The sequence below is a fragment of the Sorex araneus genome, chromosome 11 (genome assembly GCF_027595985.1).
Source record: "Sorex araneus isolate mSorAra2 chromosome 11, mSorAra2.pri, whole genome shotgun sequence".
Lineage (NCBI taxonomy): Eukaryota > Metazoa > Chordata > Mammalia > Eulipotyphla > Soricidae > Sorex > Sorex araneus.
In genome coordinates this window covers 49,333,518-49,470,098 of record NC_073312.1, presented here as the reverse complement: position 1 = coordinate 49,470,098, position 136,581 = coordinate 49,333,518, and the positions used below count along the sequence as shown (strand labels likewise).

Sequence of the window (136,581 nt, the reverse complement as noted above, 5' to 3'; positions counted from 1 at the left end):
ATGGTCCCCTGAGCACCGCCAGGAGTGATTCTTGAGTGCAGGGCCAGGAGTAACACAAAGCAAAAAAAAAAAAAAAGAAAGAAATAGATATGAGAATTTCGATTCATCATGAATATGAAAAAGTATAAATATCAAGGGAGTTTGGAATGGAGTGCTAGCACAGCGGGTAGGGAAACTTGCCTTCAACTATCCCCAGGACACCATATGACTGCAGACTTTGAGCGCAGAGACAGGAGTAAGCCCTGAGTACCGCCAGGTGTGCCCCTCACTCCAATCCCAAATCAAAAGCCAAAAAGGTGTTTTTCTTTTTCCCTCCAGGTTTTGGACTTAGGTATGACTCCTGGTATCCTGGGCATGGTCCTTGGGGAACCATAATGTTTTGCTGGGATTCCAGCAGTGGTCAGCCATGGGATAAACATCTTACTCCTGTATTAGCTCGCTCCAAATCACCAATCTTTTTGTGATTTTTAGTCTTTGGCCACCCTGTCTGTGATCAGTGTTACTTTAGCAGCTCTCTTTTTTTAATTTTAAATTTTAATTCTTTCTTTTTTTTTGCATTTTTTGGTCACATCTGGTGTTGTACTTCAGCACTTCTGGGTGTGAGGAGATCTAACCCAAGTGGACTGGGAGCAAGGCAAGCAAGCAAACTTCCTTCTTCTTGTCTGCTTTTAAGAAATGATTTTCTTCTGAGTATTGTTACTGTTACATTCATAAGATTAGTCTTTGTTCGAACAGCATCATCTAGTCTCAGAAGAATAGGAATTTGTCACAGTTATCAGAGTCCAGAAACCCAAAATCAAGGTACTAGTAATTCAGTTTGCATAGGTTTGTTTTTGGTTTGTCTTTTATCCTTTAATAGGATATAAGAGATCGACTATTTTGTTTGTTTTGACTTTTTTTGGGTCACACCCAGTGATGCTCAGGGGTTACTCCTGGCTCTGTACTCAGGAATTGCTCCTGGCAGTGCTCAGGGGACATTATGAGATGCCAGAGATCAAACCTGGGTCTCCCATGTGCAAGGCAAACACCCTATCTGCTGTAGTATCTCTTCAGCCTGCCCCCTCCATACTTGTTAATAAATTGTGAAGGGAACAAAGTGAGAGTACAGTGGGTAGGTTACTTGTCTTCCATGTGTCCGACTTGGGTTCAATCCCTGGTACCCCGTATGGTTTCCTGAGTCCTGCCAGGAGTGATCCCTGAATGCAGAGCCAGGAGTAAGTCCTGGCACTGATGGGGTGTGATCCCCAAACCAACCAAACAAACGAAAAGCAATGAATGATGTAAAATTTGACTACTGGGGGCAAGGGAAGGGGAAGGATGGCCAAGAATGAAACTGAAGAATGGACTAAGGCCATATCCTACAAGTGTTATCTGTTATGGATTTTGGGTACTTATCTAAGAACAATGAGAAGCTGCTGGACTATTTTAAGGGAGAGCACAATACAATCCAACTTGGTTTTGTCTTAAAAAGGTTAATCTTGGGGGCTGGAGAGATAGCACAGCGGGTAGGGCATTTGCCTTGCACGCGGCCGACCTGGGTTCAAATCCCAGCATCCCATGTGGTCCCCTGAGCACGGCCAGGGGTAATTTCTGAGTGCAGAGCCAGGACTAACCCCTGTGCATCGCCAGGTGTGACCCAAAAAGAAAAAAAAAAAAGGTTAATCTTCAGGAGATCATCGTAAGGAGAAGAGACTTGCAGCAGCCAGCAAGTAAGCTGTTGAACCAGTTAGGAAACTATTGCAGTTGTCCCTGCAAGAGATGGTAGTGATGTGCACCTAGGAGATGGCAGTGCAGACACAGAAAAATGGACCAATTTCCAGAGGTATTTTTCCTGGCACTGCACTAGGTTTCCTGAGCCCCACCAGGAGTGATTCCTGAGTGCAGGGCCAGAAGTAAGTCCTGAGCACCCATGTGTCCCAAATAAACAAACAAACAAAAAAATAGAAGTGGCTGGAGTGATAGCACAGCGGTTGGGCGTTCACCTTTCACGAGGCCGACCCGAGTTTGATTCCTCCGCCCCTCTCTGAGAGCCTGGCAAACTACTGAGAGTATCGAGCCCGCATGGCAGAGCCTGGCAAGCTACCCATGCGTATTGAATATGCCAAAAGCAGTAACAATAAGTCTCTCAAGAGACGTTACTGGTGCCTGCTTGAACAAATCAATGAGGAACGGGATGACAGTGACAGTGACAGAAGTGGTAAGGCTATCTACTAAATAGAGGTGTTAAGATTAATTCTTAATCTGTAGTCAGCAACTACACCACCTCTGCTTTGCTGTTCTCATAACGCCAAGCATTAGCCAAGCGGCACAAGTGCTGGCCGACTTCGACCTCAAGTGTGGAAAGATCGGACTGCAGTTGAACCTCAACAAGATGATGCTCATGAAAAACGAACTAGTCCCTGACGCTCTATTTGCTCTCAATGGAATGAACATCTCTGAATGCGGCAGCTATGTGTATATTCTCTGGGTCGAGAACTCAACATGAGGAACGACTTGGCGCCACAACTGCACAGGAGGAAGAGAGGAGTGTGGAACGCCTTCAAGAGCGTTAAAGAAGTGGTTAAGAGGTTAAGTGTCAGACTTTGGGCACATCTTTTCGATTCCACCGTTTTTCCTGCGCTAACATACACCTCAGAGACCTGGGCCCTACGCAAACAGGATGAGAACGCTATGCGGGTATCCCAAAGAGGACTCAAAAGAGCTATGTTAGGAGTATCACGTCTCACTCAAGTGAAAGAAGGAATCCGGAGTTCCGACCTCCATCGACAGTCAAGAATCAGGGATGCTGGGGCTGGAGAGATAGCACAGCGGGTAGGGCGTTTGCCTTGCACGCGGCCGACCTGGGTTCAAATCCCAGCATCCCATATGGTCCCCTGAGCATGGCCAGGGGTAATTCCTGAGTGCAGAGCCAGGAGTAACCCCTGTGCATCGCCAGGTGTGACCCCAAAAGAAAAAAAATCAGGGATGCTGTCTTGTCTGCCAAGACATCAAATATCAGATGGGCTGGACATGTAATGCGATTCAGAGACGACTGCTGGACTAGAGCTGTTACTACTGGATTCTACGGGACATCAAAAGACCTCGTGGCTGCCCACCAACGAGAAGTCAGATTTCTTGTCAAAACCCTGAATGAACGGTTTGAGGCTCTTCCTGTTCCTGGAGCGAGCAGATATCATTGGGCTACACTAGCACGTGACAGGGACAAATGGAGATGTTACTGGCACCTGCTTGAGCAAATCAATGGGAAGATGAGTGATACAAGTGATGCAAGATTAATTTAAATAACATTTATAAAGTATTTATTAAAAGGCCCAGCCAAGAGATTGGAGAAATAGCAGGGTGGGTAGGGTGCTTGTCTTGTATATGACTGACCCTGATTTGATCCCTGGCATCTCATAGGGTCCCTCGAACCAGGACTAATTCCTGAGTGCAGAGTTAAGGTCACCTCTGTATTGATACCTCATTGAAGAACATCACCAGGTTTTGTTTTTATGTATCCAGTTTTAATTGTCTATTTAGAGCAGTAAGTAAGTAACTGGTATGTTAAAAATCAAGTGCCTTTACTGAATATTTATGGTGTGACATCATGCTAAGTTCTTTATAAATATTAACTTCTTTAATCATCATACCAACTTCATAGTAGGTAGGTATTACTGTTTTTCCCTCTCCGTAGATAATGAAACTGAGGCAGTTTCTCCCATATCACTCAGCCCAAATAACTGAAAACCTGGATTTGAACTCTTTTCTTTTTTAATAATGTAGGAGTACTGCTATTTATTCAGTCATTGATTAAGCTGATTGAATTGGCATGAACTCCACATCACTTTTTTTTATTCTATTCTAAATGTTGGGCTGGAGCAATATCACAGCGGTAGGGCATTTGCCTTGTATGCGGCTGACCCAGGTTTGATTCCTTCGCCCCTCTCAGAGAGCCTGGCAAGCTATCGAGAGTATCTCGCCCGCATGGCAGAGCCTGGCAAGCTACCCGTATCATATTCGATATGCCAAAAACAGTAACAAGTCTCACAATGGAGATGTTACTGGTGCCCACTCGAGCAAATTGATGAGCAACAGGATGACAGTGACAGAGTTAAGAGTAAGCCTTGAGCATCACCATCACCGGGTGTGACCCCAAAACAAAACAAAACAAAAGCCAAACCAAACCAAAATGTAAAAGCCCAACATGAACCAGAAAGATTGTTAAGGGGTTAAGCTGCTTGCATTGTGTCTTGCTGAACTTGCTTCCAATCCCTCTGTACATAATAATTGCTTAAGTTTTGTATAGAGTAAACAGTGGAATTGGAATCCAGGTAATAGACTCCAGCATCTGTGTACTCAACCTCTGCATTCCAAATGTCTCTGACACTTTGGACCCAGTAAGTTATATTGGGGTTTTATTAAAAGAAGACTGTCCTGCTAAGCTACCTTCAAAAGCAGAATTCATATAGTTCATTTTAATTCCAAAATCTGAACATGTATTGATTACAAGGCTTGGATTATATTTTCAACAGAAACTTATCAAGCTCTCTAGAGAGCAGATATCTTTGCCCTTTAAAAGTCTTCAGTCTGCAGTCAGAGTGAATGTGTTGTGCGTAGGACACGTGGCTTGCATGAAGCCAACCCAAGTTGGATTCTGGCATCCTCTATAGTCCTCTGATCATTGCCAGGAGTAATTCTTGAGTGCAGAGTCAGGAGTTACCCCTGAGCATTGTCAGGTGTTTCCCCAAAACATGTCACTGTCACTGTTGTTCCATTGTTCATCAATTTGCTTGAGCGGGCACCAGTAACATCTCCATTGTGAGATTTGTTGTTACTGTTTTTGGCATATAGAATACGCCATGGATAGCTTGCCAGGCTCTGCCGTGTAGGTGGGACACTCTAGGTAGCTTGCTGGGCTTTCCGAGAGGGATGGAGGAACCAAACCTGGGTCGGCCGTGTGCAAGGCAAACGCCCTACCGCTGTGCTGTCATTCCGGCCCCACCCAAACCTAAATAAAAAAAAAAAAAAACAACCTTCAGTCTCAGGTTGAAGAGATAATACAGCATTTGCCCTTCATGCCAACAACTCGGGTTCAATCTCCAGAACCCCATATGGTCCCCTGACTTCTTCCAGGAGTAATCCCTGAACACAGAGCCAGGAGTAAATTCTGAGCACTACCAGGTTTGGACCAAAAAAGAAACAGATCAAAGTCTTTAGTCTAGACCAGAAAGATATATAGGGATTAAGGTGCTTGTCTTGTACACCGCTGTGCACACAGCTGTCCCTGGCTCGGTCCCCAGCACCACATGTAGTCTTCCAAGTGACTACTGATTACAGAGCCAGGAGTAACCCCTAAATGCTGGTTGTGGCCTCTGCCACCCCCAAACAACGAAACAAAAAGCCTTCAGTCCAAGGCTTTGAAAAAGTCTTTCTCAATCTTGGGATTTCAAGTGAAAATTAACCCCTCAAACCAACAGTTGTTAATCATATTCATTTATTAGCTCTGACTCCAAAATGATGCTACTCCTGCCCAATCCTGAGAAGATGAAGAAAAAGTTATACAAATGATAAATAATATTTTTTCCCCTGTGGTTTTATTTGGCTGGAGTGATAGCACAGTGGGTAGGGTGTTTGCAGACCCAGGCTAGATTCCTCCGTCCCTCTCGGAGAGCCTGGCAAGCTACCCGTGGCATATTGGATATGCCAAAAATAATAACAAGTCTCACAATGGAGACGTTACTGGTGCCTGCTTGAGCAAATTGATGAACAACGGGATGACAGTGCTACAGTGCAGTGCTATTTACTTATTGGCTTTTGGGCCACATCTGGTGATGCTCATGGTTTATTCCTGGCTCTGCACTTAGGAATTACTCCTGTCAGTGCTCTGGGGACCAAATGGGAAGCCAGGGATAAAATCCAGGCTGGTCACATACAAGGCAAGTTTACCACCTACTGTACTGTCTCTTCGGACCCACTGTCCTGTGGTTTTATTTGGGGCACAGCCAGGAGTATTACCCATGTGCATCGCCGGGTGTGACCCAAAAACCAAAAAATAAATACATAAAAAATAAAAAACAAATGAAATGTGAGTTAAATATAACTATAATTTATTAGATATTGATTATAAGTTTATTACTTGAATATATGAACAATAGAAGAAATTTTTTTTCACACCTGGTTGTACTTGGGCCTTACTCCTGGATCTGTGCTCAGGGATCACTACTGAGGTGGGGACAATATGTGGTACTAGGAGCTAAACCAGGATTGATCACATTCAAGGCAAGCACCTTACCCATTTTACTACCTTTCTGGCCGTGTTTAAACAAATTGAGTGGATTATTACTGTTCACTTTCTTATATGCAACCTCATTTAGTCTTAAATATTTTTCTTTTTTTCTTTTTTTATATTTTTTGCTTTCTGGGTCACACCCAGAAAATGCACAGGGGATCCTCCTGGCTCTGCACTCAGGAATTACTCCTGGCGGTGCTTGGGGGGCCGTCTGGGATGCTGGGAGTCGAACCCGGGTTGGCTGTGTGCAAAGCAAATGCCCTACCCGCTATACTATTGCTCCAGCCCCTTAAATATCTTCTGAATAATTTTTAGTAGGAATTCTGTGGGGTGGGGCAGGGAGACAGGACAGAAGGTAGGGCACTTGTCCCACACGTGGCTGAACATGGGTTCTATCCCTGATACCACATATGGTCCCTAAATCTTGACAGGAGTGATCCCTGAGCACAAAGCCAGGAGTAAGCACTGAGCACTGCTGGTTGTGGCCCCAAAACAAAAACAAAACAAACAAAAAAGAAGTAAGCCCTGAGGACAGCCTGATGTGTCCCCCCAAAAAAACACCCCAACAAAATTATAAAGAAATTCCTAGTATTTTGTGTGTGTGTGTGTGTGTGTGTGTGTGTGTCTTTTTCTTTGGGTGTGGAGTGGGATCACGCGCTGCTGTGTTTGGGGGCTATTCCTGGTTCTGTGCTCAGGAGTGACTCCCGGTGACTCAGAGAACTGCATGTTGTGTAGGGACCTGTACCAGGGACAAACAGATTGCAAGACAAGCTACCTATATCCTGTACTATCTCTCTGATATATATTTACTCACTTTAGGAATGTGTTTTCTACAGTCCAGACCTTTCCAGTGCCATGGCTTACTACTTCATCATTGCTTCTACTTCATCTTTGATCTTCTCTGGTGGTGAAGGAACTTCAGCTTTTTAAGGTGTTTTGAAACGGACAGTCCTGTTGATAAAGGTTAAATTCACAGAGAGCGTGGGCTGGAGTGATAGTACAGCAGGTAGGGCACTTTCCTTGTATGTGGCCAACTGGGGGCTTCCATCCTTGGCACCCCTTATTGTCCCCTGTGCCCTCCAGGAATGATCCCTGAGCACTGAGTCAAGAGTAAGACCTGAGCACCACTGCGTGTGCCCCCTCTAAATAATTCAAAGAGAGGGGTTGGACCTGTAGCACACCAGGTAGGATGTTTGCCTTGCACACGGCCAACCTGGATTTGATCTCAGGCATCCCCAATGGTCTCCTGAATACCATCAAGAGTGATTTCATGTGTGGAGAGCCAGAAGTAACCCCTGAGTATTGCCAAGTGTGGCCCTTCCCCAAAAGAAATTCACATAGAGCAGTTCAAGCTCAAGTGGCAAAGGACACTGGTAGCTGTCCTTCACCTGGGCAATCCCTGCGGCTGAGTACACGTGCTGCCATGGCCTAACAGCAGTGACAGTGGCACCCAGGGCTCCTTTACACAAGTCTTTTTGCTCCTTGGTGACAGTGGTCTGCAGGCGCTAACCTTTCCTCCCAATAACCCTCCGGTTGGGGCTGGAGCGATAGCACAGTGGGTAGGGCGTTTGCCTTGTGAGTGGCCAACCCGGGTTCAAATCCCAGCATCCCATATGGTCCCCTGAGCACCGCCAGGAGTAATTCCTGAGTGCAGAGCCAGGAATAACCCCTGTGAATCCCTGGGTGTGACTCAAAAAGCTAAAAAAAAAACAAAACCCCAAATAACCCTCTGGTGCTGGCCGCCAACCATCTTCACCTGGGTTTTCTCCTCACCTCTACCTTTTTGGGTTTTTTTAGTAGTAATTAGAGGTTAGTAATTAGCGGTACTCGTGCTTATTTAACCCATTACTCAATCCCAGGAAAAAATATCACCCAGATTCCAGCTTGGAAATCTATCTTCCTTAAATGAAGAAGCATAAAATGCCTCTGTTCCAACAGAGGCTACTTCTGCTCCCCTGGACCTTTCCAGGATACTCCACCGCTAGGGGGCAGTATCACCAATTTTGGGAAACCTATGAGACTATGTACGAACTGTTTCTTTTTATTTTCCTGCTTTACCAACCTCTATTCTGCATAAACCAGTATCTTACTTCACCAAAGTTTAGGACAAGGAAGAAGTGCACAGCACTAACATTCCAATACATTTTATGGTTTATTGCACAGCAAATGTGAAAAACCACAACATTCCATTATCAAAATAAAATGATTTCAAACCAAAGGCACTCTGAGTAGACTCTGCCCTGCACTACTACAAAACTAGCACAAGGTAGAGCTCGTGGACCTCATCTAGTTATGCCTCAACGACAATCTCAGGCTTTCTTGTGACTATCTGCTCCAAAGGGTTTTTATTAATTTTAGCATTTTTATTAAATTTATATTTAACTGATATGCTTACAATAGTATCAACAGAGGTTTTTTTTTTATCATTCTAATATACTATTTCAAGATTTTTGGCTTCCTCCAAAGGAGGAAGTCAGATCATGCTAATGTGTGTTTTTTCTTTTTCTTTCTGGACCACACTTAGGTATTCAGGACTTACTGCTGGCTCTGAGCTCAGGGATCACTCCTGGCAGGGCTGGGGGACCATATGGGGTGCCCAGGATTAAGGGGATTGAATCTAGGTCAGTCCATATGTAAGGCAAATGTACTATTTCTCTGGCCCTTAATATGCTCTTTTAATTTTTGAAAATATTCTTTATTTTGTGCTTTCAGGTCTTAATTACTAGGGGGAAATGATGCTTTCATGGATAATTTAATTATTTTTAGTCAAGGCAAGCCATATAATGACTATATTTAATTGGTAGAGGCCTAATTTTAGTAAATCCCTCAAAAATTACCATCTTTGCTGTATGCTAATAGAGCATTACTGATATTTAATAAAGGAAGAAAAAACAAATTAATAAAGGAAGAAGGGAAATTGGAAGGAATACGAAATCAATTTCTGGGGGTGGGAGTTCACACCTGGCAGTGCTCAAGAGCCACTCACGGACGACACCTGGCCTTGCTTCCTCTGAGACCATGTGCGGCAAAAATTGTCATAGCTGCGGCCCTATGCAAATCTTAACCACTGGACTCTCTCTCCAGTCCCCAGAAATATAGTTTAGATTATTTTTATTTATTTTATTTTATTTTTTGGTTTGTGTTTGGGCCACATCTGATTGTGCTCAGGGCTTATTTCTGGTTCTGTACTCAGGGATCATTCTTGACAGGCTCATATAGGGTGCCAGGGATCAAACTCAGGTAGGCCTGTGCAAGGCAAGTGACTTACCTGCTGTACTTTGTGCTTTGGCCCCAGTCCAGGTTATTCTTTAATTTCAGAGGTATAGGATGTTTAGGAATATAAGATGTTGACAGCTGGTTCAATGTTCTCCTTTCATAAGGGATAAAACTAAGGCCCTGGAAAAGTAAGTTAGAACTAAGTAAGAATTAAGCTGTCATTATCAGTAAGTGATAATAGGAAGCCAGAATAGAAACTCTGAGAGGCAGACTACAGTCAATATTTTAAAAAGATAGAGCAAAGATGGGCCGGAGAGATAATAAAATAAGCCAGTAGTGTTGCTTTGCATGTGGTTAATCCTGGTTCAATCCCCAGCATCCCATATGGTTCCCCAAGCCTTCCAGGAGTGATCCCTGAGCATAGAGTCAGGACTAAGCCCTAAGTATCTCTGGGTGTGCCCCTCCCTCCCCAAAGAAACCCAGAATAAATATATCAAGTTATACATAATTAGATAATTAGTATAATGTTTTATTTGAGCAATTTTGAGAAAGCACACTTCAGTTACTTCAGGGGCAAGGGAGGATGCTTCCGCCTTGCTCAGGGGGCCTGGTGCCACTCCCTGCAATTCTTGGTGAACTAGGTGGGTGGCTCATTGTGAGGGCCTGAGGATATGATGCTGCTCAGTACTTGTCATGCAAGGAGCCACAAGGGCCACCCCAGTGGTGCTGAGGCCTTCAGGGCTGCACCGAACAATGCTCAGGGGAATATGTGGTGCCAAGGAACTACCCTGGGTTGGGTGCCTTCCAGACACATGTCCTAACTTTTGTACCATTTCTTTAGCCTTGAGAGTAGCACACATTAAAAATATTTAAAAATTAAAATAAAACCCCCCTTGAGATTCTGTGATTTACAATGCTATTAAAAATGGTTTCTTGGGGCTGGAATGATAGTATAGCAGGTAAGGCGTTTGCCTTGCACGTGGCCAGCCCAGGTTCGATCCTTGGCATCCTGTATGGTCCCCTAAACATAGCCAGAAGTAATTCCTGAGTACAGAGCCAGGAGTAACCTCTGAGCATTGGTGGGTGTGACCCAAAGAATGCAAAAATGCAAAAAAATAATGGTTTCTCGTGCACATAATGCTAATACCAAACCCATCAGTAATATATCCCCTCCCTTGCCCAAGGACCCTGAAACACTCTGCTCCCAATCTCCCCAACCCAACTCAATAGTGTGGATCAATTCTTGCATACATTGCCTTTGTTATTATCTTGCTGTGTATCTCTAAGTCCCACATATGAGAGAAACCATTTTGTATCTATCTCTTTCCTTAAGATGACTTGACTTAAGGGTGACGCGTGCCGAATGTAGACTAGAGACTGAACACAATGGCCACTCAACACCTTTTTGCAAACCACAACACCTAATCAGAGAGAGAGAACAAAAGGGAATACCCTGCCATAGTGGCAGTGTGGGGTGGGGGGAGACGGGACTGGGGAGGGTGGAAGGATGCTGGGTTTACTGGTGGTGGAGAATGGGCACTGGTGAAGGGATGGGTTCTCGAACTTTGTATGGGGAAAACATGAGCACAAAAATATATAAATCTGTAACTGTACCCTCACGGTGATTCACTAATTGAAAAAAAAAAATAGACCACATTTCCCATAAAAAAAAATGACTTGACTCAGCATAATATTTTTTAGTCCCATCCTTGTTGCTGCAAATTGTATGATTTTGGGCCTCCAAGTTGTTATGTGTTCTTAAATAGTCTCAATCTAGTAAAGGGTAACTGTATGCACCATTAAGAGTGCCATACTCGGGGCTGGAGAGATAGTATCACGGGTCGGGCACTTGCCTTGAGTTTGATCCCTGGCATCGCATAGATCCCCGAGCATCATCAGTGTGATTCCTGAACGCAGAGTCAGGATTGAACTCTAAGCATCTCTGGTGTGGCCCCCAAACTAATGCCAAACAAAAACACACAAAAAAAGAATACCATATACAATGCCACATGTTGAGAAATTTGTCCTTCCTTCAAAGGAGCTCTTTTAATGCTTTGTTGCAGATCTGGTTTCAAGGTTATGAATTCCCTGAGCTGTTGCCTGTTCATGAATCTCTGTATTTTTAGCTATTCTGGTCCCCATTCTGGAGTAGGCCCAGTGATGTCAGCAAGAGGCAAACCTCACCTGGGCTGTTGGAGCAGCAAGAAGGTTCTCTTGATTTATTTTATAGCTGGAAGTTTGTGTCTTTTTTAATTACATCCTCTTGACCTGTTGAAAGCCATGAATTTGAAATGATCTGACTTACAAAGGATTTTATTACAGAGACATTAGATTCTCAGTCTTAGGAACTATAGCAAATAATGGCTGTGTCAAGCAGCTATATCTTTTACTTTCTACCCAGAGTCCATTTATTTTAATCAATATATTCAGTAAAAGTTGGAAATGATGATTTTGATATTTAGTTAGTTATTTTTATTTTTCTGCTTTTTAGGTCACACCTGGCAATGCACAGGGGTTACTCCTGGCTCTGCACTCAGGAATTAACCCTGGTGGTGCTCAGGGAACCATATGGGATGCTGAGAATCGAACCCGGGTCAGCCGTGCAAGGCAAACGCCCTACCCGCTATGCTATTGCTCCAGCCCCCTAGTTAATTATTTTTATAAGAAATATTTTTTTTAGAAAAAGTCTAATGTTATTTTTTTGCTTAAACATGTTAAAGTTCATTTTAAGGAATAGTACTGAAACACTGAGAAATAAGCTATATAATATAAATTTTCAATGTATTTCTAAAAGCAGTCAAGATTAAATTGTTATACCTAGGGGCTGGAGCAATAGCACAGCGGGTAGGGCATTTGCCTTGCACGCGGCCAACCCGGGTTCGATTCCCAGCATCCCATATGGTCCCCTGAGCACCGCCAGGGGTAACTCCTGAGAGCAGAGCCAGGAGTAACCCCTGTGCATTGCCGGGTATGACCCAAAAACCAAAAAAAAAAAAATTGCTATACCTATAATATAATTAATTTTACATTAGTTAATTAATGTAAAGCAATAATTTTTAATGACTTAATTTGCAGTAATGTAGTACCCAGCTAAAAGTAGCAGTTATTTATAAAGCTAGACCTGTGAAAGTAAGTATGACATCCCTTAGGAAATGTACACAAGTATAATTTAAATTCTGATGCTAACTTTTAAAATATAATGAAAAGCATGTTTATAAGTAGAGATAGTCATCAATTTCATTCTCGCCTAACATCATAGCCTAACATCATTTCTTTTGTGTTTAATAATAGACAGACATATATATGTGTATATATATACATATATATAAATATGTATATATATATATATAGTAGCACTGTAGCACTGTCCTCCTGTTGTTCATTGATTTGCTCGAGTGGGCACCAGTAATGTCTCCATTGTGAGACTTGTTGTTACTGTTTTTGGCATATAGAATATGCCACGGGTAGCTTGCCAGGCTCTGTCATGTGGGCAGGAGACTCTTGGTAGCTTGCCGGGCTCTCCAAGAGGGACGGAGGAATCGAACCCGGGTCGGCTGCGTGCAAGGCAAATGCCCTACCTGCTGTGCTATCGCTCCAGTCCAGTGTGTGTGTGTGTATATATATATACACACACATATATATACATATACATATATATACACACATATATACACACATATGTATATACATATAATATTAAGCAGGGTCTTAAAGATAACTGCTATTACAAAAACAAGACTATGATTATCTTTCTCCATTGTGTAGCCCCACTGTGAGTTGGGGGATGGCAGTGGCTTGATCCCTTCATCTGATGACCTGCAGTATTGGGATTAACATCTACAGACCTAGTAGACTGGAAAGAGCTTCAGTAATGGTTCCAGAGGAGCCACAGTTAGGCCTGAAGGTGGTGTACATTAGTTCTGCTCATATTTCTTAAGCAGTAGCCCAGGTTTGTGGTCCCAATCTGCTAGGAGGAGGAAACCCAGCAGATGATTGTATCCTCAATCTCTATCACATAGCTAACAACTCTCTGGTTAGTAGCTAGAAAATTTATGTGCTGTTATTAGGAAATAGGAGAAAATAACTTCACATGATGAAATAAAATGAAAATTGACTATAATATGAATTCTTATGATCTGATAAAATGTTTTAATGACTTCATTGTATGATGTATGACTACTCTCAGAGAACTCTTGTGAGAGTTTTACTTGTGGGTGTGAAGCAATATCTCTTTCAAAATTTTGGTATTTTTTCAATCCTCAATACTGAAAAAAAATTTCTAAAACAGAATTCCAGTTACACTAAAAAATAATAAAGGTTGTCCTACGTCTGTTGAAGTTGTTTAGAGGTACTTTTTTCCCAACTAATGACTGTCATGTATTTTTATTTTTTATTTTAGTTTTGGGTCATACCTGGCTATTCTTAATTTTACTTCTGTCTTACTTCTGCTCAGGGGTTATTCCTGGTGGGGCTCAGAGCACTATATAAGGCTATAGGGATCAAACTCTGGTCAATTGTATGTAAAACAAATGCCCTGCCTGTTGTATACTGTCTCTCTGGCCCTAATACATATTTTTGGAAAGCTAAAACCAATTCATTTTCATTGAAATTTTTTTAAAGCTCTTTGCTCTGCTATGATAAATTATTTTTGAGAAAAATTTTCTTTTTAAAAAATTAAAGAATTGTGGCTTAAAAGTTATTGATAGTTGAGTTTGAGGCATATAATATTTCAAAACAATATCCCATCATCAGTGTCGACCTCCCTCCACCAGTGGTCCCATATTCCATCCCCCTTGCCAACTCCTGCCCCATTTTCTACCTGTCAACTTGACAGGCACATTACAAAATTCTAGTCATTGCATCTTAGAGCTCGTATTTTTAGTGTTGTTGAGTGACTATACCACTTTCCCATATCACCAGTAGGACTGGAGCCCTGATGCCTATTCACCCATTCCAAAGATCAACAAAAACAACAAAAATTCAAAGACCCTATCAAAAAATGGGGAGAGGAAATGAATAGACACTTCTCAGAGGAAGAATTCTTTCTTAAGAACATTCCATAGGGTGCCGGAGCGATAGTACACTGGATAGTAGGATCTTTGCCTTGCATGTGGCTGACCAAGGTTCGATCCTTGGCATCTTAGATGGGCCCCTGGAATTATTCCCCAGCAGTAATTCCTGAATGCAGAGCCAGCAGGACCCCCTGAGCATCACTAGGTGTGACAACACACACACACACACACAAAAAAAAAAAACAGGAAAAAAAAAACAACATTCCATAGGTAGAAACTATCCTGGCAGCATCCCTGAGAGGCCAATGTCCACAAAAGATTCTACAGGAGTACAAAGTGTGTGGGCATGGGGCTGGAGCGATAGCACAGAGGGTAGAGCGTTTGCCTTGCACGCGGCTGACCCGGGTTCAATTCCCAGAATTCCATATGGTCCCCCAAGCACTGCCAGGAGTAATTCCTGAGTGCACGAGCCAGAGGTAACCCATGTGCATTGCCGGGTGTGTTGCAACAAACAAACAAACAAGCAAACAAACAAACAAACAACCCCCCTAAAAATCAGACAAACAAAAAACCAAAGTGAAGGTGAAGGATTTGAATTTCATTCCTTGATTCATAGTCTTCACAGTTACGCATGCAGTTTCAGAGAGATTCATCTTTGACGGCTGGCAGTCCCTTTGGGTGTGGAAGGGCAGAAGCCCAGGTGCTGGAGCTGTTCTGCTTCTGCTCTCCTGAGCCCGAGTCTATGGCAAGGTCCCTTTAGAGGAAGTTGAGGAGGAGCCAAATGATGGTGACACTGCCCAATTATTGTCGGCTGTGCTGAGCTTCAGCCCACTTTTATCATTCAGGGCCTTGAGGTGTGATTTGCCTGAGGCATGTCTTTGTCATAGCTTTTCCAGTTTACAGAGTGTTTGATTTGTTAGGAGGATCTTCCAGAATATCAGAGTTTGTTTCCTTTTCTTGCTAACACTAGGGCAAATTTTCTTATCTTTCTCAGATCTCTCTTTGTCTTGCTTTTTAACTTTCGCCTCCTTTTTAGGGGGTGGTGGGATGTCATACCATTGTGCCACTGTTGTGCCCGCAGCTAAGAACTGACCCAAGTTTTGCTGGTGGAGATGTCTTTTAACTCAGATCACAAATGCTCCACTTTAAGGCTTTGGCACTATTTACTGCAGATACCACAGTCCCTAAGCCTTGCAGCTGCAGTAGGTTTTGCTTATATATTTGTGGCCTCATTTTATCTCCCTTTGCCTGGAGGAGGGGTGGCAGCTGTGGTGGTGATGTTAGCAGTGGCTGTGGAGTGAGAGTGATGAGGAATTGCCTCCATGGCTGTAGCAAACACAGCCAGGTGTATCCCAGATGTGCAGGCCCCAGGCAGGACGGTACAGTGTTTTGGCCCAACTAGAACTAAGTTGCTTTGGGACCTTTGGACTCTCTCATATTGTAGTTGGAGTGACGTGATGTGACGTGATGTGACTCTCTGCTTGGAGTTCATTCAGGATCTTGCTGGGACTCATATTTAGTTGTTAAGGAATAAACCAATCTAAGGCAATTGAAACTTGGGCTGTGCTGAGATGCTGCACCTAGGGCTTTGTAAAAAGACTCTTTGCCTCAGAATTCATCTGTAACATTTGTATTTTGAAGTTAATTCTTCAATTCTTCTGGTTCCCCAGGTTTCTATGGGCTTCAGGTTCTGCCAAGGATCTACCTTTGTTGAGCTCTTAGTTGACTAAAACCCTGTGAGTCAGGTACTTCCTCTTTGTTGGTTCTGTAAAGTCAGCCTTAATTCCTGAAGCAGTATCGTCTATGACAAAGCCTCAGTAATACAACCAGTTTCCAAGTTATCTATTACAGGCAGAAAGGCTGTCTTCCTGGATTTATGCAAACATATATATTGTCCCTCAAGTATAAAAACACCTAAGGTGTGAGGAAGAGAAAAAAGCAAGTGTTTCTATTCTGTTCACCATTAGATACTGCAGGCAGAGCTAAAAAATGGAAGCATTTAAAAATCTTCAAAAAGTAAAAGCATATAGTTTTTTTTTTCTTTTTGGGTCACACCCAGCAATGCTCAGGGGTTATTCCTGGCTCTGTGCTCAGGAATTACTTCTGGCAGTGCTCAGGGAATCATATGGGATGGCGGGATTGAACAACCCGGGATTGAACCCAGGTCTTTCGCATGCAAGGCAGATGCTTGGGAGACCATATGGGATACTGGGGATTAAACCTGGATTGACCACGCAAGGCAAACACCCTACCCACTGTACTATCACTTCGGCCCTTAAGTATTCTGAAATTTGTTTTGTTTTGTTTGGGGCCAGGTGTTTAGAGGCCTCACTTGGCAGTGCTTAGGTCACATTCTTTTTTTGGCGGGGGGTTACACCCGGTGATGCACAAGGGGTTACTCCTGGCTTTGCACTCAGGAATTACTCCTGGCAGTGCTCAGGGGACCGTATGGGATGCTGGGAATTGAACCCGGGTTGGCCGCGTGCAAGGCAAATGCCCTACCTGCTCTACTATCGCTCCAGCCCAGGTCACACTCTTGACGCTATGCTCAGGCCTACTCCTGGTAGTGCTCAGCAGACCATATGCGGTGCCAGGGCTTGAACTGGGGTCACCTACATTCTAGGCAAAGGCTTTAACTCCTGTTCATCTTGCTGGCTTAATATCTTGTAATATTTGAGAGTTAATTTTTTTTGTAAATTGCAATTTTTATCTTCAACTTCATGACAAATCTGCACTCTGAAGTATTTGTCAAAATCTTTCCCTGTAGAGTCTCTGAACATAAGCATTAGAATAATTCTGAGTGGCAAATGGCTTTAGAATGCTCAAAATAAAAGCTCTTATAATTTGCAAAGAGGTTTGTTCAGTTTGAGACAATTTCCTTCTTTCTTTTTTTTTTTTTTTGGCCTTTTGGGACACACCTGGTAATGTTCAGGGGTTACTCCTGGCTCTGCACTCAGGAATCACTCCTGGCGATGCTTGGGGGACCAAATGGGATGCCAGGACTGAACCCCTGTAGGCTGCATTGCAAGGCAAATGCCCTGCCCACTATACTATTGCTCCAGCCCCAACAATTTCTTAAAAATACTCAGAACTGACCCGATCATATTAGTCCTTCAAAAATTCTATAGGGGCTGGAACAATAGCACAGTGGGTATGGTGTTTGCCTTGCACGCGGCCGACCTGGGGTTTGATTCCCAGCATTCCATATGGTCACCCGAGCACTGCCAGGAGTAATTCCTGAGTGCATGAGCCAGGAGTAACCTCTGTGCATCATTGGGTCTGACCCAAAAAGCAAAAACAAAACAAAACCCCCCAAAATTCTATATAATTTCAGAAAACTTTTATTATTATCCATCTACATGTTAAGAAGATTAAACTTGTTTCTTTATGGGATGGAGCCCATAAAGAAACCCATAAAGAAAGCCCATAAAGAATAGGCAGAACACTAGACGAAGTATGGGCTGGAGTGATAGTACAGTGGGTAGGGCATTTGCCTTACATGCGGCTGACTTGGGTTCAATCCCCGGCACCATATTGCCTCCTGAGCACTATCAGGAGTGATCCCTGAATGCAGAACCAGGATCAACCCCTGAGCACTGCCAGGCTTAACCTAAAATCCAAAAAGAAAAAAAAACCCTCCAGAATTGGTCTGGAGTGATAGTACAGCAGGTAAGTCATTTGACTTGCACATGGCTGACCTGGGTTTGATTCCCAGCACCCAAAATGGTCCCCAGGCCCTGCTAGACGTGATCCATGAGTGCAAAGGCTTGAGAACCACCAGATGTCATCCAAAAAGCAAAGCCAAAACAAAACAAAAAGAAACTAACAAAAAACATACTTAAGAGTCCTAAAAATATAAGACTTTCCTAATGAATTTAATCTCCAGCACACCATTTGTAGCATTGATTATGATTGGAATGCAGTTGATAAATCAACATTAATGCTTGACACAAGTTTGGATCACAGTAATTTAAGAAATTATCATGAATTGGGTATTTAGAACCTCTAATGAAAAGACAACATCAAAGCACCTAACTTAACCCAAAAGTTTATTAGCTGAAAGTACAAGCAAGTTGTATAAAGTTGACATGGAAATAAAATACGGAACGTTGATCATGATACATAACCTGAGCATTCTTTGAAGGACAGGGAAATTGCTAAAGTGCTATTTAGTACAGACCAGCAGGAAAATTATAGTAGTCCTGATGATGACATCATGAGCACATGTGAAAAAAAAATTCCCCATAAGCCAGATGGTCATAATGTGTGATGTATTAGTTGCTATTTCTTTTAGTTTTTTTTTTCTTTTCTTTTTGGGTCACACCAGGCAATGCACAGGGATTACTCCTGGCTCTGCACTCAAGAATTCCTCCTGGCCGTGCTCAGGGAACCATATGGGATGCTGGGGATTGAACCCGGGTTGGCTGTATGCAAGGTGAGCGCCCTACCCTCTGTGCTATTGCTCTTGTCCCAAGTGGCTATTTTTGAAGAATAAATTTATCAGAATATAAATTTATGAATAGAACAGGCAGAACACTAGACGAAGGACAACAATGCGAGCAAGCCGGGTTCCGAAGAGGATTCAGCACGATAGACCATATCCACACAGTGACCAAACTCATTGAAGTTTCGTGAGAGTTCAAGATGCCGCTCTGTCTAACATTCATCGACTTAAAGAAGGCCTTCGATTCTGTTAAGACTGAGGCGGTTATCGAAGCCTTGGTCAAAAAGGGCATTCAAACTCAGTATATCAAAATCCTCCGCAAGCTGTATTGTGGATTCACCACCAGGATCTCACCATTCTACAAGGAGGTGATCATTGATGTAAAGAGAGGGGTGCGGCAAGGTGATACCATTTCACCGAAACTCTTCAGTGCCGCCCTTGAGAACATCATGCGACAACTGGAATGGGAAGGAATGGGAGTGAAGATAGACGGTTGGCAATTACACCACCTCCGCTTTGCTGATGACATCGTTCTCATAACGCCAAACATTAGCCAAGTGGCACAAATGCTGGCCGACTTCAACCACGAGTGTGGAAAGGTCGGATTGCAGCTGAATCTCAACAAGACGATGTTCATGAAAAATGAATTGGTCCCTGAAGCTCCATTTGCTCTCAATGGAATGAATATCTCCAAATGCAGCAGCTATGTGTACCTGGGTCGAGAAATCAACATGAGGAATGAGTTGGTGCCAGAACTGTGCAGGAGGAAGAGAGCAGCATGGAATGCCTTCAAGAGCGTCGAAGAGGTGGTTAAGAGAACAAAGAACCTCCGACTCCGGGCACATCTTTTCGATTCCACCGTTCTTCCTGCACTAACATATGCCTCAGAGACCTGGGCCCTACGCAAGCAGGATGAGAATGCTATTAGGGTATCCCAAAGAGGAATCGAAAGAGCGATGCTAGGAATATCATGTCTCACTCAAGTGAGAGAAGGAATCCGGAGTTCTGACCTCCGTCAATGGTCAAAAATCAGGGATGCTGTCTCATTTGCCATCAAAAATCAGATGGGCTGGTCATGTAATGAGATTCAGAAACGACCGTTGAACTAGAGCTATTACAGACTGGATTCCATGGGACGTCAGAAGACCTCGTGGCCGCCCACCAACTAGATGGTCAGATTTCTTCGTCAAATCTCTGAGTGAACGATTTGAGGCTCTTTCTGTTCCTGGAGCGAGCAAATATCATTGGGCTACACTAGCTTGTGACAGGGACAAATGGAGATGTTACTGGCGCCCGCTTGAGCAAATCGAAGATCAATGGGACTACAAGTGATACAAGTGATACAAGTGAAATTTATCAGTGAGCAAGAGATTTGCCCAATTCTCTCTCTCTCTCTCTCTCTCTCTCTCTCTCTCTCTCTCTCTCTCTCTCACTCATTTATTTATTTATTCAGCCACACCCAGTGGAGCTCAGGACTTACTCCTGGCTCTATGCTCAGGGATCACTCTTGGTGGGGCTTGGAGGACAATACGGGATACTGAGATCAAACACTCATCAGCCATATGCAAGACAAGCTCCCTACCTTTTTTTTTTTTGGCTTTTTGGGTCACACCCAGTGATGCTCAGTGGTTACTCCTGGCTCGGCACTAAGAAATTACTCCTGTTAGTGCTCAGGCGGTGCTCATATGGGATGCCAGGGATTGAAGCTGGGTCAACTGTATTTAAGGCAAATACCCTACCCACTATACTATCACTCCAGCTCCCTTGACTATTTTTAAAGCTCAAAATGAAAGTTAATTATAAAATGAAGGTTAAATTAAAGCTAACTGGAAAGTTTGTTTCAAGCCTAGGTAAGGTTGGTGTAGAGAATGGGTTGGGGTTAGTGTTAGGGTTGGGGTTAGGGCTAGGGTCAGAGTGTGTGTGAGAGTTAGTATATGGGGCCGGAGAGTAGAGATAGTACAGCAGGTAGGGCACTTGGCTTACTTTGTTTCATTTGGGTTCAATCTCTGACATCCCAAATGGTACTTTGACTCCTGTATGAGTAATTCCTGAGTGTAAAGTCAGAGGAAAGCCCTGAGCATCGCTAGGTGTGGCTCCAAAACCAATCTCCACCCACTCCAAAAACAAAAGACCCCCCTCCCCAAAACAACCCCAACAACAACAACAGCAAATTTGAGTTACAAAATGAATAATGACCTCATTGAATTATAATGCATGTGAAAAACATCCATGAAATCATCACACTGTATCACTGTCATCCTGTTGCTCATCGATTTGCTCGAGCGGGTGCCAGTAACAAGTCCATTCGTCCCTGTCACGTTCAGACCCATAATTGTTACTGTTTTTGTCATAATGAATACACCACGGGTAGCTTACCAGGCTCTGCCCTGCGAGATTCTGCATCACTCGCTTCTGGGAGCTTTGTTTTATAGTCTCTGGATCTTGGCAGTTGATGAGATTACATGGCCCCGGGGAAGTTAGTGGGTGTGACTGCCAAGCTACTGGAAAATGGGGAATCTGGATAGAGGAGGCCCAGTCCTGGTCTGAGCAGGCTTGGAGACCTCAGCCACGGGTCCCGCACACCTGGGTTCCTCTGCCAGTCCTTCATGCGTGAGGCTCGTCCGAGTGTGTGGAGAGTGGCCTTGAACACGGCTGTGGTTGGGTTCTGGAGGTTTTCGGCTGCCGGGGTTCTGCTTGGGGCGGGAGGGAGATTCAACCTGCCCCCCTCTGAGGGGCCCCGGTGAAGAGAGTCTGGTGCGGAGGCAAGAGATTCTACCATGAAATCATATAGTTGAAAAAAATTGATTAAGTAATTAAGTGGGCAGGAAGGGACATCTTGGGATTGAAGATCTGTCAGGTTGTGAGAAAACCTAATTTTAAGGATATTCAACAAAATAACTAGTCACTAGTCTTCAGAAGTATTAAGGTCATTTCTATGGACAAAGAAAAACAGAAATTGTTATACACCATAAGTGACTGAGGAGAAATAACAACTAAATGCAACTGAAATTCCATATAGGATCCTGAAACTGAAAAGAGACATCAGTGGAAAACCTCATAATTTTTGAAATAAGGTCTTTGTTATAGGAAATAATATTATACTAATGTTGATTTCCTCGTTCTAATTATAGTGTTATGATTTATCTAATGTTAGTATTAGGAGAGGGATGTATGGGAACGCTATTTTGCATTTTTTTCACAAGTTAAACTTTGTCCAAAATAAAAAAAATAAATTTTTAGGGGTTCAGAGAGTTATTACAAGGGATAAGGTGCTTGTCTAGCATGTGGTAGACCCCATTTCAGTCCTTGGCTCTGTATATGGTCCTCTGAGCACCGCCAGGAATAAGCCCTGAGCACTGCTGGTGTAGCCTCAAAACAAACAAATAATAAAAACAAAAAATGTCAAGAGTGTCCTGGTAAGAAGATGTGGTGAGTACAAGCAACAGAGAATGTGAGAACTGAATCCTTAAAAAATGTTCCTGCTACAAAGGACTGGAGCGATAGCACAGCGAGTAGGGTGTTTGCCTGCATGAGGCCAACCCAGGTTTGATTCCTCTGTCCCTCTCGGAGAGTTCGGCAAGCTACCAAGAGTATCCCGCCCATACGGCAGAGCCTGGCAAGCTACCTGTGGCGTATTCGATATGCCAAAAACAGTAACAACAAGTCTCACAATGGAGACGTTACTGGTGCCCGCTTGAGCAAATAGATGAGCAATGGGATGACAGTGACAGTGATGCAGTGATTGTTTGTTTGGGGGCCACCTCCAGTGCTCAGGGGCAACACCTAGCTTGGTGTTCAGGGTGGGCTCATGCTTGGAAATGCTCCAGGTAGCGACTGAGGGACCATGCAGTGCCAGGGATTTAAAGCCAGTATGCAAAATATGCGCTCCAGCTTTAGAAGCTACATGCCCGCCTGAAAACACTATTAAAGTGCATTTGTATGGAGCAAACCCAAACACCTTTTCAAGTCACAATTACACATTATGTCTGGGAGAAGTAAATGAAATAACTTTATATAAATAGCTGTGTTTTTAGATTTTTTAATTATATCCCTTTGAGCTATAATTTTATATTTCTAGGTGGAAGACTGTTTCAAATAAAAACTTCTTTTCGGTCCAAATTAATTTCTCCCTTTCAGTGCTAATATGAACTGATTATTACCAAAAATAAAATTTTAAACAGTTAAGTTACTGGGAAAAATCAAGTCAAATAATGTTTTGTTTGTTCCTTTTGCAGGTGGGTCTGGAGAGACAGTACATCGGGTAAGGCACTTGCCATGCAGGCAGCTGATCTGGATTCCATCTCTGGTGCCATATATGATCCTGTCACCTGAGTACCTCTAGGGATCACTCCTGAGCACAGAGCCAAGAATAGCTCCTGAGGGGCTGGAGGGCACATCGGGTAGGGCGTCTGCCTTGCACACGGCCAACCCAGGTTCAAATCCCAGCAACCCATATGGTCCCCTGAGCACTTCCAGGAGTAATTCCTGAGTGCAGAGCCTGGAGTAACCCCTGTGCATCGCCAGTTGTGACCCAAAAAGCAAAATAATAATAATAATAATAATGAAAAGAAAAGAAAAGAAAAAAAGAATAGCTCCTGAGTACCACTGGGAAAAAAATAAAAACACAACAAAACAAAAACAAGCAGTGATGGAGATGAAGTGAGTCCTCTGAATAACCAGAATAGGGGCTGCAGTGTTCAGGATTTCATAACTGATACATATGGACCCACAATCTTTGCATTTTCCCTGAGTAAAAGAAACGTGCTAGGACAACATTGAAACATCCAGAACCAACATGCTCTGTGTGTGTGTGTGTGTGAGGAGAGAAGTGCTCAGGAGCTATTTCTGGCTCCTTGCTCAAAAGTGAGTCCTGGCAGTGCGCAGGGGACCGTATGGGACGCTGGGATTTGAACCTGGGTTGGCCATGTTCAAGGCGGTTACCAGTGTCTACTTAACAGGGATTCCTGAACCTGATTTCACCTTTCTCCTTCATTAGTGCTTCACAGCATATTAACTCACATAGCTTCTAGCTCTAGAGAGAGAAGCTTGTGTCCTACGGTATGTCTAGCCTACTGCCCTAGCCCAACCCTTTGTGCATTAGTTAACTCACCCTATGAAGCCCTTATCCCTAAACCCAGCAGGTGTGACTCTCCCCTGAGTACCTGCACCCACTACTGGGTGTGTATTTAATAAGTTATTTATTTCTTCCAATACACACTCTGTCTTATCCTTGACTTCTTCTTCTTATTTTTGTTTGCTTGGCACCCATTCAGGGGACCATGTGGTGCCAGGGATCAAACCCAGGACTCCCACATGCTAATCGTGCACTCCTGTCCTTTGAGGCATCTCCTTGGCCCACCTCTTTTGGGAGGATCTTCTAATGAATGTTCTGGGTATCTTATCCTGGAGACAACAACAGCACTAGATGGTTCAAAGCTGAGGCCTGGAAATGCAGTGCTTGGATCCAGTGGTACTAGGGACCACCAGTGTCACCTTGATGGTGCTCATGGGACCTCTGAGGCTATACCCACAATTGTCTCAGGGGTCATGCAGAGCCACAGGTAAAACCCACATTTCTATTTTAAAACATGAGTTCTGCAAAGCAGCTGGTGTCCAGGTTGAGGCCACTCACCTTCCTTTCGTTCAACCCAGAAGAGTAAAGTCTCATCCAGATTCAGGTTTATGAGCCCCTGAGTCCTAGAATCCAGGGTGGCAGGCTCAAGCTCCCAGGCTATGCAGTTCCAGCAGGCTTGAGTGTATGCGAGAAGCTGTCTTTGAAACACTGGCAGGGCAGTCACACCCAAGCTTCTCTCTGATTCTTGCAGCCTCCACAAGACCTTATAGTAACAGCCCAGTCCATTTTCCTCTTTTAAACATCTTAGATGTGTCATATAAATTATGGGGAGAAAAAAATCCAAGAAAAGTCCTTCTGAGCTGTGGACCATCTATTAATAAGTTTTATTGTTAGTTTTTTTTGTTGTTTTTGTTAACTGACTCAACTAATTCTAACTGGACTTCTGTTACTTATAATCTGAAGCATCCTACCTTCTATAGGTCTCTGTTCAGAAGACTTTGGGGAAAAATTGGAAAATAATTTATTTGATCACTCTGAGATCTAACAACTATTCCTGTTGTCTATTGTATTTTCTCTCTTTCTTCCTCCCTCTCTTTCCCTTTCTCTCTCTCTCCCTTTATCTCCCTCTTTCCCTTTGTTGCTCCTTTTTCCTTCCTCCCTCCGTCCCTCTTCCTTCCTTCCTTCCTTCCTTCCTTCCTTCCTTCCTTCCTTCCTTCCTTCCTTCCTTCCTTCCTTCCTTCCTTCCTTCCTTCCTTCCTTTCTTTCTTTCTTTCTTTCTTTCTTTCTTTCTTTCTTTCTTTCTTTCTTTCTTTCTTTCTTTCTTTCTTTCTTTCTTTCTTTCTTTCTTTCTTTCTTTCTTTCTTTCTTTCTGTGCTCCCTCCATCCCTCTTTCTTTCTCCTTCCTTCCTTCCTTCCTTCCTTCCTTCCTTCCTTCCTTCCTTCCTTCCTTCCTTCCTTCCTTCCTTCCTTCCTTCCTTCCTTCCTTCCTTCCTTCCTCCCTCCCTCCCTCCCTCCCTCCCTCTCTCTCTCTCTTTCCTTCCTTCCTTCCTTCCTTCCTTCCTTCCTTCCTTCCTTCCTTCCTTCCTTCCTTCCTTCCTTCCTTCCTTCTTTCTCTCTCTCTTTCTTCTTCTTTCTCTCTTTCTTTCTTTCTTTTCTTTCTTTCTTTCTTTCTTTCTTTCTTTCTTTCTTTCTTTTCTTTCTTCTTTCTTTCTTTCTTTCTTTCTTTCTCTCTTTCTCTCTCTCTTTCTCTCTCTTCTTTCTTTCTTTCTTTCTTTCTTCTTTCTTTCTTTCTTTCTTTCTTTCTTTCTTTCTTTCTTTCTTTCTTTCTTTCTTTCTTTCTTTCTTCTTCCTTCCTTCCTTCCTTCCTTCCTTCCTTCTTTCTTTCTTTCTTTCCACACCAGGCAGGGCTCAGTGCTTACTTCTGTCTTTGTGCTCAGGGATCACTCCCTATTGGAGTGCCTTGTACTTGGCCTACCTAGTTCCATTCCCCAGCATTCCTGAGCACTGCCAAGAGTAATTTCTGAGTGCAGAGCCAGGATTAAACCCTAAGTGTAGCTGGGTGTGGCCCCAAAACAAAAATAAAACAGAATCTTTCATGACCCAAAACCAAACAAGTTCTTTTTTACTTTTTATTGCTTTTTGGTTATCACCCAGCGATGCCCAGGGGTCACTCTTAGCTCTCCACTAAGGAATTACTTCTGGTGGTGCTTGGAGGACCATATGGGATGCTGGGAATTGAACCCAGATTGGCCGTGTGCAAGGCAAAACACACTACCCACTGTGCTATCATACCACTCCAGCCCCCCAAACAAGTTCTTTTATATACGTGGCTCAGCTTTTCAAATGTTCACAACTAGGGGCTGGAGACACAGATGGCTGGGGTTTAATCCCAGGCACCACGTATAGTTTCCCGAAAGCACCTCATGAGTGATATCTGAATACAGAGTCAAGAGCAAGCCCTGATATTGGAACATGATATGAATGAAACCCAATCATGAACAACTTTGTAACTGTGGTTCAATTAAAAAGAAAAAAAAAGAGTAATCCCTGAATCCAAATGTTCACAATTTACACAGGGATAGTACAGTGATACAAATCAGGAAATTAACTCTGATGTGATTCCTTTGTTGCAGGCATAGAGAGGGATGAGAGAAGACACCCACCGTGTTACAGAAATCTGACCAACAAGTTGGCAATGGAGTGGTAAGAGGGAAGGCCCCAGTTTATTTACGCATGCGAGCTAAAAAGCGATCAAGCTTTAAGTTCGGTTCACCCAGAGCTATACAGGTAACATTGCTATTTGGAGGAAACTTTTTCCATTTAACATACACAATAGTTGCTAACTGTACCATAATAGGTACAATCAGTGACTATTACTGTTTGTCCTAAGTTCCATATAGACATTTACTAATTGTTTCTGTGACCTTGTTCTTGTCCAACCAACCTGATCAGACTCGCTCCTTTGCTCTGTTCTTGTCATGCCTTTGTGATTTATGACCCATTCATCTTTGCCCGGCTCCTAAAATGAGTCGCTCAGAGCTCCAGTTTCTGATTTCTCTGCTTTATCTGGAGTATAAACCAGCCCAAAGGCATGAAGACCTTTGAAATACAGGACCTCTCTAAGGAACCTCAAAAAACTTTAAATGCAGAATTTCAGGCGCAGAGTATGGCTGGAGCTCCTTGGAGGAAAGGCGCAGGGCTGAAGATGGTCCACACTACCAAAAAAAAAAAAAAAAAAAAACAACCCAAAACCATCAGGCACTGACTGTTGACAACACCCTAGCAAGAGACTTTGGAGAGTGCTGTTTGGGAAAATTATAAATAAACTAACTTGGCAGAGGCAAAGGTGCTTTTTTCCCAGCCTGGGAAAGTGTCAGCCTGCCTCGCTGTCACGCTGTGGACGTCCTTCTGTTATGGCTCATGTGCTTCACCTTGGGGGTTTGCTGCGGCTTGACCTGTGCACTTGGCTTTCTCCACTGGGAGAGAATGAAATCTCCTTCTCCCCCCGTTTCCCAAGTAAACTTATCTTGGTTCATTATTCATCTCCTGGAATTCTTCTTTTTTTTTGTTTTTATTTTTATTTTATTCTTTTTTTTCTTTTTGGGTCACACCTGGCAATTCACAGGGGTTACTCCTGGCTCTGCACTCAGGAATTACCCCTGGCGGTGCTCAGGGGACCATATGGGAAGCTGGGAATTGAACCCGGGTCAGCCGCACGCAAGACAAACTCCCTACCCGCTGTGCTATCACTCCAGCCCCCCTCTTCTATTTTTTTTGGGGGGGAGGTGTTGCACACTGGTGATGCTCAGGGCTCATTCCTGGCTCTGCACTCAGGAATTAACCCTGCCCGTGTACAGGGGACCATATGGGATGCTGGGGATTGAACGCAAGTCAGAGGCATGCAAGGCAAACGCCCTACCCACTGTACTATCTCTCCAGTCCCTGAATTTATTCTTATTCTCTTTATAATTGAGTAGTATTTTGACTATAGATACTTTGAAAATATGCATAGTGACACCTGAGTGTAGAGCCAGGAGTAAGCCCTGACCACCACCAGGTGTGGCCCCAAAACAAAACAAAACAAAACCAAAAAAGAAAGACAAAATTTGTATATATTCTATTTCTCATCAAAGTTTGTCTCATCAAAATCATTCACTGATTATTTCTTACCTATAATAATTATCCCTATTTGACATTGAGCAAATAGTAAGGCCAAGTTTGAGCTTTAAAATAAAGTCTTGAAAGAGTGTCCAGAAGTCTGTGAGAAATGTCTTATAATCCAACAGCATAAACTGGTGACTTAGAACAGTTTTGTTGTCAGACAGATGAAGATTCAAATATTGGTTATGTGAACCTTAAGTAAATTTATTTCTCTGTACATCAATTCCCTTATTGGTAATGTAGACTGTGGAGTCTGCCTTATAAAGGTCTTTCTTTGTTTTGGTTTTGGAGTCACATCCAGTGGTGCTCAGGGCTTACTTTTGGCTCTGTTGCTCAGAATTACTGCAGATGACACCTGGGGAACCATATGCAATGCTAGGGATTGAAATGAGGCCAACTGCATGTGGGAATCTTACTCCCTATACTATCTCTTTGGCCCCTTGTTTATTTACTTTTGGTTTTTGATGGTCATATTCAGTGATGCACAGGGTTTACTCCTGACTCTGATCTCAGGGATCACTCCTAGCAGGGCTCAGGGTATTGGAGATTGAATTCAGGTCAACTGCATGCAAGGCAAGCTTCTTGCTCACTGTCCTATCTCTCCAGCCCATTTTATTATTATTTTATCATTATTATTATTATTATTATTATTAAACACAGTGGCTTTTCTCCTGCTCTCGTGGTAGATGCTTCTGTTGTATTAGTACATGAGAATGTGCACAACTTGAAAAGAAATCTTTATTTCCCAGATTCCCTGGCAACCCAGCCTAACTAATATGACCAATAAGCAAAGATTTAAGAGTAGCGAAAGAGAGGGACTGGGCCTCTTCCACCCAGATTGCCTATTTTCCAGTAGCTAGGCGGTCACACCCAGTGACTGCCCCCGGCGCCGTGTAATCCCACCAACGGCCAGCATCCAGAGACTTAAAATCAAGCTTCCGGAAGACATCTTATAGCCTACTTCTCCCTTTGGGAGAACCTGGCAAGCTACCGAGAGTTTCCTGCCCACATGGGAGAGCCTCACAAACTTCCCATGGTGTATTCATATGCCAAAAACAGTAACAATGCTGGGTCTCATTCCCCTGACCCTGAAAGAGCCTCCCTCCTTGGGAAGGATGAGTAAAGAGAAGCTTCTAAAATCTCAGGGCTATAACGAATGGAGACATTACTGAGACCGCTTGAGAAATTCAATGATCAATGGGATGATGATGATTATGATGATTAAGAGTATGACCTCTAGGTGCTGGAGTGATAGTACAGCAGGTAGGGTGTTTGTCTTGCATGTGGCCAACCCCAATTCGGTATCCATCATCCCATGTGGTCCTCCCCGAGCAATGCCAGAAGTAATTCCTGAGTGTCAAGCCAGGAATAACCCCTGAACATCACTAGGTATGACCCAAAAAGTAAAATAAATAAATAAATAAATAAATAAATAAATAAATAAATAAATAAATAAAAGCATGACCTCTAGATAAGCTATTGAATTTTGAAGAAAGATCCTCATTTGGCATGTACCTTTTAGCTTATACTTTCCTTCCTTATTCCTGCTTGCAATTCAGAAGTAATTCTTGTAGAGGCAGGGGCCATCTTGTAACCTGAGGGCTAAAAGCCACACAGTAAACATGGCAGAGCTGGAAAATGAAAGGAGCCTTGTTCCCTGTGACATTAAGCAAATTGTTCACTTGTTCTCCAGCAATGCAGCTGGGATGCAAATCAATGTCTGCGTGATTCTGTTGAAGTATTTTCTACTACAGTACAAAGTTCCTGGGAGGACTGAGGACTGTGTGCTTAAAAATCCAGGAGGCAATTAAAAAAGCAAAACATACATGTTTGGGATCAAAGAATTGCAATGCGGGGAACACAGATTTACATTAAAAACTCAAAACATATCTCTAAGAGAAAATATAGGATGGGACGGGGCTTCGTATGGAGGAAAAAATAGGGAAGTGGTCAGGTGAAGAATATCAAAATGAAAATGGTCAGGTGGAGGGCTCACAAAGTAGATAGAGGTAAAAGCTCTTAACAATACTCTCACACAGCACAGGCTTCTTAGAATATTTTTAGTTTGACTCAGTCCAGGGGGTTGCAACTGGTAAGGCAACTTTTTCTGCAGTGGTTTGCTCTGGCCCTATTTTGCTTTAAAATGGTGCCAGTAGTGTCAAAATTTCAGAGAATGAACATATTTCTATCTCTCTTTTTTTTTTTTCCAGACTCCCACATTGTGATGGACAACAGCAAAGTAGGACGGGTAAAGAAAGAATGCCATACCTCTGATGACATATCTCACAACAGTGGCTGATCAGCAAAAGGACCAATAGGGTCTCCAGCATTTCATCCTCTGGACAAATCAGAAAAAAGAGGCTTCAAACAATCGGAAGTAACACATGATAAACATCACCAACAAGTAGTTGCCATTCAGGCCTGGGGCTGAGGAGACAGCTCACAGAGCTAGAGTGTGTGCTTTGAGTTAGACCACCTGCATTTTATGGTCCCTGTAATACCACAGGAAATACCCTCCCCCCACCCCCAAAGACCACTCCACTATCAACAAAACAAAACAAAATAACATGGATTAAAAGCCCAGGTCAAAGAGCCCTCCCTAAAGAGATCGTAGATGTATTCTGATTGGTGGCATAAATATTTAATAAATTATTTAAACTAGGGGGCTGGAGCGATAGCACAGCGGGTAGGGCGTTTGCCTTGCACTCGGCCGACCCGGGTTTGATTCCCAGCATCCCATATGGTCCCCTGAGCACCGCCAGGAGTAATTCCTGAGTGCAGAGCCAGGAGTAACCCCTGTGCATCGCCAGGTGTGACCCAAAAAGCCAAAAAAAACCCAAAAAAACAACTAAAACAAAACCAAAAAATTCTGAATTCTTGGGTGACAATAATTCACTGAATCTGTTCTCTTTAGAACACTATTATGTCTGAGACAGAAGAATGGCTAGTGTAAATGTGGACACAACTGACTCAGTTGAGGAAGGAATCAGAAAGTTTTGAATGTTATGGAAAAAAAAATCCCTGCAAAGCTTCATAACTACAATCTTCTGTTACATCCTTAGCATCTATTTGTTTCTACAAAGATTGGTAACTACTATACCCTATGTCAGTATTGATTGTTGCCCTTGCCACCTTTGATCATTTCCCATAATTGACCAGGTATTTCTGGCAAGCATGCACACAAATCCCAACTAGTATGATTCTGTCAATAGAGTTAATGTGCTACAAGTGCCTGTCAGCAAAATATAAAAACATTTATAATATAAAGGTCACATTCATATTATGACCTGGTGAGTTGCCTTTAATAAGAATGGTGCTTTGAAGGTAAGAATCAACACCTGAAAAAACTCCCTCTTTTCTGAAATCCCATGTGTACTTCACCGTTTATGAATTTACCTCAACTTTGTAGGTATACACAACCTAAAGTTGGTGAAGGAATAGTGCTAATCTCTTTAGAATATGTCCATATTCTGACTCTCTCTGTATATACTGTTTTTTTCCCTATAAGATGCAACTTAAACTTATTTATTTAGGCTTTTGGACCACTTTTGGATCATCTTGCAATGATCAGGGGTACCCAGCTCAGTGCTTGGGGCTTGCTTCTGGAGGTACACAGGAGACAATAGGGTAGAGACTGAACCTGAAAGTGAGTACTTCAGTCCTTTTAACTATCTCTCTAGTCTTGTATATTTATTTATTTTGGTTTTGGAGCCATATCTGACAATGAGGAATCACTCAGGGGAACATAAGGGGTGTGGGGGATTGAGCCCATATCAGCCTCATGCAAGGCAAACACCCTATCTGCTGTACTATCACTCTGGTTCCATATACTTTCACTTTTTATCAATAGTTTGTCTTAGAGTTCTTCCCTCTTTAGCACATGCTTGTACTCTGATTCTTGAGTAGATACTATTCTTCAGTAAGCCACTCTCTCTATGTTACTTCTTTCTTTCTTTTTTTTTTCTTTTTGGGTCACACCAGGTTACTCCTGGCTTTGCACTCAGGAATTACTCCTGGCAGTGCTCAGGGGACCATATAGGATGCTGGGAGTCGAACCCGGGTAGGCTCCGTGCAAGGCAAACGCCCTACCCACTGTGCTATTGCTCCAGCCCCTCTATGTTATTTCTTAAACTTACTCTTGAGTCCTTTTCTATGGTAAAGTTAAGAACCTTGGGGCCCGAGAGATAGAACAGTGAGTATCCTGGATGTTAGTACTTTGGGGTGTGATATGCAAATACATTCTCCTTTGTCTTTCTATTTTAGACCTCATTAACTGTAGTTCTATTTGTTTATTTCTGCCCTTATTTTCTTTGCTGATAGAATTGTGTCATTGAAGACTCCTTTGACTCTGACGTCAAGAACATGGAGAGTCCTGTCTGTGTTTTTTGTTTGTTTTTTGGTTTTGGGCCTCACTCTGGCTCTGCACTCAGTAATTACTGCTGGCAGTGCTCAAGGCAACATATAGGATGCTGGGGATTGAACCTTTGTCAGCTGAATGCAAGACAGGTGCCCTACCTGCTGTATTTTATAAACAGGTTTGATATTAAGGGCTTTAATCCATTTTGGATTAACCATTGTCTATGGTGTGATAAAGGAGTCTTGGTTCATTTCTTTTTGCTTGTGGCTATCCAGTTTTTCTAGTACCATTTGTTGGAGAGGCTCTCCTTGCTCCACTTCATGCTCCCAGCCTCTTTGCCATTAACTTCTCATACATCTGAGGGCTTTAACTCTGGTTTCTGAATTCTATTCCATTGATCTCCTCATTGGCCACCCTCAAGAACTCATGGCTGCTTCTCCCGGAAGGGAGCATAAAACAAGGCCCCCATAACCATACCACTGGACTCTGCGCCAGGTTGTTTTCACTCAGGGCACCCCAGAGTAGGGTGGGTAAGAGCTGTCCCTGACCCAAAGGACCCAGCCCCAGCAGCCAACCTCCACTACGCAACAACTGCCACTCTCCAGGCCACTTTGCACACGCTTGGGCCAAGTCTTACATATGAGTGAACATATTTCTGAACCGCTCGACACATCATCATAGAGGGAAAAAAGTATATATGCCTCTCAGGGAGCCTGGCAAGCTACTGAGAGTATTCCGCCTGCACAGCAGAGCCTGGCAAGCTTCCCGTGGCATATTTGATATGCCAAAAACAGTAACAATAACAGGTCTCATTCCCCTGACCCTGAAAGAAGCCTTAAATTGTTGGGAAAGACAAGTAAGGAGAGGGTGCTAAAAACTCAGGGCTGGGACAAATGGAGACGTTACTGGCACCCGCTTGAATAAATTGATGAACACCGGGATGATAATGATACAGTGATCTGAGAGTCTGTCTCTGATCCAGTACCATACATCTTTAATTACTATAGTTTTGTAATAAAGATTAAAATCTGGGAAAGCAATGCTGCCCATCTTTTTTCTTAGGATGACTTTGACTATTCAGAGAGTTTCATGGGTCTATATACATTTTAGAAATATTGATTCTATGTCCTTGAAAAGTTTCATTAGAAATTTTGTTTGTTTTGGGGCCACACCTGGTGGCGCTCAGGGCTTACTCCTGCCTTGCTCTGTGCTCAGGGATTGCTCTTGGCAGGCTTGGAGGGTTGTATGGGATGCTGGGAATCAAACCTGGGTCAGCTGCATGCAAGGCAAACTCCTTACCTGATGTACTATCACTCCAGCCAGAAAAATTGTTGGGAATTGTTTTGCCTCTGTAAATTACTTTGGATAAGATGGTCATTTTAACAATGTTGATTCTTCCATGAACAAAAATATGCTTCCATTTTCCTGTGCCTTTATTTATTTTAGAAGTGACATAATTTTAACTAGATAGGTTTTTTTCACCTCCTTACTTAAGTTGTTTCCTCAATATTAAAAAAATTTTTGCTTTTTTTTCTGCCGCCGCGTGAGCTCGACCCTGGAGGCAACTGAACTCCTTTGGACACGAGCAGCGCCCCAAAAATGCCTCCAAACTGTGTGATCAGAGCTACTGGCCCCTGGGCCTCCAGCGGGGCACGGTCTTTTCTCTCTCAACTCTCTCTTATTGAATGCAGCGAGGTGATTGCCGGTTTTTAGAGTATGCAGATACCCGCGGAAGTCCGGGAAAGCCGAGGGGGCGGGATTTCCGGATCCGCCCTGCGCTGATATTTAAGCACAGCACCATGTGGGTACGTTCTTTTCTGCCGCCGCGCGAGCTCGACCCTGGAGGCAACTGAACTCCTTTGGACACGAGCAGCGCCCCAAAAATGTCTCCAAACTGTGTGATCAGAGCTACTGGCCCATGGGCCTCCAGCGGGGCACGGTTCTTCTCTCCAGGCTTCTCCATCATATGAGCACCACGAAAGGGAAGTAAAAGATTGCAGTGATGCAATTACCAAAAGAATTTTCCCTGGACTTCATATGGAAATCCCAAACCTAATATCTCCTGATTGTCAGCAACGTGAAAAGGTTCCTTTTTAGCAGATCTTACTGTGGGGGGAAACTCCAAATAATAGTACCGTGTTTTATGTTGAAATATTGAAGGTAATCAAAGTAGCAGCTATTTCTTTAGACTGTGAAGTAAGCCAAAGCCCCACCGGCCGAGGTGAGGAAACAACCTTCTGTCTTGGTTCTTTTCCCTTTTCTGGGAGAAACGCGGTGTGGTGTCCACCATATTATGAAGTCTATTAAGCAGGCACGAACTTAGAGGCGTGAGAATGGGAGGGGAATAAAAAACAAAACTATATACTTTGAACAGCGGGATGCTTGGGAAGTCTCGGGCCAATACCAGCGCATGCTCCGCTGAGACTCGACCCGGGTGGCCACACTTTGAGTGGCTGCGATGTTGCTGACCAACCAGAATCCAGAGCCTAACTAGACTACTTCCGGTCCCAGAAACTACTTGTAACCATGTCTCTAGACTGAATTAAGCTATAGCCCCACGCCGGCAGAGGACTGGAAATATCCTTTTTTCTCGTCGGGCGGCATGGTGTCAGCCATAAGATGAGGACTATTCATTAAGCAGGCACGAACTTGGTGGCGCGGGAAGGAGGGGGGAAAAACTCTATGTACTTGAAACAATGGGACTTCATATCTCTCCAGTTTCAGCAATGGAAAACTAATTATCAAATGCTGCATGGGCAGTAGGGCTATCTTTCTTGGGGGAAAACTCCAACAATAGTGAATGTTGTGTTGAAATATGGAATGTAATCAAGGTAAAGTGAAAATGAAGTGAAATTTATCAACTAAGCAGGCAGGGATAGGGGGTGGGGGGCGGGGGGTGGGAGGTATATACTGGGGTCTTTGGTGGTGGAATATGGGCACAGGTGAAGGGATGGGTGTTTGAGCATTGTATAACTGAGACATAAACCTGAGAACTTTGTAACTTTCCACATGGTGATTCAATAAAAAATAAATTAAAAAATATTTTAAAAGTTTTTGACAAAATTATAAATGGAATAGTTTAAATTTTTTCTTTCTCCTATATCCAGTGATCTGACATGTCAGAATGCAAGATTTCTGGGGGCTGGAGTGATAGCACAGCGGGTAGGGCATTTGCCTTGCACGCAGCCAACCCGAGTTCTATTCCCAGCATCCCATATGGTCCCCTGAGCACCGCCAGGAGTGATTCCTGAGTGCATGAGCCAGGAGTAACCCCTGTGTATCACCAGGTGTGACCCAAAAAGTAAAAAAAAAAAAAAAGGGGGGGGGCTGGAGTGTTAGCATAGCGATTTGGGCATTTGCCTTGCACGCGGCCAACTTGGGTTTGATTCCCAGTGTCCCATATCATCCCTGAGCACCACCAGGAGTTTTTCCTGAGTGCAGGAGTAACCCCTGTGCATCACCGGGTGTGACCCAAAAAGCAAAAATAAACAAATAAAACTTTACACAAATGAAACAATATTAAAAAAAAAAGAATGCAAGATTTCTGTGCATTGATTTTGTGGCCTGAAACTTTGCTGCATAAGTTTGGTGGTTGTAGGAATTTTTTAGTAAAATCTTTTGGTAAGTCTATGTACAATACCATGCCATCTGCAAATAGTGATATTTGGTTTCCTCTTTATAAATTTCAATTCCTTTGATTTCTCTTTCTTGGCTAATTGCTATGGCAGGACTTCACTGAGGATGAATGATTCCCCACCAAGGAGGTTCATTCATTTGATTGGTAAAGTGGTTCTGGTTATTGGTGAGAAATCTGATATTCCCTATCTGGGCTTCTTCACGGGCTGCCCGAGTATCTGCATTTCTCAGTGGTTGGCTTTCCCCAGAATGAGTAATCCCAGAGAAAATGAGACCTCTTTCACATCATTTTGGGGACGTGGGGTGGGGATGGGACAGGAAGAGAATTTGGGCCACACCTGACAGTACTCAGGGGTTACTCCTGACTATGTTTAGGAATCATTCCTGGCGGAGGTGGGAGGCGGTAAGCAGTTCCATGGATTGAAGCCAGGTTGGTTGGTTGCAACATAAGCACCTTACTTGAATTACTATCTCTCTAGTCCTTGCTCCTATCTTTTTATGATCTTACCTGGGAAAAGTGTCATATCTTATAAATTCCATCATGTTTTATTAGTCCCGCAGACAACCCTGATATAATAATATACCTTAAGAATTATTAAATTGCACTGCATTATTATATTGAACACAAGGACATGGATACCACAAAGACAGGATCATATGAACATTTAAAACTATTTTATTAATTTTTTTATTAAAACACCGTGATTTACAAAGTTGTTCATAATATCGTTTCAGGCATTTAGTGTTCCAGCACCTTGGATCTTCCCTCCACCAATGTCCCTAGTTTCCCTTTCAACCCAACCTGCCCCCCCAAGCACATAACAAATTTACTTTTTATTGTTTGTTCCAACAAAACTTAAAGAAATGGCAAATCAGTAAAATAATAAGTCAGCAAAAGCCAATTTGTGATTTCTTTATTATTTTAACCTATCACACGAACATTTTATTTATTTATTTATTTATATAAATTTATTTATTGAATCACCATGAGAGCAGTTACAAAGCTTTCGGGTTTAAGTCTCAGTTATACAATGATGAAACACCTGTCCCTTCACCATGTACATGTTCCACCACCAAAGACCCCAGCATAACCCTCCATCCCACACTCTCCCCCTACCTGTGTGGCAGATGATTTCCACATTACTCTCTATACTTTGATTACATTCAATATTTCGACACCAGGGGATGGAGTGATAGCACAGCGGATAGGGCGTTTGCTTTGCACGTGGCCGACCCGGGTTCAAATCCCAGCATCCCATATGGTCCCCTGAGCACCGCCAGGGGTGATTCCTGAGTGCATGAGCCAGGAGTGACCCCTGTGCATTGCTGGGTGTGACCCAAAAAGAAAAAAAAACTATTTTGACACCAGACCTAGAATTATTGTTTGGAATTTTCCCCCAACACTCAGACCTGCCAAAAAGGCAACATTAGAAAATTTGTTTTCTATTGCTGATTAAGAATAGCATATGATGTCATGCAGCCACTATCGCGGCCACTTGATTTTGGAATTCTGAAATTTTAATAATTAAATCTGGAGGGATTTCTGCCCAAAGCCACTGGGTTCCAAGATTCATTTGTGAGTCTCTGGGATCATGGCTGTTAAGCAGCTTAATCAGTAGCCAGAAGGGCCGTTCACACGAATATTTTAAACATCACAAAATTTCAGGGGTAGAGAGATAGTACAGCAGGCAATGTGCTTGTCTTGCTCATGGCCGACCTAGTTTCGATCCCTGGCACTTCCATATGGTACCTTGAGTCCACCAGGAGTGATCCCAGAGCACAGAGCCAGGAGTAAACTCTGAGTACAGCTGACTGTGCCCTTTACCCCCCAACCAAAACCAAAAGCAAACCAAAAATAAATCACAAGATTTTACATAACTCTATATGTAGATTATTTATTTTATTTTATTATTATTATTTTTTTTGCTTTTTAGGTCACACCTGGCAATGCACAGGGGTTACTCCTGGCTCTGCACTCAGGAATCACCCCTGGCGGTGCTCAGGGGACCATATGGGATGCTGGGAATCGAACCCGGGTCGCCCGCTTGCAAGGCAAACGCCCTACCCGCTGTGCTATTGCTCCAGCCCCGATTATTTATTTTTTAAACTTCTCTTAATAAATTAGTTCTGCCAGGGGCCTGAGAGATAGTATAATGCGTAGGGCATTTGCCTTACAGGACCAACCCAAGTTTGATCCTTGGCATCTCCTCTGGCCCCTGAACACTTCCAGGAGTAATTTCTGGTATAGATCTAGGAGTAACCCCTGAGCATTGCTGGTGTGGCCTCCAACTTCTCTCCCGCCTAAAAAGAAAGAAATTAGTTCTGTAGCTCTGGGATACATTGCCACTTGGCAATAATTAGTAGGAATTTCATAGCTACTGTGCACTTAGGGCCAGAGAGATAGTACTATGTTCCAGAGCACATGGTTTCCATGCAGGAGTTTCAAGTTTGATCTCTAGCATTCCATGGTTCCCTGCGCCCACTAGGAGTGACCCTTAGCACTGAAGTAGATTGAGCACTGCCAAGTGTGGCCCCAAACCAATAAAACAAAATGAAACAAAACAAAACAGGTCATACTTTAGAGCGGGAGATAGCTCAAAAGGCCAGAGGCCATAACTTATAATATAAGGCCTCCGGTTTGATCCCTGACACCACGTGGCCACCCAAGTATTACTGGATGTAGTCCTGGTGACTCCCACCACCACTGGGCACAAGCAACAAGCATCATTAACCAAGCAGCCAGTGATCAGACCCCGTCACCCTGGGTCCCTGGGAGCCCCTCTCCTCCTTCAACAAATCTACTCAGTCCTTGTGTCATCTGCTTCAGAGTAAAAATAATGAACATTCCCTCCTACTCCTTTTCTTTTTTGGTGTGTGGGTAGGTCTAGGGACAGTTTAATCAATAATGTACAGAAAAACTGCAAATAAAGTAGTAAGTTTTACTGGGACCCCAGATTCCTTTTGTTGGACAGTTGTCATCACCCATCCCCATTTTCCATTTGCCCTCACATCGCTACTCTGTTTTGTTTATAGTTACAGCATCCGTAAGGCCTTATTTTGAAGTTGTTAGCATAGCTTCAGAGGTGGGGAAAGACATTAGTATTAAGAAAGACTATTTTACTAGAAAGAGAGAGACAGACATAGAAAGATTGCACTCATCTGTGGAATATAGAATAATAGACTAGGAGTCTAACACCCAAGAATAGTAGAAATAAGTACTAGGAGGTTGACTCCATGGCTTGGAGGCTGGTCTCTCATTCTGGGCAACTCAGAGAAGGAAACACCAAGTAAAATGTGGTCAGAGGTCATGCAGGGGAGGGGTGACGCGTGCCAAATGTAGACTAGAGACTGAACACAATGGCCACTCAACACCTTTATTGCAAACCACAACACCTAATCAGAGAGAGAGAACAAAAGGGAATACCCTGCCATAGTGGCAGTGTGGGGTGGGGGGAGACGGGACTGGGGAGGGTGGGAGGGACGCTGGGTTTACTGGTGGTGGAGAATGGGCACTGGTGAAGGGATGGGTTCTCGAACTTTGTATGGGGAAAACATGAGCACAAAAATGTATAAATCTGTAACTGTACCCTCACGGTGATTCACTAATTAAAAATAAAAAATAAAAATTAAAAAAAAAGAAAGACAATTTTACTTTATTGGTTTATTTGTTTGTGGGTTTTGGGAGTCATACCTAGCAGTGCTCTGGGCTTACTTCTGGCTCTGTGATCAGAGCTCTATGTTCAGACTTCTGGGAACCATATGTGGTGCTGGAGATTGAATTCGGTCAAGTACGTACCACTGTACTACCTCTCTTTCCCATGTATTATGGGGAGAAAGTTTTTTCTTTCTTCTCTCCTCCCATCTGCCCTCTCTCCTCCCCTCTCACCTTTCTCCCTTTAAAATTGTTTCTTTGCCTTTTGGCCACATCCAGCTGTGCTCAGGGTGAACTTTTGTCTCTATGCTCAGGGATCACTGCTGATGGTTCTTTGGGGACTATGTGCTGAGCTGGGATCAAACTGGGTTGGCGACAAGAGAAATGCCTTAATCCCTGTACTATCTCTCTGGTCCCGCCTCGTTATCTTCTCAGGGCAGGGAATCATGATAAATTTTCTGGGTTTTACTGTATCCCTAATTTTATGATGAACACCAGGCAGATAAAGGAAGGATTCTTTGGGGAAGGTGGAAATGATGGCTTGACCCCGTTTAAAGCTGGTATTGCCCCATTATTCTCTACTATTTGTTTCACTTTTTCTGCCTGTGGAAAGTGAACATTATGGAAGTCAGTTTTGCATAATAAATGTCTATTGATTTGACTCAAAAATTTTGAACAAAATCTCTTTTCCTCTCTCCTGGTAGTTTATTTTTGGGGAACTACATCATTTTATCTCTATTTCTGTGACCAAAGGTCTTGACAAAATCCAGGAGAGACACTGGCCTGGGTTCAGTGTTGGCTCTGTCATTTACTAGTCAGGCGATGCTAAACTCGCATCTTAAACTCCCTAAGCCCTAATTTCCAGTAGAATGTACATCATATAGCAGTTATGGGGGCTGGAGCGATAGTACAGTGGGTAGGGCATTTGCCTTGCACATGGCCAACCTGGGTTCAATCCCCGGCATCCCATATGGTGCCGAGTACCACCAGGAGTAATTTCTGAGTGCAGAGCCAGGAGTAACCTCTGAGCATCGCTGGGTGTGACCCCAAAAGCAAAACAAAACAAAAACAGCAGTTATGGGAATTAAGTGAAGCAACAGAATTCAATGTTTCATGTAATGCTTGGCATACAAAAAACACCCAGTGAATATTTTTACAGTTCACAAGGATTTTGTCTTGTGCAACAAAGATTTATTTTAGTAATTTCCTTGCATACCTCACAGAAGGAAAAGTAAGATGATTTTCCTCATCTTAAAAATCAGAAAAAACCTCATGGTGATTCACTAATAAAAATTTTTTAAAAATCAGAAAAAAATACAGGGGCCAGAGAGACAGTACAGGGGTTAATGGTTTGTCCTCCAGGCATCGGGCCCTGGTTTGACCCCTGGGACCAAATGGTCCCCTGAGCTGGGAGTAGCCTCAGCCCCTTCCTGGTATTAGGGCTTCCAGGCCCACAAACTCCTCATCAAAATTTTAAAAAATAATAAAGAGAGAGAGATAGAAACCAGAACAGTTTTAGATCAGTGAAAATACTTAAACTGGAGAAACAAATATATTTATTTGTTTATTTACTTCTGTAGTGCCTGGCAGAGCCTCACACATGCGAAGCATGAGCTCTCCAACTGAGCCACATCACTGGTCTCAAACTAATTAGAATGGTAAGTCCTTTCCATTCACTTTGCCTGGATCCTTCAGAGGAATTATTATGCCAGCCATAGCCTTACAAAATGATTTTTGTTTGTTTGTTTCTTTTCTTGAGTTTTGGGTCACACCTGGCAGTACTCAGGAGTTTCTTCTGGCTTTGCACTCAAATTACTCCTGGCAGTACATGGAAGACCATATGGCACTCTGGGGAATGAACCTGGGTGGACCGTTGAGAGACAAATGGCCTACCTGCTGTACTATTGCTCTGACCCCAAAAAATGTGTTTTTTAAATAAGACTGAGAGTCAAAATTACTTTGGTCTGTGAGTTCCAGAACTGGAGATTGGGTTAGCAGGCATGCAAAAATTAAATTTTTTTTTTTTTTTTGCTTTTTGGGTCACACCCAGCGATGCTCAGGGGTTACTCCTGGCTCTGCACTCAGGAATTACTTCTGGCGGTGCTTGGGGGACCATATGGGATGCCGGGGATCGAACCCGGGTCGGCCTCGTGCAAGGCAAACGCCCTACCCGCTGTGCTATCGCTCCGGCCCCCAAAAATTAAATTCTTATACATCTCTGTGAGAGCTCTTGGGTGACACCTTGTTACCTTATCTTGTAACAAGGAAAAGTAATATATTATGTGTTTATTTATTTATTTTTAGCTGTAGGTATCAATAGTGAGCTTAAAATATTCAGTAGATCATATTGTAAACAAATGTACTGTCACTTCGACTTTGTGTTCTGTTTATAGAACACAGGCCGAGTATATATATTTAGCATCCTTTTTAAGAGTGTTATGATTTGGGAATTGGTAAACAACCATTGGCTTCACCTTAAAGTCATCAATTGCATTAACTCCTAAAGACAGAACCTATCCGTTGAAGCTTTGAAGCCAGACATTAACTTCTTTCTAGCTATGAAAATTTTAGATGGTGCCTTCTTTCGCTAGAAGCTTTTTTTTTTTTTTTCCGCTAGAAGCTTTTTTGGTCTGCATTGAAAATATGTTCTTTTTGTGTAGTCACCCTCCTTGGTGATCTTTGCCACATGTTCTGAGTAACTTACTGCAGCTTGCTTATCGGTACTTGCTGCTTTACCATGTACTTTTTTGATTTTAATTTTATTGAATCACCATGAGGTAGTTACAAGCTTTCATGTTTGGGTTACAATCTCACAATGATCAAACACCCATCCCTCCACCAGTGCACATTCCCCACTACCAATATCCTGTAGTTTCTTTCCTTGAACCTCATGAACAAACCCCAGCTGGCTTTAACTTTTCTTCTGAGGCTTCCACACCTCTTTCAACCTTCCTAGACTTGAGGAGTTAGAGCCTTGTTGTATATTGACCTTTGGTTTAAGGGAATGTTGAGGCTAGTTTTATTTCATATTCAGACCTCTAACACTTATGACATATTAACAATAAGGCTGTTTCTCTTTCTTATCATTTGTGTGTGCATGGGAATAGACATGGGTTTCTTTCAAAACTTTTTCTTTGTGATTCTAACCAGCTAACAGGTGTAAGGGGCCTAGCCTTTGACCTTACTTAACTTTCAACATGTTAAGATTCATAATTTCTAGGTTTTTTTTAAGTGGGACATATGACTTTTACTATCACATTATTATTTTTATTGTGGTGCAATATGTTGAATCCTGGGACTCATATCTGCCACTAAGCCACATCCTGATCCTCTTCCTTTTACTTGATCACTCAGAGGCTGTTGTAGGGTTTTTAAGTGACCTAATTTCAACTTTTTTTCTTTTTGGGTCACACCGGTGATGCACAGGGGTCACTCCTGGCTCTGCGATCAGGAATTACCCCTTGCTCAGGGGACCATACGGGATGCTGGGAATCGAACCTGGGTCGGCCGCATGCAAGGCAAACGCCTACCCGCTGTGCTATCACTCCAGCCCCTTAATTTCAAATTCTTGAATCTCAGGGAAGTAGAAGATCTCAGGAAATGGAGGGAGTTGAGGAACAGCCAGTCTGTGGAATAGTCAGAACATACATACTCATCAATTAAATTCACCATCTTATGTGGGTGTGGTTTGTGGCATGCCCAAATAGTTATAGTAACTTCATTTGTGTGTGTGTGGTCTTTTTTTTTTTTTTGGATCACACTGGCAATGCACAGGGGTTACTCCTGGTTCTGCACTCAGGAATTACTCCTGGTGATGCTCAGAGGACCATATGGGATGCTGGAAGTCAAACGAGGGTCAGCTGCATGCAAGGCAAATGCCCTACCTGCTATGCTATCGCTCCAGCCCCCAATAGTAACTTCAAAGATCAATGATCACAGGTGATCATAACAGATAAAAATAATGGAAAAGTTGGGGCTGGAGCGGTAGCACAGCGGGTAGGGCATTTGCCTTGCACGCGGCCGACCCGGGTTCGATTCCCAGCATCCCATATGGTCCCCTGAGCACCGCCAGGGGTAATTCCTGAGTGTAGAGCCAGGAGTAACCCCTGTGCATCGCCGGGTGTGACTCAAAAAGCAAACAAACAAACAAGCAAAAAATAATGGAAAAGTTTGAAATATTTCTAGATTATAAAACTGTGACATAGAGACACAAGTGAATATCTTCTGTTGGGACAAATAATGGCAATGGACTTGCTCCATGAAGCATTACCACAAAGGTTCCAAACAATAAAAAACATAGAATCTGTGAAAAGCAATACAATAAAACCCATAAAGGTATGCCTGTAATAGCATCCTGGGAAGAAACAATGCTGAGGTTTTATCAAACCCATTTCCTTTTCTTCATAGTCAGTTCTGCCTTTCCACCTCAAGGTTAGCTGTGTCGTATGATTGACTTCTGATGAAAGAAATGTTTGTAGCTATGAAATGCCACTCAAGACATGACTTCTAAAGCATCCTATGTAATCATTCAAACTCTGTTTTTTTCTCCCACTGGCTGGATAGTCTTGCTCAGAACTCACTGGGGAACCACATGGTGAAGGTGGTGGAGCCTCTGTTAGCTTTGCCTCTGCCTGGCTTTATGGTGCAGAGTCTCCTCTCTCCATCCTCCTCTCACACTAGATTCTAGAGTAAGAAATGAACTTCACTGTGTTAAAACCACAGAGATTTAGAAGTCCTTTTATGCAACTAGCATTAATGCTATTTCTAAACCACAAATAGGTCCTTGAAGTAGGCCAGTCCTCAAAAACAGATACCTAAAATATGTGGCTCTTACTTTGCAAGCCAGTTGTGGGTAGAAAGAAAATTGATTCCAGAGGCAGAGAAGGTGGTGACCCATCTTGTTCAAGAGTAAAATGAATTTGGAAAAACTGGTCAGTCAGCAACCAGAGAAATAATCAGATAGAACCACATCGTTTGTATGTAATTGACCACTGTTGGTTGACAAAAATTGACCCTTCACAGGAAGAAATGAAAGAAAGTAGAATGATTACATAAACCTAACGTCTTGAAGTGAACTGCTTTTAGACCTCAAAAGTGTAGGAAATAAGATTAAGAGAACTGTGAGCCGTTTCCTTGATGATTGCCTTATGGAAAAGATGAAATTAAAGCTGTGAGGAGTGAGGGAGAAAGTTCAAAGGGCTGGATTGCTTGACTGGCCCAGGTGTGATTCCAGGCATTATGTGGTACCTCAAACACTGCTGGGTGAGCCTGGTATCCTTTGCGTCCCCAGAAAACTGCTTGGGAGATCCAGCCTTAAAGGTTGTAGCCTTCCAACTCGAATCCTGACACGAAAGTTAAGACAGCCACTAAGTTCAGAGAGACATCAAAGAAAGAAAATATCGAAAAGAGAGAGGAAAGAATGCATCGAGAAGAGAGAAGTATGTCTCAGAAGATATAGTATTTTGTATGTAGTGTAACAGAGGGACCATCATAAGGAAATCAATAAGGAGCTGATTAAATTTCTGAGAACATATTTCCAAAGAAAACAGAAATCTGGCACAAAGATCAATCAAGGCATAAAACAACAACCACCCTTGAACGTCTGGTTTTGCATGAGAGGAAAGCATACGCCATACTGTGCATAATAAACCCAAGATAGCTTGAAACCCTTGCTCACTACAGATATCACTATGGGATTCGGGCATGAAATTAATTGAATGTTGAGGAGAATTTCTAAACAGTAGAATCTGGGGTTACAGAGAAATATGGCTGTAAAAATAATTCCTACTACAGGGGAGAAACAGAGTCTTAAACCAATGCCCAGTGTCTCTTGGTTAGGAAAATGTCCTGATACTCCTAAGGCTGTTTTTGACCTGTGTTGACTTTGCAGATTTCATTTTTTCCCTTTCCAAATGTGATGCTGAAGTGTTTTGACTCTATTCATGTGACACTGTATATTTGGGGAAAAGAAAAAAACAGGACGCAGATAATTCTTCATTTTAGTTTATAAAATATTTAACTTAAAATAGTCACGTGGACCATAGCAATAGGAGTGTGGGTAGACTGTTTCCAGATCCCACACCAGGCTGGTTCATTTGGGGTGCATTCGCTTCATAGGACACATGCTACCCATGCTGTAAGAGTCCCGCACCACACTTGATGGGGTTCAAAGTAGGAAGCAACCAATCTTAGAGGGAAATATCTTCTTTACAGATTTATAGAAGGGTTTAATGGCCCCTGGGTAAAGTACAACAATCCTTACACTCTTTCCTCTCAGGATATTTTTTTGTAGCATTTTCAGCAGTTTTTCATAATAAACAATATAAAATATATCATTTCGGTTCTACTTTGGGGCAGGAATTGGTGTTCGAGATGGAAACATCTGAAATATGGTGGTGGGAAGGTGTAATGGTGGTGGGATTTGGTGTTTGAATATTAAATGTAATCAAATATTGTGAACTACTCTTCAAAATAAAAAAAAATTTTAAAGAAATGTGGGTAGATGTTTGCTTTGCATGCAGCCAGCCGGGGTTTGATCCCCAGCACCCTATACGGTCCCCTGAGCCTGCCAGGAGTGATCCCTTAGCAGAGAGCTAGAGTAAGCCCTTAGCACCACTGGATATGGCCCAAATACTTAAAAAAAAAAAAAAGAAAATAAGTTGCATGTGGGGCCAGAGAGATAGTAGAGCTGTAAAGGCAAGTACAAACCGAGTTTGATCTCCAGCACTACTTATGGGCCCCTGAGCCCTAACAGGAGTGATCCCTGAGCACAGAGTCAGGAGTAAGCCCTGAGCGCCTCTAAAATTAAAAAAAAAAATGAAAGAAGGGCCAGAGTGATAGTACAGTGGGTACGGGGTTTACCTTGCATACCGCTGATCAGGGTTTAATATCCGGCATATCAGGCATTCTATATGGTCTGAGCACGTCCAGGAGTAATTCCTAAATGCAGAGCCAGAAGTAAACCCTGGGTACCACTAGGTGTGGCCCCCAAACAAACAAAATGCCACAAAAACGAAACAAAACCCCAACCCCCCCCCAAGAAAAAAAACCAAAACCAAATCCAAGCAACAAAAGCAAAACCCACCCAAAACAAAGGAAAAATCCCTGTTCACTAAGGATCAAACGTCTCTATTGAGGTTTGGGGCAGGTAGATATATGGGTTCAGTCGGCTGCACTTCATTCCCGTGTAATACCCCTTGCTACATACTAGAGGTGAGAAACCTGGGGACTGTCTGTTCACATATCCCCAAGAGTTCCGGCCCTGCGCACAGCCTCACCCAGCCAGGCAACAATATTTGGAAGGTCAGACTGAGGAGGTGGTGGCTGCATTTGGCTGTTTTGTCTGTTACTAGAGCAGCTGCAGCAGAAATATCAGTGCTTTGTCCTTGACTTTATGGATTTGGAGAGCTAATACAGGGCACCCATTTTGAGGATACAGCTTCAGCCTGAGACAGTCCTGGACTGTCAGGGGATGCTAATTTCTTTTCTTTTTTTTTTTGCTTTTTGGGTCACACTCAGTAATGCACAGGGTTTACTCCTGGCTCATGCACTCAGGAATTACTCCTGTTGGCATTTGGTGGACCACATAGGATGCTGGGAATCGAACCCGGGTCGGTAGTGTGCAAGGCAAATGCCCTACCCACTGTGCTATCTATAGCTCCAGCCCCAAAATGCTAATTTCTGAGTTTACTGTTGGACCAGCTCCCCTGGTTCCCTAACTAACTGCTTCTCTAGAGTATTTCTGGAAGTCTAGCCTATAATCTGTTCCATTAGACTAGTGATTTTTTCTTCATTCACTTCCCTGAATTCTTCATGAAATGAATTAGAGACTTTGATTATTTGCAGCTGAAGAACCTTCAGTATGTAGCTTGCTCTTCAAGCCCATGTTCTCTCTTGAACACGAGTTTTCCCTCCTCCCATAGGTAAGTAAATTTTGTTCTATAATACTTTATTAAAACCAAACCAAACCAAACCAAAAAATAAAACCTTCACTGCTTAGAGAGAACTTCACCTAGAAAACACTGAAGTTATTAGATGAATCTGAATGTTCCAAATTCTGGGTTCTTGATAAATAAAGCAAGTTTTGTATAGTGCCATTCCTTTTTAAAAAATAAAAATTGGGGGGGGGGTAGAGCAATAACAGTGGGTAAGGCATTTTGCTTTGCACGCGGTCGACCTGGGTTCAATTCCTAGCATACCATATGGTCCCCTGAGCACTGCCAGGGGTAATTCCTGAGTACAGAGCCAGGAGTAACCCCTGTGCATCGCCAGGTGTGACCCATCCCTCAAAAATAAATAAAATAAATAAAAATTTGGTCTGAGAGGTGGTATAGCAGGTAAGGCAATTGACTTGTATGTGGCAGATCCGGATTTGATCTGGCATTACATATGGTCCCTTAAGCCAGGAGTGTTCCCTGAGTGCCGAGCCAGAAGAAAGCTCTGATCACAGTGGGGTGTTTCCCCAAACAAAAAAAAAAATTAAAAAAATTTAATGTAAACTTAATTTAGATGTTGTAATTTATAATAAAGTTAAAATAATAGGGTTTCCCAACACCACCTCCTCCACGTGTCCACCCACAATCCCTCTGCCATGACATATAATCCAGCTTAGTTCTCAACATTCCTGTTTGAACTTTGATTATGAAGAGCTGACTGAATATACATACACTCACAGACCTTCAGATACACACACACAGACACATATTTCACAGACATATAGATACACACACACATTTTTCCCTCTTTTATGCTGAAATACACTTTTCAAATCTCTTTACAGTTCCTGGCATGACCTCTCAGCCACCAAGAGAGGTGTAACATATATATAACATATATATATAACATATATATGTTATATATATGATATGTATATGGTTATACATATAATATATATATGATGATGAAGCCACTATAAATGTGGCTTCCTCAAACACAAGCATCTCAAATGAACCTCTTCTTCCAGTTAGAACCTTTTACATACTTATGTTTAAATTTCATGGCACAATCTCTATTTTTTATTTGATGGCTTATTTTTTTATTTACCCATGTCCCAGCCCCCAAAGAATGTATTTTTCATGAAGGAAGAGATCTTTTTGCCTTGCACTCCTAGTACTATAATTTCAGTACTTTAAATAGCAGCTTGCATGTGCCAGAATCATTTAAAAATAATTGTTGAGGGGCTGGAGGTAAGGCCTTTGCTTGAGTTGGACTTGGGTTCTTTCCTTCCTTCTTTCCTTCCTTCTTTCTTTCTTTCTCTCATTCTCTTTCTTTTTCTTTCTCTTCCTTTCTCTCTTTCTCTTTCTCTCTTTCTTTTTCTCTCTTCCTTTCTCTTTCTCTTTCTCTTTCTCTTTCTCTTTCTCTCTTTCCTTCTTTCTTTCTTTCTCTCTTTCTTTCTTTCTTTCTTTCTTTCTTTCTTTCTTTCTTTCTTTCTTTCTTTCTTTCTTTCTTTCTTTCTTTCTTTCTTTCTTTCTTTCTTTCTTTCTTTCTCTCTCTCTCTCATTCTCTTTTTCTTTCTTTTTCTCTCTTCCTTTCTTTCTCTTTCTCTCCCTTCCTTCCTTCCTTCCTTCCTTCCTTCCTTCCTTCCTTCCTTCCTTCCTTCCTTCCTTCCTTCCTTCCTTCCTTCCTTTCTTTCTTTCTTTCTTTCTTTTCTTTCTTTCTTTTCCTTCTTTTCTTTCTTGTCATACCCAGCAATGCTCAGTGGTTGCTCCTGGATCTCCACTCAGGACTTACTCCTCGTGGTGCTTGGTGGACCATACGAGATGCTGGGGATTGAACCAGAGTTGGCTGTTTGCAAGGATTGGCTGACCTACTCTCTGTACTATCTTTCCAGCCCTTGGGTTTTATTTCTGGTACCACATATGGTCCCCCAAAGCCTGCCAAGAGTGATCCCTGAGTTCACAGCCAGGAATAAACCCTGAGCACCACTGCGGGGTATGTGGCCCAAAAACAAATACAAAAAAATAAAGTTTTTGTTTTTAAAGACTTAGAGATAATAGGAGGATTAGGTGCTTGCCTTTGTTGTGGCTGACCAGTTCCATCCCCAGCCCTGCACGTGGTCTCCTGAGCACCATACGGAGTAACCCCTGATCACCTAGTGGGGAATAGCCCCTGAGCACTGCTAGCTGTGGCCCAATTCTCTCCCCCAGATTCGTTCAATAAACATACAAAATATCAAAGTAAAGTGAAAGTAAAGTGAAATTTATCAGTTACACAGGCGGGGTCGGGGGCTAGGGAGGTGAGGGGGTTGGAGGGAGGTATACTGTGATTCTTGGTGGTGGAATGTGTGCCCTGGTGAAGGGATGGGTGTTCGAGCATTGTATAACTGAGACATAAACCTGAAAGCTTTGTAACTTTCCACATGGTGATTCAATAAAACAAACAAACAAACATACAAAATAGAGATCATGGGGCTGGAGCTATAGTACAGTGGGCAGGGTGTTTGCTTTGCATGTGGCCCACCAGGTTCAATCTCTGGCATATGGTCTGCCATTCCCACCAGGAATGATCCCTGAGTGCAGAGCCAGAAGTAAGCCCTGAGCACTGCTGGGTGTGATTTCAAAATAAACAAACAAGAAAGAAAAATAATTTTAGCTAGGAAATTGCTATTGACCTTTTTTTCTATTTGTGTGGTTGGCTGTATACACTACTGATTGTTGTGCTGGTGGTGTGACAGGTGGGGCATACACTTTAGTTGTGATACTTCTGTGTGTGCTCCTAGGGGTCACACTCTGGATTCATACATGCTTGTTGCCTGCAGTACACGGGGGAAGTTACACTCTTTAGCTGTGGAACTTGCACACACCTGTGTGAGCTGTGTTTGCTCTGTGACCAGTGTATCAGGTGTTTCCTACTAGGGCAAGAATCCTATGGTAAAGACAGATGTATAGCATTTGGGAGGCACTACAGTTGTATTGTGAAGTGTGTAGTTTCAAAGCCACCCAGATCTGAGTACAGACTGTTATATATTTTCTGCTGCTTGAACTTGGATAAATTAATGAGCTCTAAGCTTCAATCATTCCTAAAGAGCTCTTACTGGAATGTGAGGGTCAGAATAGCACCCAACACAGCAGGCTGCCATGCCGCTGCTGCTGACCCTTACGGTGTGCTTGTGACAGTGGGTGGCAGGGGAAAGGGGAAGACTCGTCAATGTTAGATAATGAGACTGTCCTAGTTTTGCTAAACCCAGCTCCATTCCTAAAATCAGCCCAAATACTTAGTCTTTCTGATAGTGTCTCAAATGTCAAGACAGCTATGCCTGATTATCCCCCTCCAACACATCATAACTAGGTGTCAAAAAAAACCAAACATTTGTGACTAAGGCTGGTGAGAGTATGGGAGATAAGGTTGCTTTTTCTCTCTGGTGATGGGATATTTTCAACCCAGCTGACTCTTATTGTCTATTTAAGTGCCCCCTCCCAAATTAACACAGATAGAAATTAATAGCATCACCAGCTGCTATTGTAAAAATAACTGTGTGTGCAAGAACTAAGCACACTTCATATGAGCAAACTTCCTGTCAGTCACAGGGAAATTTTTTTTTTTTGGGGGGTGGTTGGGACCATATCTGGCAGGGCTCAAGGCCTATTCCTGAATGCCCCCTGGTAGTGCTCATGGCACCACATGCAGTGCTGGAGAAATTCCAAACCCACTTGGTTCCTTTCGAGCACTATCAAAAGCAAACTTGGACATTGGGACTATAATCCTATGTTAGTGAAAAACTCGGCTTTTCTTCAGTGATAGTGTGTGGTGAGAGTAGCTTGGTAGGTAAATTTTATCGGTGTTTTCAGAAATAACAGTAAACTACAAGCCTTAAACCAAGTTTCAAACCCTCCCTGGGAACTTTCCTCACACCCTCGCTTGCCTTTTCTCCTGTCTCTATGACCTTGTTAATGAGGCAGCTCCTAAATCAATACTTAAACCAATCAGGATTGCTCTCCCGAGTCTGGGCCCACCTCCTTGGGGAGTTTTACAGCCCTGTGCTCCTCCTCTGCTCCAACATCTGGGACTATGCCGCCTCAGCTTCTTCACTTGTCCAGTGAGGAAACTGCACCTTCCATTGATTTCTCGCACATTTCAGTTTGTATTTTTAAAATTTTTATTCATTTAAAAATTTTATTTTTATAAAATTGTTCACAATAATTTATTACATTCAATATTTCAACACCAATCCTACCACCATTATTTAAAATTTTCTCATCACCACCCAAGCCTGCCCCAAGGGCACATGCTAAGTAATTTATTTTGTATTGCTTGTTATGAATAATCAACTGAAAATCTTCTAAAAAGTTTTCCTTAGAAGAGAGTGTGTGAAAATTATTGTATCTCACTTTGGAGCCATTATGCCCCTATATAAGAGATCACTAACATGTTGTTACAGATTGAGCCTTGTGAGATAATATCTGTCTATATATATAGATAATATCTATCTCTCTATATGTAGAGATAGATATTTGACCAAGATTGGTTGTCTTCTGCCTTACATGCCATCAAATATGGTATGTTACTCTTTTAATATCAGTGACACAAACTATGAGATGTCACTGCTTTCATGGCCACGTGCTCCAGGAATTCTAAAATTTTAAATAGGGTGCTAGAACTGGAGTTAAATTTTTAACCGGATGGTGACTTTGGGGTCTGGAGGCATCTCTGCAGCATGTTGCTCTCTTCTGAAATTTATTTGAGAGTCTCTGGATCATGGCCATTAATGAGCTAATATGGTGCCCAGAGGCAGTTGGTGGGCATGACTGCCAGGGACCTGGAAGCAGATGGAGATGGGAGGAGGGAGCCTATTCCTGACTCCATGCATCAGCTCATATTTTTGTCTGGTACTTTCTAGTCCTGGACAGGAGCGATAGCACAGCGGATAGGGCATTTGTCTTGCATGTGGCCGTCCCAGGTTCGATTCCTCCGTCCCTCTCAGAGAGCCCGGCAAGCTACCCAGAGTATCCTGCCCAAATGGGAGAGCCTGGCAAGCTCCCCGTGGTGTATGAGATATGCCAAAAACAGTAACAATGATGGGTCTCATTTCTCTGACCCTGAAAGAGCCTCCAGTGTGGCCCCATTGGGAAGGACGAGTAAAGAGAGGCTGCTAAAATCTCAGGGCTAGCCTGCCACAGAGGCGGGGTGGGGTGGGGTGGAGAGGATGGGGTGGGGGTGGTGGGAGGGATACTGGGACCATTAGTGGTAGAAAATGGGCACTGGTGGAGAGATGGGTACTCCATGATTGACCATTGTATGACTGAAACGCAAGCACGAAAGTTTGTAAGTCTGTAACTGTACTTCAGGGTGATTCACTAATAAAAAATAATAATAATAATAAACCAAAAAACAAAACCTAAGGGCTAGGACGGAGAGAGATGTTACTGGTGCCTGCTCGAGCAAATCAATGAACAGCGGGATGACAGTGATACAGTGATACAGTGAATAAAAATATATTATGAAATGTGTTGGGGTTGGGCAGAAAGCTAAGTGGTCAGCTAAGTGGTCATGGGCACATGCGTGGCATGAGAAGGGACCAGAGTTTGATCTCCTGGAACTCATAGATCCCTAGCACCACCAGATATGAAGCACTGCCTGGCCTGAGTAACACGTCATCACAGGACCTGAGCACTGAGCCCTGCTCCCAAAGTGTGGTATGCTGTGTTAGACTGTGCTGGGCAAAGGGTGTAGTTTTACATGAGGGGACGGGTGGGATTGGCAGGGAGGTTTGCCATTGGGTCTTGAGCCGTGAGGAAGTGAGAAACCCACAATAGCTTGGGGGAATTTTATCTGCAGCTCTGCAGCACCGTAAATTAGAAACGGGAGTGGCCAGAGATAAAGGCCCAGGCAGGCGAGGCAGAATGTGCCCTGTTGAGCAGTTTAGATATATTATGCATTGTGGGACATCCATAAAGGAATTTAGGTATTAGAATGTCATGACCAAATTAATACCTTTTGGGGGGAACTACACCTGGCTCTGTGCTCCGGGGTCACTCTGGGTGGTGTTGGGTGTAGGGGAGACATGCAGTTCCAAGGACCCTGGGCCTCAAGCATGTAAAGCATGTGCTTCTCATGCTGCACTGTCCCTGTCCCTTATCACCTCTTATCTGGATTTTTTTCCTGCTGTCACCCGTTTGTTTCCCCAACTAGGGAATTCCTCCCCAACATAGTCTCCCCCTGGCAACCTGAGATCCTCCCAGAATGCAAATCTAGCACCTTCCCCACCGTTTAAAACTCTCCAGTATGTCCTGTGACTCTGGAAAAAGCCCCACATTCTTTCCCAGGGTGCAGAGGCCATCTGGGATTGGACCCCATGTAACCTATTTGGCTGTTACTGCTCACCTCCTCCCTCCTGCAGCCTGGGTTGCACTCTTGGCAGCTTCCCCAACAGGACAGATGGCTTCAAACCCACCCACTGAGTCTCCTCCCCGTCACAGGAACTATTCCCTTTACCTTGAAAAACGAAAACAGGCATTAATATCTAGCATTGGGCTCTTTTACCCAGCATATACTTCCCACCACGAAATCTGTTTATGTGGCAGGACCAACAAGGAATTACAGAGCATTTGGTCTGTCTCATATGCAATACCGTAGAGTGTTTCATGTCTTTCCTTATCAAGAGAATGCTTCTTCCTTTCTCAAGGCATTACCAAATTCCTTAGTTCAGGATACCTGCCCTCCCTTTTACATAATTGGCTTTATTATTATTTTTTAAAAATTTTTATTAGTGAATCACCGTGAGGTACAGTTACAAACTTATGAACTTTCATGTTTGCATTTCATTTATATCCCTCCACCAGTGCCCATTCTTCTCCACCAATGTTCCCAGTATCCCTCCCACCACCCCCACCCCAACTCCCACCACCCCACCCTGCCTCTGCGGCAGGGCATTCCCTTTTGTTTTATCTCTGTTGGATGTTGTAGTTTGCAATAGAGATATTGGGTGGCTATTATGTTGGTCTATATTCTACTTTTGGCACGCAGCTTTCAACCCGAGTGGGTCCTCCCAACATTCTCTACTAAATGTTCCCTTCTCTTTCTCAGCTGCCTTTTCCCCCAGCATGTGAGGCCAGTTTCCAAGCTGTGGGGCAGACCTCCTGGTTCTTCTCTCTACTACTCTTGGGTGTTAGTCTCCCATTCTGCTACTTTATATTCCACAGATGAGTGCGATCTTTCCATGTCTGTCTCTTTCTTTCTGATTCATTTCACTCAACATGATACTTTCCATGTTGATCCACTTATACGCAAATTTCATGACTTCATCTTTTCTAACAGCTACAGAGTATTCCATTGTGTAGATATACCAATGTTTCTTTAACCATTCATAATTGGCTTTAGCACCTAAATCCTTGTAGATTCTCAATCATATGCATTAATCAAATTTATTTTTTTCTCCTAATAAAGGGCTGGAGTGATAGCATAGTGGTTGGACTTTTGCCTTTCACGCGGCCAACCCGTGTTCGATTCCTCCGCCCCTCTCGGAGAGCCCGGCAAGCTTCTGAGAGTATGGAGCCCGCATGGCAGAGCTTGGCAAGCTACCCGTGCATATTGGATATGCCAAAAACAGTAACAATAAGTCTCTCAATGAGAGACGTTACTGGTGCCTGCTCGAACAAATCGATGAGCAATGGGATGACAGTGACAGTGACAATAAACTGTCTGATAATAATTTGATTGTTTAACCAGCTCAAAAAGAACCCAGAAGGGGGCCTATCAGTAAGGAGCTCACCTTGCAGGTTCGATCCCTAGCACTACCGCATCCACATTTGGTCACTCAAGCCCATCCAGGAGTGACCCCTGAGCTCAGAGCTCAGAGAAAGCCCTGAGGACTGCCTGGGTGTGGCCCCCAAACCAACAAACCAACACACAAAAGCAAACAAAAAAGAACTCTTAAAGGAAAAGGGGGAAATTTCCTCTCTGTCCCAACAAGAGCATACTTTGCATATTCCCCATTTTTCTAAATAAGAACCAATTAGAAGCCTAGTAATTCCATTATAAGGAAGTTAGTTTTAACAATTTTGCTTCTTTTTTTTGGGGGGGGGGTCACACCCATTGATGCACAGAGATTATTCCTGGCTCTGCACTCAGGAATTACTCCTGGTGGTGCTTGGGGGACCTTATGGGATGCTGGGGATCAAACATGGGTCGGCCGGCGTGCAAGGCAAACACCCTACCCGCTATGCTATAGCTCCAGCCCCAGTGTTAATGATTTTGTTTCTGGGACCAGAGAGATAGTACAGCAGGCAGGGCATTTGCCTTGTGTGTGGCCAACCCGGGTTTGAACTCCAGCATCCCGTATATTCCTCCTGAGCATTGTTGGGTGTGGCCACAAGCCCCCACCCCTCAAAAATAAGGTTTGTTTTTCTTTCTTAAATTAATTACATTTTTCTAATTATATTTCCATTGAGGCAGACATTGGTTTATATCACCTCATATGTTTTAGAATTGTTTCACACCTTTTCAAAAGTAAGTTGGCAAAAATAAAAAAAGCCAGTTGTCACATCAGGCCTACCACCAAAGAACCAAAACCCATCCACCACCAACAATTCACATTTTGAGCCCCCCATCCATTTTCTGCTAATTTCAGGGTCTGAATCTGAGTGTTGGTTATGGATTGGTTTCATCTGTTCCTTTGCTTTATTTCTTTATTTGCCACATATGAGTAAGAGCATGTGGAATTTGTCTTTTCTTTTTGATTGGTCAGTGTTAAACTTTCTAATTCCATCCATGTCACTAGAGATGGTGAGATTTCATCTTTTTCTAAAGTCTGCAAACTTCTCTTTAAAAAATCTAGGTTAGAGGCAGAAGTGATAGTACAGCAGGTAAGATGCTTGCCTTGCATGCAGTTGAATGTTCAATCCCTGGCATCCCATATGGTCCCTGGAGCACCATCAGGAGTAACTCCTGAGCACTGCCAGTTGTGGCCCCAAAACAATAAAAAACCAAACAAAATCTAGAGGGGAGCCAGAGTGATAGTCCAGTGGGTAGGGTGCTTGCCTTGCAGGAGATCAACCTAGGTTTGATCCCCAGCACCCCCCAAGCAACACCAGGAGTAATTCCTGAGTCACCCCCAGGAGTAATTCCTGAGCATCAAGTGTGACCCCAAACTAAAAAAAAATTTTTAACTGTACTATAAGCCCTTTGAAGGGGTTAAAATCATCTGTTTTTGTCCTTGTGTTCTATTTTAGTGCTTGTACATAGTACATGCAACAATTAATTGGTAAATGGATGAATGAACAGAGGGAGAGAGGTGCTTGTGCGTTTCTTCCACACTCACTCTTGCAAACATGACTTGTTCTACGACTCTGCCAGAGCACAGGACAGCTCATGGCCAAAAATTACACCTCTGCTGAACAGACAGTACAGCAGGTAGGACACTTGCCTTGTATGGTGGCCAGTGTGGGTTTGATCTGTGACACCGTTTAAGGTCCCTCAAGCCCCACCAGGAGTACAGAGCCAGGAGTAAGCCCAGAGCACAATCAGGTGTGGCCTAAAAACTACGAATAAAAATAAATGAATAAATAAAAGTTACAGTTCTTACACATGCCTCCTGGCTGCCTCCTACACCATACTGGATGTAACTGATCCAGGGAACTAACCAGCAAGGGCAGGAGAAATAAGGCAGGTGGAGGACGTTCTGTCCCCAGTAGCAGTACTTCTGCCCTATCTGGATCTGGGCCACCTGGCTCAGGCCTTCCTCCCAGGCCTGGGAATTAAGCTGGAGAAGTATGTGTCCCCAGACATACTGCACTCCTGAAGCTTCTATTTGAATCTCTGATGTAGAGTGCTTAAATTACATAAGTATTTCAAAACTGCATATTTGGGAGGCTGGAGCGATAGTACAGGGAGTAGAGCGCTTGCCTTACACATAGCCAACCCAGGTTCAATCTCTGGCATTCCATATGATCCCCCATGCAGCGCCAGGAGTAATTCCTGAGTATCACCAGGTATGGCCCTAACCGCCACTGCCCTTCCCCACCACTGCAAAAAACAAAAACAAAAACAAAAACAAAAAAACCCCAAAACCCTACATATTTTGGACCCAACTTTACAGCAGCCTTTCAAGCACGTGGTCATGAGTTCAAATTCCCAGTGTCATATATGCTGTGGCAGAGTCTCTTGCCCCCGCACCTGGCTGTCTTCAATGGGGCCCCTAAGAGGGGGTGGATTGAGTTTCCCTCCCTGTCCCGAGCAGAGCCCCAGCAGCTGAAGAACTCTGGAACCCAGCCACAGCCATGCTCAAGGCCACTATCCACATGCTTGGAATGAGCCTCACGCATGAAGGAACTGGCAGAGGAACCCAGGAGTGCGGGACCTGGGGCTGAGGTCTCCAAGCCTGCTTGGATCAGGACTGGGCCTCTTCCGTCCAGATCCCCCATTTTCTAGTAGCTAGGAAGTCACACCCAGAAACTGCCCCTGGCCGTGTAATCCCATCAACGGCCAACATCCAGAGATTATAAAACTAAGCTCCTGGAAGAGAGAGACGAAGAGTCTCTTGCCCCTCCCCCCCCCGTGCCTGGCTGTCTTCACTGGGGCTCCTGGGGGGGGCAGGTTGAGTTTCCCTCACCGCCCTGAGCAGAGCCCTGCCAGCTGAAGATAAAACCAAGCTTCCAAGCTCCCAGAAGCAAATGTGGCCACGTGACTTCTTATAGCCTAGTTCTCCCTCTCGGAGAACCTGGCAAGCTACCGAGAGTTTACTCTCTCCTGCACGGGAGAGCCTGGCAAGCTCCCCATGGTGTATTCATATGCCAAAAACAGTAACAATGATGGGTCTCATTCCTCTGACCCTGAAGAGCCTCTAATGCAGCACCATTGGGAAGGATGACTAAAGAGAGGCTGCTAAAATCTCAGGGCTAGGATGAATGGAGATGTTACTGGGCCTGCTTGAGCAAATTGACGATCAATGGGATGACAGTGATGCAGTGATACATAGGCTGCAGATGGGCCAGGCAGTTCCACTCTTTGAATTTGGCATGGCTGTACTGTTTGTGATCCCCAACTTGAAAATTGATTTCTCGCCGTTCCACAACTAGATGTGTGCAAGCACCACAAAAAAAGGGGTGCAACCCCTGACAAGGATGACAACTAAAATGAAATGCAAGGCCAGAAGGCGCACCCTCTGGCAAATGCTTATATGAGCCAGGCAGTGATCCTTGGTGAGCATTGCAAGCATAACTTGTGGGCGCCAAGTAAGTGGAGCTGCCCAGGTGAGCAGGTATATATGCATGAAAGGAGGCAAGATGAGAGAAAGGGTCAAACAGGTTGAGCACGAGGAAGGCCTGGGTTCACTCCCTGGCCCCAGACATGGTTCCCTGAGCACCACCAGGTGAGGCCCAGAACATCAAAAAAGAAAAATAGACAAGACTCAAACCTCAGTAAACAGCAAGACTGAGTGTGTGAACACCTTGACCTGAAGTGCCCACTTTAGCAAGTACCGCAGGTCTGTAACCCACTCGGGCCCCCAGCCCCAGTCCTTGTAATATCAACAGCAAAAGGAAGGGCAAAGGGAAACTTGAAATGATAAACATTAATATATATATATATATATATATATATAAAGGTCAATATTTAGAAGTAGCAATGGGGAATTTTTTTCCCTAAAAAAGCAAATTTATAGTAGAAAGTGAAGCCAGGTCAAAGATTAATATTAGAAAAGGACAACTGCCTTGTCTCCAAACCTTGATAAGGATAATTTTGTCCTCAGTTTACCACCCGCTCTGACCCTCGTGCCCTCCCCCCCCAATAAAAGTCTAAAGATAAGGCCAGTTTTCCTCATCACTGAAAGTTTTAACCTTAATTGTTTAGGTTTGCAGATAAGACTGTGTTTCAGGGCACCACCTCCGGAGGGGACTTTATTGTTGCTCCCCAGAGTGTGGTGTTGGTGCCAAATGCCACCTTTTCTTCCCTTTCAAAAACTCCTTCTTGGGTCAGCGAGGTAGTACAGTGGGTAGGGCTGGTGCTTGCCTGCTTGCCTTGAATGCAGCCTACCTTTGTTTGATGCCAGGCATTTAATATGGTGCCCCAGGAGTAATTCCTGAGTACACAACCAGGAGTAATCCCTGAGCACTGCTGGATGTGGACCCGCTAAAATAAAAGACAAATCCAAAACCAAAAACAAAACAAACCCCTTGTGACAGTGTAGGCAAGATGGTTGCTTCGAGTCCGGAGAATGCTCCGGACCCGAGACCGGGCCAGCAACACCGGGGATCCAGACGGAGGAGGTACAGCCAGCACACCTTCTCCAGATGGAGCCCCGGCGACACTGAGCAGCAACTAACACAGCTCTGGGATGCGGGACTGGGACAGCTACGAACCGCACGGCCGCTAATGCGGCCGCGTGACCTTTTCTAAAAACTGAAAACATACAATCTTTTAATGGAAAACTAATTATCAAATGCTTCCTTGGTAGTAGGGCTGTCTTTCTTGAGGGGAAACTCCAACAACAATAGTGAGTTTTGTGTTGAAATATGGAACATAATCAAGGTAAAGAGAAAATGAAGTGAAATTCATCAGTTATACAGTTGGGGGTGGGGGGGCGGGGGCGGGGGGTGTACTGGAGTTTTTGGTGGTGGAATATGGGCACTGGTGAAGGGATGGGTGTTTGAATATTGTATAACTGGACATAAACCTGAGAACTTTGTAACTTTCCCACATGGTGATTCAATAAAAATTAAAAAAAAAATGGTTGCTTTGAGTGCCCAATTCTAAACTGCAGAATTGTCGCCAATAAGACTCTCTACGAGTCACAGTGTCTCTTGTTTGAGGCTCTCAAGTGGCAACTTGAAGTGCCCACCTGTGGCAGTGGAACCGTCATTTGGTAGTTACAAAAACAAATAAAGCAAGGGCTGGGGAGACAACACAGGGAGGATAGGGCACTTGCCTCGCATGTGGTTCATTCCAGTTCAGATCCCTGGGTACCCTGAGTACAGAGCCAGGAATTAGCTCTGAGCACTACCAGATGTGGCCCAAACCAACACACACACACATACACACACACAAAATCAATAACCAAAAAATAGAAACAATAGAAACAAGGGGCTGGAGTGATAGCACAGTGGGTAGGGCGTTTGCCTTGCATGCACCGACCAGGTTCGATTCCCAGCATCCTATAATCCCATATGGTACCCGGAGCACCACCAGGAGTAATTCCTGAGTGCAGAGCCAGGAGCAACCCCTGAGCATTGCCAGGTGTGACCCCCCCTCAAAAAAAAAGAAAGAGAGAAAGAAAGAGAGAAAGAAAGAAAGAACGAAGGAAAGAATGAAAGAAAGAACGAAAGAAAGAAAGAAAGGAAGGAAGGAAGGAAGAAGGAAAGAAAATCTCACAAAAGCAAAACAAAAAACAGCAAGAAACATCATCCTGGATCGTCATGCAAGTCACTTAATCAGAAACAAATAATTACCAAAATCTCCCTTGAACAAAAGTCCTCTGAATGGAGATTACAGTGCAGTGGGGCAGAGTGGGGAGGACGTGAGATGGACAATGAAACGCTGTCTTGCGTTTTCATAGCACTTAAAACATCCTGGGCACTTTCATCATTGTAGTAGCTTGGTGATGTCCTATTTATTATCCCCATTTACAAATGATGCCTTTTTATTTTGTTTATTTTGCAACAGATGCTGTAGATACAATCTGCCCATGAACAAGGTCAAATGTAGGAGGAAGTGTAGCAAGAAGCCCTAATCTGTTCCTAGGGTTCAGGGAAGGGCTCTCTAAAGAGAACAGTTGGAGCCTAGGTCTCAGGATAGCAGACTCTGGTAGACAAAGGGGTCTGGGGCAAGAGAACTTTGGGCAACGGAAACAGCAGAGGGAAAGGGATGATTGTTGAAGAATAGCTAGGCTGCGCTCTGGAGTGGAGAGCAACCAGAGAGAAGCAGGCAGGGTCAGATCACTTACTACACCCCCCTCTATGTCTTTAATCAAGTGATCAAGTTAGAGAATTAAGGCAGTTAGAAGATTTAATTTACACCTCTGTTCGCTTTTATTGACTTCAGATGATTGGTTTGTAACTCTGCTCTCATACGTGAAAAGAATGAGATGTCCCAGAGTTCCTGAGCGACCCTCATTGCATCCAAGCTCAGATTTTAGGTAAGGCTTTGCTGGAAGGAATTGCCAGGCAAGGTGTCACCCTGGCTATTGCTGAATGCAGAGGCCCTCATGGCTGTAGATTATATAAGTACAAATAAGGAAGCCATCATAGATAGTAAGTCATATGAAAAATAGGACTGTGACCATGGGTTATGTGCCTTGCTTGGAATTATCAGGGCAGAGAGGAAAAATTGCCACCCCTCTTGGATGAGCAACAGGGTGAAGGGCTGGGATACACATGATATTTAGTATTTGCTTCTAGCTCTCTGATCATATGTAGTTCTGGGGCTCTAGCCTAGGTCAGCCACATGCAAGGCAAGTGCTTTAATCCCTGTGCTATCTCTCTGACCCAAATTTAATGACATAGGTGATGAAGAATTAGAGTATAAGATTTCAAGTAAGTAAGACAGGTGCAAGGTTTATATCCAAAGGTGAGGAATGGGATAGGGACTTAGGGCAGAGGAAAGCAGAGGGGGAGAGGGTCTCACATGAGAAGGGGATGATTTATATCACCAGGTCTTACCCTAGATAACTGGCCTGCCTTGAGAGAGGTTTCCCTAATAAAAGGATTATCTCTGGAGAAGACCCGACATCTGTGTTGCCTCTGCTTCAAGGTTATGGTAGTTTCAGGTTACGGTAGACAATATTGATATGTCAAGGTAGAAACTGGAAAAAGGGGGCCAGAGTGATAGTACAGCAGGTAGGGCATTTGCCTTGCACGCGGCCAACATAGGTTCAGTTCTTGGCATCCCATAGAGTCCCACAAGCACCACCGGGAGTAATTTCAGAGCGTAGAACCAAGAATAACTCCTGAATATCTCTGGGTGTGACCCAAAAAGACAAAAAAAAAAAAAAAGAGAGAGAGAAACTGGAAAAATCTGTAGGGGGACAGGGTAGGGCATGGTCAGTTCTATAAAAGAGGGGAACAGCTAGTAGCCTTAGCGTAGTAAGATAATTACCTCCTTGCAGCATTTATTGTAGGCCAGGATTATACCACATATTGCCCCCCCCCCCTTATTTGGTTGGTTTGGGGTCACACTGAGCGGTGCTCAGGTGTAGGGAGCCATTTTACCTTACTGATCTTATCCTGTCACTATTTGTTTATCACTAGCTAATCCCATGCCATACCTAGCAAAGGTTGCCACTCCTAATCTTACTGATTTTATCCTATCAGCATTTGTTTATAACTAGCTAAAGCCCGTGCCACACCCTGCATTTCTATCGGGGGTCCGGGGTGCATACTATACCACCTCCTCCCAGCAGGGAGGTATAAAATACTGCAACTGCCATAGAATAAATGCCTTTTCTCCCTCTGGGCTCTGCGTCTGTTCATTCGGCTGCATCCCCTTCTCAGCCCCACGAAGGGTTCTCCCTGCTGAACAGAACGAGACCTCCACATCGACTTCCACACTCAGGAGTCACTTGCTTTGATTGACCGCATGTGGCCTGTACCAGGTACTTTTTTGTTTTTCTTTTTGGGTTACACCGGGCGATGCACAGGGGTTACTCCTAGCTCTGCACTCAGGAATTACCGCTGGCGGTGCTCAGGGGACCATATGGGATGCTGGGAACCGAACCCGGGTTGGCCGCGCGGGAGGCAAATGCCCTACCCGCTGTGCTATCATTCCAGCCCATGGACCAGGTACTTTTAGACAAACTTTTCTTGACAACTGCTTGGGAGACTCAAAAGTTCAGGCTTTAAGCTACCACTCCACCTTGGGGATGGGTCCTCCACACCCCAATTTGTCCCGCCTACGGGGCATGCTCAGTCCTGGTCCCTGTGTCGAGGTGTGTTGTGCAATGACTTACCGCAGGTTTGCTCAGTGGCTGAGCTGGAATTTGAACCCAGATCTAACACCAAAACCTATGGAGCCGACTCCCTTTCTGTGCTACCTTCCCTTCTTCAAACCCAAGCGACGGGCGTCTTCCTTCCTAAATAGCGGTGACATTGGCTCCGGGAATCCTTTCTGGGTGAGGAAAGTGCTTTTTATAGTTCAGGACGGCCTCTGTGTACTCGGGCTCCTGCAGCCGGGTTCACTGGGCCCGCAGCTGTGTCCTTCACTGTCCTTACACTGTAACCCCGAGGTTGCCTCCCAGCAACAGACAACTAACACCAGGAGACCACATGGTCTTGGCTCGTCAGCCAGCAGAGGAATTTCGCTCCTCTCCCTTTCCAAATCGCCCTACCTTTCTATAAATAATCGTTCTCCTCCCTCCCCTCGGGCCGGGGAGTAGTTTCGTCACTTAACCAAACACACAGGCACACAGGCACCACTCACCGGGCGGGTGGGGTGGGTGGAGGAAGAGGGCAACTTGAATGACCTTGCCAAGGTATCCTACCCACTGGTGACAGGCTTAGCAAAGCCCCAGTCCCCCCGCCCCACCCCCCAAATATTTTGTCTTTGCCCGCGGTCCTCTCGGAGCTGCTCTTCCCCGTGCGTGCCTCCCCGGTCCCCTTCTGGACCACGCGCCGCCGGGCCCAGCCTCACCCGCCCATCCCTTGGCCAGCCCAGAGAACTTCGGTCCCCCATGTTGAAACTCCGGTGGCGGCGGGCAGGACTGGGCATGCTCAGTGGCGGGGACAGGTCTGGGAGGCGAGGGAGCCGCGTTTGAAGTCGCGCGGTGGGAGGACGGGGCGGGGGCGGGCGGGGGGCGGGCTGCGGGGGGGCGGCCCGGCCAGGGGGCGCGCCAGGGCTCCCCGGGCTCCGCGCCCGGAAGCATCGTGCTCCCGGCGGGCGCGGCGGGGCGGGCGCGCTGGGGGCAGGGCGCGCGGGAGGCGGGGGAGTCGGTGGGAGAAGGGGAGGAGCACCCGTCTCGCCACCCCCCGGCGCCGGCTCTGCGGCGGTGGACTCGGAAGCCGCAGGGAGGATCCGGGGGCATCCAGACGCCCGAGGATGACCTCCAGCGAGGCTGCCCCGTGAGTCCGGGCCCGCGCGCTGCCCCGGCGGCCCCGGCATGGGCGAGCGCGGCGGGCAGCCCGAGCGCCCGAGCCTGCACGGCCCGGGGGCTGCGGCGGACGCGGGCGCTGCGGCCGTGAACGGGCTGCTGCTGCTGCACAACGGCTTCCACGCTCCGCCCGTGCCGCCGGCGCCCGCGCCCCCGCCCGAGCTCCCGCCGCAGCCGCCGCCCCCTCAGCACGACTCGCCGGCCAAGAAATGCCGGCTGCGGAGGAGGATGGACTCCGGGAGGAAGAACAGGCCGCGTAAGTCCTTCTCGGAGGGGCGCGGGGGCGCGGGGCGAGCTCGGGGCGCGGGGCCCGGGCGGCGCGTGGACGTGCCGGCGCGCTCCGGGCAGGGGACGGACGCCCCCGGGAGGGGCCGGCTCTTTCCTCCAGCGCTAAGCATCGCTGCCTGAGCCCGTTTATACTCCCCGCCTGTACAACGGGTCGAAGGGGCGAGCCCCTCTCTAGGGTCATGGCTTTGTATAAAACCAAAGGCACTGGCCGTTTTTCTAATTGGCCGGTGTGTGTGGGGGGTGTGGGGGGGAATGCACGTGGGGAAACCTTGGGGGAGACCGGGGCTGGGCTGCTCCTTCGGTCCCTTGGCCTCTGAGGTACTCTCCCCACGACCGGCGCGGCCAGCCTGCCCCTTTGAATTGCAGAGTAGCCGCCTGCACCTTGGCTCTACAGGCGACCGCAAGATCTGGAGGCGTGTAGTTTGACAACCCCCTGAAATCACAGCCTATTAAACGCTGTTTCTCCGCGGCCAATCAGAGGGCCCGTCAGGCGGGACACACCCACTGATACCATGTGGGCCGGAACTTTGTGGGACCAATGAGGAATGGAGACGGGCCCTTCCCCCGCCCCCCTCCCCCGCCCGGGAGGTTGAGTTGTAGGTTTGTAAATGTAAATGCACAGCCCAGAACACTGAAACGCGTTATTTCATAATCTAAACCTTGCATATATACTGTTAAGTCTGTGAGGAAGTACATTCCTCGTGGGACGCTCTGGGATGTAAATCTGTAGATCGAGTTTACAACTGTTTTTTGCTTATCTCAGCTGAGCCTTATTCAACTTTGGTCCCTCTCTCATTTCTTTAATGAAGCTTATAAAGGGCAAAAAGGAAAGTAAGTAAATGCATTCAAATAAGTGATTGCAATCAGACTCGCAGCTTTTCCTTTTTTCTTTTCTTTTTCCTTCTCTTTCCCCCCCCTCGAGGTGATTCTGTTTAATAAAGGGGGCATGATTAGATTGGTTTTCTATTTGTAAAAGTGTTTGTCAAACAACTCATTTTTTCTGTTTCTCTATTTATCAATTTAGACTTAACTTTCCTGTTTTCAGCTCTGACTGGAATGTGGAGACTGATAATTGTGTTTTGTAGGTCAGAAAAGCTTAGTTTGAAAATCAAGATCTTGTCTGGAAGATGGAAGTGACACAGGATGAAACCGCAGTTTGTGGTTATAGGAAAGGCATGCAGCACCTGAGCTTCTGTTGGTTGAATTTTGTTTTTGAGAGGGGGTGTGTGTGTGTGTGTTTAGGTGTTTGGTTGTGCCCAGAAGCACACCCAAGCAAGGCAATTACTCTGCCACTAAGCCACATCTCACTCACTCCTCATTTTACTTTTTGATTTTGAGATTTGTTAGACAATGACTTTCTTTATGGACTTAATATTTATTACTTTTGGTTTTAGACCTATTTTTATTCTTTTAAATCCCATTTTAGTTATTTCTCCAATCTCCATTAACAAATTATATCAGAGTTCCCAATGTAAATGGTTAAAATATAACAAAGGAGATTAATATTTGAATTTTTTGTTTAGCAGTGCTAACTTGGATGGTCTGTTTATTGCAGGCTATGACACCTTGAAATAATTTTTTAAAAATTTTTTTGCTTTTTTGGGTCACATCTGGCAATGCTCAGAGGTTTCTCCTGGCTCTGCACTCAGGAGTTATTCTTGGTGTGCTCAGGGGACCATATGGGATGCCGGTGATCGAACCCGGGTTGGTTGCATGCAAGGCAAACACCTTACCCGCTATACTATCTCTCCAGCCCCTTGAAATAATTTTGAGACATTGAAAATACACTCTCTTAAGGATGGCTTAGAGGCAGAGAAAACATAACATTGTATTGTGTACTTGCAGACCTTCAAGAACGGTTACTTTAGGGGCTGGAGCGATAGTACAGCGGGTAGGGCATTTGCCTTGCACGCAGTGGACCTGGGTTTGATTCCCAGTATCTCATGGTTCCCCAAGCATCGTCAGGAGTGAATCCTGAGTGCAGAGTCAGGAGCCAGTCCTGAGCATCGCCGGGTATGACCCAAAAAGCCAAAAAAAAAAACCCCAAAAAACCAAAAACCCCTACCAAACAAAGAAAGGTTATTTTAGAATATAAGAAAATAAGCCAAAGCCTTTGTGCTTTGTGATAGGATTAGCATTTTGTGTGCTTAAAAACAACAACAAACATTAACTATCTTCACTTTAGTTGTCATGTTTCTTAATTATTTCTTGGTTTTTGGGGCCACATCTGGCTGTGCTTGGGGGCTACTTCCAGCTTGATGCTTGTAGTGCTGGGAATAGAACCTGCAAGACAAGTGCTATCACAGAGCCACATCCATGGCCTTATTTATAAACCTAAAAGATATTAATAGAGGTGAACTTTTCATTGTTTTACCATGTTTTATTTTCTCAAATTTGAACAAATATTTCTGAAATAAATTTTGTGCATTCTGAGTCACATGTTCTGTGTTCGCTCTAAGCTCTCCTAGTTAAAGCTAGATTTAATATTTTTATACTTTGCATATTGTTTTTTGTCTTTGATTTTGTGCCACACCTGGCAGTGCTCAGGATTTATTCCTGGCTCTGTCCTCAGGGATCACTCTTGAGATAGGGAACTATATGGGTTGCTGGGATCAAATTTGGATTGGGTGTATGTGAAGCAAGCATCATACCCACCGTATGATGTGTATAATACAGTGTTGATATGCAAGGTATATGCTCCAGCCCTATACCTTGCATATCAATGTTAAAACATATTTTCATAAAGAAAATTACTGAGAAAACGTTGCTGAATCAGTTGCTATCTAGATACTCTTAAGACAAATCTACTTATGGCTGAGTATATTCCTGTTTTCCGATGACAGGTTTTAGGTGAGTAATTATTAGAAAATATTTGGGTAACTTTAAATTAAATTTGAAAGAATGTAGGTGGTGAAAGCACCAGAGCTGGAGAAATGATTAATCTTACTTAACTAGTTTCAACATCAGACCCTGTTTCTGTTTAGAGCAGGGGAGTGCCAGGACAACTCGATACCATTTCTCAGGCAGGCATCTGGAATGTGTATGTGGGCTGGTGTGTTTCTGTTTGGTAATGTTTTGGGTAGAGTACAATACAGGTTTTAAGAACAAAAACCTATTAGGGCCTGGGGAGATGGTGCAGGAGGCAAGACACTATATAGCATATGTCTGTGGCAGCAATGACTGGTTCAAATCTGGGCACCACGTAGGGTCCGAGTACCACCAGGGGTGACTCCTGAGCATAGAGCCAGGAATACCCCCTGAGAATTGCTAGGTGTGGCATCAAAACTGGTCTTCCCGCCCCCTCCCCCTCCTCCCCTCACCCCCCAACAACAACAACCACCACAAACCACCGTTGGTTTGATAGCGGAGAGGTAGCTCAATACTGTGAGTTCAGGCTTTGCGCTGGGCTCCATCCCTCCTCCACCTGTTCTGTCAAGGTTGAAAGTCACTTCTGAGAACTGCTGAGTGCCATTGCAGTCCCCATCAATAAAGGCAACAATGTTTACAAACTATGAGCAGAAGGGAACAAGCAGATAGGAAAGTTTTTAAAAAATCAGAACCTGACTTCTTAGGCAATTAAATTTGCTAAGCCAGGAAAGGGGACTATCATTCACTATTTCCTTCTGAAGTACTACCGTCCCTTTCTTATCCTCGGAAAGCTTTTTCCAAGACTCATTACTTCATCAAATCATATTGGTAACTTTGCCGTGGTGCCACGTTACCAGAGCCATCTGGAAATGGGATAAAATGGCCAGGCTCTCTCTCAGTGTTTCTTGTACTTTTGAAATTCCAGAGCTATCCGGCTGACCTGCATGACTTTTGCGCTAGTTATTTCTTGGCCATGTGACTTCCCATTTCATTAAACTTTTTATTTGCCTTGTACCAATCGTTTCATTTGCGTTGTCTTATCTCTCCACGTAAATTGGAAATTTGATTGCAGATTATTTTCTCTAATGCCTTAAAACCATGTGAACAAGAATTTTGATTGATGCCATAGAAAAATGGTACAGGTGACATCACCAATACCACCTCAGTGAGTTAATCATTTCCATCCCTACCATAGACTTTGGTAAAAATTGATGGGAAATTCCTTTGGTTTACTCCTGGTGTCAGTTTTAGAAGCAGACCTATGTAGCTGTTGAGTTAGCTTATCTCCCCAACACAGTTGACCTTTGAACTATTGGAGGTGTGTGTGTCTGATTTGAAGGGTGTTGACACCCACCATTCTCCATGCAAAAATTGCATAATACCCCCCATTTTTGGGAGGGGGCGCACTTGGCAACGCACAGGGGTTTCTCCTGGCTCTCCATGTAGGGCTCCTCCTAGCTCTGTGCTCACTCTTGGGGGTATTGGGGAACTGTATAGGGTTGGGGATCAAACTCAGGTTGGTTGCATGCAAGACAAATGCTTTACCTTCCGTACTCTCTTTCTGGCTCATAGGATCAACTTTATTTTGAAAATAATACTGTGATTGTTTAATTTTCTATAATGATGTCATTCACCCCTGATGGGCTTAAGTTTGAACTGCAACTGGGTGACCCGGGATCAGGTATTTCACCTCCATGCTTCAGCTTCCTATCTGAAAGAAAAAGAAAACTGCACTGTCCTTGGGTGGGTTAAATGAGAAAATATATAAGTGAGGATTAAATGAGAAAGGAATTTAGATTACTGTTTGATACATACCATTGATTCAGTAAATGTCAACTGTTATTAATACCATACACAAAATCATCTGCTCACTCAGGACTGAACAAGACAACTGAACTTGCAGACTAACTCAGACTTTCTTTGGGGTGGGGTCTAAAGGAGGGGTTGACTTATACCCTGTGGTGCTCAGGGTCTGTTCCTGAGTTTGTGCTCAGGAGTGACTCCTGGTGGTATTTGGGGAACCATATGCGATGCTAGGCATTGAACTAGGGCGGGCAGCCTGCAAGGCAAGCACCTGACCCACTATTTCTCCGGTCTCCCAGTATATAACTTTTGATGCAATTGTGGAATATATGTTTTTCTTTTTTTTTTTTTTCTTTTTGGGTCACACCCAGCGATGCTCAGGGGTTACTCCTGGCTTTGCACTCAGGAATTACTCCTGACGGTGCTTGGGGGACCATATGGGATGCCGGGGATTGAACCCGGGTCGGCCGCGTGCAAGGTAAACGTCCTACCTGCTGTGCTATTGCTCCGGCCCCCATGGAATATATGTTTTTATATATTTGGTTTTTAGGCCACACTCAGTGATTCTCAGGGGTTACTCCTGGCTCTGCACTCAGGAATTACTCCTGGTGGTGCTTGTGGGTGCCAGGATTAAAACCAGGTTGGCTGTGTGCAAAGCAAGCACTCTATCCATTTACGGTTTCTCCAGACTGAAATTGTGGGTATTTAAAAGTAAGAAATAGATGATACCTTAAAATCCTGGCTCTAAGCAGTGCCAACACTGTTAGGTGAGCCGCTCTGCAGAAAGCCAGCATTGGAGCATAGTCTGAATGCTGGAGGGCAAATGGCTGGCCTCTTCGACCTGGTGTGGCAACAGGCAGGAATAAGACCTGAACTGGTGCTGGCAGACTCCAGGGGAAACTTCTGACTTCTTTAATCATCCAGCTAGAACAGTAGAGAAAATGGGTGAGAGTTCATAGTGCACACAGCACATTTGTGTGTACAAATTGAAGAAACCCAGATCTGTTACCAGTTTTAGCACTTATGAAAGTACAAGGCTTCCATTTACAGGGCCAGGGAAACAGCTCGAGTGGTGGAGCACATACATGCCTAGCATGTTTGATTCTCCAACTGATTACCTCACCTGACACTATTGGGATTAGCCCCTATATTAACTATAGCACTGTACCACTGTTGTCCCCTTGTTCATAATTTGCTCAAGCAGGCACCAGTAATGTCTCCATTGTGAGACTTGTTACTGTTTTTGGCATATCAAATACACCATGGGGAGCTTGCCAGGCTCTGCCATGCAGGTGGGATACTCTCGGTAACTTGACGGCTCTCCGAGAGGGACGGAAGAATCAAACCTGGGTTGGCCACGTGCAAGGCAAATGCCCTACCTGCTGTGCTATCGCTCCAGTCCCCTTATATTAAAAAAATTGTTAATAATAATGATTTCCTCCCCCCTCTTTTTTGGCTTACACTTGGCATACTCAGGGCTTACTCCTGGCTCTGTGCTCAGGGACCACTCCTGGTGGGCTTCAGGGACCATAAGGTTCCTGAGTTCAAGGAGCCAGAGCTCAAATTTTGCAGGGATAGAACCCGGGTCAGGCATGTGCAAGGCAAGTGTGCCCACTCTGCTGTACTATTGCTTGCCACCCCCCATTTAAATTTTTTTAGAAGGAAAAACCCAGTGCTCTAGTTTTCTAAATATTGGATGTTTAGTTTTGGTCCTTGAACTTTGCACTGCCTTTGAATCAGCCTCAGTGAAAAAAATTATAATAAACAGATAGGTCTGATTTTCTGGTTGTAACCCCATACATGCGGACTGGTTAAATATGTGTAAAAAACTTAACCATGTTATAATTATATGACATTATATGGTTCTATCTGGAGTGATAGTACAGAGGTTAAGGTGCTTGTTCTGCACACATCCAGGTTCAATCTCTGGCACTGTGAATGGTTCCTTGAACATAGAGGCAGGAGTGAACCCTGAGCACAGCCATAAAGGTGGCCCCCAAGCTAAACCAAGCAAAACCAAAAAAACTTTATTTTTCTTTTTTGGTCACACCGAGTGATGCACAGGAGTTATTACTGCCTTATGTACTGAGGAATTACTCCTGGTAGTGCTCAGGGGACCATATGGGATGCTGGGAATCGAACCCGGGTTGGCTGCCTGCAAGCAAACGCCCTACCTGCTGTGCTATCACTCCAGCCCCCCCCCCCCAAAAAAAAGCTTTTGAGAAGGACTATTATTAATACTTCTAGTGGATGGGAAACACTGAAAACACTACAAAGTTCAAGAACCAGGTCGGGGTGAGTGGGGAGTTCAAGGAGCCAGAGCTCAGATTTTGCATGTGCAGGTCAGGGTTTGATCTTGAGCACTGCTAGGAGGGAGCCCTAACAGACAGTCAAGCACAAAAGGCTGAAATGGAAGGCAGGGGAGCACTAGTGTTGCTACCTTCTGGGACTGGTCAAATTCCCAGGCTACTCAATTAACTTCTGAATGGCACGATGCACATTTGATGTAAAAATAGGAATTTGAGGCACAAATGTCCTAATCAGTATCAGGAGATAGACATGTGAGCACTTTTTCTTCCCCCAAAGACCAGTGAGTCTCAATTAATACAAGCATGTGTTTTGTTTGTTGGGGGCCAGTTCTGGTTCTCTGCTCAGGGGTTACTCCTTGCGTTGCTTGAGGACTGTATGTGGTGGGCAGGATCGAACCCAGCTCCTTTCCCACTATTCTACCTCTCCAGCCCACAAAGCATGTTTTGTTTGGCATAGAGACCAAAGATGGACTACTATTCTTAATTCTTATCAGGTGCCATGAAAATAAAACAAGGATTGACGTCTATTATGTTAATAATGCTATATGCACTCATGCATAAGCCATTATTCACCTTGGAACAACAATATTCTGAATTAGGATCTGTTCAGTGTACCTAAGGTGGTGCGCAGAAATTCTAAGTAGACCTTTTCTCTCGATGAGTGTAGCTGCCAAGTTTGGTATCTCCTTACTTAATTCATGATGGCTAAAAGACACGTTTAGAGTTGACTAATCATGTGTGTGTGTTTTCTCCTCAGCAATGTATTTGTAAGCTGCTGATGATTCAGAGGAAGGAGGTGTTATTTTTATAGGCACTTACGTCAAAATAATAATGCTCTTGGGCCTCCACGGATTTCTCTCTATTTTGGAATGAGGGTGGGAAAGCTTGTGCTTAGAGTGGGTCCTGGCAGCCATCTCTGCCGGGACAGTCAGAGGAGCAGCAGCTATGTGACCTGTGTTCTGATTCGTGTTGGTAAGCATGCACTTATCACTCTTGTTCTTGATTTTACAGGGGAGGAAAATGAGGCTCATGTAAAACCCTACCTCTCACACCCAAGCCCTCTGGGTAGTAAGTGGCAGGACCAAAATTCAAACCCCAGTGTAACTCCATTGGCAGCTAGCTGGCTTTCTCTTTTGCCACAGTTAGCCTGTTGTGCTGGGACAAGGAAGTGTGTTCTTGTAAAGCTTTTGGTAAAAGTAGGTGTCTGTAGCCTGTTCACATTTGACCAGAGCTCATTTGCGTCTTTGTGGGAGTCCCAGCGGTCCAGTTAAAGGGCACCCCGCTTTTGGTGGATTATCTCATCAGACTCCTGTGAGATAGGTACTGCTATACAGAGAATGCTTATGCCCCCAACAAGGTTCATCTTGACACTCCCAACCCGTTGGGGTATCCTCAACCTGATCTTGGGCTACTTCTTGGGTAGAAGCTCCCCTGACTCCCTTTGGAAATTCTAGAGTCCTGACGCGTGAAATTGTCACCAGTCTGAAGCTCATTATTGCTTTCATGGACCGCCCCATTGCAACTCCCGGCACCAGGGTGGCTGCCCTGCCTGAGAGTGGTCTTGGCAAGGAGCTGGAGCTATAGTCCAGTGGGTAGGGCCATTGCCTTGCTTATTGTCCAGTCTAGTTCGACCCTTGGTTTCCCATATGGTCCCCTGAGCTTGCCAGGAGTGATCCCTGAGCACAGAGCCAGGAGTAAGCCCTTTGCACTGTGGGGTGTGACCCAAAGAACAAGACAAACAAAAAAGTGATCTTGGAACTTTCGAAATAAAACTGTAAGTAGTTTTTTCTTATCTAGTGTTAGGACAACTATTTATTTATTTATTTTAAGGAAGTATCTTCTCTTGACCCTTATTGTTTTATTAACTCAGCCCCTGGGACATAGATGAGCACTGGAAAGAAAGATCAGAGAAGTGAGCACTTTTGCTTTTTAAAAGATGCACAAGTTAATATTGAACTTAGAGTTGCTTTCTTGAGGTGGGGGGTGTGTTGGTGGAGGCCTTGAACCCCAGAATTCCTCAAAGCCTGTGCTTTACCATCCTCCTAATGCTCCTAGCCCCAAACTTGTTTTTTTTTTTTTCTTAATTTTTTTTTTGCCACACCCAGTGGTGCTCAGGGCTTAGTCCTGTCTTGGTGCTCAGGGATCACTTCTGATTATCTACCCTCTACATTCTCTAAATACTGGGATTATCCAAGTGCCCAATCAGCTGTACTATCACTTTTTTTTTTCTTTTTCTTTTTGGGTCACACCTGGCAATGCACAGGGGTTACTCCTGGCTCTGCCCTCAGGAATTACTCCTGGCATTGCTCAGGGGACCATATGGGATGCTAGGATTCGAACCCGGGTCGGCCGCGTGCAAGGCAAACGCACTACCCGCTGTGCTATCACTCCAGCCCCTGTACTATCACTCTTGGCCTGTTTCTGTGTTTGTTTTTGGGGCCATACCAGCAGTGTTTAGGGGCTGCTCCTGGCTCTGTTCTTGGGGGTCACTCCCAGCAGTGCTCAGGCGCCACCATGTGGTATGAAGGACCAAACCCAGGCTTTCCTGTGCTATCACTGGCCCAAAACTGCTTTCTTTATAGTGCTCATCCTAGCAAACTTGCAAACTTGGTTCTCGTAAAGAGGAGACATTTCTGGGCAGTATGCAAACCGTTTGGTTAACTTGAACTTGACCTACAGTATGTAAGATCACAGGGACCTGAGATGGAGACATGCCAGATCCCGGGAACATTCTGGGGCCTCTCTACAAACACCCCTTTCCACCTGAAGTCCAGGAAGTGGCAGAGGCAGGGATGGACCTACCTGATGTAGGCTTAATAGGAATCAGTAGGAGGGTGAGTCTTCCATATGCAAATCAGGTATTCAGAAAATGTTGGCTATAGGAGCTACTATGGTAGTGGTTTTAGATCTCCTTCCTTGTGCTAATTCCGAATCTTCTTCCCTCCCCATACTTGCCACTCTTGTTTAGAATGTATGAACAGAATATCTAATCCATCTTCTATATAGTGGCTCACTAGATACTGCATATCTACTGAGTATATCTAGAAAGCTATTTCACCTTACTTTTCCTCAGAATCTTATCCTCCAACAACCAAGACTAACACTTTTTTGGGGAAGAGTGTGCCAGGGATGTACTTGAAAGGTCTGGGAACTTTTCAGAATGACAGGGACTAAAAGAAACCTGGGCAACCAGAATTATGGGCAGTGATGGAATTTACAGAAGGCCAAAATATGGTAGATGCCAGGCATCTGTAAAGGACAGGATGGAGATCCCTTGTAGAAGAGCAAGAGGTTCAGAACAAGGGCTCGGGGCTGGCTAATCGACTCCAACCCCAGAGCTCAGGTAGAAACCTGAGCCCAGGAAGGAGGATCATTCAGGCCATTGGACCCTCAGTTCTTGAACCTCCCCGTGTTTTGGCACCAAGATGAAAGGTCTGGGAATGGCGCAGAAAGGAAGAAACAAGAGTCCAAGAGGAGAATTAGGCTGTCAGACTGCACGACCTGTGTGAGTCAGTGTCTTTGTACTCAGTTGGTCTGGAAAGAATTAAAACTGGACTGGAGAAGGACTTCTTGGAGTTGTCAGAAAGAGGATGAGCGGGGTAGAGAGACCTTACAGTGCATAGGATGCTTGCCTTGCATATGACCAGCCCAAGTTCTACTCAGCATTGCTGAGTGTGGCCTTGAAAACAAAAGAATCATATTGCTGTTTTCCCTCCTTTTTTCCTCTTAAATTTTCACCAGAAATACAGTCTTGCTGAGTGCTGAAAGAACCGAAAGATAGCATACGCAGGTGTGAATGTACCAGCAGGGGAAGCCAGGCAACAGGGAAAGGAGGCGGGGGAGGAAAAAAATATATATATGCTTGATTTTACATGTGTGTGTCTGTATTCATATATGTATATATACATACATGCACTGAAGTATCACTTACAGGAAAATCCTAACTTTGGACTGCTTCATATTTATTATATGATTCATGATTCACTTATAGCTTTTTTCTTTTTTTGGGGGGGGTCACACTCGGAAATGCACAAGGGTCACTCCTGGCTCTGCACTCAGGAATTAGCCCTGGCAAACGCCCTACTCGCTGTGCTATCACTCCAGCCCCACACTTATTGCTGTTATTTATCATGACTTATTTTGAGTCATGCACTCATTACTTATAGACTGGGAAAATTAGCAACTTTCCTTTAAATCCTCATAAATCTGCTGCCATTGAGCCTTACACCTTTCTAAGGTGATTTATAATTTATTGCTGCTGAAATGACAGGGTGGAGTTGCCAGAATCTCTTCATGCTTCTGAGTAGTATGGGCAGGTTGAAATTTGTCCCAGCCAAGAAGGAAAGGAGCTTGGTATGTTTAGTTCCATATATGAGGCAAAAAGGGGACCTGCCCTGTTTATCTCCATGGCAGTTAACCACAAAGGTAACTAACACATGTTCTGTAGTGCTCACTGTTGTTCACAGCGAACATTTGCAAAGTGTTGGGAGTTAAAAAATACATCTATGTATTTTTGATTGGGGGGGAGTTTGGATCACACTTTGTGCTCGGAGTGACCCCTGGCTATGTTCCAGGGATCTCGTATGGAGCCAGATTGACCATATACAAGGCAATTACTTTTTTGGGGGGTGGGGGGCTACATCAGAGGTTCTCAGGTACTCTGCACTCATGAGTCACTCCTGGTGGTGGTTGGGATGCCAGGGATCAAATCAGGGTGGGCCACGCAAGGCAAACACTCTACCTGCTATACTATCGCTCCAGCCGTGAAAGGCAGCTGTTTCACCTCCTGTACTATCTCTCTGTCCATTCCCCCATGCAGTTTTATAATTTAGAAAAATTTCAAATATATAAAATTACAGTGTCGATCACAGTAGGCTTTCATTATTTGTGATGTTGCTTTCCGTCTGTTCAGTTACTGCCATCAGCCATTGTTCAAAAATATTACATACAATAATGTATTTTGAGAGAGCACATTTATCTAACTTAGACTATGTTATTATAATTGCTTGGTTTTTATTATTGTTGTTACTCCCTTAACTAATTTATAAATTAAACTTTATTAGAGGTGTGTGTGTGTGTGTGTGTGTGTGTGTGTGTGTGTGTGTGTGTGTGTGTAGGAAGAACAGTGTAAAGTTTAGTACTAGCCCTAGTTTTAGGCACTGGGGGTATTTGTGTGTATCCCCCAAATATAAGGGGAGGAGGAACACTATATAGCAGCCCTTGCTGCTACAATTACCAACTTAGATTCAGTTTTATGGTATCTATTTCATGCCAACATGCTCCTTCGTAGTGATTAAAACAAATCTCAATTACCATAACATCTCAATGGTCAGTATTTTCATATGTCTGTGTAGAGGATAAGGACTTCTTTAAAAAACAGAACTGCAAAAAAAAAAACAAAAAACAAAACAGAACTGTAATGTTATTTGCTGGAGAAGTTAATGTTAGCAATATCCAATTGAGATGATCATATTTTATTTTGCACAATTAGATTGAATAAATTCCCTTATCTAACTCACAAATTAAAATGTTACGTCCTTTTTCGTAATAGATGTGTTGTGCCAGAGAATTGAGTTTGTTTTGACAGTTATTGTTTGCGATTATTATTTTTGTTGTTTTGCGGCCATACTTGGCAGTGGTCAGGTTCACTCCTGGCAATATTTAGGCAATTTAACCCTGAGCTGGGTCCAACTTGGGGATCCAGCTTAGGCCTCTAGCCTGCAAAATATATTCATCGAACCCTTTGAGCTATCTCCCTAGTCCTGTGATTTTATATTTTGTTTTGTTTTGTGTTTGGGCCACACTCTACATGTGCTTAGAGCTTACTCCTGGCTCTGTGCTCAGAGATGACTCGTGGTGGTGCTTGGGGGACTACATCCAGGGCCAAGATTTGAACCCGAGTCTTGACAATATGTAAGGCAAGCACCTTGTCCCAGTACTATCTCTCCAGCCCAGGAAAAATTTAAAAACCATATTAAAGTGGTTGTTCTGTTGTAGTGTTGGCAGGAGGGTGTATGCTTAGTACTTAGTACACACACTTAGTACTTTCTGGAGGTCACACAATTTAGTCATGGTGCTCACATGCATTTGCTTGTGGCGTGCTGGAGTTGCCAGTGACGGTGCTGCTGGGGCTGCACTGGATGGGGACACCGTGGGAGCAATACTGGCCTTGGGTCCCCGTTTGTGATTGGCTTTTGTTTGTTTGGGGCCATACCCAGGATTGCTTAGGGGTTACTCCTGACTCTGCACTTTGGAGTTACTCCTGGTGGTGCTCAGGGGACCGTATGGGATGCTGGAAATCGAACCTGGGTGGCCAGGCAAATGTTGTACCCACTGTACTATCACTCCAGCCCCCTCTGTGATTTTTTTGTTTTTCTTTTTGGGTCACACCTGGCTATGCACAGGGGTTACTCTTGGCTCTGCACTCAGGAATTACTCCTGGCGGTGCTCAGGGGACCATATGGGATGCTGGGATTTGAACCTGGATCGGCTGCATGCAAGGCAAACACCCTACCCGCTGTGCTATCGCTCCAGTCCCCGTGTGATTATGTTTTTAACCATCTCTTCACAGTTTGAGATTTGAAATATCATTCTTAGAATCAAATGGGATTGTGCTGGAAAAGTGCTATGGATCACCCCAAAACAGTGGATTAGAAGTGAATAGTCTCTCTCTCCCTTTCCCTTTTTCTTTCAACCTAGGGCTTCACATCTGATGAGTATCTCCTACTAGTTTTGTTTTGAATGACCATTAGGTGTAGCGCTGGCCTTAGACTGGGGAACCTGAACTCAGAGTCGAATGCAAGGCCCACCACAGACTCATAGGAGGAACTTTGCTGGAAGTTGTGAGTCAGCAGATTTTGGGTCTGTGATCCTGTGTTTGAAATGAAGCGTAAGAGCAATGAAAAAGATCCTGAGCTTTGGGGTTTCACCCTATCAGGTTTTCTTGGGGATCAAAGTAGTTAAAAAACATCACTGAATTCTTGACCTTCTAATGGCCATGATTGGTTTACTTCTGTCAATTTTAAGGTTTTTTCAGCTTTAGGAAAAAAATTTGCTTTCAAGTACATTTTACATAACTTTGCCTTCTCTGACAGACTAATGAGCATTATTTAATATTTTGTCCTAAGTATAAATAATGGTGTCCAAAGCATTTGGGCTTGCTTTTTGGTTATTTGTTCAGTAGATATTTGTTATGTATCAGTTGTATTTGGAATGGAATTTTTCTGGGGACTCAGATATTTCTGCTTCAAAATACTTCGTTCATTTTCCTTCCTTTTTTGTTGTTTTTGTTCTCTTTTCATAATCATTCTTTAAAACATTTTTGTCAGTTTGGGCTGGAGAGACAGTACAGTGGGTCAGGCTGCATGTGGCTGGCTTGGTTTTGGTCCCTGACACTACTCACGGTCCCCAGAACCCTGCCAGGAGTGACTCCTGAGTTCAGAGACAGTAATCCCTGGCCACTACCGGGTATGGCCCCCAAAACAAAAAAATCAATAAATTAAAAATATACTTTGTCTATTTAAAAGCTGTAAAAGAGGCAGGTGGGGATCACTCTAACTGGTGTTTGGGGTGAGTACCTAATCTTTAAGCTTAGTTTTTATCATTTACAAGATACATGCAGTTGTGCTTCCCATAGTGAGTTCTGAGAATCAAACCAAACATTCCAGCTCAGAGTCTGACTCTTAACAACCTGGGCTGCTACACTGCTCCTCTTGGTGTGTGTGTGTGTGTGTGTGTGTGTGCGCGCGCCGCGCGCGCGTGCTTGGAATAATCTTTTTCTTCTCTCTGGCACCCCACCCCCTACTCCCTGCCTTTCTTCCCTTCTTCCTGGAATAAGCTTCTGAATTCTTACCAACAGACCACAGATTGGCAGGTTTGTAGCTCTGAAGTGTTTAAAATGGCGGGGCCTGTGCCTTTATGTCCACATAAAATTGCATAAACCTGTTCACCTTAGTGCACATGTACCACACGTGGTTAAATTTTAGGCATGACTTAGGCAAGTTTGCTTGGCAAATGCTCTCACTCTTGGCTTAGTACGGTTATATAATAAACCAGTAAGTGGGTAACTGGTCAGGTTATGCTACATTTAGAGTTTTAACAATTAGCAGAATGGGTTAGATCCTTTTAATTGTGTGTGTGTGTGTGTGTGTGTGTAGTAAGGTAAGGATTTGTTATGCAATGTATATTTTTTGTTTGTTAATGCTCAGGGGTTACTCCTGGCTCTGCACTCAGAAATTACTCCTGGCCTTACTTGGGGATCATATGGGATGTTGGGAATTGAACCTAGGTCGGCTGCTTGTAAGGCAAGTACCCTACCACTATATCATTCCAGACTGTTAGATATTTTTGTTTTCTTTTGTTTTGTTTTGGGGGCAATACACATCAGTGCTCAGGACTTAGTCTTGATTCTGTACTCAGGGATCACTCCTAGTGGGGTTTGAGGGACCATATGAAATGCCATTGAACCTGGAAAGCCAGGAGTAAAGCAAATGCCTTACCCTCTGTACTGTCACCCTGGTCCCTTGTTAGATATTTTTTAGTGTATATCTTTTTTTAAAATTTCCTTCTTTTTATTTTTCTTTTTGGGTCACACCTGACCCAAAAAGGGGTTACTCCAGGCTCTACACTTAGGAATTACTCCTGGCGATGCTTGGGGGACTGTATGGGATGCAGGGAATCGATCCCTGGTTGGCCGCATGCAAGGCAAATGTCTTCCCCGCTGTATTATCGCTCCCAGCCCCTAATGTGTATCTTTTAATGAAACATTTTCAAGAAGTTTTCTCAAACAGAGTCAGATTTGATTTAAGAAATGTCTGTTGGGGCTGGAGAGAAAGTGCAGTAGGTAGGGTGCTTACCTTGCACACAGCTGACCCAGGTTCAATCTCTGCATCCCATATGTCCTCAGTACAGCCAGGAGTTATTCCTGACTACAGAACCAGGAGTAACCGCTGGGCATTGTTGGGTGTGACCCTAAAACAAAAACAACGAAAAAGAGAAATCCCTGAAATCACAGGAAAGCTGTTTAAAAAGATATTGATTTGCACCCACTTTATGTGAAGGAAGCCGTTCTCTGTGCTAGGTAACCCAAAGTACAGAATTTGAAGCTGAAGTTTATGAAACTGAGCCATCACCTAAAAGTGAGTTTTTCAGACTTAATGTTTATCAAAATAGCATCAATTTCACTGATGATCTTCACATTAAATATGTTGCATGATTTATAAAAATGAATCATTATACATTAAAAGGATGTTGCCTTTTCTTCTTCCCAAATGAGGTCTAGAGTAAGGTTCAATGAAGATAAAATCTTCCTGGTGCATGAGTTTGATAAATGTCAATGTATAATCTCAAAATATACCTATTACATATATAGTCATAAATATAGCACCATCGTCCCGTTGTTCATTAGTTTGCTCGAGGGGCACCAGTAATGTCTCCTTTGTGAGACTTGTTACTGGTTTTGGCATATCGAATATGCCACGGGTAGCTTGCCAGGCTCTGTCGTGCGGGCAGGATACTCTCGGTAACTTGCCGGGCTCGCTGAGTCATATATATATATATATATATATATATATATATCCCTAATAAATTGCTGAGATTTATTTTATATTTATATGCACTGTGTTCCCCCACACCCCTTAAACTGGTGAGAGGTAAATATACTTTCAAAAATTAACTTACTTTTTAATTTTTGGGCCAGACCTGGCAGTAGTCAGGGTTTATTCCATTTCTTTTTCTTTATCTCTTTTTTTAAAGTTTAATTTCTTTTTCTTATCAGATAGTATATCTGTGTCTTTAATTTAAAAAAATTCCTTTTTTAAAAAAGTGTATCGCTAATGACAGTGGCAAATGATATCTTGCTGATGATAAACCCTCAAGGCAGCAGAGAACTTGGGAAGTAACTGAGCAACCAAAGTCAGTGTTCCAAAAGTCGGTAAAATTGAAGATGCACATGGCTTTACACTCAAGAGACTTCCTGTACGCTCTGAGTCTGTTTACTCTTACCAATCGCAGCTTTAGCAGACTTGCCAACACAATTTGTGGGGTTTTTTTTTTCTTCTTCTTTTTGGGTCACACCTGGCAATGCTTAGTGGTTACTCCTGGCTCTGCAATCAAGAATCATTCTGGCGGTGCTGGGGGATCCCCATATGGAATGTTGGGGATCGAACCTGGGTTGGCCGCGTGCAAGGCAAATGCCCTACCTTGTGCTATTACTCTGGCCCCCAGGGCAACATAATTTGGAAAAATTGTATATGGCCTTCTTCCAAAAGCCATTCTGTGCTTTTTCCCCCACTCTGGAAGCCTGTGATTTCTCTTAAACACCCCCCCCTCACTCCCTCTCTACCCTCTCCCCCCCTCTCTTTTTCTCTCTCTCCTGTCTCTCTCTCTCTCTCTCTCTCTCTCTCTCTCTCTCTCTCTCTCTCTCTCTCTCTCTCTCTTCTCGCTCTCCACCTCACCTCATTTTATTTTACAAAATAAAAAGTACTTTGTAGGGGCCAGAGCAATAGTACAGAGGTCAGGACACTTGCCTTGCATGCAGTGGACCCAGGTTTGATCCCTGGCACCCCATATGGTCACCTGAGCACTGCCAGGAGTGATCCCTGAGTGCAGAGCCAGATGTAAGCCCTGTGCACCACCAGATGTGGCCCCAAAACCAAAGGGGGTGGGGGAGACTCAAGAACAACATAAAAATATTTTGCAGTTACAGGACAGAACTTGGGGACTTTGGTGAAGGAAAGCTGACTCTAGTGGTGGGATTGATGCTGGAACATAGAAAGCCTAAAACTCAATTATGAATAACTAAATCATGATGTCTTAATAAAAAAAAACCAAACAACTATTTTGCTATAAGATTAGGGCTGGAAAGATAGTGCAGTGGCAAAGTAGGGTCCTTTCCTTGCACGGGAAAGACCCTGTTTCTTCCCTGGCATCACATACGGCACTGTCACGAGGAGTGATCCCTGAGCACAGAGCTAGGAGTAAGCACTAAGCACTGTCCCAAACCAAATCAAACCCAACCAAGCAAACATCCCCTCTCCTAAATTTAGTTAGGGTGTTTTTTTGCAGGCGATGACTCTAAGTAAAGTCGGTCCTTCCAGCTGGGTGCCGGCTCCTGCTGTGGGGCAGCCATCTCTCAGGCCACAGCACTGGTGTAGGCTGGCAAGGCCACACTCACTCAAGACAGTTCCAAGTCACAGTTTACCGGGACTGGCGTTGCCAAGCAGGAACAGGTGTCCCTTTTCTTCCGGAGCCTGCTGTCCAGTTTGACACCTCTACTTACCAAGAGCAGCCTGCCTCTTGGCTCTTGACTTTTATTTTTAATTTCTGAGGCCATACCCAGCAGTGTTCAGGGCTTATTCCTGGTTCTTTGCTCCGGGATCACTCCATATGCAGTATTGGGGATCATATCAGACTTGGCTTTTTGTGCAAGAAAGTGCCTTAATTGCTATATACCTCTCAGGCACAAAGTTCTTGGTTTTTGTTTTGTTCTGGTTTTTGGTTTTGGGGCCACACCTGAAAATTTCTCAGGGGTTTTTCCTGGCTCTGCACTCAGGAATCATTCCTGGTGATGCTTGGGGGACCATATGGGATGCCAGGGATTGAACCTGGATTGGCTGCATGCAAGGTAAGTACCCTACCTACTGTTCTATTTCTCAGGCCCCATGTCTTGGTTTTTAAAGCTTGTAAGTCCTTTATGCTAGTGGCTTTTCCATACACTCCTGCTGATAAGCACTCAGCCCAGCTCTGATGGAATCATCTGCCTATGTAAACAAATTCACTGTTCAGTTAAAACAACTTCCCTAAGTCAAAACTATCAAATTTAAAGTCATAACAAATCAACACAGCCTGCACCCTTCCTGGTTAAATTTATTGCAATAATAATTCAAGATTTATTGCAATAATAATTCAAGATTCTCTCTCTCTTCTCTCTCTCTCTCTCTCTCTCTCTCTCTCTCTCTCTCTCTCTCTCTCTCTCTCAAAATGGGACCCTGAATTGTTCTGGAAGCATTAACTGTTCTCTAGGTCAATGTTTCCAATCTTTTTTTTTTTTTTTTTTTTGCTTTTTTTGGGTCACATCTGGCGATGCACAAGGGTTACTCCTTGGCTCCTGCACTCAGGAATTACTCCTTGGCGGTGCTTGGTAGGCCATATGGGATGCTGGGAATCGAACCTGGGTCAGCTGCTTTCAAGGCAAATGCCCTACCTGCTGTGTTATCATTTCAGCCTCAGTGTTTTCAATCTTTTTTTTTTTTAATTTTTAAAATTTTATTGAATCGCCGTGAAATAGTTACAAGCTTTCATGTTTGGGTTACAATCTCACAATGATCAAACACCCATCCCTCCATCAGTGCACATTCCCCACCACCAACATTCTGGGTAAATCCCCCCTTTCCACCCTCCCCCTGCCTCTATGGCAGACTATATTCCCCATACTCTCTCTCTACTTTTGGGCATTATAGCTTGAAACACAGACACTGAGAGGTCATCATGTTCATGTTTAGTCCATTATCTACTCTCGGCATGCATCTCCCAAGTGTTTTCAATCTTTTAATGACCACTGCTTCCCTCTATTTTGTTTCCTTCCTGTGACCCCACCCCTGTCCTTCCAGTTGACCTCATGCTTTAGCCCCTCCCCCACATTTACATATTTGCTTCTGCTTCCCCCTTGAAAAATCCTGGGTATGCACAGAGAAATCATGAAGCATTGCCCTAGATTCTCCTTTAGAAGCAGTGTCTGAGTCTGTGTTTTACTAATGATCTGCCCTAGTGACCTAGAATAAAAATAAGGGGGTGGGGGCCTGGGAGAGAGGTGGCAAATTCATTGCCACATTCGATTCAATGCACAGTCTCACACTGTCTAGGAATAAAATAAGTACCTGATTAATGAATAGGTGAAGGCACACATGTAATTGGTCTCAGTTATTTGAGGGCCTTGTGACCTCCTTTATTTCAGCTTGCATTTTCATAGGGGCAGTTGGCATATCGTCTTAGTCATCCCCACCACACGACTTTTTTAGACTTTACAGTTGAACTCAACTAAATGAACAGAGCCCATTTCCAGTAGACCTGTTGTCCTAAAGATGTAGTCTTAGCAATGCTGTTCTCCCCAAAGTCTCTTTAATTAATCTCCCTGATATTAAATTGCCAGTGGCATCCCTGGAGTCAGTACTCTGGTGGCTTATCAAGGCAGAAAGCTAAACCTCTTGGTGGTTTAGATTGGGATTTGTTTAAGCAGGTAATAAGATTACTATCTTGAGCAGGGCATTAGGTAGCTAGTGGAATGCTTCCTGGATTATGCCCTGATCAGCTTTGGGTGCTGCAGTCTCAGGCCTGCTCTGTGCCTATGCTCCTTGACTATATTTTTGCCCAGTTAAAGTGGTGGAATCTTCTTTTTAGTCCAGGGGACTGTTTGAGTATTTTTTGGTTGTTGTTATTTTGGGAGCCACACTCAGCATTCTCAGGACTTACTCCTGGCTCTGCATCAGGAGTCACTCCTGGTTGTGCTGGGCCACCATTTAGGGTGTCAGGGATCCAACCCTAGTGGGTTATAGGCAAGTCAAGCTCCTACACCATTCCTCTGGCCCCCAGCTCTATTAAATTTGGAGCGATAGCACAGCGGGTAGGGCGTTTGCCTTGCATGCAGCCGATCTGGGTTTGATTCCTCTGTCCCTCTCAGAGAGCCCGGCAAGCTATGGAGAATATGCCGCCCACATGGCAGAATCTGGCAAGCTATCTGTGGTGTATTCGATATGCCAAAAACAGTAACAACAAGTCTCACAATGGAGAAGTTACTGGTGCCCGCTTGAGTAAATCAATGAACAACGGGGCGAAAGTGCTGCAGTGCTACAGGGTTTGGTGGCCATGCCTGGTGATATTCTGGGGCTACCCACATATTTACTCAGGGGTTCCCTCCTGCTGGTACTTAGAGGATGTTGCTATGCTAGGAATCAAACTGGGTTCAATCACATGCAAGTCAAGCACCTTAACTCACTCCTGTACCATCTTTCCATTCTTTTCTTCAAAACCCTTTTTCTTCTTTTCCCTTTGTTGATGTTGTAATGACCAGGGGCTGTGTACATGCTTGTATCTAGAGTTTTGGTGATACCTGGATTGTTTGGTGTATGCCTGGATTTGGGGTTTTGGTGACACTTGGAATCACACGGGATGCAGTGCTACCACACGGCAGAGGTGATCGCTGAGGTTTGACTCCTTTTGTGGGTGCTTGCATGTGCTCACCAGGGCTCTCACCTTAGTTGAGGCACATGATTCTGGTTGTGGTGCTTGCCAGGTGTTATACTGCTTGGGCCAGGTGCTCACACTTCGCCCCACTCAGGCCCCCAAGGATGACATGCCTTTTTCTGGGGCTGACTGGTACAGTAGAAGGAAATTGAAGCACCAGGGACGAGGCAGCAGAGCCATCAGGCTCAAACAGTAGTGCTGCCCAGGTAATACTCTGCACATGGTGCTCTCACCTGGGATGGGAACTCGTCTCTGCAAGGCAGCCACTCTAGACCCTGTGAGCGCCGAGGTCATACCCAGTGGTCATAGCTGTGGGGCCTGTGTGGCTGGGGACTACTCTACCACTTGGACCACACCCCTCAGCCCCCGATTTCTCTATTTTCAGATTGGTGGGAGAGGCTATAGGACATTGGGAAAGACGTGCACCTCACTGAGTTCCCTAAGCGCTCCAGGGAGAGACAGCAGGGATGTTTTTTTAACCTGATGGGTTTGGCATTTTAGGTCTGCTTGTCTGCTTCCTCCTGGTTCAGATTCAAGCTAACACAACATTTCCTGATGCCAACAGAAAGGTGCCTTTGAAAAGTTTTTGTCTGCCCCCTCCGCCCTCCCATCTTAACCATAGAAAAAAGTAATTCAACGCTGCCTGTCTGCATGACGCGTGGGGACTGACGAGTGGTAACTTCTTTGTGAAGGAATGTGTTTTGTTTTGGCCTATACCTGATTGTGCTCAGGGCTTACTCCTGGCTCTGCTCATGGATCACTTGAGGCAGAGCTCTGAAGACCATCTATGTGTGCCAGGCATTGACTGTAGGTCAGTTGTGTACAAGGCTGATTGAGAATTTCCAGGCAAAGTTTGGGTAGTCTCTCTCTCTCTCTCTCTCTCTCTCTCTCTCTCTCTCTCTCTCTCTCTCTCTCTCTCTCTCTCTCTCTCTCTCTCTCTCTCTCTCTCTCTCTCTCTCTCTCTCTCTCTCTCTCTCTCTCTCTCTCTCCATCTCCTTTTTGGATCACATCTGGCAATGCGCAAGGGTTACTCCTGGCTCAGGAATTACTCCTGGCGGTGCTCAAGGGACCATATGGAATGCTGGGAATTGAACCCAGGTTGGCCACGTGCAAGGCAAACGCCCTGCTCCAGCCACGGGTAGTCTCTTTTTTAACGAGTACCTTGGGTAGATTTTCTGGTTAGTCAATTTTGAGAAATAATGTGAGTGAAGGTGTCATCTTTTTTTTTTTTTTTTTTGCTTTTTGGGTCACACCTGGCGATGCACAGGGGTTACTCCTGGCTCTGCACTCAGGAATCACCCCTGGCCATGCTCAGGGGACCATATGGGATGCTGGGATTTGAACCCGGGTCGGCCGCGTGCAAGGCAAACACCCTACCCGCTGTGCTATCTCTCCAGCCCAGGTGCCATCTTTTTTATAAAAATAAATATAATGGTGGGGCTGGAGCAATAGCACAGCGGGTAGGGTGTTTGCCTTGCACGCGGCCGACCCGGGTTCGATTCCCAGCATCCCATATGGTCCCCTGAACACCCAGGAGTAATTCCTAAGTGCAGAGCCAGGAGTAACCCCTGTGTATCGCTGGGTGTGACCCAAAAAAAAAAATTTTAAAAAAAAATTGAACGAGACATTTGACTTTCTAGATTTGTTGTACTAAATAATGAACTTGAAATTGCTTCAAGAAAATCCAACCCTAAGGAAACCACAGGAGTCCAGTTCAAATTGGAAATTGGAAATTGCTCTGTCTTATCTGTTCTCTGGTATTGGGCATGGGGTAGAGATGGACTTTTCTGGATCTCTTCTGTCCAAAAAAAAAAAAAGCAAAGAAAAATTATGTTTTACCTAAAAAAAAAAAAAAAAGCAAAGAAAAATTATGTTTTACCTAAAAAAAAAAAGCAAAGAAAAATTATGTTTTGCCTAAAAATTATGTTTTACAAGGACCCCCAATTTTTTAAGTCAGTCAATAAAATTTATGTTTTATGCCTGTGTCTATTTAAAGATGACTGACATTGACATTAAAATGACATAGGACTTGAAAGTTCATATTTTATTCTGGTCAAAAATATAGATATTTCATGAGTGCCTAAAAATATCACAGGCCCTAGGCCCTAAGCCTCTATGCTAAAGAACAAATTAGCTCTCCATGATCAAGATGGCTAAATTCAGATTTCTTTCTTTCCTTCTTTCTTTCTTTCTTTCTTTCTTTCTTTCTTTCTTTCTTTCTTTCTTTCTTTCTTTCTTTCCTTCCTTCCTTCCTTCCTTCCTTCCTTCCTTCCTTCCTTCCTTCCTTCCTTCCTTCCTTCCTTCCTTCCTTCCTTTCTTTCTTTCTTTCTTTCTTTCTTTCTTTCTTTCTTTCTCTCTTTTGGGTCACACCCGGCATTGCACAGGGCTTTGCACTCCTGGCTTTGCTCTCAAAGCAAATTACTCCTGGCAGTGCCCAGGGGACCATATGAGATGCTGGGAATCAAACCCGGGTTGGCTGCATGCAAGTCTAATGCCCTACCCACTGTACTATCACTCCAGCCCCAATCCAGACCTAGTTCTATGTGGCTGATGTGATAATATTTCTATTTGCCTCAGAACTTCTCAAAAGGCTTCCTGACTGTTCTTTGTGTCTCACTTGTTGGAAATCCCAGCTGCCCTTTGGTGTCCTCCCTTCTCTAGGACAGAAAGTTGTTTGGAACTTGAGGCCTTTGCCTGTGGAAGGGGGCTTATGACTCTCCAATGCACCCTTTCTTACAAGGTGCTCCTGTGATCCCCTAAGCAAGTTTAGAATTGCCAAGTTTTACGCACAGGCTTGTCTTGGCAGTGGATAGGTGGTTCAGTGACTTACCCTTATCTGGAAGTGGCTGAGCCACTGTGCTCTTGGGTTGTTCCTGTCCATCCTTTTTTTTTTTTTTTTTTGCTTTTTTTTGGGGTCACACCCAGCAATGCTCAGGGGTCACTTCTGGCTCTGCACTCAGGAATTACCCCTCGCCGTGCTCAGGGGACCATGTGGGATGCTGGGAATCGAACCCGGGTCAGCCGCGTGCAAGGCAAACGCCCTACCCGCTGTGCTATCGCTCCAGCCCCCTGTTCCTGTCCATCCTTGATGGTTGTGTGTATAATCAAAAATGAATAAGTGATCTCTGGGGTGGACTGGGGTGCCGTTCTCTCTTGCCCGCCACTTGTATTTTGTGGCCATGAGCTGCTTCCCCCACCCTGGCCTGCAGCTGCCCGCAGCAGATGCAGGAAGGAGGAAACAGGGCCGCCAGGCCGGTTGGTGATCAGTTGCCCTTTATTCCATGCTCTCCAAACGCCCGTTCCAGTCTCACCCTGCCCCTCATTCCCTTCTCCTTCTCTCTCTCATGCTAATCTCTCTGCGTTCCTTCTCCAGCCACCTTGGTCTCACCTCCAAGCCTTGGGTGTATCAACCACACCTAGGTCCTGTAGCACAATCAACATGAAAGCCCTTCCTGATCTCCTGCCTCCAGGAGATCTGCTCAAGGGCAAAAATACCACATAGGGTGTGTTTCTCTATTCTTTAGTCCAAACCATTTAAACTGTCACCATCACTGTCAGTCATCCCATTGCTCATCAGCACCAGTGATGTCTCCATGTTGAGACTTGATGCTAAACATTCACTTTAATTCTACTTCTTAATATTAGTCGTTTTGTATGGACACAGTAAAAGATACATTAAGCTTGTAGGGTGGCTCTCCTAGGGACATCTTGCTATAGGTCCCAGACAGTGGTGCTCAGGACAGATTGGTCTTTCCTAGTCCTAGCAAGGTCCTAATCTAGTTGTTACTCTTTGGATCATGACAGTATTTGTTCATGACCGTGCTTTTAACTTATAGTTAACTATAATGGCACTTGTCCTGGCCCGTTTCGATGCCAGGGTAGCACACAGCTTGCCCTGGATCCATCCAGTCCCTCATTGGGACTCTGCTTTTGGGGTGCTAGGAATTAAGGGCAACTGACGCTTAAGTCGAGTGAATATGACAGATGCCCAGGAGTGAATATTATTCAGAGTCAATTAACCCCCAGGTTACAAGCATAGCATTGTCTTCTTGTGTCTATACGTAAAGGACATTGTTCTGAAGTAAACTATGCAAAAGGACATGAAAAGAAGGAAAGCAGTATTTCACTTACAAATACAAATCAACAATCTGATTTGGGGATAAATGTGATTGACCGGTTGGGGAAGCAGAGCACAGAGAAGTTAAAGATAAACACACAGGAATGGGAGTCCCTGGGGAGCACTGTGATGGGTGTAACCCAATAAACCTAAGCTCCCTGCGGCCAGGAAGAAACTATAAACCAATGTTATCCTACCTACCATTGTGTCTAATATGTTTGTATCTATGATGGTGGGAATGTGTGTGTGTGTGTGGGGGGGGAATCAAACCTTGGGTTTCAAGTGTGCATTGGATTTTGATTAGAGACTTGCTGTGTCTGAGGCACTGTATGCCAAAGGCAGAGTTGTTGGCTTGGGGAGTGGACATTGATTGATTGATCTCCATGAGCAGCACCACAAATCTGACATCTGTTTATTGAAGGAAAGTTAAGACAGCATCTTTTTCTTTTGCCTCATCATAGAGAGGTTTTTGACTGAGAATTCTAAAATTATTCTCATTTGGAAGATAAAGTCTATTGATTGTAAAAATTTCTCATCAGAAAAGCCAGAAAGAAAAAATATCTTCTAGCCCACAATCCGGAAACAACTATTAGCATTTTGACCTAAAGTTTCTATTCTTGTTTTCTGTGTACAGATAATTAGTTTTGCAAAATTGTAATCATTTAAAATACACTGTTTTCCCCACATCCGAAAGAACAAAAGCAATCGGTGCTGGCGTGGATGTGGGGAGAAAGGGACTTTCCTTCACTGCTGGTGGGAATGCCGACTGATTCAGCCCTTTTGGAAAACAGTATGGATGATTCTCAGAAAATTAGAAACTGGGCTTCCATTTGACCCAGCAATACCACTTCTGGGAATATATCCTGGAGAGGTTAAAAAAAAGTAAAGAAGAAATGACATCTGCACTTGTATGTTCATTGCTGCACTGTTTATAATAGCCAAAATCTGGAAAAAACCTGAATGCCCAAGAACAAATGGTTAAACTGGTTAAAGAAACTTTGGTACATCTACACAATGGAATACTATGCAACTTTTAGAAAAGATGAAGTCATGAAATTTGCATATAAGTGGATCAACGTTAAGTGAAATAAGTCAGAAAGAGAGGGACAGACATAGAAAGATTGCATTCATCTGTGGAATATAAAGTAACAGAATAGGAGACTAACACCCAAGGATAGTAGAGATAAGGTCCAGGAGGTTTGCTTCATGGCTTGGAAGCTGGCCTCACATGCTAGGGGTGAAGGCAGCTCAGATAGAGAAGGGACCACCAAGTAAAGGGTGGACCCTCTCAGGTTGGGAGATGTGAGCCGAAAATAGATTATAGACCAAACATGATGGCCACTCAATACCTGTATTGCAAACCACAACACCCAAAAGGAGAGAGAGAACAAAAGGGAATGCTCTGTCACAGAGTGGGTTGGGTTGGAGGGGATGGGGTGGGGGTGGTGGGAAGGGATGCTGGGATCAGTATGGTGGAGAATGGGCACTGGTGGAGGATGGGTACTCGATCATTGTATAACTGAAATGCAAACCCGAAAATTTGTAAGTATGTAACTGTACCTCACAGTGATTCACTAATAAAAAAATATATATATACATACTGTTTTCACGTTGCAATATATAATGAACATTTTCTTTTTTTTTTTTTAATTTTTATTATATCACCATGTGAAAAGATACGCAGTTTTCAGGTTTATGTCTCAGTTATACAATATTCAAACACCATCCCTTCACCAGTGCCCATATTCCACCACCAGAATCCCCAGTATACCCCCCACCAACCGCCCCCCCACCCCCCACTGTATAACTGATGAATTTCACTTCATTTTCTCTTTACCTTGATTATGGATAATGAACATTTTCTTCAGATCATTAAATGTTGTCATGCAAAATGGTAAGGATTGCTCCTTTGTGTTAATGGATAATTATTTATAAACAGTCTATTTTCAACAATAAATTAATCTCATTAATAAAATGTCAGACTTTTTTAGATAAAATTTTGAATGTGCACATAATTATTTTTTGGGTAATGTGGAACTAATATATCAAAAGGGTAGTGGAATCTGGAGCTTTTAAATATATATTTATAATATTTCCCCATGGAAAGATTGTACCAATTAACATTCTCATTGGTACGATGTAAGTGCTTATATTCTTGCCAATGCTGGGCATTGCCACGTGACTAAAATTCAAACTAAAGAAGTCTGGTATGCATTAATTTGAAAGAAACCATGACTCAAGTTTCTTTATGCATAGAGTATGTTTAGCAGATTGCTCTGAGTATAATTATGGGTTTCTTTATAGTATTACAGAAACCCTTTTATTAAATTTTACATTCACCACTTTATTCTAGGTCCTTAAACAGTGTTGAAGTTTCCAAGTCTTATGTTTCATGCTGTTAAATATATGATTTGGGAAGAACTCTGTGTGTGTGTGTGTGTGTGTGTGTGTGTGTGTGTGTGTGTGTGTGTGAGAGAGAGAGAGAGAGAAAGAGAGAGAGAGTAAGTGAGTGAGTGAGTGAGACAGAACTTGAGTGACTGGTAGCACAGTTCTTTCTTACAGATTAGTACCTCTCCACAATCTTGGTTTGTTTGGGGGCCACACCCAGCTTACTCCTGGCTCTGAACTCTGGGGTCACTCCTGATGGGCTTGGGGGACCAGGGGGTGGGGGAGGGCTGAAGGGATTGAACCTGGGTCACCCTTATGCAAGGCAAGCACCTGCTATACTGTGTCAGGCCCTTCACAATCATTTTATCTGTTGCAATAACATTTAGAGTAGCCAAGCAAAAGGTGAGGGACTGGTGGGAAGTGGCTTTTGAAACTGGAAATGGGTTCTACTGTATCGATCTGACTCACCTTGAGAACTCCTAAAGCTTTATCTTCCGTTGAGCTTATTTGACTACATCTTTCTGAACCTCCACATGAACGTATTTGTGAACAGGGTGCTTATTTATCCTATAAAGTCTTTTCTACCTCTTAAATGTTTTTGTGAATATATTAGCAAAGAATTATATAATCTCTTATCAACCAAATGTAGCTCTGGAGAAGGGAAGGCTAGCCCTCAGCAAAATTTAAAAGAAAAACACATCAGATCTCAGTTAAACTTGTAGAGGACCTCAGGCAACTTGAATGGAATTAGAATTTATGGAGAACCAAAAGTATTGGAGCAAAATGGGGGCTTCATTTGTTCATGAGACTGGAAATGAAGTATTCCTGTTGGTTACATAATTCTCTTTTAACTTGTTATTTCACATAAGAATTCTGTTCACAGAAGGTGGGAAAAGTAATTCAGTTCTGCTGTTCCCTCATTATTACCCAGATTCCTATTAGCTGGCACCCTGAGAGCTATTCAACTGTCCAAACAGCAGCAGTTGCTGAGTCAGACGCAGACCCCAAGGAGCTCATGTGGCTCTTTGGTGCCTCATTTAGAAAGAAACACTGGCGTGAGGGGGAGTCTAGTTTCTTTGGAAAGTCTCAAAGCTCTGTGAGTTGGTTGTTTGAGGAGGTAGATTTTCTCCTCCCTCAGATCTTTAAATTTTGTTTTTTGTTTTTTTGTTTTTTTTTTTTTTTAGACTAGTGGGAAATTTCTTCTGAGGAATTGTAAGCCCCCCACCCCTTCCCCGATCTTTGCTCATTTGTGCAATTTAGTTCACTGTGTTCTTTTGAAATTTATTGCATAAATGCTCCACAGACTATTCTAGTGTTCTGGGGAAAAAGAAAATTTAAGAAACAGACTTTGTTTTAAAGTTATCGACCACCAATAACGATTTTCAGTATTTTCACCACAGGATTTGGAATACAGATTCATTTCACAGTTTAACTCCTACCAAATTGCCAGTTTTGGTTTGTGTATGAAGAAAATTTTAGCCAAAAATGCCGTTGGATTTATATATCTTTAATTTTTTAAAAAAAATTTATGTATTTTATTTTTTTTAATTGAATCACTGTGAGAGATGGTTACAAAGCTTTCATGTTTGAGTTTCAGTTATACCATGATCGAACACCCGTCTGTCCAATATCTTTAATTTTAAAATATTCAGCTACCATTGGCTTGGGCTGGAGTGATAGCACAGCGGTAGGGCGTTCGCCTTTCATGCAGCCAACCCGTGTTCGATTCCTCCACCCCTCTCGGAGAGCCCGGCAAGCTACCGAGAGTATTGCACCCCCACGGCAGAGCCTGGCAAGCTACCCGTGGCGTATTTGATATGCCAAAAACAGTAACAATAAGTCTCACAATGTGAGACGGTACTGGTGCCCGCTCGAACAAATCGATGAGCAATGGGATGACAGTGACAGTGACAGTGACAGTGACCATTGGCTTATCAGTGAAACTGGAGAACCTGAAGATTCTAGGACCTTCCAGCTAAAGATTTTGTTTTGGTTTTAGTTTGGGGCTACTCCAGGCCCTGTGCTCACTAAATATCCCTGCTCAGAAGTGGTAACTGCACTCACTTCTCTCCATTAAAGCAGATTCTCTTCAGTCTGGATCTTGACCTCTATCTATCTTGAGGCCGATAGCCTAATTGATTCTTTCCTGTTGTAATATTCCTTCATATATCATGTTCTGTTTATGTATGGATGGATACACAGATAAACCAGCTTGTAATTAGTGCAAATACAAATTGCCTTTGATATGTCTCCTTACTTTATGGGTACAAGAATTTCTTTAGGAAATAGTACCTTTTATTTATTTATTTATTTTAAAATAGGACTATTTCACTTACCCTGTTATTATTATTATTATTGTCATTATCATTACTATTATTACAGATTTTTGGCCACATCCAGTGGGCTTAGGGCCCCAAGCATCATTCCTGGTGGTGCTTGGCAGTGCCAGGAATCAAAGCCTGTGTGCTCATCTTCTTGCTGTCATCCAAGTGTTGGCCAGGAAACTCCTGACTTGAATCTTGGTATTACGTCTTGGTGGGACTTAGCATACATCTCTCTATTTTGGTCCCTCTCTCCCCCTCTCCCACGCCTCCCCCTCATGACCTCCCACCCTCCAACCCAAGGCAGAAATATTAAAGATGCTGTTCCAACCGTTACTAGTAGTAGACCAGGGAGGCTCAGTACATTCAGGATTCCCAGTCTTTCACTAATGTGAAATATTGTAATAGGGATAGCCTGACTGTGCAGGTAAGGATGAGCTTAATTATGTGTTCAGAGACTTGAGGTCATTGGGAAAGGATGACTACCTTATTGCTTCTTTTTTTCGTCTGGGAGGATAGGGCTCCTGAGTGGTGCTGGGGTGTCCAGGTGCCACTCCTTATGATACTCAGGTAATCTGGCAGTGGCTCAGAGCTTGGACCAAGTATACTAGGGATGCTATGTGGTGCTGGGGTTTTATAACAGTAGAACCTGTTTTGATGGGCCAGAATGATAGAACAGTTGGTAGGGTGCTTGCCTGGGTTCAATCCCTGTTATCCCCTATGTCCCCCCCGAATACCGCCAGGAGTAATTCCTGAGCCCAGAGCCAGAAGTAACTCCTGAACATCACCTGGTGTGGCCCCAAAACAAACAATCAAAAAAAAAAAAAACCTGTTTTCAGTGATTAGGTTACTTGTTTGTGAACATCTTATGCAGTTTGAATCTGAACTCTTCTGCAATATCCTTGATGAAAATTCTAGAACTAGACATTTGGTTTAAATAAAACTTTATTTAACATAAGACTATATCCTGTAAAAGTGTTAAACTGTGAATAGTGGGCTGGAGGTAGGGCGTTTGCACACGGCCCACCAAGATTGATTCCCAGCATCCCATATAGATCCCCGAGCACCACCAGGACTAATGCCTGAGTGTATGAGCCAGGATTGAACCCAGGGGTTCACATGCAAGGCAAGAGCTCTGCCACTATGCTGAATCCCCATCCTTTTTTTGAAAAAGGAAGTCCGGGGCTGGAACAATAGCACAGTGGGTAGGGCATTTGCCTTGCACTCTGCCAACCTGGGTTTGATTCTCAGCATCCCATATGGTCCCCTGAGCACTGCTAGAGGTAATTCCTGAGTGCAGAGCCAGGAGTAACCAAAAAGCAAAAAAAAGGAAAATCCTTACTTTTCAAAAACTACATGTTTTCCTCACTATTTTGTTCAGTTGTGAACAAAAGCTTTTCCTTCCTTCCTTCCTTCCTTCCTTCCTTCCTTCCTTCCTTCCTTCCTTCCTTCCTTCCTTCCTTCCTTCCTTCCTTCCTTCCTTCCTTCCTTCCTTCCTTCTTTTCTTTTGGGTCACACCCAGCAATGAATTTTGGGTCACACCCAGCAATGCTCAGGGGTTACTCCTGGCTCTGCACTCAGGAATTACTCCTGGCGGTGCTGGGTTGCCGGGGATCGAACCTGGGTCAGCCGTGTGCAAGGCAAATGCCCTACCCGCCGTACTATCACCTGGTCTGAAGAAAAGCTTTTGAATGACTAAAAAATGAGCAGGAATTAAGAGTAGGAAGAAGAAACCAGGAGTTTTAATAGCTTATGAGCCTTCAGTTGTCCTCTGTGGTAGTTTAAAAAGGGAGACCTTGGGGCTAGCCCATGAGTTAGTAGTAGAGCCTGGCTCGTTGATCTCTGGGCATGCACACATACACACATGCACACACATGCACATGCATGCTCACACACATGCATACGCACATCAAAAAACAGACTAACTAAACCTAACAAAATCACATAACTCTTCCCTACTTTCCCTCCCCATTACATACCCCCCCATTCAGTTGTCCATTAAATCACAGGCTTTGAGGGCCCTTTCACTTCTGAGTGCAGCATTTCCAGTGCAGAATTGGGTTCTCTTATTTAAGCATAGCTTTTTCTGTATAATTTATGTTGAATTGTTTCGTATTTTCCATAACTACCAAGTGCCTATTTTTCTAATTCTTACTGAAAAATTCTAAGTGTAGTTTTTTTTTTTTATTCCATCTTTTGGATCTCTAACCTCTAACCTGCTTATTCAGCCATACCCTACAATATTAACTCGGAGTTTGGCCTTCTAGATTGTTTTTGCAGGCTCACTTAATTATGAACATAAAGATCTTCCTCCTTTCTGGGAGATAGAGATCAGTAACTAATTTTCACTTGTCATTCATAAGATGATGGAATATTTCTTCAAGCAGCTGGTAGCACTGTAGCACTGTTGTCCCATTGTTCATCAATTTGCTTGAGCCGGCACCAGTAACGTCTCCATTGTGAAATTTGTTACTGTTTTTGGCATATTGAATACACCACGGGCAGTTTGCCAGGCTCTGCCGTGTGGGTGGGATACTCTCGGTAGCTTGCTGGGCTCTCCGAGAGGGACGGAGGAATCAAACCTGGGTCGTGCAAGGCAAAAGCCCTACCTGCTGTGCTATCACTCCAGTCCAAGCAGCTGGTATAGATTTTTATTGATTCCTTTTAATGGCTGCCTAATAGTCTATGGTTTGGATTCTTTTCTTTTTAGAGGCATGGGGCAGTGTTTGAGTAACACCTTGTGATATTCAAGGGTTACTCCTGGCTCTACACTCAGGAATTATTCCTGGGGGGGGGGGTGCTCCAGAGACCATATGGAACAGTAGAGATCAAACCCGGATTGTCTATGTGCAGGGCAAGTGCCTTAACTGCTGTACTCTCTCTCCAGACTCTTTCTTTATCAGATAGTCTTCCTCTCTCTCTCTCTTTTTTTTTTGTTTGTGCCACACCTGGCAATGCTCAGGGGTTACTCCTGACTTTGCACTCAGAAATTACGCTTGGTGGTGCTCAGGGGACCATGTGGTATGCCAGGGATTGAACTCAGAATGGCAGCCTGCAGGGCAAACGCCTTACCTGGCCCGACAGTTTCCCTCTTGAGGGGATTCATTTTGCTTTGATTTTGTTCTTGTTTTTAATTTGGTCACTTTAAAGGTTGCTGCAATGAATATCATTATGCCTTTCTTTGAGTACTTAGGTGCTTTTTTATGATATGGTGCGGAGAGGGAATTAACTATGCTAAAAATGTATGTATGCGTGGCCGGAGTGATAGCACAGTGGGTAGGGCATTTGCCTTGCACGCAGCCGACCCGGGTTCAATCCCTGGCACCCCATACGGTCCCCCATGCACTGCCAGGAGTAATTCCTGAGTGCAGAGCCAGGAGTAACCCCTGAGCATTGCTGGGTGTGACCCAAAAAGCAGAAAAAAAAAAAGTATGTATGCTGTTAATCATAATAGATGTGCCAGTGCCTTTCCAAAATGGCTGTCTTAGCTGTGACCCAGAGCGTCCTTCCTCCGCCCCAGCAGCATATGTCTTTCCTCTTTTGATTAAAATGGGTTTCTGCTACATCACAGATTGTGCACCTGGCACCCACTGATTATGTTTTCATTTTGCTTTTCTTTACCATTAAACGACCATGAATTACAAAATTATTCATAATTTTGTTTTAGGCCTACAGTGTTCCAACATCAGTCCCTTCACCAGTGAGCACTCTTTCTCCACCAATGTACCCCGTTTCCCTCTCCCCCTTCTCCCTGTGTTTTGTGTTTCTTATGGAACCCATGGCAAGTGTGTAGGAGAAGAACGGGAGACCATTCCACTGTAGAGCCTCTAAGATCCAGGAATTGAGATCAGGGAGATGGAGGGCATCAGTACGTGTTCTGAAGTGGAACAAGGGCCTCGCATTACCTATTGTCTAGAGTGGGCTGTGCTGACAGTGAGTGTTACAGCGTGGACCAAGAAATGTCATCTAAGTACTAAATTGACAAATATAGATCTGATACCAGTTATCTGTTTTTTCCTGCCAGGACAAACAAACTTCCCAGCCTTCACCAGATTGTGTGGGATCTGTTCTGCAAATTTCGGCAAAGATAATAGGATGTTTCATAACTTGATGGAATGTGTGGAGTTTAATCCTTTGAGGGTGTTTGGGATTTGTTCTTTCCATGGGGTCGAGAGTTATTATTTCCCCTCAAGTATAGAATAAGCTGACTTGGATCACAGCTAAAACGGTAACAGTGAAGCAAAGGGAGAAGATTCTGGGTAAAGGGTCTCCTCCCTTTAGGGTAAAAGGGTAAAAGGTCTCCTCCCCCACCCTCCCCTGACATTCCCACATGAATAAATAATAGGGCCAGCTAGAGAAAAAAAATCTTCTAGAAGTCCCAATTAGGATCCTGGAAATGAGACCTAGAAGCTTAATACACACCAGTGAAGTCAACGTTTGTGGCCCAGCACCTGTCTGCTGACGAGAGATAGAAATTGCTGAAGTCTGAAAGGGCATATGTGAATGTTCTCCAGGATTGAATGATAAGTGTTTTAGAAGAAGCCACTTTAGTTCCTTGAGTTAAATATCAAAAACCCAGTTTTAATATTAATTTTAACTTTAGCCTTTGCAGTTCACTGAAAGAAATGTAAGGGAAACTCTCCAAGTTTTGGGTTCTCATTTGGGTTTGCTCTGTGTTCTTTGGAGGGAAAGTGGGGATCATTTTGAAAGTACAAAATTTCCAGATCACCACTAAATTAAATCAGTCTACTCAGGTCTAAATTAAACCCAGCCCATTGTCTTGAGATTTTAAAAAAAAAATGTTTGAGATTCATTTTTGTTATAGACACACTTCTCCACGGAACCACAAAGAATATTCAGGGGTGGCAGGAAATACATATGCCCTTATACCTGGGCTAAGTGGGAATTCAGGAGAGAAGACTAAAAATTAGAGTGTCCAAGGGAAGAACTGAATTTTGGACTTCTAAGTGGTTCATTTGAGTTGGAGAGTATCTTTGTTGACTGAAGAAAACCATAGAGCACAAACTGTTCTTTTTACTTACTTTTTCAACTGTTCCTTTTAGAATCCTTTAAGCAAAGGAATCTGCCCATCATTTCCTTTAGCCCACTTTCTGTCCCTTTCTCCTTTCTGTTACATTCTGTAGAATCATAGAGTCACGTCTTATAAAATCAACTCAGGGAGGTACAGATTGAGTGTTGTCATAATGACCATGGAAAGGTGTCTGAGGCAGATAGAGAGCTATAGACAGTGTCCATGAGCTAGAGACCCACACACTGTCTCCCACCACATCGACCATAGCTAGTTTGTCTTCTGGCATTGGAGCCCGCTGCTGAGATAATGATGACTTAGCATTTCACAGCCCTGGTGTATGCAATGTGTTAAGTACCAGAATTACACCCAGACTAAGGAGATTCTTAGGAGCACAGGAGAATTGAGATTGGCTGTGGGGAATTTCGAGACCTGATTCTTCCGTCCCACCTCAATCTCTAATTCTGATGTAGATTGTAATTGTGCTGAATCAAAGGCACATGATGATTGAATTCCAATACATTGATAAATAAATGCACACAAAGATGTAGCCACTGCATTGTGTAAGCTGTTCAGACATCAGACCTTTCTGTGGCTATGTAGATGTCAACAGCCTTCTGTTTTTCTGTCCTTCAGCATTTCCTTGGTTCGGCATGGATATCGGTGGGACGCTGGTTAAACTGGTCTACTTCGAACCGAAGGACATCACTGCTGAGGAGGAACAGGAAGAAGTGGAGAACCTGAAGAGCATCCGGAAGTATTTGACTTCTAATACCGCTTATGGGAAAACAGGGATCCGAGATGTCCACCTGGAACTGAAAAACTTGACCATGTGTGGGCGCACGGGGAACCTGCACTTCATCCGCTTCCCCAGCTGCGCTTTGCACAGGTTCATTCAGATGGGCAGCGAGAAGAACTTCTCCAGCCTTCATACCACCCTCTGTGCCACAGGAGGAGGGGCTTTCAAGTTTGAAGAGGACTTCAGAATGGTATGTCGGGGTTGCCCTTGTCAGAGCAACAGAACCACCTCACAGAGAAAGAAAGCCTCTCACATGCCTTATAATCCCTGCAGCTCATCTGAAGAACTAGACTCTTAGTCTTGGGATGTGGCACAAGCTTGCGTCAATGCTTAGCCTTAGATTCCTCATCTCTTAAAACAAAAATAGTTCCTACTGGGGCTGGAGAGATAGTACAGCAGGTAAGGTGCTTACCTTGCATGCGGCTGACCCAGGTTCCATCCTTGTCATTCCATATGGTCCCCTGGCAATGTCAGGAGTAAGCCCTGAGCACTGCCAGGCACTGCCATGACCCTCTCCCCCTAAGAAAAGCACCCCCTGGGGGCTGGAGTGATAGCACAGCGGGTAGGGCGTTTGCCTTGCACGCGGCTGACCCGGGTTCGATTCCCAGCATCCCATATGGTCCCCTGAGCACCGCCAGGGATAATTCCTGAGTGCAGAGCCAGGAGTAACCCCTGTGCAGAGCCAGGTGTGACCCAAAAAAAAAAAAAAAAAAAAGAAAAGCACCCCCAAAACAAAAAACAAAAATCAACAAAAACCCAAGTTCCTACCACTTAGGGTTGTTACATAACAGATGAACTGCTCAGTAGATACTAGATAACAATCATTTTCATTAGACTTCCTTCTGCACAATATTCTAAAAATAAGATGATGTAAATACTCTGTTCTACATTTTTTTGGGGGGAGGGTTGTTGGGCTATACCTGGTGGTGCTCAGGGGTTACTCCTGGCTCAGCACTCAGGAATCACTCCTGGCAGTGCTTGGGGACCACATGGGATGCCAGGGGTTGAAACTGAGTTGACTGCATGCAAGGCAAGCACCCTACCCATTGTACTATCTCTCCGACCCAAATCTAGCAATACCTTAACAGCTGTGAGTCCCAATTTCCTCCACTCTGTCGGCCCCATCTGACAGGAGAGAAACTGAGAATAAAGTGAAGAAATGGAAAACATAAATTAGGAAGGTTTATCAACATAAGTGATTGAACATAGGAGAAGGGAAGGCTACATGATTTGAGGATTAGTATCACCAGAAAGTTGAAAATATGATGGGTAACTGGCAAAATCCATTTTTCTCATAGATTCGTGTAAATGACTGGCATTTTGTCACAGAGCTGAAATAATCCAGTCTTCAGCATAAAGTCTATCGTTCATGACCAACTTAGTGAATCAATGCATTATTCATGGCACTAAATAAGCTATACATGAAAATTTTGTCTAATGAAAGGTAACATTGTTTTTCTCATTGGTTGAGTAAGTAGTATCTATAAGACCCGGAACAGAATACAAGTGAGACTGTTTCTGGTTTGGGCTTGTTTTCCTTGTGTGTCTTTTTTCCCTATCCAGCATTAGAATTTGACACCTCCTCTTAAATAATCTGTGGGGGATATTTTTCCCACCAGAGGGGCCTTAATGACCAAAGTGTTTTGAAACTGAGAAGGTGGAGCATAAAATTAAATTAGGCTTACTGAGCATAAAAATTAAATTTGAGGGCCAGGGTGATAGTACAGTGCGTAAGGTGCTTGCCTTGCAGGCTGCCAACTCAGGTTTGACCACAGATGGTCCCCCAAGCCTGCCAGACATGATCCAGGCCTTAGCTCAGAGCCAGGAGTAAGCCCTGAGCACCACTAAATGTGATCCAAAACCAAAGCAAAATTAAATTGAAGTCTAATTGAGAAGGCACATTTCCTGCATTCAAAGGCACCTAGAGCTCTTTGGGGGATTCAGTTTCATCATCTACGAGAAAGGGACTGTCAGGTGGCAGAGGAAGGAATTTTAGGATGGCAGAATTGCAAGTGGTCTCTGAAGTATAGAAAAACCACTCCATTCTTACTACACAAGCAGGGAAAATAAGGTTTAAGAGTGTCTAGGAGTGTGTAGTAAGAGTTAGTGTATCAACTCATTTCTGATGGGGCAAGAAATCTTGATCCATCCCTATTGAGAGCTTCCCCCCCCCACTTCTCTTTTTCCCACTTTTCTCTCCCCCACCCCCCAACCCCAAGGACACCCTGTCTCCCCCGCCACTTCTCTTTTTCCCACTTTTCTCTCCCCCACCCCCCCAACCCCAAGGACACCCTGTCTCCCCAGCTCCACTCAGGAGCCTGAGTGGACCAGGGTGACCTGGAGCGTTATGCAACTTCTGCCAGTGCCTTTGTGCCTCCTCTGGGGTAACATATGCCCTGGGAGAAAGTTGCTCAGTGTATGTCGGCCTTGAGCAAGTGTATTTCTCAAGGTTCTGAACTGAGAGAGGTCAGATCTTTACAACGAAAAAAACAAGGCAGGCTGCTGGAGTCTTGTGAATAGCTCATTTGAGGTATTTGCCAACAGCTTGGCCAGGTGCAGGACCCGTTTCCATACAGGTGGGATGAATGGCTGGCCGCTTTTCGTGCTCATGTGTGGTCCTGGAAAATAGTGAAGAAGGAATTTAAGCCAGATCTAGCCCTGCAGCTTGCTTGCCATCACACCGAGTGATGTGCTCCTAGCCTTCCTAAGTTCGTGAGGTTTTTATCACCTTCTTTCCTAAGTGCTCATTCACTCACTCATGTTTATCATGCTCCTTTCATACACCCAAAGTATTATCAAGAACGGAGTAAAAACCCTGTTCCTCCAAAAGCAAAAGCAAAATTTAAATTCTAGCGTGGGGAGTTTGTCAATGATCAGAGAAGCAACATAAGTATCTATTAGTGACAAGTGGTGTGACGAGCAGGGGAAAGTAGGACAAGGGGAATAGGAACAGGATTCAGAGCTTTGGGAGGGTCTGTGGGTGTGAGGTAACACTGGAGCAGAGCCACCGGAAGCAGTAGAGCAAAGCATACTGGTATTGGGGAGAAAGGTCAGGCAGAGGTGACCTTTCTCAACGAAGCCAGGGCCTTCGTTGTGTGATAGCCAAGCCTTTTCTCTTGACAATAGAGAAACTCGAGGTGATTGCTTATGTGTAAAGGATCAATATAATCTACTGTGTATATTTAAGAGTCTAGTTTTATAGATTAAAGAAGTTGTATATATCTACCAAGTCCTGTTATTGCATAAAATCACTGCTTCTGTTATAATGCAACTTTGCAAATGATGTGCTTTGAAAATCTTGTTAGAACTAAAAGATTTTTTGAAAAGGGTTAGTGTTTGTTATGTATATTTGATGTCTGTTATTCTTTTTGTATATAATAAATGTATCTAAGTCCTTAGACAACAGTAAGTACTCTTCATATAAAAAGAGCTATGAAGAGACAAGCATTAAATCAGACCTGCATAGAATACTTTCAATTGAACAAAGCTGCATTTCTTTCTTCCCTTTTCTTTCCTTTTTTGTTCTTCCCTCCCTCCCTCTCTCCCCTTCTTTATTCCTTGTTCTTTTAACATTTTAGGTTCACTGTCACAAATAAATCTCTAACTGGCCAAAATTAGTCTTCAAAATTAATGATGCATGAAAATGGAACACAAAAGAAAAGCTTACTCTAACTACAAGTGGTCCAAGAAACTGATAAACCAATGAGGGATTCCACCATTTAAAACAGTGATTCTCAGAGGGAGACTACTGCGTGATTGTGCCCCAGGACACTTACGACTGTAGGTTTCACTTAACTTTGTGTTTCTCCCCACTGTCTCTATTTCATGAGTTTTGTTTGAAAAAATCTGCCAGAATGTTTCAAATCTAATGTTTTTACCCACTACTACACTTTCTAACTTCATCAAGAGTGTTCTTTAAAATGCCAGGTATTATAACAATAATAGAAATGTTATAGAAAAAAATTGTCTTTAAAAAAAATTTTTTTATGATAACACTGTGATTTACCCTGTTTTGGCATTGAATGTTCTAACACCAGTTCCACCACAGTTTGCTCTTTCGTCCAGTGTCCCCAGTTTTCCACCCACCACCTCAGCCCGCCTCCTCGCTGGCACAATCAAATTTACTTCTTATTGTTAATTACAAAGGCAAATGGGATTATCAAATCGTAGATCAGTGAGTCAATTTGTGATAATTGTTATATCTGACAATGATGTTACTAAATGCATTGTCTGAGGATCTGCTGTCTGGTTAGCGCTAGCTGAGCCTTCTGTGTTTGTTTAGGCTCATAGAGCTTGGTGGTCTTCCGTGCAACTTTCCATCAGATTTGCTGTAATCCTACTGGGCTGACAGTACTATGAAGTTTTGAGGTGTTGGGGCAGCTGTGTAGTCCGGGAGCTATAGATCTGGAACAATTTAGTGGCTTGATAGTTTGCCTTTAGGGAGAAAGGAAAATCTGCCCACCCCCATTCCGAAAAGGCCCCAGAGTACTCAGCCCAGATCTACCTGGGAAGATCTGGCAGTATCGCGTTCTTTTGGAGATACGATGCTGGGCTGTTCCTTTGCTGGCAATAGATGGCCAAAGTTGTCTTTTCTTATTCATCTAGCTCATGTTTTTCATTGCCTGCTTTGTTCACAACATTGCTTTTACGACTAACAATAGTTAAACGTTATAAATAACTCTTTTGATTTTATTTTAAAATAAAGCACCTACCTCCAGAACAAATAATAGTGGATTTATTCCGAATGATGTTGACATGAGATTCAGGGCACAAAAAGGTTTTTCTGATTGCTTCATCCTAGTTCCTCCGAGATCTGTGTGAACTTAAGAATCTGTCTTTGGGAGCTGGAGAGATAGAGCAGTGGGTAGGGTGCTTGGGTTTGATCTCTGGCACCACGTTGAGTCTCCTGAGTCTGCCAGGAGTGATTCCTGAGTGTATCACTGAGTGTAGGGCCAGGAGTAACCCCTGTGCACTACAGGGTGTGCCCACAAAACAAAACAAAACAAAACAAAAAAATAAAGAATCTGCTTTTCTTAAACCAAAAATCTCTAAGGGAAAAAGCTTTAAATGGCAACGCAGGGTGCTGGAGCAATAGTCCAGCAGGTAGGATGCTTGCCTTGCATAAGGGTTCGATCCCCAGTCCCTATGGTCCCCTGAGCCCTGCCAGCAGTGATCCCTGAGCACAGAGCCAGAGGTAAGTCCTGAATGGCACTGCTGGACATGACACCCCTCTAAAATATCCTAATAAAGGTGGGGCCCGGGGGTACGCCAATTGCCTTGCATGTGTGGGGCTCTGTGTTTGATCCATGGCATCATAAAAGGGAAAAAAATTAAAAATAGAAGAGTCACAAAGAGGGTCCTGGGCAGTGAGGGGTAGGTGAACTTTCTAGATCACTCCCTAGTCAACATTGAATTCTGCTGTTATAAATTCAGGGACTTTCTGTGATCGCAGGAGGATAAAGTTTGGGAGATATGGTCATTCTCTTATTCTGGCTTGGCCCTTATTCTGACATGACATTTTTTTTTGAGGGGAGGTGTGTGCAACTGCATAATATTTGGCTATACCCAAGCACGGTGGACTAGAAGTAGGAGCCTGACAGTTTGTGGGGTGTCAACAAAGGCCACACACCCAGTGGTGCTGGTGTAGGGGAAGACATGAAGTCACAGGGATTGAACTGAGGACCTGAGAATGTGTCTCTCTGGCCATAATTCTTTGACACTTTTTGTTCACTCTTGTGTAGTTTTTTTTTAAATCAGTGAGTGTGGGAAGGAAGAAAGAAACTATCTTGAGGGTTTTGTTCTTTTATTCTCACTCAAGAGAACATTTGATTTCTCTCTCTCTCTCTCTCTCTCTGTTTGTATTTGGGTCACACTTGGCAGTGCGCAGGTCTTACTCCTGGCTCTGTGCTCACTCTTGGCGGGGTTCAGGGACCATATGGGGAGCTGAGGATTGAAGGAAGCTGGGTCAGCGAAGTGTACCTGCTGTACTAGTGCTCCAGCCCCAAACACAGAGCACAGTTGAAATCCATCTCTTTCTGTTAAATCTCCTTTGTGAAAAGAATTCTGCATGTAATTTAGTTCCAACCAGTTATTTATTTGCAAACTGCTCATGACTTAGTGAGATGACTTACTCTTACCACTGCCACTGTGATGGAGCAGGTGTCAACAGAAGTACCTTGGAAAGTGTCGTATGTGCTATATTTTATTGATTTAAGATACTGGACCAGCAGGAGTGATGATGTACCTACCTGGTTTGGGATATGGAAGTGGTATGGAACCTTGAGAGATTTTTTTTTTACCAGATTAGTTTAGCTACTCATTTAAATGTGGGTGGTTGTGTTTTCTTTTTCTTTTTTGTGGGGGTGGTGGTGTCTCTATTTATTTTTGTTGTTGTTTGTTTTAAGGCCACTCCTGGCTGTGCTCAGCACTTTCACTGGCTCTCTGCTCAGGGATCACTCCTGGAGGTGCATAGGTCATGTGGTGTTGGGGGTCAAACCTGGTTGGCTGTGTGCAAGGCCAAGCACCCTACTCCTGTACTCTATTCCCCGCCCCTATTTAGTTATTTTCTTGACTGAAGGAATTAAAAGCAAATCCTTTTACAATCATATCCTGAATATGCCTGGTTTAAAAAAAATTCTAACATTAGCATAGAAGGAATCTATGCTGTTCCCTCCAGCCTTTATTAGCTTTCACCCTGGAAATGGTGTTTCCAGATGAGTTTTAATTTTTTGAGATTAGAAGACCCAACCTACTCGCCTTCTCATGTGCAGTAGTTTACAGTTTCCAAACCATAAACAGCCTATGGAGGGCGAGTGTGTGTGTGTGTGGGGGGGGTGTGTGTGTGTGGGTGTGGGTATGTGTGTCTGTGTCTGGGGGGATGCTGTTGCAATCAGAATGGGCTGAAATGACAGACCATTCTGGCTCTTCAGATCCCGTGTCCCAGTTCCAGCACCCCCTGTATCGTCTCTGATGTTGTTGAAATCTGCATTTAGCAAATGTTCCAGGGGACACTGCCTGCACAGAGCCCCACAGCACCTGTACCTGACTTGGCTGGCTTTGGTACCTCGCACAGCAAGCTTAGCTTATCTCAGATGTATTTTGTAAGTTTTTCTACTTTGGTTCTCACTGGCCTTGGGATCTTACAGAGTGTGCAACAATTGTTTTAAAAAGCTGTTTCCTTTTACACAGTTCTATACTCAAGCCAAGCTTCAGTTTGTTGTCTTAAAGTGTGGGCAGTAGTTTTAACCTAATGGCTTAGGAATTGGCAAGAGTCAGTTTCTTCAAGACTGCCAGAGAGCGTCACCCGTTGGCAGGAGCCAGCCATCCTGGGCTTAACTGGGCTCACTCTGTTTCTTTCCAATTCTGTTAGCTTGAAATTGGCCATGGGAGGGGTCATTATACCACAGGGTAAATGCTATAAACTAGGGCTTTTGCACCCTGAGACCCGGTGGTCAAATATTTACCAGCGCAGTTTGGCTACAAGGTTATGTTCACCTTCATTGAAGTTGCACCTACATGTTTGCTGGGTTTAATCATTCAGCTCTGTCCTCATTTAGGACCTGTTAGAGATCAGAGGAGAACGTGGAGGAAATAGTTCAATGGAAGACAGGCTCAGCCCACAGATATGCTTTGTCAGTCTGAGATATTAATAAAATTTAAATCAGCTTCTGGCATTTAAAAATTGGAAGAAGTTGCATAAAATTCTGGATATCTGGGTTTTGAAAAATAACGTCTTCAGACACCACTGGTTTCTGGTTACCAACTTGGCAACCGTGAGCCACAGTTGTGATGGTCTTGCCACAGTGCTCATCATTCAGTTAGTTCCCTGAGGTGGAGTTATTGCCCCCTCCTCCAGCTTCCTCACTGTCTCCTCCAGGCATTGTGTTTGTTGCCCCTGATGATATAGAAAAAACAGCCAACAGACAGACTAGTCTCACAAGGTGGGAACCTAACTTGCTGATTTCGGAGTCCCACAAAGTCAGTTGTACAGTCTGAGAAGTAACCCTCATCTTACTCTGAATGTCAGATGTCCTGTTGGAAAATGCAATAAAGATTGGATTGCTGAGGGCTGGACTGAGAGCACCACAATAGGTAGGGCACTTGCACATGACCGATTCGGGTTCAGTCCCTGACATCCCATATGGTTTCCCCAACACTACTAGGAGTGATTCCTGAGCACAGAGCAAGGAGCATTGCTGGCCATGGTTCCAAAACAAAACAAAACAAACTTAAAAAAAAAAAGGATTAAGTTTCTGTGGAAATATCTCCTTTTCCTGGATGACAAAGACATTGAAGGAGATTTCTATGTCTCCATAAAAGTAATAGTAACTCTGTTTCCCTGATTTTGTGTGTGTGTGTGTGTGTGTCAGGGGTGAGGGCGGGGGTGGTGGTGGTGGTGAGGGTACATGACCTCAAGCTTTGGGAGTATCTATAACTCAGGAAAATACTGCAAGAGATGTTTGTTTGCTGCTGGTATTTTATTTGAACACAAGTTTTGGGGGGAAAGGTGAGATTCACTGTTTGCTTTCAGGTCAAAGTTATACCTGCTTATTTGTCTTCATAGATTTTTCCCTTTCCTTCACATACTTTCAGGTGTCTAGCTGGGCACACTGTGTTTGCAATATTTGCTGTCAATATTGCTGTGGCTCTCTGCTTAATCTTTAAGCAAGTTAACCTATGGCTCCCAGCTCTGGCTGAAGAAATTGCTATTTTTCAATTTGGGGTGATTATTAGCAATTATTATGGGCAGAACTTTGTGGCATTCAGGAGCTTCTGATGAATCAGAAAACCTGCCGTAATATGGGCCAATGAAGTAAATTCTATGGGAGAGTTTATGGGGCTGAGAAATCCAGGAGGACTGAAGAGGTTAGTACTCACACTGTTAAGTCTCACTGTCTTCTTGTAGGTGTCCTGATTGTTTTATAGCTGTAGCTATACCCCTGAGAATGTATATAATTCCATGCATCTCACCCCCAAGTTCCACTTCATGAAACCATTACGGGAGAGATTGCTTTATCACAAGTGTCCTTTAGAATGAATGATTGCATTGCAGGAATACTTAACCTATTCCAACAAAATCTTGGGTATTGCTTTGTGGACTTTGTTGAATGAAAAATTCACAATGATGAGAAGTTTTCTTTTCGCTGTTATCTTTTTTTAGGGGGGGGGGGCTACACCCATTGTTGCTAATGGCTTATTCCTGGCTCTTCACTCAGGGATTACACATAGGTTAGGGAGTTGAACCAAGATTGGCTGCATTCAAGGCAAGTGCCCTATCTGCTGTGCTATTGCTCCGGCCCCCAACTGCTGTTAACTTATGTGGCAAAGATGATGACTTTTGCGCAGATGCTGCCTGAGCCCATGTGCTGCTTGTGCCCATGTGGCCAAGCACATGTGTCGCCCACATCTCCCCCCTTGAGATGTGTACTTTCATGCTTTTGTGTCCAGTGCTAGGATGTGTGTAGAGCTTCCTCCACCCTTGGAGAAGCCCTCGTTCTCCCTTGAGCGAGTTATTCTTACTATTTCTCTCTCTCTCACTTATCCCTTCCTCCCTCCCTCAGAAACCCCTGAATAAAATCTATTTACTTCAAAAAAAAAAAAAAAAGATGATGGGGCCGGAGTGATAGCACAGCGGGGAGGGCATTTGCCTTGCACGCAGCCAACCTGGGTTCGATCCCCGGCATCCCATATGGTCCCCCAAGCACTGCCAGGAGCAATTCCTGAGTGCAAAGCCAGGAGTAACCCCTGAGCATCGCTGGGTGTGACCCAAAAAGAAAAAAAAAAAGATGATGACTTTTTGGGTAATATATCACAGTATAGTAGTTCTTAAAAAAGTTGTTTCTGGATCTTAGAAGCAGTACCTGTATAACAACTAAGAGGAGAATAGGGAGAAATTTGCTAGTTGTGTTTTTTATGGAAAACTAAGCTCTATGATGTGCTTTCATCATAGAACAAGGATAATAGTACCTTCTTCAGAGAATTAAAAAATATTCATTTATTTTTTGATTTGGGGCCACTTTTAGCCAGATGTATTCCTGGTTCTATGTTCAGGGATCACTCCTGTCAGTGCCAGTGATCAAATCAGGATTGGCTATATGCAAGGCAAAGTGCCTTTACCCCTGCACTATCTATCTGGCCATCAGACTATTTTTTTGTCCATGGAAAATGGACATCAACCTGATCTACAGTAATATCCCTTCGGGTAAGCCTGATTTCAACTTCTACAGATGCAGAGTGACTGCTTGCCTCTAAGCTAGCCATTTTCCTTTCTATTCTTCCCTCCCTACCTAGGAGAGCAAGGTGGTTTTTTTTTCTTTTATCTCTTCCTTCCTTCCTTCCTTCCTTCCTTCCTTCCTTCCTTCCTTCCTTCCTTCCTTCCTTCCTTCCTTCCTTCCTTCCTTCCTTCCTTCCTTCCTTCCTTCCTTCTCTTTCTTTCTCTCTCTTTCTTTCTCTCTTTTTCTTTCTTTCTTTCTTTCTTTCTTTCTTTCTTCTTTCTTTCTTTCTTTCTTTCTTTCTTTCTTTCTTTCTTTCTTTCTTTCTTTCTTTCTTTCTTTCTTTCTTTCTTTCTTTCTTTCTTCCTTCCTTCCTTCCTTCCTTCCTTTCTTTCTTTCTTTCTTTCTTTCTTTCTTTCTTTCTTTCTTTCTTTCTTTCTTTCTTTCTTTTTTTTTTTTTTTTTGCTTTTTGGGTCACACCTGGCGATGCACAGGGGTTACTCCTGGCTCTGCACTCAGGAATTACCCCTGGCCGTGCTCAGGGGACCATATGGGATGCTGGGATTTGAACCCGGGTCGGCCGCGTGCAAGGCAAACGCCCTACCCGCTGTGCTATCTCTCCAGTCCCTCTTTCTTTCTTTCTTCCTTTCTTCCTTTCTTTCTTTCTTTCTTTCTTTTTTCTTTCTTTCTTTCTTTCTTTCTTTCTTTCTTTCTTTCTTTCTTTCTTTCTTTCTTTCCTTCCTTCTTTCCTTCTTTCTTTTTTTCCTTTTCTTTCTCTCTTTTTTTCTGTCTCTTAGAGGCATGGAAGGATGCTTTGAAGCCACCCCACCTAGTAATCAGAGCCAGCATTTGCTGAGTTCCTTGTACTTTTATGTGTATGTTCACGTAGTATTTTTTTAATTTAATTTAATTTTTATAAAGTAGTTCATGATATTTGATTGTATTTAATATTCAAACACCAATCCCACCACCTTCCCATCACCATATTTTGGATGTTTCCATCCTGAACCCCAACCCCTGCCCCAAAGCAGAACCAAAGTAATTTATTTTGTATTGTTTGTTATGAATAAACCAATGAAAATACTTCAAAAAACTTTCCTTAGAGAAGAGTGTGTAAATATTTTTGTATTTCACCCAGAGACCATTAAGACCCTCTATGAGAGATTACTAATATGTTGTTCAAGGTTGAGCCTTGGTTCATGCAGTATTGACCACCACAGGGGTAGGGCTGTCATGCGTTCCTTTCTACAGATGAGGAAACAGGCTTGGGAAGAAGTTAAGTTGCCCCACACCTTGCATGTAAGTGTCAGAGTTTGAGAAGAGGGGTTTATACTTTTTGGGTTTGAAGGAGACTTTCCCCAACTCCTAGGCTCACTGTATCTCCTTTAGGCCTTAATGTCCTAACAACCAAGCACCAGGATCCAGCTGCTTTTGGAAGATTCTCACAGTCCTCTCCCTGTGGGAGAGGCCTTCATATGCTGCATTAGTTTCCTGTGCCTGTTTTTAGCAAAGGATCACCAATTTGATGACTTAAACCATACAAACGTGTTCATTCTCTTAGTTCAGGCCATTTCCGGCTAGACGTTCAATGTCAAAGTGTCGACAGCACCCTACTTGCTTCAGAAGCTCTCGGAGCAATTCTTTCTTTTGCCTCTTCTGGCTGTCAGTTCTGTCACGGTTCCCTGGTCTGTGCTGCAGCACCCCAGCCTCGGCCTTCATACTCCTTTGGCCTCTCCTTGGTGTCATCCCATCTTCCCTGTGATTCTCCAGTGAGAAACCTGTCAGTGAACTTAGGATCCACCCAGGAAAAAAGCCATCTAGAATATTCTCAGCCTTTCAACAACCTTAACTTAATTATGCCTGCAAAGACCCTTTTCCCAAATAGGTGACATTTATTTGCAGCTTCTGAAACTCGGAAAGTGGACATTGTTTTTTGGTAACTACTGGACTTCCCTCCTGCCCCTCCCCTCCTGCCCCTCTCCCCCATGCTGATGCTTTTCCAGCAAACAGACCAGCACCTGTTTGCTAGCTCACAGGGGGCACCTATCATACTCTGCTCAAATGACTTCTCCAGGGGAGAGCCACAGGATCCCACAGCAGGTTCTTGCAAGGCATTTTCTTGGCTCATATGTTCAAGACATCTTTTATTTAATGTCCAGCTAATGCCCTCTAGGGCTTCCCCTGAAGTGTTGGTCACCCCTCTCATGAGGTTTTGTTCTCTTTCAGATTGCTGACCTACAGCTCCACAAACTGGATGAACTGGACTGTCTGATTCAGGGCCTGCTCTATGTCGACTCCGTTGGCTTCAATGGCAAGCCGGAATGTTACTATTTTGAAAATCCCACAAATCCTGAATTGTGTCAAAAAAAGCCGTATTGCCTTGATAACCCGTACCCTATGTTGCTGGTGAACATGGGCTCAGGGGTCAGCATTCTCGCAGTGTACTCCAAGGACAACTATAAAAGAGTGACAGGGACCAGGTAAACGTGGCTTCCACTAGAACATCTTTCTGTTTAAACTCAGGTCTCATCCTTCAAGTTTGGAAAGGGATTGATATATTTAAAAGAAGACCTTATCCTCTTCAGTCAAACTGAAGGGATTTATTGAGCAGGGCGTTGAGGAGTGAGAGGGTGATTCACAGTAAGTTAAAAGAACAGTCACTGCCATCCCGGAAACTGGGCGGGGCTTGGGAGAAGGGTTGCAGGCTTCAGGAGTTTTCCCAGGAGATGGCAGGAAGCACATGGAAGTTGGGGGTGGGGGTGGGGGATGGGAGGTAGTGCTTGGGATGTTCCGAGATGGCTTCAGAAGAAACCTTTTGGAACCTCCTGGATGACCAGAGCAGAAGAATTTGTTTGAAATAGTGTGTCTTCCCACCTAGGAGAGCAAAGTGAGTTGACAAAGAATGTTTTACCACCAGAGAGCTGAAACAGTTGGCATCCCTAACAGAGAGTGTTGGCTTGCAGTGGGCAGTGACCTTGTGTCATCAGGCAGAACTCTGTGTTTTTAGTGAACCCATAGCCCAAGGCCTATTGAAGGGCAGTCAGCAGCTTATGGTTGAGGAGGATTCGGCCTAGGGAAAAGATCCCAGGTCAGAGATCTGGAGAAATCATTATGTCAATTAAAGTAAACTGATTTTCCTTCCTCCTGAGAGAAAGGTTTAGTGTGGATTGTTTCTCCACTTTCTGGACCACAAAAGCATTTGTGGAAGAACAGTGTGAGAAGCAATTGCCCTGAGCAATCTGCTTTGGGATAGTGTCCTGAAACTTTTAGATAGATGAAGCTAGAACAACTCTCTGTCCAGAACAACTCTCTGTCCTGGTTTGTGCTGTGAAGGGGGCTCTTTCTTAGTTTTAATGTTTTGAGCATGACTCTTGCTTTATGGTCATAAAACCCTGTCTGGATGTCGAAGTTTCTCTGATAGATCTCAGAGATCTGGAAGTTTCCTCTGAGGAGATTGTGCACGCCTAGTTTCTCTCAACCTGGCAGCTCGTAGCTGTGGAAGCGAGCAGTACTCTTCTGCCACTTTTCTATGGCTTGTAAATCATTGCTCATCACTGGGAAAAGGGAATCTATGGAGGGGATGTTGGGCAATGTCTAGAGACCTTTCAATTGTCACAACTGAGCCTAACTTTGCAGCTAGACGTCAAGGCCCTTGCTAAATCCCTGCAACATATACGGCAACCTCTACTCTAATAGAACTGCATCAAGCCTCATATTTGTTGTGAAATCTGGTACATAGAGGCAGGCACACGCAACCATATTCTGACCGAGTCTTACTTGTGTTCAGAAGATCAGCTGGTGCTCAGGTTAATAGCCATGAGCTTTACATTTTCTGGTGACAGAGCTCAACTAATTGGGTCACGTAGAATTGTCTGGGACACCACCGTCTTAGGAGTTATCAGAGATGAATAAACATTTGAGTTGAGTTAGTTTTTTTTTTTTTTTGGTCACACCCAGTTCTCCACTCAGGAATTACTCCTGGCGGTGCTCAGGGGACCATATGGGATGCTGGGAATCGAACCCGGGTCAGCTGCATGCAAGGCAAACGACCTACCCACTGTGCTATCGCTCCAGCCCCTGAATTGAGTTAGTTTTGCTTTAAAGAGTGATCCTCTGATAAAGGTAAAATGTTTAAGAACCTACACTTTCCAGAAAGAATCGAGTTGGTAGAGCAAGTCCCAGTGTAACAACATGCTAAGTTTTTCCTGTAATTAGAGATATTTAATTCCATCTATCAGCATAAATTCATGAATTATATGCTACAGCTCTACTCTCAAATTTGAAGGTTCTGGTAGTCTGGGTTGTCTCCTGGATAGCTGCTAATGACCTGATTGCGGTATTTGGTTTGTTAACCATGTGACATACCTGACTAGTAAATGCCCATTAATGACTTTGTAATGATTGTCAATTTCTGTCTGAAACGTTTTTCTGTGAGATTCCTGCAGCCAGTAGTTGGGACATGTGCTTTAAGGAGACTGAGGATTATTCAGAAAACCCTTTTAAAGTGTCCAAGCATTGGGGAGAGGAAGGAAATTTCAGTTCTTATGGGCCTTGATCCACTTGGTCCAGCCAGAGTTGTTTTGAGTTAGAAACCACTTGCATAAACTGTAATGGATGTACATCAGTCAGTGTGGACTGATCCAAGCAAGTGGCTTAAGATTTCAATTTTGCTATCTCATTGTCAGTTGATAGATGTGACTTTAGATTATTTTTTTCATTCTATGATGCCCTATTTTTTTTTTAAAGAAATATTTTATTGAACCACCGTGAAAACAAGAAAAAAAATACAAAGCTTTCAGGTTTAAGTCACAGTCAAATACTGATTAAACCACCATCCCTTCACCAGTGCACCCGTTCCACCACCAAGAACCCCAATACACCCGCCTCCCACCCCACCCCCCATCTAAGTAGCTGATGATATTCCCATTATTCTCTCTATATATTGAGTACATTTCATATTTCCATACAGAACTCACTATTGTTGATTGGAAATTTTCCCCAACAATCAGGCCTGCTGAATAAGCATCATCTAATAATTTCTCTTCCTTGGTAAAAGTGAAGACTTTTAGGTTTTGGGTTTCTAATATTTTAGCTCAGTTCACAGTCAAAATGGATGGCTGCAAGAATCTGCTCTGGTGCCAAAATGGGTTAGGAGACCTCAGGATCACAGTCAGTAGGCGGGAGACTCTGCTTCTCGTGCCGCGGCTCTTGGTTCATCTCTGGGCGGAAGGCGCGCCGGGAACACCTCCCCTCCCAGGATCACCTACAGGCTACGTCACTAAAGAAAGTCCTACCTCCTGGTGTAGGGGTCTTAGAGGGTGGCTCTCACCGCGTGGCTGCTGCCGCTGCCGCCATTTTCGCTCAGAAAAATGGGGTGGAGAGGGAAAAAAATCCCTCCCCGGGCTGCACGAGGTTGTAGTTCAGTTCACAGTCAAAATGCATGGCTGCAAGAATCTGCTCTGGTGCCAAAATGGGTTAGGAGACCTCAGGATCACAGTCAGTAGGCGGGAGGCTCTGCTTCTCGTGCCGTGGCTCTTGGTTCATCTCCTGATGCCCTATTTTCTAGTAAGAAACTTTAGTTTTAGGAAGTTGTATCATAATGGGACATCAGTTTTTTGTGGTTGCTGCTGGTTTTTTATTTGGGGGGCTGCTGGGGGGTCACAGCCAGTGATGCTCAGGGGTTGCTCCCACTTGGCACTACTCCTTGGAATTACTTGGAATTACTCCTGGTGATGCTCAGGGAACCATATGAGATGGCAGGGATTGAACCTGGGTTTGACCACATCTCTCGGCTGTGTGCAAGGCAAACATCTTACCTGCTGTACTATTGTTCTGGCCCCAAGTTTTCTTTAAACATTTAAATGGTTCATTTCAGTTCTATCACAAAATTTGATTGCATCCAGTTTAAATATAATAGAACTCAATCAAAACAGGACTTAGAACTGACATAGATTGATTTGGTTTATTAAAAAAAAAATCAAATGATAGAGCTTGATGTAGTTCAAGTAATAGAGCACATGTCTTCACATGTGCAAGGCCCTGGTTTTGATACCCAGCACTGCATGGTCCCCCAGAGTACAAAAAGGAACATGAAGAATTTGGAAACGGGCCAGAGTAATAGTACCATGGGTAGGACATTTGGCTTGCACATAGCCAATGCAGGTTCAATCCCTGGTACCTATATGGGTCCCTGAGCCCATGAGGAGTGATCCCTGAGCACAGCCAGGAGAAAGCCTTGAGCACTGCTGGGTATGGCCTAGGAACAAAGCAGACAAGAAGAGAATTTGGAAACCTTGGTAAAAGTGAACTCACCTGGACCAGAGACAAAGTACAGGAAGTAAAGCACTTGCTTGCATGTGGACAACCCTGTTTCAGTTCCCAGCATCACATAAAAACCCCCTGAGCAATGTCAGAAGTGATGTTGCTACCTCCTGTAAAAAAAATGTTAAGCTCATTTCAGAGTCCATGTGAAGAGCACAAGAACTGAGTAAATACATTTTCTCTTAGGTCTCACTACAAGGTATCTGGGTTTTTCAAGATGTCGTATGCTTCAATAGCATTATCTAGCAGTATTTTTTTTCCAGCAGTATATTTTTATCTCTGATTTGCTGAGAGTCTCTGTGGGTATCTGCTGAAATGATCTATCTGAGTATGAGTTATAGAATCAATTAAATCATGGTGTTAGGGTGAAGATGTGAATGAGGTTTTCTTCCGCAATTGTGCATTTTTTCCTCCTCTGCAGTGGTCCAACTGTGCAAACGCATGCTCGCTTTCCCCATCCAGCTCTGATTCTTTGTCTGGAGTCACCTGTCATTGTCCAGCCATGCAAAACACTTAGCCTGCTTCCCTCATAGCAACGCATCAGTTGAGTTGCCTTCTTTCTAAGTCAGCCCATGTCTTCAGTGCCGACGTTTGGAGCAGGTTATTGAACACCTTGATTAATAGAAATACCTGATGCTCAAAGGAAAGTTACATGGATGAAAGACAGAAGCTAGAAATGACTGACAATTACACAGAATAAAACCAAGACTAATCCAGGTGGCATATACAAGAAGTGTTTTTGTTAAAATTAAACTAGCTCTGGGCCCGAGATGTGGCTCAGTGCTAGAGTCCATACCTCAGGTGTACGATGCACAGGTTTGATCCCTGGCTTCTCAAAACGAAGTGCTAGCTCTGTAAGGTAGACCGAGCCAGAGCATGCCACGTTAAATGTGAGTAAAGAGACACTTAGAATAAATTTAAAACTTTGACTGTGACTCAGTTGCTGAGGCAATAAGGTCTGTGGATCTCTGTTTCCTTCTTGGTCCTGAGCCTGCAGTTTGGATAGCTGCTTCTGGTGGTGTGGAGCTCTGAAAATTTTTCCTTGAGACCCTGGACTTTTAAACTACCGATATGCTCTGTAAGAATCACCAGGAAGTATTACATAGAGTTCACTTTAACTGAGATTTAAAGAACTATGTGCCTGTCTATAATCTATTACCTACTGGTCAATGGTTATTGACAGTAAATAGAATTGTCCCTAAATTTTTTTGGGGGGGTCAAATTTCAGTTAAAAATAACCTGAATCTCAACTTGAATTTTCTCTTAGAATTAAAGCCTGTAGCCAACACATGAGATTTTCGGGTTAGCAGCTCAGAACAAATTGATGTGAGCTATTTATTCTTTTACGTTAACTCTTCCCAGTGGAGGAAGAGTGAAAACCACGTTCCTATTCAAGTTCCTTCTTATCTGGAGTGTGCCAGCAATAGCAATATCTTTACTCAGAATCTGCTTTCCCTTGGGTAACTTTGATCTTAATACACAATTGAGTTCATTCTCAAGTACCATAATGAGTTTCTAATTTTACCTAAAAAGTATTTTAGAGAACTTCTCTCCCTCCACCCTACCCCTCACCCCCACCCCTTCCCCAAAAGCAATGGAAATGCTTTAAAAACAGAGTTTGAACTCTGGAATCATTTTATGAGCTTTGTGATTATTTCCATGATGGGGTGGTAAGTGAAATATAATAACCAGCATATACTAGGGGGGTGGGAGAAAAAAAATTCCCACCTGAGCCCAATCACAGAAGTCTCCTTGTAGAAATTTTCCAGGAGGTTTGGTGAGATTACCTCTGCTGGAAACAGGTCAGGTGAAAGATACCTTTTTTTTTTTTTTTTTTGCTTTTGGGATCATCCCCAGCGATGCTCGGGGGTTACTCCTGGCTCTGCACTAAGGAATTACTCCTGGCGGTATTCAAGGGACCATATGGGATGCTGGGAATCAAACCCGGGCTGACCGCATGCAAGGCAAACACCCTACCCGCTGTGCTATCGCTCCAGCCCCGGGTGAAAGATACTTTGAGCTGCTATTCCTATCTCATTCCTCAGTAGTCTTGTTGACAGAGTTTGACATTATAGATGTAAACTGTATTTCACAAGCAGTTTATTTTCTTAAGTATTTAGGTGTTTTTTCTTTTTAAGCAATGATTTCTCTGGCTATTGCTATTTTTAGGGGACCCCCCCAATAAAGGAGGTGATGATTTGTATCTTCTCCATAGAGGGAGCACTCAGTGAAGGACTTAGGCTACTAGCTAGTTGAAGGTCTCACAACGGAAATCAGTGAGAGTCTTGACTCTGGTTTTGTGCCTAAATTCAGGGCAAGTCTTCCTTGTGTTTCTTTGTAGTCTTTGCCCTCTTTATTCCAGCTACCTTAAAACTCTTTTGTATCCTAGCACTGTAATTCAAGTGCCCCCTTTGTTCTCCTTCCCCTGTTGGGCAGAACCTCTTCTACTGATCTTGCTATAGTTGGGGACTTGGATGGGCATATCTTTCAGTCCATTTAAAAAAATAAACCTTATTGTTCCTTCAGTCTTGGAGGTGGAACATTCCTAGGCCTATGTTGCCTGCTGACTGGTTGTGAGACCTTTGAAGAAGCTCTGGAAATGGCAGCTAAAGGCGACAGCACCAATGTTGATAAGCTGGTGAAGGACATTTACGGAGGCGACTATGAACGATTTGGCCTTCAAGGATCTGCTGTAGCATCCAGGTAGAGCCTAAGTAGCTAGGAGCAATAGTGCTTAAACCCTTGGAGCAGTACTGATTCGACCTAAGGCAACTTTTCCACCCCGGCTTTCCATGTGGCTACTTTTCCAAACGGCAACCCACCAACCAGTGCAACATCCTTCTGTGGGATTAGAGCTCAGACTTGATCTGGCCCTTAGGAAGCACTGAGATAGTTCTTAATGCTTGTACTTACACTAGGGCAGCTTTGAAAGAAGGTTCTAGAAAAAGTTTCTCACATTCCATTATTGTCTAGATAATTTAGAGGCATTTCTGAAAGTTCCTTTTTGTTTTGTTTCCCCTTTTCCTCCCCCTCCCCGTTAATAGCCATGCTACTTTGTCCCTATTAAGTCAAGGACGGCTGACCATTCATATCGTAATCCTGTCTGCTTGTACACTGTGGTAGCCAAACCAGGTCATTTGAGTTTGGACAGAGTTATTCAGAAAGCTTTCCACAGTACTCTGGTGGAAGGATGGGGCTGCCTGAGAATGATTTTGAACACTCTTCGCTAATATTTCTGACATAGCTTTGGCAACATGATGAGTAAAGAGAAACGAGAGTCCATCAGCAAAGAAGACCTCGCCCGAGCCACACTGGTCACCATCACCAACAACATTGGCTCCATTGCTCGGATGTGTGCCTTGAATGAGGTAAGGCCAGATCCCAGGGCAAGCTGTGTGTTGTTCAAAGGCATCGCTTGTGTCAGGGCAGCTGCTAAGCTTACAACACTCCAGGTGCTTGGGAATCTGTCCTTTGTCATAGCTGCACCTTTTAGAATGTGAAGCATGCAGTGTGGAGGGGGAGCGGGGAACCTGTGCTTCCTTTTTCAAAAGTAGGACCTGGATAATGACTCAAGTTATTCCACTGTAGAAACAGTAAAATTATAACCCGCGCATTGCCTCGCTAACGATCATTACTACCATGCACTTGCTGAAGCCAAAGGAAAACGCTCTGTGCATCTTTGTAAATAATGGCAGGTAATACTTCCCATCTGCCGCTTTGATATTCTCTCTGCTTTCAGCTTCTTTACAGTGTTGCCTTGTGGCATGGAGTTCAAGCAGCATTGTACAGGGCTAACAAAGCACAGAGAGCTTGCTACAGCCAAGGGCTCCAGCCCAAGAAGGGGTGGGGCTGGCCACAGACAAGGCTCTGTTGACATGCTATGAACGTTGCAAGGTCCTCCGGGGGGAAAAGTGAAACTTCTGAAATACACGCCATGCACATCTCTCACTGGGTTGTGTAAGGAGGATAGGAGAGCTTGGGACGGGTGGATAGGTTGTCGGAGTAGCACTGTGGCACTGTCACCCTGCTGTTTATCAATTTGCTCGAGCAGGCACCAGTAACGTCTCCATTGTGAGACATGTTACTGTTTTTGGCATATCGAATACACCATGGGTAGCTTGCCAGGCTCTGCCGTGCGGGCGGGATACTCTCGGTAGCTTGCCGGGCTCTCCAAGAGGGTTGGAGGAATCGAACCTGGGTCAGCCATGTGCAAGGCAAACGCCCTACCTGCTCTGTTGTCGGAGTAGGAATATTAAAGAACCAGAGGAGTAATCGGTTTTTAAAATGTATTCAATCTGGGCCAGAGCCATAGTACATTGTGTAGGGTACTTGCCTTGCACAGGGCCTGCCTGGGTTCAATCCCCAGCACCCCATAGGATCTCCTGAACCCCTCTAGAAGTGATCCCTAAGAGCAAAACCCAGAGTAAGCCCTGAGCACCACCAGATGTGGGCCCCCCAAAATACAAAAGCAAAAATATTGAATCAAAATGCAGTGTGCATATGTCAGAGGGGTGAAATCCTATTTGTATAGATTGAGGAGTCTGTCTCTGTCTCTGTCTCTCTCTGTCTCTCTCTCTCTCTCTCTCTCTCTCTCTCTCTCTCTCTCTCACACACACACACACACACACACACACACACACACACCTGTGTGCTGTGTCACATCAGAAAGCAAGAATAGAACATGCCAGGTGGGGCATGGAGCAGGAGTGTGCGAAGGTTGAAGGTTGCATGCATTCCCACCTCCGAGCTTGGGTTGTAGGAGATGCCTTTCATGCTCCTGCCTCGGCCTTACTTTATGTATGCGCACCCCCTCCTCCCCCCCCCCCCTCAGGCAGAGGGAATTTAAATGTCAGCTGATGCTCAGGTAGAGCTCTGTGTCCCAGAGACACGCCTTTTCAAAGTCCACTTGAGTCGTAGGACTCACTGTCACAAAGAGTTTATTTTTTGACAATAACCTTTAAAGGAACTTTTCCCGAGTAGCTAAATGAGCCTCAGACCAGTGCGTGAGCGTGGTTGGCTGTACTCACTGATTCAAAGGTCAGTTTGATGTTACCTCCCTGCCCTGCAGAGCGGTGCATGCCCTTTGCCCTGCTTTCCAGAGTTCAAGGGAGCCAGCCAGCAAGTCTTTTGACTGGCATTGCAGTCCTTTTACGGGGAGAGCAACTGATTTTATTTTTTACCTTGGTTTTATATTTCAATACCCAATTTCAATCCAATGTTGTTGGATTATTGTAAAAATAACTGAAATGGAGCCTTGTTACATGCGAGTTCAAGCAACTATTTGAGACTTTTCTGTGGAGCCCCTTGAACAAGGGCTGGGTTTTCTGGCAACCTGAGTGACCAGACTCCTTTTAGACACCCCAGGAGCGACACTGGCTTGTTTCCCCCAAGAGTCACGATCAATGTGACTTTGCTCCCTGAAACCGGTTGGGTTACAGCTATTTCATAGACACATATTTACTGAATCAGAAGTCTTTCTTCTGTGATATATATATATATATACATATATATATATTTTAAACAAGTATTAGCTCATTCACTTAAAAGTGAGTCCTCCTCCATCTCCCCTTTGGAATAGCAAGTAAAGCACACAAAACATAAAACAGAATGTTCTAGAGATACCAGAAAGGAGTCTTGGGAGATGACTTACCCTTTCCACCTCTGCCCCTCAATGCCTTCGTCACTCGATATAGACATTGTTTTTAGAATTTTTAAATTCTGGACTATACATGATAAACAGATAAATACATTCTTCCAAAGGCAGCAAATTAAATCATGTTTTAAAATAGCAGTTCTGCTGAGATATAATCGCATGCCATGAAATTCACCTTCTGCTCACTCTTTTGTATTTTGTTTCAGATGTCAGCTGGTTATTGTAAAAATTGTTAATATACATAAGGAATAGTGAAAGGAACCTCTGTAACTTTCAACTCAGACTCAGGGGTTACCTGACTTGGCATGATTCACCAAACTCAGATTTCTCCTGCCTCCTCCCTCTGTCTCTCTTGTGTGCTCTTCTCTTTGGCTAAACCATTAGAAAGTTTGTCCCGTACAGCACATCTGCCCATCTCACGTACTTCAATATTTACTTCTGGGGAATGTTCTTTTTCATGTGAAGATATTTTTAAGACTGTGTATTTAAGCATATTTAAAGTTGCTTTATTACAGCGGGTAGGGCGTTTGCCTTGCATGCAGCCAACCCGGGTTCAATCCCCGGCATCCCATATGGTCCCCCAAGCACCGCCAGGAGTAATTCCTGAGTGCAGAGCCAGGAGTAACCCCTGAGCATCGCTGGGTGTGACCCCCCCCAAAAAAAATTTGCTTTATTTTTTTTCAGGTCCATAGTACATCCTAAAAGGTAGACATGCTTTTCTTAGCTTAATTTCCCAATGGTACTTAGGCTTTTTAAATCTTGCTATGATTTTTAGAATCTAGTATATTTATAGGTTATATACATAATCTGTGTAATAGGATATATGTACACATGTGCACACGCCGTTTTGCATACAAGTGAGTGACTCTAAGTCAAATTCCTTAAACGAAAATTACTAGGTCAAAAAGAAAAAAAAGAAAAATAAATTAAAAAAAAAAGAAAATTACTAGGTCAAAAGAGATTGCTAAATTGATTGTAATTTTGATAGAAATTTCCATAGAGCTATTTACGCTTTATATCTCCATTAGTAGATAAGAGTACAAATATATACAGATGGATTATCAAACATATCGATCTTTTCCAATCAATAGGTAAGAAATACTACCTTGTTTTAATTTTATTTTTTATATTTTTGAGTTTGGGTCATACCTGGCAATGCTAAGGGCTTACTCCTGGCTCTGTGCTCAGGGATCATTCTAAATATGGTGCAGGGGATCAAACTTGGGTTAGTTTTGTGCAAGGCAAGTGCCTTACATGCTGTACTATATCTCTGGTCCCATTTTGGTTTATTTATATTTTTATTATTATAATGAGATTGTACTTTTCCATCTATTTAGTAGCCATTGATATTTCTCTTTTTGTGTCTATAAACTCTAAGTTAATATGATTTACCTGTTTTTCTATTGGACTCTTGATCTTTTTTTCTTTTGCTTTGCTCTGTTTTGTTTTGTTTTGGGGGCCACATCTGCTGATGCTCCGGGATTATTTCTGGCTCTGTGCTTGGGAACTACTAGTGGTGCTGGGGGGGAGTGGATATGGGATGTCAGGGATTGAACCCTAGTCAACCAGATGTAAGGCCAGTGTCCTACCCACTGTACTACAGCTCTGGCCCCCTGCTAGTGTTTTCCCTTAGTGATTTATAGGCAGCCTCCATTTTATATATGTTCTGTAAGTATTTTTGTTGTTGTTGATTGCTTTCCCTTTGGATTTGATGACTCTTTGTCCCTGTATTAGTAAATACAATTGGAAGGTGATCACGTGCACATCCAGCAGTGCTCAGGGTTTATTCCTGGCTCTATGCTCAGAGATTATTCCTGGGGGTGCTCAGGGGACCATATGTGATGCTAGGAACCAGGGCCAGCTGTGGACAAGACAAATGGCTCATCCCTGAACTCTCTCTCCAGAAATGATTTTTTTTTTAATCGAATCACCATGTGGAAAGTTACAAAGCTTTCCGGTTTAAGTCTCAGTTATACAATGCGAACACCCATTCCTTCACCAGTGCACATATTCCACCACCAAGAATCACAGTATACCTCTCCCCGCCCCCACCCCACCTGTGTAACTGTTAAATTTCACTTTAACTTTCACTTTACTTTGATTACATTCAATATTTCAACAAAAAACTCACTATTATTGTTTGGAGTTTCTCCCCCCAGAGTCGGACCTGCTGAAAAGGAAGCATTTGATAATTTGTTTTCCATTGCTGAGAATGAAGAGATATGAGGTCAAGCAGCCGCAATAGCGGCCGCACGGTTTTGGATTTCTGTATTTTATTATTTTAGTAACTAAGTCCAGAGAAATTTCTGCCAGAAATTGCATCATTGCAAGCTTGTACCTCTCTGCTACTTTATATCCCACATATGAGTGCAATCTTTCTATGTCTGTCTCTTTCTTTCTGGCTCACAGAAATGTTTTATGAAGTAAATTCATCAGTCTGTTAATTGTATTAGTCTTTTGCACTGCCTGGCAGTGCTCAAGGCTTACTCCTGGCTCTATGCTCAGGGATCACTCTAGGTGGTTCTTGAAGCACTGTATGTGGTACTGGGGATTGAAAACAGGTCAGTTGGCATACAAGGCAAGTACCTTACCCATTATACTATCTTTCTGGCTCCTCTTTTTCCTTTTTTTAAAAAATGTATCTGTAGAAACAGTACAGAGGTTAAGGTGCTTGCCTTGCATGTGGCTGACCCTGGTTCCCCCAGCAAGGAACACAGTCCTCTAGCATTGCCAGTATTGATCTCTGAGCAGAGTCAGGAATAAGCCCTGAGCACATCCGGTAAAAACCTCATGTATATCTTTAACCCATCTGGAATTTATTTGAGATAAGAAATGCCCATTAGCTTTAATGCCACTTCTATTCTGGCTTTCTACCAGTATCGTCCTGGACCAGAGCAAATTGACCTTGAAGTTCCTTGTTTGGTGGGGAAAGGTGAAACTCCTAAGTTTTAATTTGATTTCTCTTTCTTTGAATTTTTTTACTTTTGAATAGTCCTGCCACCTCTCAGTGTGAGTGGTTTGTGGCTATAGTGGTTTTGTTTGTTTTTTTTATTTATGGATATAAAACCCCTTTTAAAAACCACTTGCATCCTTCTACCCATGGAAAATTTTCTTAGTGGTTAATTAGATTTCATGAACCTGTGTTGTTAAAATTTGAGGCAGTTAAAAAAAAGCGCTGTTTCCAGACCCTAATTACTCTAGTTAGACTGAACAGAGATAATTCAGTTTCCAACACTCTCTGCCCTTTGTTTCAAGTGACCATAGCAACTGGCTTTGAGGGACTGAGTGGTGAGTAGCCCTGCGTGAGACAGGCTGAGCCCAGTCCAATGAGTGCTCAGAATGCAAATCTCTGTCCATGACAACAAGGGGAGAATGTCTTTTTCATCATCATGTTTTAACCCATATGTATGCTGATAAAGTGGGATTTTCCGCGCTATATTCTAAAAGTGGAGGCTGGGTTTTGTTTCTTTTTATATTACTCATACTTTGCACAGGCAAATAAAGCAAACTCATTAGATGAATCACCCATATCACGGCCATTTTATTTATTACTTGAGTATAATATTTAATAATAGGAAGTTGGGGGGGGAGGGCATTTTGAAAGAACGTATAAGAAAATGAAGCCGAGTTTAAAGGCCAATTGCGATTTTATGTGTGAGATGAAAACTGACTTATCTATGAGATCTAGAGCAGTCTACCTTAATACCTGCAAATAAGGATGGGATCTGCATCATGTCGCCAAAATGAGACCTTCTTCTTATTGAATATAGTAGGAGAGTTGCTCAATTTCATCTTGGAAATACTGAAATAATTCTATTGAAATAATTATCCTGCAAGATCCTAGGAGGACAATGATATAATATATGGATCATTGGGTCTTTGCTAAGTACTGTTTTTATGCCACAGTTCAATTGTTTTTCTTTCATTTTCCCCCCCACCAGAATATTGACAGAGTCGTGTTTGTCGGGAATTTTCTCAGAATCAATATGGTCTCCATGAAGCTGCTAGCGTATGCTATGGATTTTTGGTCCAAAGGACAGCTAAAAGCTCTGTTTTTGGAACACGAGGTAAGTTGAACTTATATGAACTTAATTTCACTAAGTAGAGGATATTTGGGGTTGAATAATGTATGAGTGAGCTCCTTAGTTTTAAAATTAAGGTAAAAAGAATAATGAAGAGCCGTGTATAAAAAGCAAACTCAGCAATCAAGACTGGTAATGAGCTCATAATTAGTGAAAAGCTAGTGAAAATGGGTAAATTTTTTGTTTCGTTTTGGTTTTTGGGAGCCATGGCCAGCTCACTCCTGTTCTCAGGGATCACTCTGGGCTCACTCCTGGCAGCTTTGGGGGACCATATGGAGTGCCAGGGATCGAACCTGAGTCAGATAAGTGAAAGGAAATGAGCAATTGATGGGCTGGGGTTATGGCTCAAGCACTAGAACACATACATGCCTAACATGTATGAGGCCCTGAATCAGAGTCCCAGCACCATCTGTCACCTCCCTGGCCCCGCCCCAAAACTGGGATGGTGGGGGTAGGGAGGGTGTTGAATAATTAAGAACAGCCTCTCAACTCTAAGCAGGTTAATTTAATTTTTGTTGTTTGGGGCCCATACTGGGGCTGGAGGACCATTGTAGGGTGTCAGCGATCAAACATGGGTTGGCCACTAGCAAGGCGAGTACCTCACCTGCTGTACTATCCTCCGGCTCCTAGTTAGTCCAGTTGGGGGGTGGGGGGCATACCTAGTGGTACTTGGAGGCTACTCATGGTTGAGTACCATGGGTTGGCACTGCTCCTAGTGATGTTCAGGGGACCATGTGGTACCAGTGATGGAGCCTGGGCCTCCAGCATGCAAATATGTAGTCTGGCCTACTGAGCTTCTGCCCTGACCCTAACTGTTTGTTTTATTATTTATTTATTATTATTTATTCTGGTGTGTAGGCCATCCTGGTGATCCTCAGGCATCACTCCTGGCTCTGCATTCAGGAATAACTCCTGGCAAGTGCCCAGGGAACCATATGGGATTTCAGGGATTGAAACCAGATCAGCCACATGCAAGACCAGTGCCCATAGGCTGTACTACCTCTCCAGTCAAGTTTAAAATAAAATTGATCGGTTCATTTACTCAATAATTTTGTTGATGTAAGACCCGAGACCTGTTACTGCAACTGGGTTTTGCTAATTTAAGTTCTGCAGCTGTCCTTCCCTCCACTCCCCTTCATAATCTACAAATAAGTAGATATTTGATTTCTGGCTTGATCTTTAACATGGATCAAGGAATTAAAGATGCTCCTGAAGTAAGTTTGTAACTGAATCCTTGTAGATTTCCCTTTTTATCTTTCATATGTGCCATCCACACAAACAGAGGGCAGTGGCTAGGGACTACTTTGTTTAGTCTTTTTGAAATATAAGGTATATGACATAATGATTTCATATGTGTATATATTGTAAAAGAATTACAGTAAGCTCTGCACCTCACTGAGATTCTTTCTCTCCTTCTCTTTCTCCCCTTCCTTCCTTCCTTCCTTCCTTCCTTCCTTCCTTCCTTCCTTCCTTCCTTCCTTCCTTCCTTACTTCCTTCCTCTCTCTTCTTTCTCTTTTTCTTCCTTCCTTCCTTCCTTCCTTCCTTCCTTCCTTCCTTCCTTCCTTCCTTCCTTCCTTCCTTCCTTCCTTTCTTTCTTTCTTTCTTTCTTTCTTTCTTTCTTTCTTTCTTTCTTTCTTTCTTTCCTTCTTTCTTTCTTTCTCTCTTTCTTTCTCTCTTTCTTTCTCTCTCTTCCTCTTTCTCTCCCTTCCTTCCTTCCTTCCTTCCTTCCTTCCTTCCTTCCTTCCTTCCTTCCTTCCTTCCTTCCTTCCTTCCTTCCTTCCTTCCTTCCTTCCTTCCTTCCTGCCTCATACTTGCAAGACATGTGCTCTACTACTGAAAATACCCATTTCAATCCTTTTTCCAAGATTTGAAACTGGGGATGTCAGTAGATAGTACAGGGAGTAGGAGCTGCTGTGCACACAGCCAACCCTAGTCCAATTCCTGAATATTGTTGGGTGTGGCCTCAAAACCCAAAGGGGAACAAAAGGAGAATTTAACTGAATCTTCATTGATATTATCACTTTTTGTGCTCTTCTATTATTTTAGCGGCACATGATAGAAATTGATTTTACGTTAATAATAAACCTTTCCCTAAATATAAGCATGTCTGCAGTCTTCTGCTGAGACAAGTGCTTAGCCATCTCTGTAGACCTGAGAGATGGCATTAGCCAGCCTGCTTACAAGGAGGACATGGGATACTTCAGAGGATTCCTTATGTCCAGTTTCTACAGTACCGTGGACCAGAGGTCTCTAGAATGAGTTCAGAACTCTCCTCCCTGCCGTCCTCCCTCTAAAGTCCCTTTAAAAATCTTTTCTGAGAACTTTATCACAGGAAATACCAAATCCCTTGGGTATAATACTGTAGAAAAAGCATCTAGAGAACTTGTATAAATTTTAATTGTCATAAATTTACTACTCTAGCGTTTAAAAAAATATGTTTCCAAACTGATTTACTCCAAGTTGCTGATGCATTTATAAGTTACTTAGAATTCTCTAAGCTTGGATTTTGTAGTGTTGCAACTTTGGAGGGTGGGGAGGGAGGGGAAGAGGAATTGAATCATTGAGTCTTTACTCCCTTTCTCCACTATTGAAGGACCCTTATTTATCTGTTTATTGGCTTTCCATATATGGCTTGTTTTAATGAAATAATTAAAGAAAAGATAAAAACCACTATTCTAGTTTAACACAAGGGTTGTCAAGTTAGGGATTGAAAGTAAAGCAATACCATCAGTTATCTGGCATTCAGCAGTTTCATCTCGCAGTCTAGTCTAGATCTGGATCTCTTGGAATAAAGCAGGAAACAAAGTCTGGAAGTTATCAGAAACTAAAGGCCTCTAGGAGGCTACATGAATGGTTAGTTGGTAAGATAAGATCCAGTGTCTTTGCAGAAACTTTTGTTTTCTTGTGTTTGGGGGCCACACCCATTAGTGTTCCGCAGCTATTCCCAGCAGTGCTTTGCAGACTGAGCACTGAACCCAGGGCTCCTCAGGCAAAAACATGCATTCCAGTCCAGTGAGCCTTCTGGCCTAGCCCCCACAGAAACCATTTCTTTGGAAAACAGTCATCTGTCACTTTGTTTGACCCTAGGCCTCTGTGGACTGTGGCTTTAGTTTATTACTAGGTATTATAATTCATTCTCTGTGGCCAAGAAAACGGGGTGGGTTTTTCTTGTGGTGGTGTTGGTTTTTGGGCCACACCTGGCTGTGCTCAAGGCTATTTCTAGACTCTGCTCAAGAATCACTCCCGATGGGGCTTGGAAGATTATATGTATTGCCAAGGATCAAACCCAGGTCAGCTGTATTCTAGGGAAGTGCCTTAACCTCATTTTTCTGTAGTATATGGAATACTGGATGAGAAAATATATTGTTGTAAAAGGGGGATGCCTAGATCACCCTGGACCCCAATGTGTAGAAAGGAGACAGAGAAGGAAAGAAATCAAAGGAGGAAGAAGAGAACAAGTAGTAATGGGTGAACAGGCACCAAGCTTCAATTATAGCAGTGATATGTGTGAGGGGTACAGCCATATACCCAAAATACAGATTCAACAGAACTGAAAACATGAGATCTAAATGGCAGACACTGAAATTTTATAATGTTTCCTAAGTTCCCTGTGGCATAGGCAGACCCTGCTGAAGGATCCTGGGAAGAGAGAGTTTGGGGAAGGCGTGATACACTGCCTTTCCTGTCCCAGAGTGTCTCTTAAGTTAGGCAGAAGTGAGCAGTTGTGGAGTCCTCACACAATGACTAGCTTTGTGTCCCTGTTTTATCATCTGTGAAATGGAACAGTAATATTATCTGTCTCATAAAATTATTGTGAAGATGCAATGAGTAAATTCATGGAAAATACTTAGAATAATTTTCAGCACACAGTGATGAGACCTGGAGAAAAAAAAAATGCTAGTGAGCTACAGAAGCCAAGATCCTGCCTTAGCATCTGGGTGTAGAGAGCACCACCCATTTCTGCAGGAACTGTTGAGTTGAGCAAATGCCTTTTCAAAACCAGATTCTCTCAAAATTTATTTTTTAGGGGCGGGGGACAGTCACCACACTTGACTTGCTCAGAGCTCAGGGCTTATACCTGGCGGGCTCCAGGGACCATATGAAATGTCAGGGATCTAACTCAGGTTGGCTGTGTGCAAGACAAATGCCCTACCTGCTTTACTACTTTCTGGCCCCTCAAAATTTTTTTTAACCTTCTTTCATTTGAACAGAAATAGAGACTTTTCTTTTACAGATGTACAAAAACGGAGCTCAGGGAGATTTAGCTGCCTTCTTGAGTTTTATCGGAAAAGTTTAGAGTTCTTACCCATGCACTGAACTTTGAAGTCAGATTTGAAATGTAGCCTGGACATAAGTCATGTGACATCCCCCCTCCCCAAAGAGTAATTTACTTATTTGTCTTCCACTTCTCATCTGTGAAATGGAGGTAATAATAGGAATTCTGCATTCTGCACAGCAAGGATTAAAATTGTTAAACAATACACATGCAAGAAACCCAGGTTTGGGGCTGGAGTGATAGCACAATGGGTAGGGCGTTTGCGTTGCACGTGACCAACCCAGGTTCAATTCCCACCATCCCATATGATCCCCCGAGCATCGCCAGGAGTAATTCCTGAGTGCAGAGCCAGGATTAACCCTAGTGCATCATCAGGTGTGACCCAAAAAGCAAAAAAAAAAAAAAAAATGCCCAGGTTTGATCCCTAGCACCTCATGGTCTCCCCAGTACTACTTATTGTTGTGGTCCCAAAATAAACATAGAATTATTGAAACCAATAGGTATTTGGTTAAAATTTAGAGATTATCCCTGCCCCTCTCTTTTCCCCTCCTAGTCCTCCCACCTCCTCTCTTGAGAAAAAAATAAAGTATGAAGTTCAGAGCTAGTGAATACTAATGAGTCAAGAGAGTCCCTTTTCTTTTCTTTTTTTTTTTTTTTGGTAGGGTTATTTTGGAGCTGTGGGGGCACTTTTGGAACTGTTCAAAATGAATGATGATCAGTAGAGATAAGCTGGAGATGGAACGACCTTCTGTGAGAACAGAGAACTGAGCATCACTGCTGGAGAAGGTGTAAACGCCATGAATTGGATGGATGGACGGATGGGCGGATGCACGCACGCCATGCCATCATGGCAGATGAACCTGCTGGATTTGTAAATACTTTAATATCCTTCTAGCTGATCTTTTCTTCAGGGGTTTTGAGCATATGTTTCAAAATGGGGAATACAAGAGTTTTTTCTGTATACTGTATTTTTTAAAAGAAAAACCATTTGTGCGGCGTGGCCAAAACCTACCAATTTTATGCATTGACATTGGAAAGTTGTATGATGTGTAAGAAGGACCTGAAATGCAAGTGCTGTTTATATTTCTTCTGGGGTTTACTGATCAGTGTGGTAATTTTAACTTCATTTAGTAATTACTCTAGGAGATTTTACCTTTACTTATATTTTTCATGACGTTTCATGATTTGCTGTTGGTTTCAAGTGAAACTACAAATCTGGCATGTTTAACTGTGAACACTATTTTGTTTGTTTGTTTGTTTAAATTTTTGGGTCTTTTTTTTTTTTTTTGTTCCTGTTTAAATGTCATGGGAAAAAGAGAGCCCTTATGCTTGGATAACTCCCCTTCTCCTTCTCCTCTTTCTTTAAATTTCATATTAATCAAGGTGCTGACCAACTCAGTACGTACTTAAATGCAACATCTAAAGAGCTCAGAAAGTGCCCTTGATGAGAAAACTTTGAAAGTGTCAATGGATCTAGGAAGCCTGGTAAATCTTGAAAACCATATGCAATTATATCGTACCCCTTAAGAATACACTGTCTTTTGTGGATTTAGTTTATGTTAAATTAGTTGAAATGTTCTATGTTGACATGATCTCATTCACACACACTGTACAAATGGCAGCACATCCTCCTCCAGGACATCTGAACTAGGAGGAAAGTCTCCCTTGTTGATTAACTGCACGTAGGGAGGTTGAAGGGAAGTCATGGTTTGAAGTGTCAGGTAGTAATATCTGTTTTGTACGTGTGTGTACTTAGGAGCATTGTAATGGGGATCTGAAATAATAAAGTTTTCTCATTTGAAATATCTTTACTTGCAAGGAGATTATATTTCAACCCCAGTTTCTACAGTTAACAAAAATTAAGATATTGATCTAGCTTTCTATTTCTTTTTTGAAGACATCCTTGGAAATGATGGGGAACTTTTAAACAAGAGTCTTAACATGGAGGAGATCACATGTTTTAGAGCTAATCAATCTTTTGAATTGAGCATTTTATTGAAAGGGATTTGTTGAAGGGCAGTAAAATTGCTCCATGATAAATATTTCCTTCTCTTCCTCCTGAGCACCATCTTTTAATTTCCATATTTTCAAGTCTTGAAGTTGATGTTAATTAAAGTATTCACTTGTCTGGTTGAAATAAAGTCTGTTTTTGTTGTGATGGTGATGTTTTTAGTGTATATTTTATTTTTATTTCTTAATCTTTATGTTCATATTATTTGCCTTTGTACTATAAAATGAGTGCATATTTGCTATTTTTTTTTGCTGCTCTACATTGTGTAGTTTGAAGCTTTCACATAAGTGTGGGGAGATCCAAATCACTGTGACTTCAATTGAAGCTGCCCTGTGCAGTTAATTTTTTTTTTTACATAGCTTTATTGTTCTTCTACAAGTAAGTCTTTACTGCCAAAACGTCACTACCATATTTGGTAATTCCAAAAAAAGCTTTCTAAATTTGGTCAGTGCAAATACATTTTACCAACTTCTGCCTGAACTTCTGGATTTTTTCTACTTGAAAAAATTCAAGCAACATAGACAATCTTGACAAAAGATAAGCCTAGAAATCTACATATTATCTGTTAGTGCCTTTACTGATTGTTCTACCATTTCAGCTCCCATCTGTCAGGAAACAGCAGACCTTGGATCATGGGTTCTGCAAAAGAAATTAGGGCGAGTGGGTGTGATGTTATAATTTTTTTAATATTCTAAAAGCACTGATCTCTTATTTAAAATGTTTAAAATATTAGCTAAAGAAAAGAATCATGTCATTGCATATTTATCAGTGAAGGGTTTTTAGGGCTTTTTTGGTTTTGGTGGGGGTGGGAGTTACATCCTGCGATGTTCAGGGGTAACTCTTGACTCTGTGCTTAGGGATCACTCCGGGTAGGCTCCAGGGACTATATGTGGTGCTGGAGATCAAACCTGTTGTGGGCCATATGCAAGGTGAGCGCCCTACCCATTGTACTATAGCTCTGGCTCCAAGAAATTTTTATAGTCACTTGGATTATAGAAAATTTCCTTTGGTTTAACCTCATGAATAAACTTGGCAGGACTAAAGAATTTTTATTGTGGGCAGGAGAAATAGTATTGGTTAAGGTGTTCGCATGTCGCTGACACAGGCACTGTTTATGGTCCTTTGGGCACCACCATTGCTGACCCATACACAGAGCCAGGAATAGCCCTGGGGAACCACTGGGTGTGACCCTTAGGCGTGACTCCACCCTAAGTGGAGTGAGGATGACCAGGCAGTTCAGAACATGGTTTTGGATGCTGAGACAGCTTCAGTTTGGATCCAACTCATTCATTTACTAACTATGCAGGCAAACTGCCTCTTTGTACCCTGGTTTCTTCACTCAGAAAATGGGGCAAAGAGTATTTTTATTAGCCCCATAAAAAGAACTGAACATGGGGGCTGACACTAGTTTATTGTTTGAAATAAATAAAAAAAAAAGATGTTTTTAAACTAATGTGTTAGATCTGGTTTCTTAGCCTTCTGGAATCTGAAGGACCCTTTTTGGCACCGAGACACTTCACAGTTCTCTATATCGTAGTGGATGTCCACAGCTCCACACCCCCACACCTATACTTCCAAAATAGCAAACTCTTAAAAAATTATCTTGCTAATACACTTGACAGAAAAGACTGACTTGAGCATTGTTTATTGTGCTCTGTAATACCCCCCACATATTTTAATGCAAAGCTATTAGTATTACAGAGTATTTACTGTCCTAGACACTCTGAGGGGTGTTAAATATTAAAAACTTCTGAATATTGGAAAATTCCTGAATCCCAGAGCTTCAGGTAAGGGATTGTGGAAATGGAATTGTGTTCTTCAGCTTATGTCACATGGATTCAGAGTTCCTTTGGTGGGAACCATTGTTGCAGGTCATTTATACTTGACATACAAAGACCATTAAAAAAATTACTTGATGTCAGGAAGGAGCTGAGGAAGAACTAAGAGGAACAGACTGTAGCCCCCAACCTGGCCTTCAAACGGGAAGTCAGATTCTTGAGTGTAACAACACAACACAGGTGTCCTTCATTCTCTCAGTTATTTCATCCATGAGCAAAGTGAAGATCCATCCTCAACAGCTTATGTGCTCAGAGAGAAGACAGATACTTTACTAAATAGACAGTATAAGGTTAGGTCAGTATTCAGAAAGTAAGATTAGGGTCATAAAGGATAAGTGAGGGGGTAGATGAGTGTAGAGAAACTCCTTTCGTCAGAGTGGTCAGACAAACTTTCAAAGAGGGTCCGAAGTTGAACTCAGTTGGAATGCACAGATAAATAGCTGGGGAAAAGTTTTCATTCATGGCAACTGGGAAGGGTGTTCTTGAACTCCAAGGAAGCTACTGTATCCACCAACAATACAGGGAGCAGTGGAGAAGGTGAGGAATGCAGTTTTGGGAGCAGTAGGGGTGCCAGGCCCTGTGGGAAGTCAGTCAGTGAGACTGAGGGCTCCTTTTGAAGGAGAAATTGGTCACTTCTGGAGGAGGGTGCTCCAAGTCTTGAAGATATGAATCAGTGGGAAGATACCATTGAGTGGGTCAGGAGAAGAAGGCTTCCCAAACAGAACTATGAGGTCTAGCTTGCTAGGGAACTGGAAACGTTTAGCAGCAGCCTGGCTAGTGAGAGAAACCAGACCACAAGAGAGAGGGAACCGGGATTTTACTATGGAAGGACTTTATTCCATACTAAAGGCTTTGGTTTTGTCTACAGTCAACAATGACTTCAAAGTGATAACAGAGAAAAAATGTCTATTGAAAATACATAACCAAGTCGTGTGCTCTTCCCTACCTACTGCACTCCATTATTGTATTTGTTTTATTTCTTCCCTTATGGAGAGCTGCTTAGTGGACATACTTCCCTGAAATATCGGTGGCTATATAAATTCTTGGGAATTTTCTCATTCCTGTATAATGATACTATTCTATGAGAAAGATTTCAATCCATGATTGCCACAATTCCATTACTTGCAAGCATTGTTAGGAGGGACGACTCTTCCTTCCAGATCAGAAAATGACCTAAAATTTATTTGTTTTTGCAGCCT

At 43.5% G+C, this 136,581-nt stretch overlaps 1 protein-coding gene across 1 annotated transcript; it reads left to right on the top strand.

The window, feature by feature from the left end:
• Positions 1 to 64,412: 64,412 nt before the first annotated feature.
• Positions 64,413 to 133,691, top strand: LOC101555894 (pantothenate kinase 1). The gene is given in 9 exon segments (XM_055118700.1): positions 64,413 to 64,423; positions 64,425 to 64,825; positions 64,828 to 65,085; positions 100,827 to 101,179; positions 113,427 to 113,680; positions 120,048 to 120,224; positions 120,766 to 120,889; positions 127,116 to 127,241; positions 132,196 to 133,691. Coding segments are annotated over 9 exon segments (1,764 nt in total). The 3' UTR covers positions 132,256 to 133,691.
• The last annotated feature ends 2,890 nt before the right edge of the window (positions 133,692 to 136,581 follow it).